Source organism: Delphinus delphis, chromosome 20, assembly GCF_949987515.2.
Source record: "Delphinus delphis chromosome 20, mDelDel1.2, whole genome shotgun sequence".
Taxonomy (NCBI): Eukaryota; Metazoa; Chordata; class Mammalia; order Artiodactyla; family Delphinidae; genus Delphinus; species Delphinus delphis.
The window spans coordinates 26,241,596-26,385,774 of NC_082702.1; the positions used below are offsets into that span (position 1 = coordinate 26,241,596).

Sequence of the window (144,179 nt, forward strand, 5' to 3'; positions counted from 1 at the left end):
TGGGACTTCCCAGCTACCGGTGGGGAGATAGAGCAGCAAACCTTCTGGCTTGGGCCTCCCTCTTTCTCCAGGTGCCCTGACATCACGAGTTGGATATGTGTGGCTCAAGCGTCCATCTGCTGACCCAGACTCGGAGTGTTTGGGAAGGGCCCCTGCTTCCCTGTAGCTTGTCCACTTGTGGCCTGGCACGTCTGCGGGTGTGTCAGAGATCACTGGGCTTGGTGGGGTCTCCCAGTGCAGCTAATGGTGGAGGGTGAAGGCTCTGTGCCAGAACTGCTGAGAATTGTGTAGCTCTTCACAGCTGGTTGGCCACCTCTGGCTTCTGCCCATCTTTTCGGGGGTTCCCCCGGGAGAGATGTGGGATCTGTGGGCAAATCTAGCCCTGCCAGTCCTGTGCCACTCAGCCTTGCCTTCCTGCTCAAGGCCTGCCTGCAGATGACTTGGCCATGCCTACTCTAAGCCTAATGATCTTTGACGGGGCGGGGAGGGTGGTCCAGGCTCTCCCGATGCTGAGGAGAGAACAGCTGTCCGTCCTTAGGCATCCTCTGAGTAAAACAGGCAGGGAATGTCCTATCTCATCTTAACTCTTCAACTTCTTTAATTTCTGGCTGCACACATGCCCTCCAGGCATTGGGTTGGAAAGAGAGTGCTGACCCCATTTCTCGGCTGTTTCCGGAGGGGTGGGTGGTAGTTCTTTTCCCCAGGACCTGGGCAGGGGTGGTGATGGGGCTGAGAACCACTCCAGGGTCAAGCCCAGAGCTCTTCCTACCCTGTCCTGTTCTCTCCTCTCCCCTCTCCCCACCTCTACCCTCTTGACTCCTCTGCTTGGCAGTGGGCTCAAGAAGGAGGCCTGCTTGGCCAGAGAGAACTATTTTCCTTTCTGGTTTACGGTGGCCTCTGCACTGAGGATGCCCTCCCTCCCAAGCTGCCAGACACATGGGTAAGCTCGCTGCCTCAGTTTCCTCATTTGGCCAGCGCAAGGCTTCCAGCCTAAGTGTTGGCAGCATTCCGAGCTGGTGATTCCTCCTTTCCCTTGCTTTGGGTGGCATATGAGGACAGGCGCAGGAAGTTCCAGCCCCACCCCTTCCCTCAGTGGGTGTTTGATTCATGGACATTCCCACTGTACTTCCCCTTGGCCCAGCCCCATGCCAAGCTTAGTGATGCCAGGATGAGTAAAACCCAGGCTTCCGCTTGGGCCAAGATGGGAGTTAGACGCATAAACAACCAATAGGAAATACACAGACTTTCCAAGCCCCTTGGCGTCTGCTCCTTTGAGTATCCTGGAATGTCCCGTTTTTGTAGAAAGAAGCTGGCGTTCCTCTTCTTTTTCCATGCCTACCTTCTTTCACTTTCATTTTCTGCGGGCACTGCCCCAGCTCACAGCCCTAGATTCTGTGACTGTCGCAGAAGGGGCCCTGCTGAGAGATTTTCTCTGCCGCGTGGGGACACTCCCAGGGCCTGAAGCTCCGTGAGATCGCTTCCCCACAGATTCCCAGGACCCAGAGTCTGAAGGCTGAGCCCAGAGCAAGCCATCGACAGAGGTGACGGCACACAGTGTGTGGTGGAAGGGAGTGGGGAGGTGGTAAGGGCCTGGGCATTTGGGGAGGGGACAGTGGACTGGGGTCAGTACACCCATAAGCTTTGAAACGTCTTAGTTTGTACCATGAGTTTCGCTTCACCTGGGCTGGCATCTTTATAGCAATGTTCTGGGTCTGTCCCTGGCGGTAGCAGTGGGTTACCTACACAGACCTGGGCTTGGGCCCCTGTGGGGGACCCAAATATAAGGGAATTAAAGACACGTCTTCTGGAGTTGCACTGCCTGGGTTCAAATCCTAGCTCTACCCCCTCTACCTTGTACCATTGTACAAGCCTCAGTTGTACTCAGTCCTCTCTGTGCCTCAGTTTCTTCACCTGTATAATGGGGCTGATCCTAGTACCCACTTCAGTGGTTGGGAGGGTTAATGAAAGCACTTGGAATAGTGCTTGGCACGTTGTATGTGGTTAATAAATGTTAGCCATTGTTGAAAAGAGAGCTGCGGTAGCCTGAATCCAACCAGCACGTAAGGGCCCTCTCATATGGCCTCAAAGAGAATTGATTCCCTGAGCCCTTGGGAGACATCGCTCCTAGTATTAACTCAAGCCTTTTAAAACTTCGTGAAGCAGGGATGAAGCATGGATGTGGGAGCCAGGGGCCTTGATTTAACTCCTGGCTGCTTCAAACCCTCTGTGGGAACTCAAGCCAGTTTCTTGCCTTCTCTGGGCCTCAGTTTGTACATCTATACAATGGGGAGCTTGCATTGGTAATGTCTGAGGGTAGAACTGTGGCCGTCTTGGTCTCAGGGTGGGGCTGACTTGCCCTCTCCACTGCCGCCTGCCTGCTTCCTGAGAAGTCCTGCACTGGACCTCGTTCTCCTCCACAGATTGTGAAATGTACACGCAGGACGCTTTCCAGGCACAGAGGAGCCAGCTGGTGGAGCTGCTGGTCTCGGGGTCCCTGGAGGGCTTTGAGAGCGTTCTGGACTGGCTGCTTTCCTGGGAAGTCCTCTCCTGGGAGGACTACGAGGGACTCAGCCTCTTGGGCCAGCCTGTCTCCCACTTGGCCAGGCGCCTCCTGGACACTGTCTGGAATAAGGGTGCTTGGGGCTGTGAACTACTCACTGCGGCTGTGCGGGAGACCCAGGCTGACAGACAGCCCCCCGAGCTTCCCGGCTGCTGGGAGCCCCACTCACCCCACCCAGCCCGTGACCTGCAGAGTCACCGGCCAGCCATCGTCAGGAGACTCCACGGCCACGTGGAGGGCGTGCTGGACCTGACACAGGCGCGGGGTTTCATCAGCCGGTACGAATGTGATGAAATCAGGCGGCCCATCTTCACGTCATCCCAGCGGGTAAGGCTCTCCCCTCTTTGCTCATCAGAATTCAAAGGAAAAGCGTGCTTAGTTACGGAGACTGGTTTGTGAAGTCGGCCTTGCGGGGAGACCTGGGTCGTGGCGCTTCCCCTTTAAGGGGAGCCAAGCAGGAAAAAGTTGTTCTGGATTTTTGGTATCATGCCACTTCTGACGAGAGGCAGCGTTATATTGTGGCGAGCATCTTGGATTCTGGAGTCAGGACGACGCAGGCTCAAAGCCTGTGACTTTAGGCTTCTCTATGGAAACTCACCATCCTTCATCTCTCCTGTCTCGGATGCCTCATCTGTGAAACACAGATGGGAGCGTTCAATGAGGTGAGCTACGTGACTCTTAGCACGGTGTCTAGCACGGAGTAAGTGCTCCTTAACGTTACCGCTGGCTACTATCAATTCTGTTATCAGTGATATTCTGTACTTGTACACTTTTAATGCTGTCTGCTTTAAATGAATAGCTCAACAGATGATAAAAATTCATTAAATTAAACCTGTGTTTAATAATGAATATAGCATACTATGTACTAAGATAGTTTAAATGCCCACATAGGATTTCTAATAGGAAATTGCATTAGATCATAGACGTTTGGAGTTGGGATAACTGCCTCTGAATGTGACATTCCACAAGAACAGAAGAGTGTCTTTTGGGTATTTTTGAAACTCTTTGTTTTATTTTCCCCCAAATAGTGAACCTCAGGCCTCCCATGATGCAGATGGAACAGTCATTAACACCACACTTTATGGATTGGGAAATTTGAGTCCCAGAAAAGTGGTTTGAAAAAGCCCACAGTAGGGGCTTCCCTGGCGCAGTGGTTGAGAGTCCACCTGCCGATGCCGGGGACACGGGTTCGTGCCCCGGTCCGGGAAGATCCCACATGCTGCGGAGCGGCTGCGCCCGTGAGCCATGGCTGCTGAGCCTGTGCGTCCGGAGCCTGTGCTCCGCAAGGGGAGGGGCCACAGCGGTGAGAGACCCGCGTACCGCTAAAAAAAAAACAAACAAACAAACAAAAAAAACTCACAGTAGTTCATGAGAGGGCCAGTGCTGGACACAGTGCTTTGACTAATTCATTCACCATTAATTTATTCATCCAGAATCTATTTTGATGCCTACTACGTGCCAGGCTCTGTCTTAAAGCTTATTGTGTTGAGAGCCTTGTACGTGGTAGGCACTCAAGAAATACTTGTTGAAGAAATAATGAATTATTGGATGAATGAACTGGAATTACATTGCAGTGTTAAGGTGGGCTGGGTTGGGGGACTTTCTAGTTACCGTTTTTGTCTATTTTTTAAAATACGTATTTGGTGTCCACGTGAGTTTAGGTAAGCCTGGTTGAGACTGATGGAATAAGTCTGTTCAAGGCTGGTTTAAAGTATTTGTAGTATTTATGTTCAAGTATTTATAGAGCAGACATGTTCTGGTCCTCTCTCACTAGTGCACCTGAAACCTACAATTGTACCCTGAGCACTAGCTCCTTGAGGCTGGCCCTGGAGGGATTATAGAGACTCAATGAAATCACCTCTTATGCAAGTGATTTACATCTTCCAGAATTGTTTTTCCTATCCTCTATAGGGTTATGGCTCTTTTTTCCCCCTATTTTCGGTTATTCACTCTTTCAGTGGGTCCTGAGCGGGAACCAGATTGGATGTGTATATTCAACTGTTCATTTCACTACCCGATACTGTACTGACTTCTTTAAATGCATCTTGTTTAGGGATGTCTTTCTGGCCTTTTATTGTGGTGGGAGAGAGATGCCCATGGTATTGTCGTAATCAGTAGAAACCTTCCCACACTTCTCCATCCGCCTTTCTGGAGAAATAATGACTTTTGCTTTCCCCACAGGCAAGAAGGCTCCTTGATCTTGCCACAGTGAAGGCGAATGGGTTGGCTGCCTTCCTTCTACAATGTGTTCAGGAATTACCTGTCCCGTTGGCCCTGCCTTTTGAAGGTATATATGTGTTCTTCTCAGTTCATCAGAAAGGGAGAGAAAGACTTTCAGATTTGTGCTTAAGAGCAAAAACTCCAGCATGAGACTTGTCAGAATCCCACTTACTGGCTGTGCAAACCCCCCTAAGACTCAGTTTCCTCATTTTAAGGGCGGCATCACCACTGTCTCACTGGGCTAATGGGAGGATTAACTGGATTAATGTGTGTAGTATTAGGGCTTGCTTTTATTTCTTCCTGCACTGCGGAGTGACCACTGGAGGTACCTTGTCCTGAGAGCTAATACAGCTGTTCCTTTCTAGCCATACTCTTGTATTGGAAAGATGCGGGTACACTTTTTAATGGCTGGTATCCCTTGATCTCTGCAGTTTAGCTACTCATCATCAGAAACTCAGGAGCCAAATGGATTTAGATAATGTGATATCTCTCATTTCACATGGTCACCGACCCAGTTCAGGAATGGGAGAGGCTTGGACGGCCCAGCTCGAACATCCTAGGCATCCTGCCAGGTGCTTAATTTACGATGTCTGTCCTTGGCAACAAACTTGAGAAGTAGGTGTTGTTTTTTCCACTTTACAGATGTGGAAACGGGGACAGGGAGATTGAGTGACAAGGTAGGGGAGGATGGATCTGGTTTTAGGCCGTCTGCACCTACACTTCCTCTTTTCCTGGGAGAAGAGCTTGTCGGTTGTAAAGAGAGGATGCAAGCCTCGTGTGTCTTATTCCCACATTGCCGTCAGGAAGCCTCATGAGCACCCAGGGTCCCTGAACTGTGCCTGGAGCTGATGGATGGATTTATCACCCTGGGCCCTGCCCTCTGGGCAGTGAGCATGCTTGTGGGAAGGATGTCGGAAGCCTGTGCTTGGCACCTGGCTGTGCGCCCTCTCACCTGAGAACAGAACACAGACGTCGGTTTGTGACGGGGATGCTGCCCAGAGCGTGGTACCTGGCTTGACCCTTGGTTAATGTTTAATGTTGATATCATCAAGCACAGCTGGCTCTTCACGCATTGTAACACTGTGCCATGGTGCCAGATTCCCCAGGGTGACGATTCCAAAAGTGATGACCGACATGTGTTTGTTTTTCAAATGAGAGATATAGGGGTTTCCCTGGTGGCGCAGTGGTTGAGAGTCTGCCTGCCGATGCGGGGGACACGAGTTCGTACCCCGGTCCGGGAAGATCCCACATGCCGCGGAGCGGCTGGGTCCGTGAGCCATGGCCGCTGGGCCTGCGCGTCCGGAGCCTGTGCTCCGCAAAGGGAGAGGCCACAGCCCGCGTACTGAAAAAAAAAAAAAAAAAAATGAGAGATACATTTTTTTTCCTGGAGAATTTTGATAGCAGCTGGAAAACCTGCATGGGAAATCAGAGTATTGAGAAAATATGTATATTTCGGTCTCTGTTCAGTGCTCCTAGTTTATCCAGATGGCGTTAAGAGCAATGACAGGGGCTTCCCTGGTGATCCAGTGGTTAAGACTCCACACTCTTAATGCAGGGGACCTGGGTTTGATCCCTGGTCAGGGAACTAGATGTCACGTGCCACAACTAAGAGCCTGCATGCTGCAACTAAAAGATCCCACATGCTGCAACTAAAGATCCCGCATGTGGCAATGAAGATCCCGCTTGCCACAGCTAAGACCTGGCACAGCCAAACAAACAAGTAAGTGAGTGAGTAAATAAATAAATAAATATTTTTTTTTAAAAAAAAAGCAATGACAATCATCAGCTTTGGGAACAGAACAGGAAGCACAATCACAAGGTGTGTCCTTTGGACGATCATAAGTACAGCTTCAGTGTGCTCAGAGCACTCTGTGAGAATTACCTGTTAGTCTTTGAGCTGAGAACAAATGGGTCAGTACCTGGTTGGGGGCAGTGAGGCTGTGATGCTCTGAGGTCCCACTGCCCTGGGATTCTGGACCATAATTTCCCCATTTCCTATAAAAAGAACTAACCCCTGACACAGGGAGTGTTTTGCTCATGCTGGTATTAGGATGATAAAGGAAAAACAGCAGCTCTGTGGACACATCCTAGACATGAGAATTTTTATTGCAGAGGGTTGTATGAGGAGGATGGGGAAGTGTATATTTATCAGGGAACCTTGTCTAAGTCCTTGCCTGGAGCATCCCAGCGACCCTGACACAATCCAGTGCTAGCTCCACCCACGTAATCCAGGATACTCTTCCCATCTCAAGGTCTTTAGTTTAATCACATCTGTCTAGTCCCTTTTGCAAGTAATTTAACATTCACAGATCCTGAGGATTAAGATGTGGGCCACTGTTGTGCCTATCATACCCAATAATAATAATGATAATCAACACCATTTTGTGAGAGTTAACCATATGTCAACATTCTTCTAAACTCTATTTTATCTCATTTCTTTCTAAAACAATCCTTCAAGGTGTGAATTGTCTCCAATTTTAGAGATAAGAATACTGAAGCCAGAAAGGATGAGAGGCTTGCCCAAGCTGATGGTGGACCCAGATTTCTTTCTTTTTTTTTTCTTTTTTAGATTTATTTTTGGCTGCATCGGGTCTTAGTTGCGGCATGCGGGATCTTCGTTGAGGCATGCGGGATCTTTCGTTGCGGTGCATGGCCTTCTCTCTAGTTGTGGCGTGCAGGCTTTCTCTCTCTAGTTGTGGCACACAGGCTCCAGAGTGCGTGGACTCTGTAGTTTGCCGCACCCAGGCTCTCTGGCTGAGGTGTGCGAGCTCAGTAGTTGTGGCGCGGGCTTAGTTGCCCCGCTGCATGTGCAATCTTAGTTCCCTGACTAGGGATCGAACCCGCGTTCCCTGCATTGGAAGGCGGATTCTTTACCACTGGACCACCAGGGAAGTCCCTGGCCCCGGATTTCAAACTTAGGTGTATCTGACTTCAGAAACCGGGCTCCTAAGCCCGGTTTGTTTGCCTTTAGAAAGAACAACTGAGGCTGAGTGGTGAGGGGACTTGTCTAAAGCTCCTGAACCAATATGGTGGGACAGGCATCAGAATGTGGGTCTTCTGACCCCAACCTGGTGCTCCTTCTAACCTTCTACAGCTCTTTCCAATGTCAGTAATAATAATGGTGCTAGGCAATGTCTTTTGACCACTTTGTGTGGGACGCTGAACAAAGAACCGCCATGCGTGATCGTCACTGGGCCATGGTTTCTTACATGGGTCCCTATCCCTGTAAGGTAGGAACCACTGCTTCTCCCATTTCACAGGGGAGAAAACTGAGTCTTGGGAAGATTACGTGACCAACCTCAAAGTCCCTAGCTTGTGAGTGGAGAGCCAGGATGAGCACCGCCCGTGTGCCACATCCCATTCCCCCAGGCAGCCCACCCTCTGGTCAGGTCCCATCTTCATCATGGTGCCACCTCATTTGTTTCTTCTGTCTTCCAGATGCCGCCTGTAAGAGGTACCTGTCCAAGCTGAGGACCATGGTATCGGCTCAGTCTCGCTTCCTGAGCACCTACGATGGGACAGAGAGCCTTTGCCTGGAGGAAATATATACAGAGAATGTTCTAGAGATCCGGACGGAGGAGGGCATGGCAGGGCCTCTGCAGCAGAGTCCCGCCACCCTGGGCCTGGAGGAGCTTTTCAGCACCCGCGGCCACCTCAACGAAGACGCGGACACTGTGCTGGTGGTGGGCGAGGCGGGCAGCGGCAAGAGCACGCTTCTGCAGCAGCTGCACCTGCTCTGGGCTTCAGGGAGGGCCTTCCAGGAATTTATCTTCGTCTTCCCATTCAGCTGCCGGCAGCTGCAGTGCCTGGCGAAACCGCTGTCGGTGTGGACACTGCTCTTTGAACACTGCTGTTGGCCCGACCTTGGCCAGCAGGACGTCTTCCAGGTCCTCCTCGACCACCCCGAGCGCATCCTCTTAACCTTCGACGGCTTTGACGAGTTCAGGTTCAGATTCACGGATCGAGACCGTCACTGCTGTCCGACCGCCCCCACGTCTGTCCAGAGTCTGCTCTTCAACCTTCTGCAGGGCAACCTGCTAAAGAATGCCCGCAAGGTGTTGACCAGCCGTCCGGATGCGGTGTCGGCGAGCCTCAGGAAGCACGTGCGCACGGAGCTCAACCTCAAGGGCTTCTCGGAAGAGGGCATCGAACTGTACCTGAGGAAGCGCCATCGCGAGCCTGGGGTGGCCGAGCGCCTCATCTGCTGCCTCAGAGCCACCTCGGCCCTGCACAGTCTGTGCCACCTGCCCGTCTTCTCCTGGATGGTGTCCAAATGCCACCGGGAACTGTTGCTGCAGGGCGGGGTGTCCCCGAAGACCACCACAGATATGTACTTGCTCATCCTACAGCACTTCCTGCTGCATGCCTCCCCGCCAGACTCAGCTGCCCATGGGCTGGGAGCTGGCCTGCTTCGGGGCAGTCTCCTGACCCTCCTGCACCTCGGCCGCCTGGCTCTGTGGGGCTTGGGCACGTGCTGCTACGTGTTTTCCCCCAGGCAGCTGCAGGCAGCACACGTCGACAGTGAGGAGGTTTCTCTTGGCTTCCTGGTGCGTGCCAAGACGGTCGTGCCTGGGAGTACAGCCCCCCTGGAATTCCTGCACATCACTTTCCAGTGCTTCTTTGCTGCATTCTACCTCGCTCTCAGTGCCGACACGCCGCCATCCTCGCTCAGACATCTCTTCAACTGTCACGGGCCTGGCTGCTCGCCGCTGGCCGGGGTGCTGTCCAAACTGCGCATGCGGGATTCCGGGTGCAAAGAAGGCAGCGTGGCCGCTTTGCTGCAGGGGGCCGAGCCGCACAACCTCCAGATCACAGCGGCCTTCCTGGCGGGGCTGTTGTCCCAGGAGCACCGGGGCCTGCTGGCCGAGTGCCAGGTGTCTGAGAAGGCCCTGCTCTGGCGCCAGGCCTGCACCCGGCGGTGTCTGGCCCGCAGCCTCCGCAAGCACTTTCGCTCCATCCCACCAGCCGTGCCGGGCGAGGCCAAGAGCGTGCATGCCATGCCCAGCTTCATCTGGCTCATCCGGAGCCTGTATGAGATGCAGGAGGAGCGGCTGGCGCGGGAGGCTGTGCGTAGGCTGGACGTCGGGCATCTCAAGCTGACGTTCTGCAGCGTGGGCCCGGCCGAGTGTGCTGCCCTGGCCTTTGTGCTGCGGCACCTCCGGCAGCCTGTGGCCCTGCAGCTGGACTACAACTCTGTGGGCGACATGGGCGTGGAGCAGCTGCTGCCTTGCCTCGGCGTCTGCAAGGCTCTTTAGTGAGTGTTGCTGGGCGATGCTGGCTGGGCACAGGGGGAATGCCACCATCGGGGTGCAGGTAGGGGAGCCCCGTGCTGGGAGCCAGGAATCCAGACCCAGCCCCAGGCCCTGCCACCCCTTTGGTGCAACCCCAGCCGAGTCCCCTCCCCAGTCTGGGCCTTAGTTTCGACTTATGATAGCGATAGTCATAATTCATGAAATGGTCCACGTGCCAGGCACTGTGTTACGCTCTTCCCAGAAATACCTCCTTTAATCCCCATGACCACCCTGGGCTATAGGCAGGGACATTATTTTCCCCATTATCCTCAATTAGAGGCTCTGAGAAATGAGGTAACTTGTCCAGGGTCACATAGGAGATGGCAGAGCTAGGATTCACAAATCACATCTTTCTGGTTACCAGTCTCTGCTCTCCACAAGCAACCTGTGTGTGGACGGGCTTCAGAGGCACCAGGGCAACCTTTAAGTCACAGGCAAAGTTGGGTGTAATATGTGTAGGAACCACCTCCAAATCAAAGGTGACTTGCACCCCATGAGAGATTTTATTTTACCTTTTAAAATGTATTTATTTATTTATTTTTAATTGACATATAGTTGATTTACAATAGTGTATCAGTTTCAGGTGTACAGCAAAGTGATTCAGTTATACATATATATGTCTATATATTTTTTCTATTCTCTTCCATTATAGATTGTTACAAGATATTGAATATAGTTCCCTGTGGCATACAGTAAATCCTTGTCGTTTATCTATTTTATATATGGTAGGGTACATCTGTTAATCCCATAGTCCCATGAGAGTCTTTAAAATCCCAATGAGATGGAAATTTCGAGACCCAAGAGATAGAACGTGACCACAGAGTTTCACCTGCTTTTTTATTCCTTATGTAGTGCAGAGATTTGGGCCTGGCCCTTACCGCTCTCAGCCCCTGTCTGAAGGTGTGAGCTTTCCCATGTTTCTGCCCCAGCCCCCGTGGGCCTCTCTTCACATCTTGGGCCGGATGAGGGCAGAGGGTGTGCCCAGGTCAGGTGGCCAGCATGCTGCAGGCTCCCCAGCTTCCCTTCCAGCCTTCCTGCTCCCTGCTTTAAACCTCTGAGAATGCAGAAGTTATAGCTTTAACTTGAAATTGACTCACAGCCTCTCCAGGGCTTTTGGTCTACCCCAGGTGACTTTAGATTGACCCTGAGCAAAGAAGAAACCTCTCCTTGACTTTATCAGGGTGACCTACCTTCTCTGGGCCAAAGCAGCGAGATTTTTTTTTCTGCACGGAGCCCAACACATGGATCTCTACTAGAAACTGTGTGGTGGCCTTTGTTATCAGGACCGTGGTCATAGATTTATAAATACAATGCAATAATAATGTAATATATAACATATCATAGAGAGTTGATATGTATATGGTACATAGTTAATGTATGTGATAAACATGTGTATATAGGGAGGAAGCTGATTTGGATGACTTGAGGAGAGTTTAATGAAGGGACAGCTTACAAAAGCTTGGGCAGGAGTTAGGAAGAGCAGGTAGAGACGGTGCAGGGTCCTGGGGCCGCTGACAGTGGGGATGGGGTAGGGACAGGGCTGTTGGCCTTCTTAGACCTGAAGGGGTGGGGGATGGGAGGAGTGGCTCTTGGCCGAGAGGAGCAAGCCCAGAGGTCTGTCTGGAAGGACCGAGGCTGCAGCAGCCTGGAAGGGCGAGAGCTGGGGGTAAACCCTGGCCTTCCTGTCCTCCCCACTGTTGCCTTGACCCACAGGGAGCTGGAGCAGGGTGTCCGCGATGTAGTCCACTGGACTCAGCTCCCCACCGAGAGCCAGGCAGAGAAGGGGGAGAGTGGATCTGGCCGGGTCGACGGAAGATGGCAGCACAACACCCTCGCTCCCCAGGAAGTAGGAATCATGATATATTCACTCAGGAATTTCGAGACCTGTCTGTGGGAGCTGTTCTGATAGAAATACGAATGTGTGTTTTTCTGGATAATGGACCTCCAAAGTAGTTCTCCCAAGGGTCCTTGAACCCCAGGGGGTCAAGAACCTCTGGTCTGGATAATCCTCATAGATGGATCCCTAGAATGAGTGGCGCCCCTTCTCCTGGGCTGGGAAGGCCCACGTGACTGCCACGGTGTGTGGAAGGGTTGGGTGGAGGCTGGGGCCCTGCCTCGATTTTCAGAGAAAGACCAGGATGGTCTGGTTCTAACGCTCAGACCGGAGTGTGCAGAGGGACTTGTGGAAATGCAGATTCTTGGGCCTGTTCCCAGTGCTTTCCATCCTGTAGGCCTGAGGTGAGGGCCCTGGAATCTAGGTTTTTAACTCAGTGATTCTGCTACAAGCGGTTCAGAGGCCACACTGTGAAGACTGCTGCTCTGTGGGAACCAGCCTGATTTTCCATTAACAGTGAAAGTCCCTGACCAAGTTCCACCGAGATTTACCCCCCATACACTTGGTATTGAAACCGCCATTGCTACAGGGGAGGGGCAGAAACCATGAGGTTGCTGCGTGGGCATTTCCTGTGTGTGACAGAGAAAGAGACAGACAGAGACAGATAGTGAATGAGGGAGCGGGGCAGAGGGACAGAGGGAAAGAGACAGAGACAGGGAGGGCAGGCGGGAAGGGGGGAAGAGAGAGAAAGGGAAAGAGAGAGAGAGGTTTCTCTCCCACAGTGCCAAGCTGCATCTCTCCCACTTGGAGCTGTTTCCATGCCAACCAAAGCCCTCAGGCTTCAAGAAGCCCCATACACAAAGTGCCCCAATGCGTGTAGGTTTCCTTAGACCCCGGTTCTGACTCTAGGGCGATGGCTTTCGAAGTTTTTTGACTGTGACCCACAGCGAGAGAGGGTGTGAGCAAGCACACGGGCGTGTCAGGTTGAAATTTCACAAAATGACTTATTAACCGTGATACACTCTGCTCTCTTTTTCCTTTCTCTTCTTTTTCCAATTTGAAAATGCTGCTCTAAACCTTCTGAGTTGATTTTGTGATCCACCAATGCATGAATCTGACGTTAAGAGCCCAGAGCAGGCCGGAAGGGAGAGGCTGTACAACGGCATCGTTTAGGGTGGCCTTTGGAGCCAGAAAACCTAGGCGGCAATCCTTTAGGTGCTGTGCAACCTTAGTGAAGGTGCTTCACTTGCTGGGCCTCAGTTTCCTTCTCCCTGGTGGACAGAATAGTACCTACTTCATTAAAGATTAAAGAAGAAAAAAAAATGAACAAAAACAAAAAAAAAAGGTTAAGGAAGATTAAATATTGTTACTATTGGGAAGGACTCCACACGTGCCAGTGATCATATTACGGGTAGCTTTTACTATGTGCCAGGTGCGCACAGGGCTTCATGTGCGCTATCTCTTTAAATCCTCACCAAGAGCCCAGTGAGGTCGGCATTACCATCCTTCCTTTTCTACAGATAAAGGGACCAGCGAATAGCTAGTAAGTGGCTGCCAGGATCAGAACTTCCTTTGAGGGACTCCAGAGAGCTTGAGGTGTTAACCTTTAAGTCAGGGCCTCCCAAGTTGGCCTGAAGATGCAGAATCATGGGCGCGGTTATTAAAATACACGGGTCCCTGAGCCCCTCCCCACACTTGCAGACTCACCAGCTCCAGGGGAGGGGCCCGAGAGTCTGTTTTATTTATTTGTCTATTTATCTATTTGCGTGGGCTCTGGGTCCCCACTTCCGAAGCCCCCCACCCTACAGAGTGAGTGACGTCAGCACCCGGGCCAGGCGTGGGGGAGTCTCCACTTTTCCGGGGTGCTCGTTCCTTGCGGCGTTTCCCAGAAGCACAGGTGCTGACACTTCTGGCTTGAGCAAAGGTCTCTTTTGGGGTTTTGTTCGTTTTTTCCCCTCTCTCATCGGCTCTGTTTTCAAATTTATTTATTTTGTCTTTTCTCAGCTTGCGAGATAACAACGTCTCAGACCGAGGCATCTGCAAGCTCACTGAACATGCTCTTCGCTGTGAGCAGCTGCAGAAGTTAGCGTAAGTCAGGCTGGGCCATGGACGTTTGGCCCCGTGTCCCCAGCCTCACTCCAGGCCATGCCGCCTGGGCAACAGCTGTGAGCAAGGGACAGGCTGGGACAGGGACGTTTGCGTGGCCGGAGGGCACAGGGGACTCCTGTCTTGAGGGCCCCGGCTACCCGGGCTTTGGGTGGCCGCTGTCCACTGTGCCTCATCTCATCTCCATGTCTCTTCTCTCTCGGAACTTTCCAGTCTTTTCAACAACAAATTGACCGACGGCTGTGCACACTCCATGGCCAAGCTCCTCGCATGCAAGCAGAATTTCTTGGCTTTGAGGTGAGCCTGGGGCTTCCCTACCCCTGGAGACTGTTTCTCATCCCCACAACTGAATCAGTTTGGTCTGGTCTCGGCTCATAATGGGGCGTGTGATCTCCTCGCTGAATACAGGGGCAGTGTCTCGTTGTGAGCAGGGTTTCACTAGTGCTGTGACCGCCCCAGCAAACTCCGGACCAATTCCGCTGAGGCTTCCTGCCCTTTGACCTTTATCTCCCAGGACTGAAGAGGGTTTCCAGGACCTTTTTCTTCCCTGTGTCTAAGAGTGTCACCAGCTCTCTGGGGTGCCCGAGTTCCCTGATGTACATTGAGCACGTGCTTGGCAGGGGACGGAATGCAGCCGTCACTTGTCACCACAGTGAGGCAGCCAGTTGCCAAAAATTTCTCAGAAGGTCCTTTTACTGCTTGGGGGGGTCCAGTCTGGGAAGTCTGCGTTTCTGCTGCTCCCAGCCCTCTCGGCCTCAACTGGAGTCTCTCTCCCATCTGACACTGTTGTGTCGCCCCTCCAGCTAGTCCTTGGGTTGGCCTGGCTTCTCTTTCTCTCTGGGATATTCTTGCCTCCTGGATTTATGAGGCAGTAAAAGAAGACAAAGTGAGGAGTTGCCTCCATCCTTTCTTTCTACCTGCTGGGCTGGGTTTAGGGATAGGAGCTGCCATTTTGAAATTGTTGACTCCGTCTCAGGCAGGGCTGCTGAGGCCAACACCGGAGGTGTCATTCTGTACCAAGGACTCTCTTTTGCTGCCACCACCTGCTCCTCCCAACTCTGGAACCCGAGAGCAGCTGTGGCCAGAGCTGGGCTGGCCCAACCTCCAGGGAGGGCTGTAGGGTAGCAGAAAGGTGGTGCACCCAGAACTTGAGACCTGTGTTTTTGGTCAATATAGCATCATAGTTGAGAGCACAGGGCTCTGGAGCCAGACCAACCAAGGTTTGGGTTCAGCATCCCTGAGATTTGAATTCTCATTAGCTGTGTGACCTTGGGTCAGCCCACTATCGCTGTGTCTCTGTTTTCCCTTCTCTAAAATGGAGATAATGGTTATAGCTACCTCATATGTTGTTGTGATGATTAAGCGAGTTAACATACGTCAAAAGCTGGCACAATATAGTGAGTGCTTTCTACAGGGAGCTTAGTGCCTGAAAGATGGTGGGTAAATCACGTAAGTTCTCAGCACGTTTATTCTGTTCGTCCAGTGCTCCCAGGAGGGATTAGATGTGCAACACATTTACTGGGGAAAATGCCTATAAGGGAAAATTGGGGAAGAAAGCTGGGGGAGGCTGGGAGAGTTGGCCGACTGCAGTGTAGGTCTGACCCTGAGTGAGGGAGAGAGGGAAGGAAGGAGGGGTGGGAGGAAGCATCTTAGACCCCAGTGCAGATCGGGGAGAGGACAGAAGGCTGTTGGGGAGTCCTCCAGCCAGTGTGCCCAGCAGAGAAGTCTCAGGTCTTCCAGTCCTTGGCTGGGAGCAGCCTGTTGGAAACAGGCCTTGGTGCAGAGGGGACGTCGGACTTCCCAGCACGGCAGCTGGGGCCTTTCGTTACCCAGGAAGCTCAGAGGTTTGAAAGGCTGCCACACCCCTTCCGGAAGGGAATAATAATACCTGCCCTACAGGATTGTTGCCAGCCAGAGTGGCTTAAAGTGTATGAAAGTGTTTTGAAAGATGAAACTGTATTATTATTCCAGGAAGCCTCGAGCTGTGGGTGAGAGTTCTGGGAACCTCCCTGAAACTCTCTGAGGTGTCTGGATTTTGCTGAAACCCCCTCCTTGGCCCCTGCCCGAAGGCTTAGCAGGATCCCTTTCTTTCTTTCAGCCACCTTGGCCCGCTCCAGGCCCTTTCCAAACAGGTGGAGGCTACCGGGCAGCCACAATGAATCTGGGAAGGCTGCAGGGGGGAGGCAGGGTCTAGCGAGGAGAGAGTGGAACAGTGAGTCACCCTTGCTCCCTGGGGGAAGCCTCCTTCCTGGGCGGCTGCCTGTTGTGGTTCCTGCTCAAACCTGTCCCATTGCTTTGCAAAACAGGCCCTTCCACTCCTTTCCCTTTGCTGGTGGAAAATGAAGTCCGCAGGAGCCTTGAGGGAGCTCCCCCGGCGTGAACAGCACGCACTGCGTCTGCCCAGCTGGAACTGGAGGGCTGGTTCCTGCATCCTGCAGAGAAGTCCTCAAAGCTTTCTTCCCTGTTTCTCTGTCCAGGCCACACTTCCCCCACCAGACCCCGGTCTCGGGGCACTAATGGTCCTCCCATCCTGCTCTCTTTCTCAGCCTCCTCTGTCTTTTCCTTCCAGGCTGGGGAACAACCACATCACAGCCGCGGGAGCCGAGGTGCTGGCCCAGGGGCTCAGAGCCAATGCCTCCCTGCAGTTCCTGGGGTAGGTGGGATTCTGGGGCGGAGGGGCTCGTGAGGATTCAGGGGCAGACGAAGCCAAAAGGCCCCAGAGGCTGCCCAGGCTGCAGTGGGGAGGGCGAGGCACGGAGAGCGTGGGCGGCCCTAGGCTGCCTCTGCCTTGCTTCGAGCTCAATAAACAGGAAGTTCAGGATGTCAGGGTTGGGGGAGGGCAGAGCCCATGAGCGGTGGCAGGAAGTCCTCGAGGGTGCTAGGGCTGTGCTTCTCACCTTTGTCTATGGGTTGGCACCACTTGGGAGGTCCTGAAGAATGCCACTGCCTGCCCCAGACCAATTAAATGAAATATCCAGATACAAGGTCCAGGAATCAGTAATTTTAAAAAGCTCCCCAGATGATGCGCAGCCTGGGGTGAGAGCCAAGGAGAGAGAAGGAAGTGGGGAAGTTCGGACACTGGACCCAGGATGGGAGGGGCTGCACCAAGTCCTGCAGAGCCCTTGCCACCTGTAGGGTCATGCCAGGCCTGCCAGGGAGGGGAGAGGGGTCAGACGCAGGCAGGGAGGGCAGTCCTGCAGACCTCAGGGCCCCTGAGTGGGGCTTCCTCTGTTTGCTGGGCAGAGCAATACCCTCCAGTGTTGTACCTGTACAGTTCCCTGCAGCCCCTCTCCTGTCCTATCTTCTCCTGGTGTAAACTAGGATCCATTTGATAATAACTGCGGGCTTTAGAACCCAAGACTGTAGGAAGAGAGAATGACCTTAGAGCTGGGTGTTCCAACCCATTTTATAGGCAGGCAAGTTGCCCTCCAGCTCGGTTTGAGCCCCGAGTGGGACCGCGTTGCTGGAGACATCAGCACCTTTTCCAGGATGCATTGGTAGCAGCACAGAGTCTAGGAAAGGGTGGCCACGGCCCCACCGAGTTCCTTCCTGCTTGAGATCACATCTTGCACATCGGGGGATGTTTATCTTCCAACACGTTATTTATTAAGGTACCTGTCTGGGCCTGGCCCTGTGCTAAAATCCCAAACACTATCATATGATACAAACTGTTCTGTAGCTTGCATTTTGTTTTTCTTGTAGGCATTTTTCTCATGTGACATGATCTCATTTTTTAAAGAACAGCTGCCTCAGTATTCTGGTGGATGTCGTGATGCGTTTAGCTGGTTGCATGTCGATGCACACTTTAGCTTGTTTGCAGGGTTTTTGCTATTACAGTGTCACATCCCCGGAGCACAGAGCAGAGCTGCCACAGGGCCGGAGCTCAATAACTATTCACCTAATGAGTGAAAGTGCAGTGAGCATCTCAGGGCCACTGTCTCTGCTCACGTGGGCACCTACAGGTCCAGCCTAACTTCCCACACATAAAATAGCCAGGTCCCAAGGTGTGACTGGGGCTTCACCTTTGAAAAGGGGTGTGTCCAAATTAGGGTGTGTCTGAGGTGTATGAGCCAAAAGGTGGAGTTAGATGCCGTGAAGGGCCTGGGGATGTGAAGAAGGAGGAAGAAATGAAGAGCTGGCTTGTGGAAGAACAGTTAGCCTTGTTCTGGGTGGTCCCAGAGGTAGTTAGGGACTCGTGGGTGGCAGTTAGCACAAGCACATCTGATCTAATGTCAGGAAAAAATATCACAACCATGAATTGGCATTGAGAATGAGTTCCTCGTCCCTGAGGGTGTACACTGGGTGGGTCTCTAACTATTTTGTTTGTAAGCCTGATTTAAAGAAGCTAAAGAAACCTGAGTGAAGTTTGGCCATCCCTCCAAAAATCGAGGCAAGTTCACTTTGCTGGGACCTAGGAGTCCCCCTGAGACCTTTCTGGGATTGGGTGGTCCTGCCCCTCTGATTGGGGCCATAGAGAGGAAAGGCACATGTCTAGAACACATGGCGGGTTCTCACTGACACTGTCTGTTGGCTCTGTTGGACTTTTCAGGCTCTGGGGCAACAAGGTGGGCGACAGGGGAGCCCAGGCGTTGGCTGAAGCCTTGGGTGATCACCGGAGCTTGAGGTGGCTCAGGTATGCCTCAGTGTTTGTCCTGAAATTGTCATGGGGGAGCCAACAGGAGGAGGGAGGCACTTGGGCCAGTTCTGAAGACCTTTGAACTTCATTTTTAGCCCCCTGTATTAGATAATTGGATGATAAAGAAAAACCACTAGATTTGGAATCAGGACACTTGAGTCTTTCTGGGTGACTTTGGGTCACTTCTCCTCTCGGGGGTCTTGATTCCCTATCTGTACACTGAAGGTCTTGGGCTAGATCAGATACACTTTAGCTCAAGGGCCAACTCCAGTCTGTTAGTGGGGGCTGCCCAGTACACTATGTTGGGAAGGATTCTATAGCTACTTCTGGACTTAATGAAAAAGAGCACTGTAATCAATTAGTGATGTCTGGCACTGTAATCAATTAGTGATGTCTGACACGGAGCAGACTAGGACATGGGGCAATGTGTGCCATGCATTTTGCACTTCATGGGTTATCTTATCTCTGAGGTCCCTCCCTGCTCTGACATATTTTTGTTCCTTGATTACATCCAGCCTGGTGGGGAACGACATTGGCAGTGTGGGCGCTCAAGCCTTAGCATTGATGTTGGAAAAGAACATGGCCCTGGAAGAACTCTGGTGAGTTTAGGAGATTCATTGCTCTAGAGAGGCAGACATCAGCCTTTCTTCATTCTCTGGCCTCCTCTGTGGAAGCCATTGTGTGTGTAAGACAAAGGTGGATGACTGAATGATTGGGTGATTGTGTTTGTCTTTGTCCTGGGTGACATGAAGCTTATAGAGCCTGGCATATAGGTGCTAATTCTTTTCATTTAATTATATTGATTGGTTTGTTGGTTTGTTTACTGCCTCCCTGGGGCATAATGGTTAAGAGAACAGACTCTGGAATCCAGCCAGCTGACCTTCAAGGCCTGCTGTGATCTTAGGCAAGTTAAGTAACAATCTCTGAATCTTAAGTTTCTTACCTGTAAAATAAGAGTATGGATGCTTTCCACTATAAAACACTTCTGTAAGAATTAAATGAGGTAATGCTTGTGAGGAGCGTAGTACAGTGTCTGGAGTGTGTGTAAGCACTCCATAAATGTGAAACTGTAGAAGTGACAGTATTTCTACTACTCTCGCTGCTGCTGCTGCTCCAATGACTGCTGTTTTGTCTTTTCGAGGTGAATGTGAGTGCCTAAGGACACTGGATATTAAAGTCAGGGTCACGTGCAAGGTGGAGTGGAGTTTGGCGGAAGTTAAAAGATGAACCATGAATCCTATTTATCCTGATTCCAAGCTTTCCATCCTTTAGCTGCCACTTGTCTAGCCTTCTTCTGACATATTCTGGGCAGTTCCAAATTATATCAGGGAGATAAAATGCTGAATGTTTGATTTTTCCGGGAAGCATAAAGGCACTGAAACCTATGAGCATGGCCACAAGATGAATATTGCCAATGGGCCTTGCAGGGCCCACTAGCAGGGCCCAGGGCTCACTAGCACTGCCAGTGTACCATTGAGTATATGCTGATTGGAATTTCTTGTTAGAGGAGTGCCTCACTGTGAGTGTCTCGGTTATGACTGCATTAGGCTGCAAGTGATGGAATACCTTTATTTACAGTGGCTTAAACTTGTAAAGGATTGATGTTTTCATGTACATGCAGTTTGGAGGTAGGCAGCATAGGGCTGGTATGGCAGCTACATGAGGTCAGCAGGGGTCTGGACTCTATCTCTCTAATCCTTCACATCCTTAGCGTGCGGTTTCATCCTCATGGTTGGTTTCCTCATGGTCACAAGGTGGCTGCTGCAGCACCCACAGCACTCCTTCTGCAGTCCAGGTTCAGTCTCTATATCCAGGAAGGGCAAAGGCTGGGTCTCTCCCCTTTAAAGAACATTCCCAGAGGTCCCATCTGTCAGTTTCTCCTTATGTGTTGGTGGCCATGTGGATGTCACTTGGCCAACCCTGGCTGCAGTGGAGAGCAGGAAACATAGTTTTTCCACCAAGCACATGGCTGCTCCCAATGACGTTAGCCTTCCATTAATGAGAAAGAAAGGGAAAATGGGTATTGAGTCACTGGGACATGAGGGAACTTCTTATGTGAAGAAGCCCTGGGGCAAATTCTCTCCCAGAGATGTCCCAGGAATTGAGAACCCTCATACCCTGCTTGACCTGTTCTTACTTTACTGGTAAATGTGGGTTTTCAGATGTTGGATATTCTTAATTGGGGGGGGGGGCACATGCATTCATTTTTATTGGCGTCATCTTCCATAATAAACATTACCGTATCAACTGGGTTTTCTCCCTTGTTCTTGCCAGCCTGGAGGAGAACCATGTCCAGGATGAAGGTGTGTGCTGTCTCGCGAAAGGACTGGAGAAAAATTCAAGTTTGAAAGTCCTGAAGTAAGGAACCTGTAAGCAGGAGCTGGGCCAGTAATGACTGGCCCTGGGAGGGGGTGTTTCTGAATCAGAGATCTGGGAGGCTTCCCAACCTGGCTAACTCACAGGAGGTGGCCCGGTAGAAAACTGCTGTTTTTTCTGCGTTCCCCCAATCCCAGGCAGGGGTTCCAGTGTACATTGTCTACTTGGGAGGTAGTCCCCGCAAACACTGGCGAGAGGGTAGGGAAATGAGGCCGGGGAGGGACAGTAACCAAAAGAAGGTGTGTTACCAAGCCGGTTATCCCTGGGGACCTCTGGGGTACAATGCTGTGGGCGAGAGGCAGCGGGGATGTTTGTCCACCAGCTGCTGTCCTTCATATATTGAAGTGTGCCTGTGGGGATATTCGTTTTCTGGCACCTCTGGCTTGCCCCGAACATGGCTGACCATGCTCCTGGGGTCAGCAGAAAGGCCTCAGGCAGAGAATGGGGGTCTTCCCGGCAAGCAGCCCTCAGAGGTAGAGGTGAGAGCTGAGGCAATATGGGTGGGTTGCCCACAGCATCCGCTATAGTGACTTACAGGCTGGGCCCTTCCCCCCGTCCAGGGGTCCTCTCTGACTCAGGCTGGAGAATTCTGATGGTCGTTCCCAGTGGCTCCTCTTGGTGTGTTATGCAGGCAGGCATGCTTGCTCTTACTCATGTGTGCGTTCATCCATTTATGTACTGATCCAAGAAATGTTTCTGGAGCACCCAGTCCGGGCCAGGCTCTGTTTGAGGCACTGAGGATAGAGTGGTAAAAAGGCCCCTGCTCACATAGCTCTTAAATTTGAACAGGAGAGACAGATGATGAACAAGTAAACAAATGAGACCATTTCTGTTAGTAATAAGGGCTCTCAAGAAAATTCCAGAGAGAGATGACAGGGAGTGACTGGAGAGGGTAGGGGAGTTGCTGCTGGGTAAGGCCTCTCTAGGAAGGTGACATCTGAGTTGAAATCTGAATAACAAGAAGGTTCCCGCCATGCTGAGGTCTTAGGGACGTTCAATCCAGGTGGGCAGAACAGCAAGTACAAAGGCCCTGTGGCAGAAACGAGCTTGGTGGTTTTGAGAACAGAAGGAGGGCCTGTGAGCTTGGACTGTAGTGGATGGTGGAGTGGGAAGGAGCTGGCCACAGCAGCCTCAGAGCTCTGGGAAAGATTCGGGAGTTTATTCTAAGGACATTGAGAAGGCTTCGGAGGGTTTTAATGAGGGCAGTCATGTGATCTGATTTATATCATCCAAAGATCGTGCTTACTGCTTTGTGCAGAACAGGTGGAAGGAGGGTAAGATGGAAGCAGGGAGACCAGCCAGGAGGCTCTTGCACCCTTCCAGGTGAGAGATGGAAAGTGGATCAGGCTGAGGGCAGTGGAGGAAGCTGGTGAAAGGGGATGGCAGCTCATGGAGGTCCTGCGGGTCCAGAGCTGGAGGGCTGGGCAGCAGTGGTGTCGCCGGGGAGGTGATCAGGGGACCACTAGAGGCGCACTCAGTGGTCAGGGACCCATGCCACAAGGAGAGGGATGGCGGGTATGAGCAGGGGCCCAGCCAGTGGTCACCACAGGCTTGTGGAATGGTGCTCTCTGAGGCTGGCGTCACACCAGCCATGGTGCCAAAGGTCTCATTTCCCAGGTATGTCAGGGTACCAGCAGATGGCCCTTTTTGCTAGAGGAGACTGGCCTCTGCCCTGGCAAGCGTGGCCCGGGGAAAACACTCACCTTCCGAGACCAGCAGACAGCTGCAGCCGGGAGAACGTCTGCTTTGCTGCCAACCCGCGATCCACTCTGGCAACACTTGTTTGTGTTGCTTCACAGGGGCTAGGAAGTTGCCAAGTGTTTGGGGAAAACACTTCCACTCGTCACAGGGATGAAGCTCGGGCTCGGAGGCCCTGGTGAAGCTTGCGTCTGTCTGCACTGGGATCCCAGGCTTTGCACGCAGGGCGGCTCTTGGCAATACCTGGTTTATTATCGACCGTGTGCGGATGAGGCGCATTTGTCCTCCCTCACTGTCATAGACTTACCCCACTCGAACCCCACAGATGCCAGGTAGTGGGAGCCGCCGATGTCCCACGCTGCTCTGTCGAGAGTCTTATAATTCAGCACCACTGAACTGTATCCTCCTCCACTGTTTCCCCATAAAAATCAAGCTTCTCACATATCCTAAAAAAGAAAAGCAAAGCTTACATCCTTCTTCCAGACGTGGTCTGTGCCAGGCCTTGGTTAAGACTGCAGGCTCTGGAGCCTGACAGCTGGGGTTTGGGCCCCAGCTCCACCATTACCAGCCGTTCCCGCTTGGATTTGTGCCTCAGTTGCCTCAAGTATAAATGGGGTAAAAACTGAACCCTCCACATAGGGTTCTGAGCGTGAGCCCAGGTGATGTAGGTTATGACGTGGCACATAGTAAGAGCTCTAAAAATATCGCCTGCTGTTATTTTTAGCACTGCCTTAGGGTCAGCTTCTCCGAAGTTCCTGAAATTGTTGAGGGGGAAGCCAGGTAGTGGAGATTATAGAAGGCCAGCTGTGAGCAAAAGAGCAGTGTGGGGACCACTTGGCTCTCCCCCTGCTGTCCCTGACTGTATACCATCTTCCCTCCCCATTTCCAACCTCATATTTTCTTTAGTCTGTGTCCTTGTGCCCCCAAGGCTCTTAAATGACAATATTTCTGTTCATCGATTATTTTCTATCAGTTAAGTACAGTGCCCAGTGCTTTAGAATATGCCATTCTTAGTTTAATTCTTGTACTCCATGAGGTGGGTACTCTTCTAGGTCCTTTTTACAGATGAGGAAATTGGGACTCATCTGCTTGAGATCAAAAAGGGAGTAGCGTAAGGTGGATTTGAACCCAGGAGGTCTGGCACTAAAATGCACGTACTTAACCACCATGCTCCTTCCTAAGGGAGCAGGTACTTAATACTCATCTGGTGAATGGAGGAGAGAGGGGTGCATTTCACTTTGGGCATTGAGCCTTTGTGGATGAGCTCACTGGGAATCTCTGGCAGGAGAGGGACATGCTGAGGGGGCAGGTGGGCTTCAGGAGGCTGGCCGGCTCCCAAAGCCTCCTTTAATTAAACAGGCTGAAGAAGACAAGCAAGGATCCTCAGAGCTCACCACTCCATCTTCCTCTCCAGGCTGTCTAACAACGGCATCACCTCCCTTGGGGCAGAAGCCCTCCTGCAGGCCCTTGAAAAGAATGACACCATCCTGGAAGTCTGGTAAGGCCCCTGGGCAGGCCTCTTTAACCTCCCTCAGTTTTCCAATCTATAAATTGGGGTGAAGGGAGAGAGAAACTTGAGAATTTCTAAGATCCCTTATGACCCTGACATTTAGTCCCATTCTGCATGTGATGGGTCTGGTTCCCTGGGAAAGATGTCATCATGTTTCTAAGCTGGGACCAACTCTCTCATTTTTAAATCATGAGCGTTTATTCAGGAATGTCTCTGTTCTAGGCAATCGTGTGGGATTTGGGGTGTGGTTGAAGAGGGAAACAGAGGAAAGAACTCAGCCCTTGCCTTCCCTGGGTATCCCATCTGCCTTCACAGGTCAATGCTCTTGTATTAGACCCTCTGCAGTTCTGGGCGGCTGTTACACAGGATGGGAGCTGTTGGCCAGTGTTTCCAAGTCTTATACGTAATGAAAAGCCATGTTCCTTTATGTATTTGAAAAGAGCAGTGCGTCACAACTTCAAAGATTTCTCCTTCTTCTTTCCCCCTGGATAAATACAGATTTATCACTCAGACTATAGGTAGAAAGGTTTCTCCTGATTTAACATGTTATGAGTGAATGACACTATATATGTTTCAGGCACTGGGCTAGAAACCAATATCTTAAAATGAGGACATTCCCTATAAAAATCTATCTTTCAGGGGTTTCTCAAAAAAAGCTGGCCACTCTGGAACTCCATTTAGAATGCCAGTAGTTAAGCAGAGTAGAGGACAGGCTGACCCCACTCAGCTGGGCAGACCGGCTCAGGCTGACCCGAAAACCCACCATGCCGATTGGCTTGGGCCAGGCCCCTTCGGCTGCTGTATATTACATGGCTCATTCCTGAAAGCTCGTGAACCCTGCTTTACATATGCAGATTTGTCCCTCCCTCAAAAAGCACATCAAGGCAGTAGCAACTGTAGCTATCAAATGATGAAGTTAAAAATAAAGACTTGTAAAAATCTGTCCTACGATGGAGAGATATTTCCTTTCTGTGCGATTGTGTAATCCCTGTAGCCTGTGAGGTCCTCGGGTCCTGGGTAGAGCGTGGGCTTTATTTTTTTCTTAAACCATTGCACAGTTCTGAGAAATGTCACATTCTGTGTCCGGGGGGAGCAAGCTAGCATCAGGTTGATATTTTAAGGGTTCTGGTGTTATTGGCAGAGCTTGGGAGGACATTGGGATTTGCTCATTGCATTCTTGACAGATTCTGCTGTTGCCTTAAAAAGAATGGCCAGCCTTGGGAGTCAGGGCTGGCTGGGCCCAGTGTGGACTCTGCAGGGCCATGAAGGCTTGTTAAATCGTGCACAGTGATTCATGAGCCATCCTGGCTGACAGAAGGTGAAACCTGCATAGACTTCTCTCCCAGGAGAGCTGCAGCTGGGCCGGAGGGCCAGGCCATCCAGGCATGAGTTCATAAAGCGGCAGCTTCCCGGTTGAAAACACTGCTCTGGTCCTGGTCTTATTCAAACCTCTCTTTGCTTTATCCCCTTCAGGCTCCGAGGAAACACTTTCTCTCCAGAGGAAACTGAGAAGCTCAGCCACAGGGACACCAGACTCTTGCTTTGATGTCTCCAGGTCAACGTTCATCTCAGTTTGTTTGGGAGCAGGCTGTGGGTTTGGATCCCAGAAACGGGATGACGTCTGACAGCAGTCCACTCAGATGGAACCTGGTCCTGCCCAGGGCCAGCCCAATAGGTCACCTTTGTCCTGGCAGAGGAAGGCGCATCAGTGCCCCGCAGAGCAGACTTTCCCAAAGCCTATTTTTCCTGTCAGTTCTTCCCAAGATTCAATCCTGGGATGTAGAAGAGGGGCAGCCCCCCTCTACATGATGGGGCTGGTCTCGGGCCAACCTGACACGGGTCAGAGGAGCCACGGATGCCACTGCGTGCTTATTGGTGCAGAGAGCTCCACGTGAGGAGGGGTATTCAGGAAGCAACTTTCTGCTGTGTTTCAACTCATGGTCACCCATTAGGTTGTTCTCTATGTCTAGTTCCTCCACTCATCCTGGACCCCTGTACATGGCGCTTCCTCTGCGGTTGAGGACTCAGAATACTGGCGTTCTCATCTTTGCTCCTTCTGTTACACCCCAGCCCTCCTCCCGCCCTCCCACTCCGCTCAACGCCCCACACATCCTGGATGGGAAGGGCTTCAATTTACCCTGCTCTCCTCTGGTACTTAAGACATTTTTGAGAGGGGACACATGACAGCCATGTGTTCCTCAAGACATTCTAGATTTTCAAGAAAAATATGACCACACTACAGCTGGTATCACACCTGGACCTTTATTTCCAGTGAAATCAATTACTTTTCAGTTAAACCTTTGGAAACCACTCCCCATCCAAATGCAGCTTTTTAAAATTAATCTGGGCCAGAAGTTTGAACAGCCCCACTCTGATGCCTGTGAACTGAACTCTGGAAGCAGACTTCCAAAATATATTCATAAAAGACCGTTCAGTTTTATATGTGCCAGAATGCTTTAGGATATAAAGTTATGGATCAAAAGTTTACAGGGCAAAATCAAAGGCCCTTCCTTATAAAGCAAATGTTTATTCTGAATTTTTCAAAATGATGCATGTTGAAGCTTTTCTAAACTGTCAGGTGCTGTGCAAGTGTTATTATTTTAAACACTGTTATCTGTGAAAAACTGGTTAATATTTATAAACCACTTGGTTTTTTTCTCCCAAGTTTATGTTTTTATAAAAAAAATAGGGCCATGAATTTTATGCCGCACATAATCACAGAGGAGAAAACTATTGAGTCACCGAAGCTATCTTTGTTGAGACCAAACATTTAAAAATATTCCTGAACATCGTCAAATATTAAAGCACAATTTTCTACTTGAAGGGGGGAAACATGATGTTTCAACCAGAGAGTTGGTTGCTTAAGGCACAAGCAGGTTTTAGAAATAGCCTTGCAATCAAAACACATTTGGCTTTGGTTTAGAAAAGTCTAATCCAGCATGAACTTTAGGCTGCGGCAAATGTGAGAAATGCGAGAAGGACCCCTGGGCCTCCCTCCATTCTCTCCAAGTCGCTCCGGGAGTCTCTGACAGGAGAAGATTTGGGAACAGTTCTCCTCGGCAAGCAGCCTCCTGAGTGGGCCTTGGCGAAATAATTCTTAGCTGCATTTAATTAGCAAGGACTCACGTGGCCGCTCATCAAGGTGAAATCTGCTTCCTTGAATGGTTTCGTGTGTTGGTTTCTGGTTGGTTAAATGTTGTGACATCTCCCTGGGCCCTTGCCCAGGGAGAGCATGTGTGTGGGTTCTCTTTGTTTGTTCGTTTTAGTTTATTTTACTGATGCATGGTTGATTTACAATGTTGTGTTAATTTCTGCTATATGGCAAAATGATTCAGTTGCATATATAGGTATATATTCTTTTGCATTATGGTTTATCACAGGATATTGAAATAGTTCCTTGTGCTGTACAGTAGGACCTTGTTGCTTATCCATTCTATAGATCTTATGTCTGCTCACCCCAACCTCCCACTCCATCCCTGCCCCACCACCCCTCCCCCTTGGCAACCACAAGTCTCTATGTCTGTTTCTTTTTTCTTTCTTTTTTTTTTTTTGCAGTACGCGGGCCTCTCACTGTTGTGGCCTCTCCCGTTGCGGAGCACAGGCTCCGGACGCGCAGGCTCAGCGGCCATGGCTCACGGGCCCAGCCGCTCCGCGGCTTGTGGGATCCTCCCAGACCGGGGCACAAACCCACGTCCCCTGCATCGGCAGGCAGACTCTCAACCACTGTGCCACCAGGGAAGCCCTGTGAGTCTGTTTCTGTTTCATAGATAAGTTCATTTGTGTCCTATTCTAGATTCCACATATAACTGATATCATATGGTATTTATCTTTCTTCACTTAGTATGATAATCCCTAGGTCCATCCATGTTGCTGCAGATGGCATTATTTCATTCTTTTTCATGGTTGAGTAATATTCCATTGCATATGTATGTGTGTATATATATACTGTATCTTCTTTATCCACTCATCTGTTGACGGACATTTAGGTTGTTTCCATGTCTTGGCTATTATAAACAATGATGCTATGAACATAGGGGTGGGTTCTCTTTGTTGGTGGCATCAGGTTCTGTCTGGACCATTCTTTCAAATAGAGAAGATCAGGAGGAAGATGGGGGGGTGCTGCTTTCTCAGAGGAGTAGACAGAGCAGCCTGTTTGCATGGCACGATCTTGCATTGCAAATTCATCTGAACAGAACAGACACCAGCCCTGTCATCAAGGCACTGGTGGGGAGGGCAGAGGGAGAGGCAGGCAGAAAACAAGTAAACTTGAAAATATATAAAATAAGGTCCACTGTGGCAGGTGCTAGGAAGGAAATAAAGTTTCAAGATAGAGGGAAACCTTTGGATTGGAGGTTGTTCAGAGACAGGTTCTGCGAGGAGGTGACAGGTAAGGTGACAGGCCCCCAGATGAGAAGGAACTGGCCATGCAAAGAGGGAGGGGGACCTGGGGGAGGATTCCAGTCACAGGGAACAAGCTTTACAAAGACCCTGTCATGGACGAGAGACAGGTTCTGCGAGGAGGTGACAGGTAAGGTGACAGGCCCCCAGATGAGAAGGAACTGGCCATGCAAAGAGGGAGGGGGACCTGGGGGAGGATTCCAGTCACAGGGAACAAGCTTTACAAAGACCCTGTCATGGACGAGAGCTTGTGGTAGGCTGAATAATCCACACACCCCCCTCAAATAGCCAGGTCCTGATCCCCGGAACCTGAAAATGTTGCTTTACACGGCAAAAGGGACTTAAAGATGTCATTAAGTTAAGGATCTTGAGATAGGGATATTATCCTAGATTATCTGGGTAGACCCTAAATGCAACCACAAGTGTCTTTATAAGAGAGAGGCGAAGGGAGACTTGACACAGAAGAGGAAGGCAAGGTGACCACTGAAGTAAGAGGCTATACTCCTGGCTTTGAAGGTGGAGGAAGGGGCCTCATGGGCCAAGGAATGCAGCTTGAGAAGCTGGAAAGGGCAAGGACACACGTTTTCCCTTAGAACCTCTGAAGGGAGTGTAGTCCTGCAGCTACTTTTGTTCTAGCCCCGTTTTGGACTTCTGGCCTCCGGGACTGTAAGAGAATTAATTTGTGTCGTTTCAAGGCACCAAGTTTGTGGTAATTTCTTACGGCATCCACAGGAAACGAATACAGCGTGTTTGAGGCAAGCTAAGGGGAGAGTCCACCACATGGGTCTGCAGAGGTAGGTAGGGCCAGTTCATGAAGGGCCTAGTTGGCCATGGGAAAGAATCATGGCAGGGCATTGGAGAGTTCTAAGAGGTGCAATGCAACCCGTTTAAAGAAGATCTCTCTTGTTCTGGGGTGGAGAAGCGACTGGAATGCACAAAGGTAAGGGTGAGGAGAAGAGGAAGTAGAGAGACCATCTAGGAGCCATTGCAGGGGAGAGGCAGCTGGGCAGCATCAGGGGGTATCAGTGGAGGTGGAGAGAAAAGGATGGATTCCAGAGATATTCTAGAGGTCAATTCCCAAAGGTTTACAAATGGAATGGATGAAAGTGGTGAGGGAAAGTGAAGACTCAAGGATATCTGCTAGATTTTTGACTTGAGTAACTGGGGAGGAAACAAGTTTGGAAGCAGGAGAGACTGCTGTTTTGGAGTTTCAAGTTTGAGGTATCTAAGTAGAAAGGTCAAATGGAGACGCCACGTTCTGGCGTGGGTCTGGAGCCCGTGGGAGAGGTCACCACCAGATATAACACCATGGGCATCCTCAGCATCAAAAGGGGAATGGGGTCTTTGGGCCTGGATGATATAACCCAGGGAGAGATTATGGAGAACAAAGAGCTCAAGAGGACCCAGGTGGGACTACTCTGGTGGCGCAGTGGTTAAAAAGCCACCTGCCAAAGCAGGGGACACGGGTTCGAACCCTGGTCCGGGAGGATCTCACGTGCTGTGGAGCAGCTAAGCCCGTGGGCCACAACTACTGAGCCTGCGCTGTAGAGCCTGCAAGCCACAACTACTGAACCCGCGTGCCACAGCTACTGAAGCCCGCACGCCTAGAGTCCGTATTCTGCAACAAAGAGAAGCCACCACACTGAGAAGCCTGTGCACTGCAACGAAGAGTAGCCCTTGCTTGCAACAACTAGAGAAAGCCCACGCGCAGCAATGAAGACCCAACACAGCCAAAAATAAATAAATAAATTTATTTTAAAAAAAATGTAAGAGGGCCCAGGTAAGGGTGGAGCTGAGATCTTGACATGTGATTACCGTCAGAGCTCAGAGTGGATGTTTCCTACCTTGCGAAAGGCCAGTAGGTCCACCAAAGGCGTTCTAGGTATCTGCAGGTAACTTGCGAATTAGGACTCTTAAAATTCTCCAACAGGGAGGTTACCTGAAAGATGTGTGCTGGTGGCCAGTGGCTTATCTGGGAGCAGGCAGATTCCAGATCTGTAGCTCAGAATATTTAATTCTTCCACACAGAAAAAAAAGGTATCAGGGCAGAAGAATTTTTAAAGAGCTTGAGACTTTAATTAGATTCACCATCATCTTAGAAGAAAAAAAATGTCAATCTGAGTGGTTTTTTTTCCCAAAACCTAGAGTGCCAAACCCAGATGCTGAAATGAATACACCCCACGGAGATGTGGGAGGCGGAATCCCATTCCAAGCGGGCTGCGTTGAGACTACATGCGGCATCATTTCATTATTGCACCAACACCTTCACGCCTCCTTTCCCGCTCGGGAGATTGGTGCAGCACACAGCGCTCAGGGCACACTCCCTGGCAAGGCCTTACGGGAGGGGACACAGGGCCTCGGGCCCTGGGTGGCAGGTTCCGGTGGGCAGCAAGGTCATGAACAACATTGAGGACCGGCCTGGGCAGTTGCCCTTGGAGAACTACAGAGGGGGAGACTGCAGCTGTGCAGACTGGCAATCCAAGCTCTTTGGATTCCCCAAGAGTTCCTTTTTTTTTTTTTTTCCTCTAAATGTAATCCCACCTATCATCACTTCCAGAAAAATCCACAAATCCAATCCCCTAAGTGCTACCCCTGCCCCGTCAATCACCTGAAAATCCTTCCTCACAGGAAGGGCTGCATCTCTTCTTTATCTGGACCTTCTTTCTTGACATCTCCAGTTCCACATTCCCCTCCTCCCACCTGCTCTCTCCCACGCCCCAAGAAACAAGGGGCTCCTTCGAGGCCCACCCTTGCCTGATTACTGACTGGTCTCTCTGCTTTTGCCCTTGTGCCTCTGAGTGAGCCCATTAAAACATAAGTCAGATGAGCCAGGGCTCTGACTTAAACGCCTCAGGACTTCCCATCCGGTGCCGGGTAAAAGGCGAGGTCTGCTGCTGGCCTGGACCACCCCTGTGTTTTCTCTGGCTTCACCCTTGTCACTCACACCCCCATTCTCTGAACTCCAGCCACACTGGCTTCTTGGCTCTTCCTTGGCAACGCCAAGCACACCACTGCTTCCAGACCCTCGCACTTGCCTGTCTCCTCCCACTGGGACACTCTTCCCTAGACGCGGCATGGCTGGCTTCCTAGTTTCCTTCGGGTCTTTGTTCGCATGCTACCACATCAAGGGAGCCGTTCCCTGAACAATCTACCTAAAACAGCAGTCCCCAACCACCTCTTCGCCCCTGCCCTGCTTAGTCCTCTCTTCTCAGCATGACCACCTGATGCACCCTTGTTTCTTCCTTCCTCTAGAATGTCAACTCCATGAGAACATGGGCTATGCTCACTGCAGCATCCTCAGAATCTAGAACAGTACCTGGCACATAGTAGGTGCCCAAATATTTGTTGAATGAAGGGAGAATCCACCTACTTAAAAGGGGCAGAAATAGAAGTTTCTGCCCCTGGGGTAGATTCTGATAATGAGTCACTTTTTTCCGACACTGTTAGTGATTCCTTCCTTAGGGAGGAAGGATTCCTGGGACATGGGATCATTCCTAACGTATCTACTGCTCAAAATGAGATTCTAGATGTAGCACAAAGATCCCAATGGAGAGCACGAAACCCTTTTTCTCTCTGTGTGTGTTTTCTAAATCACACAGAAATCATTTGTCATTGATAAGAGCAAATAGCTCAAACAGGAGAACATGGATTTATAGTTCAGTTGGATTAGTTTAAAGATGATTAAAATAATCTCTTTTATCTGATTAAAAAGAGCTTTTAGGTGACCGGAGTACAAGCCCTCAGACAGAATGTTCAGTTGTGTTTAGCGTTTGCCTCGCTAAGAGAGAAGCACATCCCCGAGATGGAGGGCTCTCGCCTCAGCCATTGACTGAAACGCCACACCGGTCTATCATGGAGAGAGCAGTGGTATGGTGTCCTTGTCTGTGGGGACACCTGGTCCACTTAGCCTCGTGGTTTAGAGTTCATGAATGCACACGTTCCCAGGACTGGACCCACGGGAGGCTGGATGAAAAACTGGCAGTTGCCACTTACTGAGATGGGGGAGTGGAAGTGTAAAATATCAGGATACTCGGGTTGTGCAGCAGGATATAAAATTCACACTGAATTTGGCAAGGCTGGAAGTAGGGGTAGCCTGTGGCGGCGATTTGGGAAGCATGGGGCGGCATGTCATGAATAAACATGACCAGTGCTGCTGTGAAGGTTTTGCTGAGACCTGACTGGGTGTTACTCCAAGTCATAGGCCTCTACCAGGCAACCAGGAGGGTCCCAGCTCCTGGGGGAGAGCTCCATTCAGTTCACTGGCTTTTTGTTGGGGTCCTGCTATGTGCCATAAGAGAAGTATGCAAGGTAGTGCAGAATTACAGTTACTACCCTGCTTAACACCCTTCAGAGGGCTCTGACTGCTCTTGGGATATAGACCACCCCTTGGTCCTTGCTCAGCAGGCCCTAGACAGGCCCTTCTGCGCCCACACTTTCTGTGCTCTGCCCCTTCCATTTCCTCCAATATGTCATGTAACATGTTCCCTTTGCCTGGGGTGCTCCCCTCACCCCGGCTGCCAGTCAACTTTCCTACCTCATCTTAAAGATGACTTCCTCAAATAGGCCTTCCCTGGGTACCCAGCCACCTTTGATGTGTGCTCAGAGCAGTTCTCCTTCTGGGGCTCCCTCTAACCGCCCCAGTTAAGCGATGGTGTAATTATTTGTTTAAGGTCTGCCTTCCTTGCCAAAGGACGAGGGTGGCATCTCTCTCATACGCTGCCGTGTTTCCTGCTGCTCGCACAGTAACAGAACCACCGGTCGTGTGAAGCCAGGGCCAGGCTGAGTGGAAGAGGCTGCGGGGTGGTGGGTAGACAGAGGGGATCAGTGGGACCTGGAGCCGTCAGCAAAGACCCCGGGAAGTGGGTGGGCTCTGGCTGAGCCTTAAACGAAGGAGGATTTGGAAGGCAGAGAGGATGGGCATTTCAGTTGGAGAATCCATTAAAACGGAGGTAGAAAGAGCCCTGGCTTGCAATTAGGAGAATCAGGGCCCCAGGGCCCCTGGGTGACTGTTGACAAGCTGTTTTCCCGCTCTGGACCTTAATCTCCCATCTGTAAAATGAAAGGCTAGCTTACTAAGGACTGTAAGTAATAGCACCATGACACCGTTTCCCATTTCATCCCCTGGCAGGCATCTCTCTTCCCTGTGAGCCTGAATACAGCGTGAGGATTGTTTTCAACACAATGTTCTAGGCGGTCATTACCAATTGATAGGAGACGGTAATTGAGATAAGCCCTGTTTATCCCGTCTGGCTTGGAAGAATATCTGTTGGATGAATTTGGGCCCTGACACTGATTCAGGGAACCTGTGACAGGAGGGCTGACCACCGCTGGTAGGGAAGAAAGCCCTCCTGAAACCTAGGGCTCAGCAGCACCAAAGGACACGAGGATGTTCTATGCCAGGGGTGGCAAATTCAAATGCCTTCAGGAGCCAGCAGATAATGTAAATGAGAGAAGTGTTCCAGTAGGATAAAATAGGGAATGGTGAGGAGTGTGGCAAACTGGAGAAAGGGAGTGGGCTTGCCCTGTCTAAAAGGATTCAAAATCTTTCTTCCTCATCCCACTTCTTCCTCCTCACTGTATGGGTCAAGCAAAAACAGTCCTCAGGCTGAATTTTTCTTCCCGACAGCCAGACTGTGACTTCGGAGTCCTATTGACTTTTTTTGGAGAACCTAGATCTAGAAGGGAACAGTGTTGCCTAAGGCCACACTTAGAGTTAGGCCTGTTGAGTCTCATTTTATTGCTTTCTCCTGCATTGTGATCATGAAGATGGCTAAGGATGGACTAAAGAGGGACAAGAATGGATTGAGGTTTTCAAAAGATGTCCATTTCATTCTGGGCTCTTATGGCAAAGGAGATGGGTGGCCTGTTTACCAGTAATGTTAATAATCACTCCTGTGACTTATTTTATGGACTCACTGGTTTAAATTCTCCAGATTTTCAGAAATGTCACTTTCCACTGAGGAAAATTTTCCCTCTCATGGTTAAACACACACACACACACACACACACACACACACACACACACACCCCACATCTTCCTTCCTCAGTATTAATCACCTTCTCCTATAATTGGTAGTTAAAATGTCAAAGGAGAAGGAATTAATTAACAGGAGTATCCGGTGCAGCAAGGCATGCTGCAAGGCTCTGGGACTGATTATAAAAAGCACTTCCTTAAATATTGTGAGCACTTTTGGGAATCAGAAATCTCCCTTCTAATTGAAAGATCCTTAACTACACCCCAAGTCCTGGCTGGTGGCCAGGGGTGCAGATCTGTGGGAGGCCTTGTGTGGAAATCCCTTCTCCATCACCCTAGGGAGACGTCCCTCCAAACTCGGATAGGTGGCAACGGAGGTTCAGAAACAGCAGGGGTCCCACACAGAATCTGAGGAAGAGGAAAAGACAACATTACTGAGCTCTTAATGTGTGTCAGGACTTTACATACGATTTTTCACAACAATCCTGTAACACAGGCGATCCGATTATCTCCATTTTACAGATGGGGAAATTGAGGCTCAGAGCAGTTGAGTTCCCCGTGTCACGCGGCTACTAATTGAAAGCGCAAAGGATTCAAACTTAGGTCCTATTCTAAAGCTTTGCTTTTTCGTGGAATCCTAAAATCCTATTCCTAGCTTGCGTCTGGGCTCCTCCCCACCCCAGCTCCGAACTCTCAGTCTGCAGGAGTTTTGACAGCTAAGCCAAAAGCCAAGACCCGGGTGGAGTCGGGAGAAGCACAGCGCCCCGCCCCGGCTCTGTTGTTAGCCAATGGGGCCGTGGCACCCGCAATATTTCGTCCAATCAGCCAGAGCCCCCCGCCCCCCATATCTCCAGTTCTCCTCCCCTCCCCTTCGCTTTCCCTTTGGCTCGACCGAGCTTGACGGAGTGGAAAGTCCCTTCAGTCCGCTCCGGGCCGGCAGCCATTGGAGGAAGGTCTGTCACAGGATGGCCCAATCAGAGCGTGCTTAGGAACGCAGCTCGGGCTGCGATTGGTTAGCGTCGGGATTGCCCCCGCCTACTCCTCTCCCTCCCTCCGTCCCTGGGCGGTTCGGAGGCGGGGCAGGTGGGGGCGGGCCCAGGTAGCAGGTTCGGCTGCACTGGGGCTAGCGCGTTGGAGGTAAATACTAGGGCGGCGGGTGTGGGGCGCCGGGGCCGACCCTGTAGGCGGGCTAGCGAGACTGGGGAAGGGGCGACGCCCCGCCGCCCGAGGTGAGTGAATGAGCTGGCGGCCGAGCGGGCGAGCGACTGGCGGCCCGGTCCCTCGGGCGCCCCTCCCCGGCCTCTGGGCGCCTCAAGCTACCGCGGCGGCCGTCGGGCCTCGGCGCCGGCCCGTTACTTGCCCCGGCCCTTAGCCGGCCGGGCCCGCGGGGTGCTGAGCCCGCTGATGTCAGCCTGGACTTACCCACTCCCCGGGGCTTCCCCACCGACACCCCAGCCCCTCCGGCCTTCCTGAGAGGGCTCCCAAGTCGTGGGAGCGTGGTCACCACTGCCAGGACCCCGGGAGAAGAGAGGACTTGGGGGTGGGAGCAGCGCAGGAAACCGTCTGCTCCTTGGGCCCCCATTTACAGATGGGGAAACTGAGGCACGGGCCGCTGGCGGGCTCCCGACAGCCCGGGTTGGCATCGAGAGCCCCGGGCTGTAATACTGTCACATCGGTGCCTTGGGTTTTGGAGTGTTTGTGGCTCCTGTCCAGGAAGAGCAGTCGGGGTTCTGGCCTCGTTAATGGCGTGTTGTGTTTTTCTTTCAGTTTCTCCCTTTCCAGGGTGAGGATGGTTTTACACAACAACCCGGAGTTCTTTAGTTGAAAGGTGCACTCTGTTGAAGCAAGGTATTCATTTTTTTCTTTCTTTTTTTTTCTTTCTTGTCATATTAACGATCTCTGGGGAAATCGTGAAGTCTTGACGGAAGATGGTGTTCCTGAGTTTGGTTTTCAGCCGGCTCAACTGCCCAGTTATTCATTTACTTGGCATCTTTTCTGTTCCATCCTATGGCATTTGCATGTTTTAGGATGGTTGTCACCTTCCAGCCACCAAGCTTTTCAGTCCCCGTCATGCCTGCCCCCTTCCTCTCCTCAGGTTCCCTGGAAAGTTGTATGCTTAGCTTAGCTTAGCTAAGGAGCATTCCCTGCCTGGCTTTTGATTTCGGGCTAATAGGGATCTTAATAAGATTGTTCCTTTTGCAGTCATTGCCTCCAGGAGAAAAATCCAGGCCTTGAGAGAGGGTGTTCATTCAAGCGTTGGTTTTCTGCGCACCCCCTCACGCCCCAAGTAGATTGAATGGTCTAAGAATTTAGCTTGCTAATTCCCTACTGAGTAGTGGGTGGATTTGAACTAGCACAATATTAGGTGAAAATGATTTGCCGGAAATTCTTGTCGAAGTTCATGTACTGTGAATGTTGATAACACCTAGAACATTCTCTAATGTTCTGCTACAAAATTTTACAGTACTCTTTCGAAGAAGCCTTCCTTTGGAGGGTAACTTTAGTGAGGAGCTGATAAGACCAGGGCACTTGTTATATAAAACAACAGACATGCAGCAGGAATGATTTCTTGTGATCTGGCATGCCTAAACTGTGAGTTTGTTCAAGGAAGTCTTTAACACAGAAGAAAGGAGTAAATTATCCTATTCATCAAACTTTAGTATTTTGTTCCTGATTTTCCAACTGTGATCTTAAATTTGTCAAGGTATTTTCATTGGTTGCGCAGAATTTATAGGCATCAGACATGGTGTGAGAATCTAGGAACCCAGTTTCAAATGAACCTCAAAACAACTTTTCGTAATTGTGAAATATTCCTTATTTGTTTCCTCTTATGTGTGTAACAATGAAGTGATATAAAGACTGACCATTCCTTCACTGAGCCAGAGAATTAGAATTAGCATTTATTTAGGGAATTAGGTAAAAACCTAATTACTCTCAACTCCTGAGTCTTTTCTCTTTTTCTTCTTTTAACCTAAAAGAAGCTTTTAATCACTTAAACGATTAGGATGAGGAAATGGAAGTTTGGCTTTCACTGTTATCACCTGAGTTAACCAAGTCATTCATTCATTTCTTATGTACTGATTGTCTAACATACTGTCAGGCTCTTGTTTGGGCAGTGGAAATATAAAGATGAAGGACTTAGAGAGTTCACAGTTTGGAAGTGCAGTGGCCAGGTGTAACTCCAGTGAGACAGGAGTGCTTCAGGTTCTTCGGAGGATGTGAATATGCGGATGTGGGAGCCAGACTTTCTTCCAAACCTCATAAAACCCACTTGTTTAGGTACTGAATAAGTGTGTACTTGGGTCACAGATTAATCTATGAGGAAAACGGACTCTTTTCTGGTCTGGTCTCTTTTCTGGAATCTCTGCTGTTTGGGAATGTACAACCTTGTTCTTTTAATGGGAAATATTCTTTCTTAAAATGGTAATTATTCTAGCCATTTAGAAGCATTTGGAAAAAGTCCTGTGTATCTTCTTTTTTTTGGGTATGCACACTGGCCTCCCTACCTGTTTGTCATTTATAATTATGGGCAATTTTTTAGTGTTGTAATGTTTATTCTGGCATACATAGACCCCTGTGGTTTTTAGAACAAGTCACGATATCTCAGGAGATGCAAAATGTTACTGAATTGCATCTGTTTTTGTTTTCTTCGGTGAAGTTCTTTGAACAATAACCTGATAACTTGAGAATCAAAATGACATTGTTTCTTCTAGATAAGTTAACCATTGTCACTTTCATGTAGCTAATGCTGTTCATCTGTACTATATATTATCTTTTAGAACTAATTTGGACCTTTAATATTTTCATATGAAACGTATTTCTCAATCATCTTCTTTTCATTGCATTTGATAGGAAACTGATATTTGTGCCTTCCCACCCTCACTTGGTTTAATGACTTTATTGTAATACAATTAAATTCTCCTTTACTCAGAATCCAGACCATCAACAAGCTTAGATAACCAGATATATTTTCAAATCTATCTGACCCTGAATCTCATCTGAAGTCTTGTCAAAAGAAAGTCCTGTTCAGTATGGTTTTAGCGTTAAAAATATTATTGTATTCCAACTCTTTGATAATCTTCATTCGGTACTTATAGTATTTATCAGGATATTCATAATTACTCAGTTTTTCGGCCTGAAATAAGTATGATGGTATTTTAGATGAATCGTTTGTGATACATTTACACTCAAAGTGAAGTACAGTATATTGTTAGAGGCAATTTTTAAACAATTAGACCTGGAAGGTAATAAAAGAACACAAATGATGGCAGCCATCAACCTTAAATCTTCTGTATTTTTCAGTGTCTAACACTGTGCTGAGTCCGTAAAAATACTAAACTAACAAACCTTGATGGATAAAGAACTCACTGACAATGTGATTTAAATCTTTCCCATGTGGTCTTGAGTCAGTTTTTACTGCTTGGGGTTCTTTAAGACTTAAGTTTAGTGTTGTGCATATCCCAGTGAAAGAAGAATGTGGGCATCATATTCATTTCTACAGGGAAGAAAGTCTGTATTAGCATATTCTGCTGTAATGCCAGTAACTTGAGATATCAATGTTCATTAAATTTGTCTTATATACCTCTAATAGAGCCATAAAGTTCCCTGTTCAACTTTCTCTATCAGTTGCAATGAGGAGAATCAATGTTTAATATGATAATTCCAAACCTATTCTTCCTTCATGTATTCTTTTTCAAAGAGGAAAAACCACATCCTTTTTACTTTTTGGATAATGCTTTTAAAATATTTTATAACTTTTGCTTTGGCTGTTCTAGTTGTCTAACATGACCCATCCTGTTAATGAGTTAAGCTCACTCTGACTTGTGCTAATGCAAGTCAGAAAAAAGTTACTACTACTTGTGTAGTTAACTTTAAAATACAGTTCTTATTAACTATTATTAAATTGCCCTCAATCTTTTTATAAACCAAAGGTAGTTATATTTTACTGTGGACTGTCTCTTAAATGATTTGCAAAAAACCAATCTTGTAATCAAATTCATTTAAAATAGGGTGTCCTAATGCCTTCCATACAGTGATTTAGTTTTGTCTTGGTAATATTCCATTAGCACTGGTGGTTTTTATTTTAAATCATGACATGGATTGTTAAGCTAGAGCATCAGCAGAGCAGAAGTTGTTGGCATATACTAATTATTAAGATTCAAGGAATTTCTTAATTTTAATATTTGAAGATATAATTTGTAGGAACTTAAAAGATTTCTTTTCAAAATAGAATTGCCATACTTTAAAAACAATTTTTGGCCAAAAATATTTAAATATATTCTAAAGAGAACAAAACAACTTCACTTTTTTAGGAGTTGCTTTTTGACCGTCTCATCCTTCCGGGAGCAACCGAGATAATGTCTATGCAATAAAGCCTATGCACTTTACTCCTAAAAGACCCGTTCAGAATTTATGCATTCCTCTTTTTGTTATTGTTTTGTTTGTTTTTTTTTAAAACACACAACCATATTTCATCACCTGGCTTCCCAGAACTCATTAGAAGCAATAAGTTGGAAAGCAGCAAGGCTGTAAAATAAGTCAAATGCATGTTGCAGGAAACCACAGAAAATGGCTGATGGCAGGGGAAAACCATAGACTGTAAATCTACAGAAGGCAGACGAAGAACTCAGAAAGCATGACGTAAAGCCTCATTACAAAGTAACGAGCACGCTTGCATAGTGAGGGTCACACATAATAATTTCTATTCATGTTGATACTTCAGTGATCAAGATAAAAATGAGGCTATTTCCTTGTTGAAAAGTGCTGACATTTAAAAAGAATTTTAGTCAGCAATAACAAATACTTCATTTGAGGACTTTTAAGGAATAGAGCCAAATTACGGTTTGGGTCGCCTTCCTAAGGGGTTTTGTTTATGTGGGGTTTCCACAGGTGTCTTATATAAGTAGCAAACATAAATTGATCCTATTCCTGCTGAAGAGACAGTGCCCTCAAGTGGAATTAAGACAAACACATTATACAAAAAAGAAAAGAAAAAAAAAGAGAGAGAACCACTTTATGCTGCTTGCCCTCACTAAATATTGTGCATGTATTTGTTGTGCATATATTTCGATAATGTTGGCTTGAGGAGGTGCCAAGCCCTTTACCCTGTCTTGGGTGATCTTCATGTCTCATTCTGGCTTGTAGAGGGACAGACTTTTAAAACTTTACCATTATAGAGAACCTCACTATCTACCAGTGCGTTCTAAAAGAAATGTTATTCCGTGTGTAGATTTGCCAGATTACACATTTAATCATTAAGTTAAATGGTTAAACTTAAAATTTGGCTCTTAAGTTTTAGGAGTATTTATTTTTTAATTCCAAGAACAAAATAGATAAATATGATAGTGCTATCATCTGCTGCTATTACCCAGAATAATGGAAATGGATATGGCTACCTCAGAGAAGGATGGAATAAATACCGTATTCAGAAACCAAATAGCCACATGCGTGTGACAGAGAATACCTAAGAACTATTGTTTTCAGTAAGATAATTAATTAACATAATGAATTAAAGTCTTTACTTGAATTGATGAAATTGTGTAGTTTTAAACCCATGATTCAAGTAGGGTTGCGAAGTCTATTTTAATTGCAGAAGATTAGTATTCTTGTAAAAATCTTTAATGAAAAATTGAAACTGAAAAAGAAATAATCTTTCATGTATTCCTTTCTAGTATACATAGTTAAACTTGTGGTATAAAAACATTTTATATTTGATGCTGTACTGCAGTTATATTTCTTCCTTATGTAGTCCAAGTTTTGATGGCTACAAAATTGATTTTTAAGATATATTTAATATTAAGCAGATTTATAATAGCTGATATTTATGATTGAGAGAAATTAAATGATAGCTATGATTAATACTATTAACATTTGCCTAAGGACAAAATGTACAAGATTAAGGAAATGAAACTGAGTTAGATAAAATGTTCCATTATCAAACTGTGGTACACAGATAAATGAATTGTGGTTGAAGTTTCAGAATGTGATTTTATGGTATTTTTATTGATAAAAATGTTCAATATAATAATTGTGATGGGTAACTTTTTACCTAAACTACCTGTACAGATATATATATATATATAAATAGCCTTTTTGATTTGTGTGTGTTGCCCAAATATAGCAGCTTATCCATTTAAGTTAGGCAGGATCTATTCAAACTTCTACTTGTGAAAGTTTGAAAATGTCAGAATATGTATATAAGGTTATCTTTTACTAGAATTTGAATTCATAAATTTCAATGCCTTGGAAACAAACATTATTGTATTGTCTTTGGAGATAATTTACAATTGAATCTCCTTGATTAAATACGCGAGATTACAGTAGAAACAAGTAATATAGTATATCTTTTAACCTTTTAAGATATTTTTGGAAGTATGTCATTAGTGTGTGTTTTTACTAGTCCAATGAAGAATTTTAAAAGTCTTTGACCGTAATTTTAGCTCACGGTAGAGTGAAATGTAAAGTTTCTTTTTGCTTGTCCTCCAGGCGTTTTGATTTGCTGTCTTTTTACAGCATGGACACCAGATTGCTAAAAACATGCTTTGGGACTGCCAGTGAATTTACCTTTTGCGGTTTTACTACACACTTTGTAGTTCCTTTTTTTTTGAGTTAATGTTTTGGAGTTAATATCACAATGAGTTCGGGCTTATGGAGCCAAGAAAAAGTTACTTCACCTTACTGGGAAGAGCGGATTTTTTATTTGCTTCTTCAAGAATGCAGTGTTACAGACAAACAAACACAAAAACTCCTTAAAGTACCAAAGGGGAGTATAGGACAGTATATCCAAGACCGTTCTGTGGGGCATTCAAGGATTCCTTCTACAAAAGGCAAGAAAAATCAGATTGGATTAAAAATTTTAGAGCAACCACATGCAGTTCTGTTTGTTGATGAAAAGGATGTTGTAGAAATAAATGAAAAATTCACAGAGTTACTTTTGGCAATTACCAATTGTGAAGAGAGGTTCAGCCTGTTTAAAAACAGAAACAGACTAAGTAAAGGCCTCCAAATAGATGTGGGCTGCCCTGTGAAAGTCCAGCTGAGATCTGGGGAAGAAAAATTTCCTGGAGTTGTACGCTTCAGAGGACCTTTATTAGCAGAGAGGACAGTATCGGGAATATTCTTTGGAGTAGAATTACTGGTAAGTTTGATAAGCCATTTTAGTGGGCTGTGTGTATTTGTGTCTGTGTCTGTGTGTGCACACGTGTTTTTTCCCCTTTTAAATACAAAATAAGTTTTCCCAGAAATCTTCTGTAATTTTTAATATTCATGATCCTTAGGATTTACTTTCTAATGGTAAATTGAGATGATGCAAAGATGCTGCATTGAAAACTTTTAAAAACTACCTACTATAGTAGGAAATGCAAGTAGATGATGTAATTATTGAAGACTTTCATATCTTAGAAATTTTAACATTGAATGTTAAAAATGAATTCTATCAATTGTAAATGAATTCATTACTTAAAATTGTTAATTATCCTGTGATATTATCATCTGTAGGTTTCTCACTTTTTCTTAAAGTGTACTATTAAGTTGTGAATTTTGGTTATATAAGTTAACAGCAGTTTCAACTTGCTTATAGTTGTCCCTGATAATGTACGTGAAAATCATCTTGGAATTTGTTTCTACTGAAAAGAGAACCAAGAACTCTGTGATAATGTTTCCAAAATTAATATTAATTCTCAAGAACTTAAATGTCAGTTATATTTTGACATTCTTGCAAGTAGAATTTCATGCCTTGTTTGCTTTTGTTTTTGTTTTTGCGGTACGCGGGCCTCTCACTGCCGCGGCCTCTCCCGCCGCGGAGCACAGGCTCCGGACGGGCAGGCTCGGCGGCCATGGCTCACAGGCCCAGCCGCTCCGCGGCATGCGGGATCCTCCCGGACCGGGGCACGAACCCGTGTCCCCTGCATCGGCAGGCGGACTCTCAACCACTGCGCCACCAGGGAAGCCCTTGTTTGCTTTTTGGTTTAATTTTTTAAAGCAGCAATTGTAAAACAATTGGAGATTTGCATCCTAACTATGCCATTTGCTAGCTGGGTTACTAGGTTATTTAAGCAAGCCACTTCTCTAAATCTGCTTCCTCATCTGTAAAATAGTAATATTATACACAACTTGCAGTGTTTTTGTGATATATTGATTCAGGATTTAGCACAGTGGCTGGCACACAGTAAGCGCTCAATAAATGGAGCTAGCATTACTGTCATATTAAAGTAAAGTTTTCTTTTTATGACAAAATTTTTGTTAAAATCACAATGTAGAATCTAGCCCACGCTCTCTCACAGTAATGATTTGAAATTATCAAGTAATTTTATTTCAGCATCGGATACAGTTTCTTCCTTATTTTTTAAACACCCTAAATTCAATATCAGCTTCTAATAATTATATTTCTTATATGTGTCATTTAGAATTTGTTCAGTGATTTCTCTGAAGTCCCCAGAGTGGATCTTTTTCCTTAGGGATCATCTTTCTCTATCAGTCAATCATTTTTTTCCTCTCATTTAAAAACTAGGAAGAAGGTCGTGGCCAAGGTTTCACTGATGGGATATATCAAGGGAAACAGCTTTTTCAGTGTGATGAAGATTGTGGAGTATTTGTTGCATTGGACAAGCTAGAACTCATAGAAGATGATGACACTGGATTGGAAAGTGATTATGCAGGTCCAGTGGACACAATGCAAGTTGAACTTCCCCCTCTGGAAATAAACTCCAGAGTTTCTTTGAAGCTTGGAGAAACTATAGAATCTGGAACAGTTATATTCTGTGATGTTTTGCCAGGCAAAGAAAGCTTAGGATATTTTGTAGGTGTGGACATGGTAAGAAACTTTTGAATTATGTTATCTTTATGAATATATCTATTAGCTTTACGACCAATTTAGGTACAAATTTAACACTTAGAATATCTAAAATGGACTAATTTGTAGTAATTTAAAGAACACTTTATAATTTGTCTTTGGTAGAGGAACATTGATAGGGGACAGGAGTCTAGCTGTAGATTTACACTTACTCGTTTTTCCAGTTTGAATAAACTGGAGTAATGTTTTCAGTCTTTAAATTTGCTCTATAATAGCTGACCAATAAACAGAAAAAAACCCCACTGAAATATATTGCATGATGTCTTATTTTTCTTTATTTTGAAAAGGTTTTTTTTTTCTGTAATCTGTTTCTCTTTTTGTAATATTTTGCTGAATTTAATTGGCTGATCTGATTTTAATGAGTAGTGTGTAAAAGTCATTCCTGGAAAATATCAATACCTGAATAGAGGAAAGGCACATTGCTTTAGAGGAAAAGACAATTAGCGTGTCTTCTTAGGATGTAATTCACTCAAAAGAGGTTTTTTTTTTTACTGTGATAAAATATATGTGACATAAAATTTACCAATTTAACCACCTTAAAGTGACACTGAGTACATTCACATTTTTGTGCACCCATCACCCCTATTCATCTCCAGCCCAAACTGAAACTCTGTACCTATTAAACAATAACTCCCTGTTACTCACTCCTTTCAGCCAGTATTCTACTGGTAACCAGAATTCTTTCTGTCTCTGTGAATTTGCTTATTCTAGGTGCTTCATTAAGTGGAATCATACAATATTTGTCCTTTTGTTTGTGTCACTTATTTTTAATGTTACCTTACAATCATATTTGTTAATTATGGTTACATCCCAATATGGCAAATTGGACGATACCTGTGAGATTAAGAGAAGGAGAAGAAAAAGTCTTGAGAACATTTTTCTCATAGATTGAAAATACGGACAGGAATTTGTTAGGTATAATGAAAGAAATTCGTACGGAATTATTAAGTACTAGAAAGAGTTGGGAGAGGATGTGAGTAATAGACTTGTACTCACGGTGTTTTTCGTGATTATTTTTATCAATTCAGGTACACTTTTTAGTAGGATATGAATGTTCTAGCGTAAGTTTCTCTTACGCTGTGCTTGGAAATTCTGGGAAATTCTATTTGATATCCATTAGTTAGACAAACGTTACTATGTTGTTTAGGCAAACACTTACTGAACATTTACCATGTGAGAAGTTAGAGCCAGTGTAAAACATGTGGGTCCCTCGGGATAGCTAGAAATAAAGCACATCTTTAAACCATTATTCTTTAAATATTCAGAACTTGTTTAGAGAAGAGGTTGTGGGCTGAGTGGAGGGAAGGTTGGAGAAAGAGGGCCACGGGTCATTGGGGTTAGTTTCCTCTTGCTTTAGGTCATTTGGGCCTTAAACTTGGCAAAAGCCATTTAGGCCTGTCGCTCCTTAGATGGCAGTCTAGGGAGCATCTTGTTTACTTGGGGCAGGCTGCCTAGTGATTGCACCGCCAGCTTCTCCCCCTGCCTCTGTCTGTCTTCCAGTTGGCTTGTGCAAGCATTCATTCCAAACCCCTCTAGTGCACTCCTTGAAAGGAAAGTTCTGGCAAATGCAATAGTGTTCATCTCCTATTTCTGATGACATTTCGCATGCTGTCCATATTGGTGCTCAGGGCAGTTGTCTGACTGGGCCATCTCTTAATCTAGCTCCATGAACAGCACTTGTACAGTGCTGTTCATGGAGTACATTTTTATAATTAATATAAAAATCTCCATTTTGGAGGGAATTCTTGCATACCCATAAAATGACAAAAGAACAGTTAAAAAAAGTAGACTTTCTGTCTACAGAAAGGCACACAGGAATTCAAATGGAATATTTAAGTGCTCAGGGAATGTGAAGTGACTAGAGCAAGCTAGGGTTAATTAGGGGCAGATTTCTGGCTGAAACAGTGTATGATTAATACATCTACCTATGTAGATGGATTGTTGTTATATAGATAACTATTGTCCAGTGAAATATGACAAATGCTTTTGATCCCTTGCTCATCCATGGGTTTACTATGGCTTGATTGCTCTTGATCTCATTTGTTGGAGGATCTTTTTATGGAAAATACAGACTTTCATATTTATGTTTTGTTGAGGAGGTTTTTAAAATTTATTCTATTATTTAATTTCTAGGATAATCCTATTGGCAACTGGGATGGAAGATTTGATGGAGTACAGCTTTGTAGTTTTGCAAGTGTTGAAAGTACAATTCTCTTGCATATCAATGATATCATCCCAGGTATGTTTTCTTTGTGTTTTAAATATTATGAAGGCAGAGCTTCTAAGGCATATTTAGTTATGAGGATGTAAATATAAGCTTCAAGATGCATTTTTGGAACTTGACTTTTATATTATGGAATTGTTATTACATAGAATATCCTTCCTTACCCCCAAATAAAAACAATATTTAAAGATTTGCATTTCTAAAAGTATGTGAGTGTGGGGTAGCATTTATCCATTATTGTTCACTTTTTCATTACGTTTCCCTTCTAAGTGGGTGAAAAAAAAACCCTTTCTGATAATTGCAAGGGTCAGAAAATGTAATAAACTGCTACCTGTTTGAGTGAGAGCCTGGTTTAAACTAGAAGCCTTTAAGCAGAAGTTGGTCATTTAATATAATCTAATATACTGTGGAGAGGATTCTTGCTGGATGCCCTACGATATCCCTTCCAGTTTTGAGAATGGCATAATTGATCAGGCTTCATGACTCTGTAGTCAGAAACAGATCACTCAACTTTTACATCTTAAAAATAATCTTAAGCAACCTTTTATTTTACCCTAAACAAGTAGCACCTAATGGCTGCTGTCAACTAATTGATAAATTCCTATCGATAGCAGCATCAACATCACCTTCTCCCTGCTCCTAGTAGAATTCCAATTATCAGCTAGTCTGTTGGTAGTCATGGAACTAACAGAGGCAATCAGAGGTGGTGATTCTTATTGAGCATTGAAAGTCTGCATTCAGTAGCCACAAATTATGAATCTCTTAATTAGATTGGACATTAATTCTTAATTAGTTTCTACATTCTTGACAAACTTATAAGGTAGGTCTTAATTATCCCCATTTTGCTGATAAAGAACTGAGGATTAGATAGAGATAAGACTGACTAGGATCAAGTAACATCCTAGTTGATTCTGTTAGAGCCCAAATTCAAATCCAGACTTGTCTGATTATACAGCTCTGACCTTTTCAGTACCTCCTCACCCCACATCCTGTGTGTGTACTTAGGATATGAAGCCCTGCATAGAAGAACATGATTCTCAGCCTCACATGTATACTTGGGAATATTGTTTCCATGGAGATGTATTTTGTCTTTAATTCTTTAAAAGCTGAATTTTACTATAGCAAGGATCACAACTGAACAAAATGTTTTTTTTTGCTTCCAGTGTTATTTCATTATTGTTGATTTTGACACATAACACTTTTGAGTTCCCCAAAACTCAAAAGGTCATTTCAGGTCCTCAGTTTCTTTTTTTGTAAAAATGAAGGGGCTAATACTAGGTGATCCTTGAGATTCCTTCTAGCCTGCCCTCTTTGTCCTTCCTGTTTCCCTGTTGGCTTGGCAAGTAATAAATGCTTGTTTTGCTGAGTTAGGAAATGCTTTCTACGTTAGCTTTTAGCCTTACAGCAAGAGTACATTAATTTAGTTGGAGGTATGGGATTCAAATGATAGCTTTATGTTGATTTTGCTTTGTAAACTCTGACATACTTGGTTTTCCTTGACTTCTTTGAAATCAGTTTTTAATTTCTTACACATTGGATTCTTAGCTGTTTCTTTGCTTCTCTTTGGAAACAAATGGTTTACATTCAGTGGAAAGTATACACGTGCTTTGTATTTTACCTAGTAATATTTAATTTACCTTTTCATGACTGCTTATGGAAAAACACAATTTGTGATCTTATAAATCAAAATACTTTTTAATGTTACAATAAATGCTTATTGTTTAAAAAGCAGTTTTGTAAAAGGTTGTTCCTTCATCAAATATTATTAAAGCCTTACTTAGGCTTCTTTTAGGTGTTGAGGATATAGTAGGAAGCAAAACAGGTAAAAGGTCTTCCCACATGGAGGTTTTATGCTAGTGAGTGAAGACAGACAATAAATAAGACATATGGTCAATTAGATGGTGATTGCATGGAGAATGACAAGGCAAGGTGGAAGGGGAGTGCTGGGTTGTGAGGGGTGGGATTTTTCTACTTTATATAGGGTAGTCCTAGTGAACCTCTCTAATGTGACATTTGAGCTCTTGACATGAAGGAGATTTGAGGACTTGGCCAGCTTGAGGAATAGCAAGGGGTTCATTGTGGCTTGAATGAGGGAGAGTGATAGGAGAGGTAGTGGAGCTGGACCAGGCAGGGCCAAGTGGGCTGGTGTATGGATTCTTGGCTTTACTCTGAGGGAGATGGGGAGCTCAGGTGGGTTTTGAGTGAAGGACAGCTTAACCCTAACTTACGTTTTTAAATGATCGCTTTGGCTGCGTGTTAGAAGGCAAAAACGGAAATCAGGAGGAGGACTGTTGCAATTATCCATATGAGAGATAGAGGATGGTGGCTTGGATTGAGGTGGTATATCGAGGTGGTATATAATATATTGTTTAGCCTGTTTTTAAACTTAGTATAAACAGAGTCTCAGTGATTGTATTCTTTAATGCTTGCATCATTTACTTAAAGTGTATTTTGAGAGTCTTTCCTGTAGATGATGGTGTTAGTAGTCTGTTCACCCTCACTGCTTCATAGTATATTTCATTGTGTGAATACTTCATGATTTAATAACCCATTCTAATGTGAATGGATGTTTGGGTTTTGCGTATTTCCATATCCTCTTCACCACTTCACCACCATTTTTGCCAATCTGATGCCTTTGGGAAATGGTATCTCAAGGTGGTTTTAATTTGTAGTTTCCTGATTACAAGTAGGGTTGAATAACTTTTCATATGTTTATGGAACATTTGTGTCTTCTGTTAAATACCTGTTTGTGTCTTTGCACAGTTTTCTGTTGATTTGTTTGTCTATTTATTGATTTATGAGTTCTCTATTTTAAACTTTTAATGAAATATTTTTTCAACATTTTATTATGAAATTTCAAACATATGGAAAAGTTGAAAGAATTTTATACTGAACATCCCTATTCCTATGACCTAGAGTCTACACTTAATATTTCTGTACTTGCTTTATCATCTATTTATCCATCCCTCTATCCATGCACTGATCCACCATTTTTTTAATGCATTTCAAAATAAGTTACAGACATCAGTACACTTCCTCCTAAATACTTCAGCGCGCATATAATTAGCTAGAGATAAGTATTTACGGTTTTTTTTCCTTTTGAGATGAAAGACATACATGTAATGAAATATACATTGTATCATTTGAGTTTTGACCAATACAAATACCCTTGAGTTTAGTAACTATCAAGTTACTAAAATAATTTTTAATAAGAAATGCATTCACATAGCTCAAGTCAAAATAATGAAACAGTATAGGAGGGTATCTTGTTTCCATTCTTATCCCCTCTGCTCCAGTTGCACCCTCACTCCTCTCCTTGCCTCCCATTAGTAACTATTTTTTTTAGTTTCTTGTATATCTTTCCAGAGTTTCTTTACACAATATAAATAGTCTTTCTTCCCTTTTTAGGCATGAAACTTAGTATTTACGCTGTTCTGAACGTGCTTTATTCTCTTCACTCTATATCTTGGAGCTCTTTGTATATCTGAATAGAGAGGTTCTTCTCATTATTTACAGTGTTTATTTTTCCGTTGTATTGTGGTTCCATAATTTATTGATTCATATTGATGGATATTTGGATTGTTCTTAATTTTTACTATTACAAACAATGCTGCATAGCCTTGTACATATATATTTTCCACATGTGCTTAACTTATCTATAGGATAAATTCCCAGAAGTGGGATTGTTTGGTGAAAAGCTGTATACATTTGTATTGTTCTAGATACTGCTTAACTGCTTTCAGTAGTGGATATAAAAATTTACATTCCTACCAGCAGAGTGTGAGGGTGATTTATTTTTTTATTGAAGTATAGTTGATTTACAGTGTTGTGTTTCTGGTGTACAGCAAGGTGATTCAGTTTTACATATATATATATATATATATATATATATATACACACACACACACATGTGTGTGTTTGTGTGTGTGTACACACACTCAAATTCTTTTCCATTATAGTTTAATACAAGATACTGAATATAGTTCCCTGTGCTATACAGTAGGACCTTGTTGTTTATCTATTTTATATAGTTGTTTGTTTCTGCTAATCCCAAACTCCTAATTTACCCCTTCCCCACCCCCTTTCCCCTTTGGTAACCATAAGTTTGTTTTCTATGTCTTGTGAGTCTGTTTCTGTTTTGCAAATAAATTCACTTGTATAATATTTTAGATTCTACAAATAAGTGATATCATATGATATTTGTCTTTGTCTGAGACCTAGAGATTATCATACTAAGTGACTTACTTCACTTAGTATGATAATCTCTAGGTCCATCTGTGTTGCTGCAAATGGCATTATTTCATTCTTTTTTATGGCTGAGTAATATTCCATTGTATATAGATACTGCATCTTCTTTATCCTTTCATCTGTCGATGGACATTTAGGTTGCTTCCATGTCTTGGCTATTGTAAATAGTGCTGCTGTGAATATTGGAGTGCATGTATCTTTTTGAATTAGAGTTTTCTTCAGATATATGCTTAGGAGTGGGATTGCTGGATCATATGGTAGCGCTATTTTTAGTTTTTTTAAAAAAATATTTATTTATTTATTTGGTTGCACCAGGTCTTAGTTGTGGGAGGCAGCATGTGGGCTCCTTAGTTGTGGCATGCGAACTCTTAGTTGCGGCATGCATGTGGAATCTAGTTCCCTGACCAGGGATCGAACCTGGGCCCCCTGCATTGGGAGTGTGGAGACTTATCCACTGCAGTGCCAGGGAAGTCCCTCTATTTTTAGTTTTTTAAGGAACCTCCACACTGTTTTCCATAGTGGCTGTGACAGTTTACATTCTCACCAACAGCATAGGAGGGTTTCATAAGGGGGATTTTTTTTTTATAGCCTTGTCATAGATTTTTTTTCCAATCTGATAGGTGAAGGATATATTTCAGTATAGTTTTAATTTGCATGTCTGTGATGAATGTGATTGAGCATCCTTTTGTATGATTAAGAGAAATTTGTATTTCTCTTTCTGTGGACTGTTTATACATATTTATTGTCTATTTTAAAAAGTTGGATTATCGTTTTTTTTTCTTACCAATTTCTTCTTTATGTGTTAGGGTTGTAAACTTTTTTGTGATATGAGATGCAAATGTTCCTGTTTCATTTGTCCCTAACCCTCATTTGTCATTAGTGTTTTTAATTGTTTGCTTATCTGATTGTCCTCATTTTTAAACATTGTGATAAAATATATGTAATAAGATTTACCATTTTAACCATTTTTAAGTGTACAGTCAGTGGCATTAAGTATATTTACAATGATGTGCAACCATCACTGCTGTTTCCATACCTTTTTCATAATCTCAAACAGAAACTCTATACCTATTTAGAAATAGCTCCCCATTTCTCTCTTCCCTCAGCCCCTGGTAACTTCTGTTCTCTACTTTCTGTCTTTATAAGTTTGCCTATTCTAGATACCTCATGTAAGTGGAATCCAAACAATATTTGTCCTTTGTATATAGCTTATTTCACTTAGTTTAATGTCTTTTGACTTTGCTTTAGGTGATTTTTGTCATGCAAGATTTAAAATTTTTACGTAGCTGAATTTATCAAATTTGTTAGAGGCTTCTGGATTTTGTCATTCCAAGGTTATAAAGGAATTTCTCCATGTTTTCTTCTAGTACTCTTGTGGTTTTATTTTTTACATTTATTTCTTTGATCCATTTTTATTTTATATGGTGTATGATGTGAAATATGGATCTAATTTAGGTTCCAGCCGCCTGCCCAGATAGTTACCCACTTGTCCCAACACCATTTATTAAAAAGTCCATCTTTTTCTTCCTCCTTTGAGATGCCACTTTCATCATACTGAACTCCCACATATACTTCAGTTATTTCTGGACTTTCTATTCTGTCTGTTCATGCTTCAGCACCACATTGTTTTTAATGATTCTTTATAATATGTTTTAATAAGAGCCCTAGTCCTGTCTCATTGCTCTTCTGAGTTTTCCTGTTATTCTATATTGTCTTCTACAAGTTTAATAGTTTTGCTTTTCACATTTAAGTGTATAATACACCTAGATTTTATTTTGTGTAGGATATGAGGTACATATACCCAATTTTCTCTACCATGCTTGCTGGGTATAAATCAAGTTTTAACATATGTATATATGGATCTCTTTCTGTGCTCTACTCTTTCTCTACATTAAGACCTCTAGGCCTTTATCATCATAGCTTTAGCAGAAGTCTTACAGCTGTAAGAGTACATTTCCCTTCTTGTTCTTTCTCTTTTTTTTAATAACTAAAAAGGTTTATTAAAATTAATAACCAAGTGTTTTAATTGACATCAGAAGAGCAAAACAATAAACCCTGAGCTTGTTCTTTTTCTTAATGAGTGTCTTGGCTGTGATTGGCCTTTGACTCTTCACTGTAAATTTAACAGTCAGCTTCTCAAATACTATGAGAGTTCCGTTGGGATTTTGATTGGAATTGCAGTTAAGCTGTGGAATAATTTGAGGAAAATTGACATTTCTATTATATTGAAACTTCTAATACATGAACAATGTATAGCCTTTCATTTGTTTAATCTGTTTTTAGTAAAATTTTATAATTTTCTCCATTTCTTGCATGTATTCTGATACATTATAAAGTAAAACGTATTTTCTAATAGTTTTTTGGTGATAAGTAGAAATACAGTCTACTTATAAAAACAGTTGTATTGAGATCTAATTCACATACCATATAATTCACTAGTTTAAGCCATACAATTCAGTGTCTTGTAGTGTATTTACAGATATGTATAGTTATCACAACAGTCAATTGGAGAACATTTTCATCAACTCAGAAAGGAACCCTGTACCTTTTAGCTATAACTCCATTATCCCTTCATCCTCCTCAGTCCTAGGCAACCATCAGTCTACTTTCTGTCTCTGTATGTTTGCCTATTGTAGACATTTCATATAAATAGAATAATATAATCTGTGCTCTTTTGTGACTGACTTCTTTCACTTAGCATAATGTTTTCAAGGTTCATCCATGTTATAGCTTATATCAGTACCTCATTCTTTTTTATGCCTGAATAATACTCCATTGTAATAATATATCACATTTTGTTTATCCATTCATCTGTTGATGACACTTGGGTTCCCTCCATCTTTTGGCTATAATGTATAATGCTGCTACAAACGTTCGTGTACGGGTTTTTGTGTGGATGTATGCTTTCATTTCTCCTGGGTATATATCTAGGAATGGAATTGCTGGGTCATATGGTAGCTCATGTTTAATCATTTATGGAACTGCCAGACTGTTTTCCAAAGTGGCTGCACCATTTCGCATTTTACAGCAATGTAAGAGAATTCTGATTTCTTCATTTTTTTTGTTGTTATTTGACTTTCTGATTCTAGCCATCCTAGTGGGTGTGAAGTAGTATCTCAGTTGACTTCTGTATGCTGAGTTTTGTTATAAACAATCTTATTAAAATCTTTTATTCACAGTTTATCTGTAGATTACTTTTTTAGTAGCAAGTCATTATCATCTGCAAATACTGTTTTACCTCTTCCTTCTAATCCTTATATCTTTCATTTTTAAAATATGGTTTTGTTATCCTAGTGTCCCTGTAAATGTAATATTGGATAGACGTGGTGAAAGGAGGCATCTTGGCCTTGCTCCTGATCTCAAAGTGAATGCTTTCAGCATTGCACTATGAAGTATGATGTTCATCATAGGATTTTATTGTTGTTGCTGTCATTTATCAGGTTATAGAAGCTACCCACTATTCCCCATTTTCAAAGAGTTTTATCATGAGTGGATATCGAATTTTTTTTTTTTTTTTTGGCTGTGTTGGCTCGGGTCTTTGTTGCTGTACGCGGGCTTTCCCTAGTTGCAGCGAGCGGGGGCTACTATTTGTTGTGGTGCATGGGCTTCTCATTGCGGTGCCTTCTCTTGTTGCGGAGCACAGTTTCTAGATGCATGGGCTCAGGAGTTGTGGCTCACGGGCTCTAGAGCGCAGGCTCAGTAGCTCTGGTGCATGGGTTTAGCTGGTCCGCGGCATGTGGGATCTTCCCAGACCAGGGCTTGAACCCATATCCCCTGCATTGGCAGACGGATTCTTAACCACTGCACCACCAGGGAAGTCCCTAAATTTTATCAAACTTTTTTCTTTATATATTGAGATAGTCCTATGTTTCTTTTCTTTTAATCTGCTAATTTTATAATATTAAATTAGCCTTACATTCCTGATATGTCCACTTTTATCATGAGTCATGCATTGCTTGGTCCAGTTTGCTAATTTTTGCATGTTTCAAAATTAAAGAACAAATTTGCATTGCATGTTTAAAAATTTTTTTACATAGTGCCCTGGAATGGGCTTGCCTCAGGAAGGGCCTGTTCCTTGGAAAGTGTTGGGGTAAAATTAAAAAAAAAAAAATTTAAAAATGCATGTGTTTAAATTAAAAAAACATTTTTGTTTGGTAAAGTACATATGGCATAAACTTACCATCTTAACCATTTTTACATGTACAGTTCAGTGGTATTAAACACATTCATAATTTTGTATAACAATCATCACCATCTGCCTCCTTAATGCTTTTCATCTTGTAAAACTCTGTACCCATTAAGCAGTAAACGCCCATCTCTCCCCTACCCTCAGCCTCTGGCAACTGCTGTTCTATTTCCTGTCTCTATGATTTGGATTACTCTAAGTACTTCATTTAAGTGGAATCGTACACTGTTTCTTTTTTAATGATTAACCATTCCACCCCGCCACTCCATGGTAACCACCACTCTACTCTCTGTTTTTCTGAGTTTGTCCTTTTCAGATTCCACATATAAATGAGATCGTACAGTATTTGCCTTTTTCTTCAAAAAATTAAAAATAGAATTACCCTACAATCCAACAAGCCCACTTCTGGATGTATATCCAAAGGAAATGAAAACAGGATCTCAAAAAGATGTCTGCACTCCCATGTGCATTACAACATTATTTACAGTAGCCAAGGTATGGAAACAACCAAAATGTCCATCAACGGATAAATGGATAAAGAAGATATTGTGGAATATTATTTGGCCATGAGAAAGAAGGAAATCCTGCCATTTATGACAATGTGGTTGGACTGTGAGGGCATTATGCTAAGTGAAATAAGGCAGACAGAGAAAAACAATCTTGCCAGAGGATTCTCACTTTCATTTATTCAAAAAGCCATCTTTTGGATTTCTTAATCCTTTCTAGATATATTGATTTTCTGTTTCAGTAATTTTAAAAATTATTCTTTCTTTGACTTTTTGTGGATTCTATTTTTTTCTAAACTGTTTAGTTTGAATGCTTATTAGCTTGTTAATTTTTAGTCTTTTTTTCTAGTGTAAAGCATCTAAGGCTATAGATTCTCTCTATGTACCCAACTACCTACATTCCATAAAATTTGATATATAGTTATCTTGTTACCATTAAATTTGAAGTGTTTTATAATTTCCTTCATGAGTTTTTTAATGTAATTCATCAACTATTTTAAAATGTACTTTAAAAATTTTCAGGTGTCTGTTTTTATCGTTATTTTCAATTTGATTGATATGGTGAGAGAATATGATACTAATCCTTTGACATTTGTTGAGGCTGGCTTTATGGCCTAGTACGTGATCAATTTTCAGAAATGTTCTGTGTGTACTTGAAGAGAATGTGTTTTCTTCAATTGTAGTTGCATGTAGTTCATGCATATTTTATATGTCCCTTAGGTCAAGCTAATTTATTATGCTATTCAAATTTTATGTATCATTACTGAGTTTTTAATTGTGAGGCCTAACAGTTACTGAACAAGGTATATTAAAACATCCTCATATGATGATGGATTTGTTAATTTCTTCTTAATCTATAAGTGTTTCCTTTAATTTTGAAATTGTTATTTGCTACATACAAGTTTAGAATTTTTATGTACCTAGAATTTAGAATTGTTATATCTTGTAAGTGATTTCTCATTATGTGGTGACTGCCTCCATCTCCAGTAATTTTTTCTTTTTTTTTTTTTTTTTTGCCTTAAATTCTGTTTTGTATGATATAGATAGGTTTTCTTTTGGTTAGTATTTTCCAGGTATGTCTCTTTTTCATGATTTATGTTTTAGTTATGTCTCTTATAATCACATATAGTTGGTTTCTTAATATAGTTTGACAATTTTTATATTTTAACTGAAGATTTTAATCTATTAATAGTTATCATTGCTGACAGTTGGATTTATTTCTACCATCTTGTGTGTTTTCTATTTGTCCTACTTTATCTACCCTATCCCTAATGTGTTTTTTTGGATTGAGATGTTTCCCCCCGTCCCACCTTCTTTACTCCATTTTCCCACTCTATCCCACTTGTTTTCTTTTCGACAGCATGTCATTTTTTAAAAAAATCCATTCTGATGATCTCTGTCTTTTTGTTGTTGTGTTTAATGTGTTAACACTTAAAGTAATTTCTGTTTATTATGTTTTCTATTTGTCCCTCTGTTTTTCATTCTTCTTATAGTCATTTTCTACCTTTTTGGTAGATTATTTGAAAAATTTTAAGAATTATATGTTAATTAATATATTGGTTTTAAAGCTATATTTCATTGTAATATTGCTTTTAGTGGTTTCTCCAGGGATTATAGTATATATCCTTATGTTTTAGTTTAGTTCGGGTTAATATTGTGCCAATTATATACATCAGTATAAGGTGTAGAAACCTTGTAACCATGTAAATCTAGTTACCTCTTCCTCATTATTTATGCTATTAATTGTCATGTACATTACATCTGTGTACTTTAAAAATGCACAAGAAAATGTTATATTTTTTGTTGAAATAATCATTTATATTTTAAAGAATTAAAAGATCTGTGCATCTATTTATCATTTTCCTTCATCCTGAAGAACTTCTTGTGGTGTTTGTTGAAGTGAAGTCTTCTAGAAATGAATTTCTCTTAATTTTCTTTGTCTGAGAATGTCTTTATCTTGCCTTCATATTTGAAGGATATTTTGGGTATATATAGAACTCTGCTATAAAGTTGGTTTTCTGTGATTTTCTGGCCTTCATAGTTTCTGATGAAAAGTCATCAGTAGCCTGAATCATTGTGACCCTGTATGTAATGTAATATGTTGTTTTTCTCTGTGTGCTTTGAAGACTTTATATTTGGCTTACAGCATTTAACTATGATGTGCCTAGAATGATTTTCTTCATCTTTATCCTGGTTGGCATTTGCTAAACTTCTTGGATTTGTAAATTTATATTTTTAACAAAGTAGGAAACGTCTAGCCATTTTTCCTTCAAATGTTTTTTCTGTTCCTTTCAGTGTTCTCTCTTTCTGTACCTTCAATTTGATATATGTCAAAATTTTTGGTATTGTCCCTTATCCTTAAGGTTCTGTTAATTTTTTTTCAAATTTTAGTCCCTCTGTTCTTTAGATAATTCTATTGTTCTACCTTCAATTTTATTCACTTCCCCCTCTTTTATCCGCATTGTGCTTTTAACACATCCAATACATTATGTTTTGAGATATTGTATTTTTAAGTTTTTAAAAGTATTTTAAGACTTTCCATCCAGTTCCTTTTTTTGTTTCTCTAGTTTTTATTTCTCTGATGAGATATTCCTATCTTCTCCTTCACTGTAAGCATATTTTTCTTTACTTCATTAAGCACAGTTATAATAGCCTCTTTACAATTCTTATCTGCCAATTACAACATCAGAATCATCCATGCATTGGTATCCATTGCAGTTTTTTCTTTTTAGACTGTCAGTTTACTGTTTTTTTTTTTTTGGTATGTTAAGCAATTTTTTAAGTTTTTTGTTTTGTTTTACTTTTACTTTTTTTTTTTCTTTACGGTACACGGGCCTCTCACTGTTGTGGCCTCTCCCGTTGTGGAGCACAGGCTCCAGACGCGCAGGCTCAGCGGCCATGGCTCACGGGCCTGACCGCTCTGTGGCATGTGGGATCTTCCCGGACCGGGGCACGAACCCGTGTCCCCTGCATCGGCAGACGGACTCTCAACCACTGCGCCACCAGGGAAGCCCTTACTTTTACTTTTAGCATTAGTACAAAACCTTCATAAGAAGGTCATTTTAGTTGTAAGCCAGTAGTAGTTCTCCACCTGTGGTGATTTTGCCCACAGAAGACATTTTGCAGTGTCTGGAGACATTTTTGATCAACGCATCTGGGGTAGGAGTACTGCTTGAATCTAGGGGATAGAGACAGAGATGCTGCTAGACATCCTACAATGCAGCAAGCAGCCCTCCACAAAAAAAGATCTGGTCTGAAATGTTAGCCTTGCCGAGGTTGAGAAGCCCTGTCCTAATAAGCAAATTCTGTGAGTTATGCTAATTTTATAATGTAACTTGCTGGATAGCTAAGGGGAATCCCTTTTAAAATCAATTTTCTTTCATTATTTATTCTTACAGGAATAATCAACTCTATGATAATATTGTCTCACCAGAACCACATGGATAAATGTAATTTAACTTGTCTTACCAAATCAAATATCTCTGTGGGTATTTCTTTTTCTTTCTTTCTTACCTTTTTTTTTATTTTAAATGTCCAAAGGGTACTTTTGAAAGCTCAAAACCTTATTAGTATAACCATCCTTTTTACGTACCTTAATTGAATTTCTTTGAATTTTCCATTTTACAACTAAATATAATTCATTATATCAAGTAAGTTGGGAGGCTGGGGAAATCATTAGTTCAGTATTATAATTTAAGAAAGAAAAAGATACCTGAAATATAAGGTTGGCTTATGTATAATTAATTGTGTTTTTCTCAGTTTGCCGTAGAATAAAGATTTGAAATGCCCCCACCCCCTTTTTTTCCAACTCCAGAGCTGTATTTCTTTCTGTATACTTTTTCCATATCTCGATTTGGTTTGAAATGTAAATGATCTTGGGTTCTACAGTAGCACTTAAGAAGAAAAGAAAAGAAAAAGCTACCATTTCTATTTTTCATGTGATGGAAGTATATATAACCTCACAAAGAATTCATCTTTAGTAGTATTTATCTTCAAAAACATTTACAATTACATTTTATTTAAATAGTGATGTAAGATTAAAATAATCAAAATTAGTTACATGAATCTCTTAGGAATCACTTGTCAGGCAAACTTTGATCTTATAGATCAGTGGCAATCATTGTCATTGTTACTGGCTCTCAGAGCAGTGTGACAGGCAAGGCAAAGAATGCTTTTTTTTTTTCTTTTAAACCTTGATTTTCATAAACCATGAATAGAAGATAATTAGGAATGATACCAGGTTTTATTACATAATACACCAATTATACTTTTTTGCCAACAAAATAAAGCCTGCAAATAGACTTTAAAAAGCAATGTTGTCTAAACGAAAATTAATTTCATTTATTTAAATAGGTCTTCATCTATATTTCATGTCATCATTAACACCCATTTCTTGAGAGAGAAGAAAATAGTCATAATCTCATTTAGTTTCTTAGTTTTTTTTCTTGCCCTATTACCTTCACTCGTAGGACAAAATTATTTACAGCATTAAAAAATTTTTTTTGGAAGTGGTTGAACAGTTGATGAGATTAGGAAAGAATTCATCCTATTCAGTTGCTTGTTACAGTAGGCTTCTGAAGAATACCATTGACTAAAAATGCAGGAGTCTTCAGCCTGTTAAGAGTTTTTCATCTCTTCATTACTGTTTTTTTTTTTTTTTTTAATTTATTTGTTTTTGGCTGCGTTGGGTCTTCATTGCTGTGCACGGCTTTTCTCTTGTGGCGAGCCGGGGCTACTGTTCATTGTGGTGCCTGGACTTCTCATTGCGGTGGCTTCTCTTGTGGTGGAGTATGGACTCCAGGCATGCGGACTTCAGTAGTTGCAGCACACGGGCCCTAGAGAGTGCGGGCTTCAGTAGTTGTGGCGTGTGGGCTCAGTAGTTGTGGTGTGCAGGCTCTAGGGTGCTCCGGCTTTCAGTAGTTGTGGCGCGTGGGCTCTAGGGTGCAGGCTCAGTAGTTGTGGCACACTGGCATAGTTGCTTCGCGGCACGTGGGATCTTCCTGGACCAGGGATGGAACCTGTGTGCCCTGCATTGGCGGGCAGATTCTTAACCACTGTACCACCAGGGAAGTCCCGTTTGTTACTGTTTTAAATGTTAAAAACCTGTAACATAATCTAATTTGACATTATATTCAGGTTCTCAAACCTGTTGTGATGAAGCATATCAATTAGTGCCTCCCCTAAATTTCTGCTTTTTTTAGTCCAATCTGTGTTGTCTTTTTTAGTTTTGGGGGTTAGGAATGTAATACTCATTTTGTTTTTCAGATTATGTAGTACATTCATGTTCGCACAGAATTTTCAAAGGGTGTATGAGACCTCTTTTCCTCCTAGCATTGCCCCCCAACTACCTAATTATCTTCTGCATCCTTCTTGATTAATTCGTTTCTTTGTTGTTCAGTGTTTGCATATTTTATACACTTTTTTGTACCTTCTTTTTATAATCTTAACAATTTTAGTGAGTTTTAACTGACATACAGTAAACTGCACATATTTTAAGTATATAGTTTGTTATGTTTTAACGAATGTGTAGACCAGTGAGACCTTTACCGCAGTCAAGATAGTGAGCATGTCCATCACCCCGAGGTATGCCCCTTGTGTTTGCTTCCTTCCATCTGCGTGTCCCATCCTCCAAAATCTAGGCAACCATTGATCTTTTTTCTGTCAGTGTACATTTGTTCACATTTTCCTAGAATTTTATATAAATGGAGTAACTCAGGATGTATTCTTTTTTTTTTGGTCTGACTTATTTCATTCAACGTAATTATTTGTTGACTCATCCACGTGTCCCTTCTGTTGCTGAGAAGTATTCCATTCTATAGTGAGAAATAATATATATATATTATATATGAATAATACATATTATATATGTATAATATATATTATATATATGCATTATATATATTATATGTGTGTATAATGTATATACAATATATATAAATGTATAATATATATATATGTGTCTGCCCCTGAGTCTTGCTAATGTTTGGTCTTTGACCCAGGTTCCTGACACAGAGCTCCTAAAATCCTTTGGAATTTTCTGGGTGATAGAAGTGTCTTTTGTTCTTATGAGGTGATTCTTAGTGGGCTCCTGGATGGAGGGCTGGTCACTACAGAGACCAAGCCATGATTAGAACTTTCAGCCACAGCCCCATCCCCTGGAGAGGGGAGAGGAGCTGGAAATTGAGTTAGTAATCAAGCATGCCTATCTGATGAAGTCTCCATAAACATTCCCATAGTATGGGGTTTTGAGAGCTTGCAGGTTACCGCAAAGCTTACGGTCTTTTGGGACTGAGCCCTTAACTTGTGGGATTTGCCGCTAACCCCAGGTAGATAGCATCAGAACCAAATTGAATTGTAGGACACCCAGCTGGTGTCACAGCTTAGTGTGGGAAAACTCCTCACACATTTGGTGGCCAGAAGTGTCAAAATTGTTGTGAGCATGAGAACAAAGGGAAAGACAGCGTGTTTCCCCTATAGGCATAGGGATATACCATTTTGTTTTTTCATTCACTTGTTGGTGGAATTTGGCTTGTTTCTATTTAGTTTGTGGCTATTATGAATAATGCTGCTATGAAAATTCATGTATAAGTCTTCGTATGGACATAGGTATTCATTTCTCTTGGGTAAATACCCAGATGTGGAATGGCTGGTACTATTGTAGGTGATTGTTGAACTTTAAAAACAAAACAAAACAACAGCAACCTGCCAAACGGTCTTTCCAAAGTGGTTATACTATTTTACATTCCCAGCAGCAGTGTGTGAGAATCCCAGTTTTTGCATGTCCTTGCCAGCGCTTGGTATGGTCAGTCTTATAAATTTTAGCTATTCTAATAGCTATATAGTGGCATCTAGTTGTAGCTTTAATTTTCATTTTTCTGATGGCCAGTGATGTTGAACATCTTTTTATGTGCTTATTTGTCATCTGTATATCTTCCTTGGTGGAGTATCTATGCAAATCTTTGGCCAATTTCTTGTTAATTTATTTTTATTATTGGGTTTTGAGAATTCTTATAAATCTGAATATAAGCCCTTTGTCAGATATATGATTTAAACATATTTGAGATTATTATATATTTGCATGCAGTTGTAAGAAATAATACAGAGAGATCTTGTGTACCCCTTACACAGTTTTCCCCAAAGGAACATCTTATACAACTACAGTGTAAGATCACAGCCAGGGTGTTGACATTGATATGGTCAATATACAGAACATTCCCATTACCACAAGGATACTTCGTGTGGCCTTTTTATTGTCACACTGCCCGTCTTGTCCCCAACCTCTCCTTAACCCTGGCATCCACTAATTTGTTCTTCATTTATACAGTTCTGTCATTTCAAGAATCCTTTTGAGCTTGGCTTTTCTCATTCAGCATAATTCTCTAGAGATTCATCCATGCTGTGTGTGTCACTGGTCTGTTCCTTTTTATTGCTGAGTTACAGTCCATGTTATGGCTGTACCACTATTTGTTTAACAGTTTACCTATTGAAGGACATCTGATTTGTTTCCAGTTTTTAGCTGTTATAACTAATGCTTATAAACATTTGTGTAGAGTGAACACAAGTGAACATAAGTCTTCATTTCTCTGGTATAAATATCCAGGTGTGCAACTTCTGGTCATGTGGTATTTGCATGCTTTTTAAGAAACTGCCACACTTTCCCAGAGTGGCTGTACCATTCTACATTACCATCCACAATCTATGAGTGATCCAGTTTTTCCACATGCTCACCACCATTTGGTATGGTCACTATTTTTTACTTGAGCCATTCTGAGATGTGTGTAGTCATATCTCACTATGGTTTTAATTGAATTTCCCTGATAGCTCATGATGTTGAATATCTATTTTCATGTACTGATTGCCATTTATGTATCTTCTTTAGTGAATTTTGTTTTCATCTCTTTTGCCCATGTTTTCATTGGACTATTTGCTTTTTACTGTTGAATTTTGAGAATTCTTTATATATCCTAGACACTAGTCCTTTGCAAATATTTTTTTCCCAGTCTGTAGCTTATCTCTTCATCCTCTTAACAGAGTCCTTCACAAAGCAAAAGATTTAGGTTTTTATGGAGTCCAGTGTTTCTGGCTGTTTTTGTATTTCTCCTCTGTTCCCTTCTTCTCTTGCTCTCTTCCTTTGTGGTTTGATGACTTTGTTTAGTGGTATGCTAATATTCCTTTCTCTTTATCTTTTATGTAAAAAGTTTTCTAGTTTTCATTTTTTCCTAAGTGTGTTTGTAATTGCTTATTGAAGCATTTTTACCATGATTGCTTTACAGATCTTTGTCAGATGATTCTAACATCTCTGTCATCTCAGTGTTGGCATTTATTGACTGTCTTTTTAAATTCTTTTTGGCATCTTCCTGGCTCTTGGTATAATGAGTGATTTTTATTTGAAACTTGGACAGTTGGGTATTATATTCTGAGATTCTAGATCATATTTAAACTTTGTTTTTGCCGCTTCAAGGGGTGTGTGTCACCTCATTATGGTCAGGTGGAGGCAGAAGTCCAGACTCCCCGCTTGGCCTTTGTTGGAGTGAGTGTGGCCGCTGTGTTTGGTTGCAATAGAGTGATTATTGTCTAAAAGTTTCTGTCTAACTAGGGTTTGTCTTTTCTCATTCTTTGACTAATGAGAGGATACCTTTGTTGGGAGTTTCTTTTGCCTCTCCCCGTTGGCATTTCCAGGTTGCTGCCTTCTTCAGCTCTAAGTCTAGGATATATGAGGCAATAAGAAAACCCAGGGAAATCTCGTGTCACTCCTTAGGTCCTGTGCTCCCTAGCTCATCTGCCTTCTCCTCTTTGCCTTTCAGAGGCTTCTCAGTTTTGTTTTATATGTTACATCCAGAGTTTTTAGCTGTACTTATCAGGAGGAATAGGAAAAAGTACACCAACTTATCTTCCCAGAAGAGTAAGTTGCCCCTTTTTAAAAAAAGCTAACAGTAGATCGATCATAGGGATCATTTTATATTAGTACATAAATTGCATACTTAATCTTTTGCTTAAATTATTGCATTGTATTTCATTTTATAAATGTATCAATTTTTTTTTTTTACATGTTGGGGGTAGGAGTTTATTAATTTATTAATTTATTTTTGCTGTGTTGGGTCTTCGTTTCTGTGTGAGGACTTTCTCTAGTTGTGGCAAGTGGGGACCACTCTTCATCACGGTGCATGGGCCTCTCACTGTCGCGGCCTCTCTTGTTGCGGAGCACAGGCTCCAGACGCGTAGGCTCAGTAGTTGTGGCTCACAGGCCTAGTTGCTCCGTGGCATGTGGGATCCTCCCAGACTAGGGCTCGAACCCGTGTCCCCTGAATTAGCAGGCAGATTCTCAACCACTGCGCCACCAGGGAAGCCCCAAAATGTATCAGTTTTTTGAAACCAGTCCCCTACTGATGGGCATTAAGGCTGTTTTCAGTCTTTTGCTATTATAAACAATGCTTCAGTGAGTAATGTCATATGTATGTTTCAGTTTGCATGTATGCAGTATAGCTAAAACATTACTTATGTGTTCATTTGATAGAAGAGTCACTTTGTCCTGAAGAAAATTAGAGTATTTCATTTTAGAAAGATCTAATTGTGAAAAAGTCTCTCCTTGGATAAGTGCTTACCTCTACCTTCCTATAACTTCCCTCATTGATTCTAGTTCTAACTGGGGATGAAGTTAGGACAAATCCAGCCCCTCTTCCTTGTAGCAACCCTCAGATATTCAAAGATGAGTGTCCTTGACACCTACATCTTCTGTTCTCCAGCCTAAATAGTTTGAGTCATTTTAGCCATTTCTCATATCGCATGCCTTCCAGATATTCTGAATAAGACCTGGTTTGTTAAAGACACCTTCACACTTGGACACCTAGAGGGGAACAGAATACCGTAGTCTGTATGTAGACTAATTATTGCAATAGAACAGGACTTTGGAAGAAAAGATTTTGGGACTGCCCTGTCACAGTTTGAATTATATTCCCAGAGACACGGTAATGCCTTCCTTGCGTGGAGTTGGTAGTATTTCTTGACTAAATGAATGCACTTATAAACTAATGAATTAATGATTCCTGAACTTACGCTTGACTTAAATCCCCAGTTTTGTTCACATGTACTTCTGCTTCTGATCTATATTTGTATGGTTGATTTGGGGGACACATGGCAGGACTTTACATTTGTCCCTGTTTAACTTCATGTCGTTAGAACTATCCAGTCTTCCATTTTCAGATCATTTTGGATACTAATTCTGTCCTTTTGTGTTTTGTCTCTCTCAATATCATGTCATCTGTAGATTTTTCTTGTGTGCCATCAATATACTTTTCTGAGTATTTAAATGGGATATATTATACTCATATTTGCATTAAAATATTTATAAGATCTTAAAAAAAAGATAACTTCCTGGAAGTGGACTTGCTGGGTCAAAGGGTATGTGTACTTTACATTTTGATAGATAATGCCAAGTGGCCTTCTGTAGAGATTTGTCAGTCTGAATCACCCTGAATGTTGTCTGTATAGGCAGGACTTCTCTCATATGAGACAATTAGAGCCCAAAAGGTTATTTTGAAGCACTAGATCACAGTATGCAACCCTGATGTTATCTCTATGGACCTTCCAGGATTTCTTGAACAATTTTTCATATAAAATTGTCTAAAATATAAGGAAAATATTTACTTTGATCAGTAGTCTCACTGTAAGGAGATTTTTGCTTTGTTGTTGTGTATAGTATGTTTGGTATTGGGTTTTATAATTCTTCATTCTACCCAAGTAAACTTACATTTTCTTCAGTAGATTTCTCCATGGATATTAAATTCTCATTTGGGTTTGAATTATGCTCTTGTGGCTGATGATGTTAAGCAGTACATCAGTTAAGCAATTTTCTCAATTTAGTGGGTCATTCAAATCCACAGACATTTCTTGTGGTTTGTTATTGTTCACTGGTTTATTGTTATGATTTCCAACCCAAGTTTCTTCCAGAGGTTTTTCTTTTTCTGATTAAATCGATAAGAGTGATGGGCAGGCTTCTAATTTTATCATTTTGAATGCACTCCTGCTGTGTATATATAATGGGTACTTTTGGCTTCATTTCTTTTCTCAACACAGTGTCCATGGTGTTTTGTATATCAGTTGTTTATTCTTTTTTATTGCTATGTAATATTCCATTGCATGAACAGATCACAGTTTGTTTATCCATTCTCCTGTAGAATGCATTGTTCCAGCTTTTGTTTATTACAAATAAGGCTGCTGTGAACATTTTATACATGCCGTTTGGTGGACGTCTTGCTATCTCTTTTAATATCTTTTAATCAGGATTGTTTTAATCTCACAAAATTGCCTGCCAAATTTATTCCTTACTTTGTTTACTTTCTCATACTTGCCTTTTCCTGAGATGGTAATCGCTTAAAATTCATTTAAGATGGAAGGCTTTGATTTTGGATCATGAATACAGTTGTGATAAGGAAAGAATTAGTTGGTATGTAACTGCTGGAGGGCAAGTTAGATATGGCATGTGACCCTTTATCTGCATAGAATTCTGCAGGACTGTCCTATTCCTCAAAGTTGATATTTGAGCCCCTACCTCCCCCATGACAAAGTCTTTGGCAGAAGATAACCACCATTTCCAACTCCAGTGCCCTGCATATTCCTAACCCTTGGAGCTCTCCCCTAGCATCAGCATCAGAGTTGTCACCACCGGCTCATCCATTTGGCCTTTTGGTACTGCCAGGCGGCCTTAGTTAAGACCATTTTCTGCCTTTATTATAATCACCACTAACTGTATAATGTATATAGATTATGGTATACATGTGAAGATCTTTTCAAAATGTACTTACATGCAATTAATTACAGTTAATAGTGGGAGTTAGTTTTCTTTAGTCAATTTGTATGCTGTAATTTGGAAACTTTTGCCAGTGACTAAGAAGTTTTACTTTCACAGTAGCTGTCACATGTGGTATTTAGAGATATTGGAGTGGTAACATCATAAAAATATTGGTAAATAGCCTTTCATTTACTATATCACTTGGTTAAACACATGGTTATTCAGTATAATTTTTGAACTAAAATAATATTCCATTTGATCACATTATGAGACAGTTAAGATATAGTTCAATAATGCATTCTTCTCCCCCTCCAACTGTGGAAAAAAGTTACCAAGCATCATTTATATATAATTAATTCAATATTATTTCCTTTTTCTTAAAAAAAATAGCCCTTGTGTTTAAAATGTAAAACTTTCCCTCTTTTTCTCTTTCTGTTCTCAAAAATCCACTGTGGGTGATATTGTTTTTGCTGATACATAGCTTTATCAGGTAGGACTCTTAAGTGTCATGTTGGACTCCACGGATGTGTTGAACTTTCCAGGGGAAAACTTTCCAGGCTGACTTTTCTACATTTGCTTGATCAGTTTTTGTGAATATCTTATGAAAATCACTGGCCTTTAAGGTTTAAAGTAGTCTTTGTATCAAAAACAAAATTATTGCACCAATTTTTCAAAACAGTTTTAAGTGTTTTCTTCAGAAATATTGTTGCTATTTATCTCTGGCTTTCTGCATTATTCATTTGTGTATTTCTCTGTGTTTTTTCTCTTATATGTATATGTGTTTGTGTTATTCTTAACATGTATATATATTTTTAAAAACTGATACATATACCTAACCAGACTTTTTCCAATCTGTGTCCCATGAAATATATTAATCTGAGATGCTAAGTAGAGTGGCACCAAAAACATTATCAGATAAGTTTATTATATCCCTTTTTGAGAGATTCACAATGCATATCAGCATATTAAAGGTTCTGGGGTTATGCGGTAAAGAAGTCTGTTTATCTCAGCATCTTCTAGAGATATTTGAGAGTGGGACACTTCATAACACACAGGGGTGTTCTGGGGATACTGATTTGGGAAATCCTGCAAAAAACTGAATAAGGTTTTCTTGGTGGTGTTTCAACATATCAAATAAAATTGATTAAAAGTGGTTAAATTTTCAAGAAGTTTAAGCACATAGCTGAATTGTACTTGGGGTGTATTATCTTGTAGAAATTATGTTTTGAAATACAGCAGTGATTTTTTTTTGGTATGATCTTTTTCAGTACTTTTTATGGCCTTGACGAATTTGTAAAACTACTCTGAAAATTCTGTTTTTTCATTGGAAAGGGATTGTTGTTGTTATTGTCATTATTTGCTCAATTGTTTCTCTTCTATAAGAATTTGCTTTTATCTTTAAAAAACATGTTTACTGTTTCAGATAGCGTTACACAGGAAAGGAGGCCTCCCAAACTAGCCTTTATGTCAAGAGGTGTTGGGGACAAAGGTTCATCCAGTCATAATAAACCAAAGGCTACAGGTATGGATTAATAGAATACAGTTCTTAGTTATTTACATGATTTTTTATTTGCCATAGCATTGAGAAAAGGTTAAAAGGTATTACTCCTTAATGTATACGTAGACTTTCTTCTTGCAAACATTTTTAGTAGTTTACTAAAAAATGTTTATAGATGGTGTTGCTTAAGCCAAGGGTTCGCAACCTTTTCTAAATGATGAAAAGTTTCCTGTGGGGACCTGTGTCTTTTTCTGGTCCATATACGCTGGTTTTTGGAATTCCCTACTTGTAACATTTGTATATATAGTTTAGAGTCACACTGTACAAAATAATCATTTATGGATAATGTTTATAGGATAAAATATACTAGAGATTATGTGGATTTTGCTAACAGAGGTGGCACAAATTAAATTCCAAACCACTAAGCAAAAATTTTTGTCTTTCTTCCAGAGACTCCCTTACAATACATGTGGAGTTTTTAGTTGTTTTTTGGTTAGCTTCCACATATTTCATAGATGTATAGGGTGGTAGTTATACAAGCTAAACAGCTAATTTAAAAAGCTGCAAGAATTTTCAACTCAGATGTAGGTTAAGAAAAGAATATTTTTTCCTCAATTATCTAGTGAAGAAAACTTTTTCAGCTTATTTAAAAGGAAATTGTACTTTAAGAAATATTTTATGTGACATTGGACCCTGGGAGATGTAGAATTAAATAGAATATATAAGTGATAGATAGTATTTTTTATGTTAACCTATGGATCTAGATAGGTTAGCACCAATTTGCTACTCTCACTTAAATATGAATAGCCTAAAGATTTTCTTAAGATATGTGTACTACTTATGTTGTAGCAGATCTTAGTTATAGGTGTGAAGTGTAAAGTTATCTGCTTTAAATTGAAAAAGAAATCAGATTTTGTTGTAGGTTCTTCAGACCCCACTACTCTCAACGATAGCATGTCCTTTTAGTAATGAGGCAGGGGGAATGTCTTGATGTGTCTGTGGCATAGCTACACTAAATTTTCTTACATTTAATAAATCTAATGTATAAGAAATAATACTGCTTCACTTTTTCAGAGACATGAAGAAATTCAGCAAGGGATTTGTTGACTAAATTCCAAAATGTTTAAACCTTAAATCTTTTAAACTTAATTTATGCATCTATTTATATACATTCGAAGACTGCCTTCTTTTGAGGGCAACCGTTTTAAAATAATATGTTAAGTTTGTGAACCAAGAGCTTCGTTAAATGAAATTGGGGAATGGTGATTTTGACATTTGGAAATAAGCCATAGTACGTGAAATGATTTTTTAAAGCAGTTTGTTTAAAAAAAAAAAAAAAAAGGCAGGCTTTTCTTTTAACTTAACTCCTGTTCTCCTCTTATATTGCTTCTTGGGCTGAAGAATCTTTTTGACACTGCAAAAATGGTTACCAAAATTTTAAAAGCTGAAGGTACTAATAAACTATATTGTGTTTGTATACATCTGTTGGTTGTGTAAATAATTGTTAACACCATATACATATTATTTTCTCTTACGGAAAAACTTTCACATCATATTGACTTTATTTTTAAAAGGAACTTTTCTTGTTCCATAGGATCTACCTCAGACCCTGGAAATAGAAACAGATCTGAATTATTTTATACCTTAAATGGGTCTTCTGTTGACTCACAACCACAATCCAAATCAAAAAATTCATGGTATATTGATGAAGGTAATCTATAATTTTAGTGTTCTTTATAATGATTCTCTCCTTTTAACTCACTAGAGAAAAAATGGCTTTTTCACCAATATAGATAGTTTTTGGAAACAGAATGAATAGACCATTCTTTATTAATATTGCTGAATTAAAATATTGTACACAATTTGAGCTGCACTGCTGTTAAGGCTAATGTAATATTTAGAAAATGTATTAGCAGCTTGTTCTCTGCACTTCATTGATCTGTTTAAGGTAGAAGATCTCTAGAATCAGTTGAATCATTTAAAGACTTTACTATCTTGATATCCTTTTTTTTGATACCACTTTTAAAAAACTCTACCTTCCCTTGGTTCTGGGACATCACTTTCTTCTGGTTTATTCTTTTTTCTTTTGTTCATCTGTTCAACAAGTATATATCGAATGCTTACTGTGTGCCAGAAACAAATGAAGAATTGCAGTCTTGATGGGTATAAGGAAGGCATATGATGCTGTGAGAGTATATTATGGGATGCTTTTACTTGAGGGGCTCAGGGATATTTCTAGGAGGAAGTGACATGAGCTTAGATTTACCAGGGGAGTGATAGATAACAAATTGAAATGGGGCAGAAGAACGTTTTAGGCAGAAAGAACAGCATATGTAAAGGCCTTGTGGTAAAATGGAGCTGGTGTTTGCCAAGGACTAAAGAGAGCCAGAGTAGCCAGAACAGAGAGATAGAACATCTTATGAGATGAGAATGGAATGGCAAACAAGGCCAGGGCACGTGGAGCCTGGTGTATCCTATTAAAAGGAAATGGCAAGCCACTGAAGGATTTTGCAAGGGATTTGCAGGGTTTGCCTTTTGAAAAGATGATTGTGGCTGCAGGGTGGACAGTGGACTGAAGCAGGGGCTGTGTGAATGCAGGGACACCGTTGAAGGCTGCTGATAGGCTCAGCCGTAGATTATAGTTGCTGGGGCTAGACTTGTTGGGGAAGGGATGGGGAGAGGTGGATGGCTATGAGATATCAGAAGTGAATTGACAGGATTCACAGATAGATTGAAAGTGAGAGGTAAGGAAGAAAGAGAGATGAGTGATGACTCCTAGTTTTCTGGCCTGCATACGTAGGTGATGATGGAGGAAGGTGATGGATTAGGTGATTGTGGAGGAAAGTGATGGATTTGCTTTGAATATGTTGAGTTTGAGGAGCCTTTTAAACTTCCCAGAGTTGATTTGTCAAGCGGGCAGTTGCATATGCAGATCTGGAGCTTAAAAGAGATGTTAAGAGCTGGAGAAATAAATTTGTAGTTTGCCTTCACGTATGTGGTGATTAAAATCCTGTGAATAGTGTCACCTATGGAGAAAGTAGGGATGGAGGGTGTGGCTGAAGTCTGAGCCTTGAGGAGCATAATGGCTGGGAGGAGGAGAAGTCTTCAAAGGAGACAGAGAAAGGGTAACCAGAGGATGTGGGCAAAACAAGAGGTTATTAGGCCAACAAGCCAAGGAGCTAATAGACACCAGTGTCGAATGCTTCTGAGAGGGCAAATAAGATAAAGACCACACAAAAACCCGTTGGATTTAGCCAGTGGCAGCCGCTGATGGCCTTGTGAGTTATGTTTTTACGGAGCCAGGAGATGGAGACATGAGTCCAGTTGCCTAAAATGTAAGTTTCTGCTTCATCCTGGACTTCCTCTCTCTCTCTCATTAGTCACATCCAGATGTCACCAAGTCCTAGGGATTTCCTCCTCTTTAATATCACTAGAATCCTTCCCCTCTCTTCATTTCTGAAACCACTGCCTTAGTTCAGATCCTTTCCTTTGTTTTTTGCTGTCTGGATTAATATAGTAACCTTCTAACTGGTCAGAAAGATGAAGTAATGAAATTTGTATGGAATAGGTCTGCATCCTTAAATTAGAAAATAGGAGCAATTTACTTGTAAAAGAACATCATATCTGTAGTTGTTTTACTTACACATTTTAAAGGCTATTCTTTATAACATTTGATTCATTTATTCATTTTTTTAAATTAAATATTGAGTATTTTATTGTGTTAGTGGCTACACCAAGTGTTATGGATCCAACCATGGAAAAGACTAACAAAGTTCCTCGTTGTAGGGAGCTTATATTCTAGTTGGTATGATAGACAATAAATGTATAGACAGATAAGGTTAACTGTGACATATGGAATGAAGGAAATGAACAAGGTGATAGCAGCTGGTGGGAAGCTGGCTCCAGAGATGGTTTGGAAAAGAGTCTTTGAGGAAATGATATTTATGTTGAGATCTGGATGATGTGAATGAAACTTCCAGAAAAAGAGCTTGAGAAGAGCATTCTAGGCAGAGGAAATAGTAAAGGCAGAGGTCCTGAGGTGAGAAACTATATTTGGGGAACAGGAAGTAGGCCAGAGTGGCTGCAGCAGAGTAAGCAAGGAAAAGAGGTGTATGAAATGAGTTTGGAGGGGTAGGTAGGAGCCGGATCATTTAGGACCTAGTAAGTGTTGGTAAGAAATTTAGTATTTATTGTAAGGTACTGGAAAGCCATTGATGGTTTTAAACAAGGGAATGATACAAGATCACGTAAGATCTTTAAACTTTAAAAAAGATCTCACTAGTTGTGGTATGGTAATTAGATTGGAGAGGGGCGAGAAGAGGGACAGAGAGTCCAGGTAAGAGACTGGTTGCATGGTGAAAGATGATGGTGGCTTTGACTGGGGAGATGATGGTAGAGGGTAAGAGGGGTGGACAAATTTGGGGTATATTTTGGAAGTAGAAACAACAGATCTTGCTGTATGGAACTGAGTGTTGGGCTTGGGGGGTTGAGGGTTTGGGAAAGAAAATAATAACTTAAAAAATTTTTAGATTAAGTATCATCAGTAAAGAATCTTAAATGGATAAGTTATAAAGTACAGTGAACACCCATGGAGTCGCTACCCACTTTAAGGCAAAGAACATTATCATTCCCGTTGAAATCCCCTCAGCGCTTCTTCCTGGTGGTGTTCTTTTCACTCTCCTCTGAGCTACCATCGTCTTTAATTTAGTGTTTATTGCTCTCTTGGTTTTCATTATCGCTTTATGAGTTTGTCCATCTAAACAGCATACTGTTAGTTCTGCATGGTTTTGAGCTTTATATACAAGGAATCAGACTGTATATATATTGTGTAATTTCCTCCCTCAACATTATGTTTCTAGATTCATCCAAGTTGTAGTATGTGATGATGATTTATTTGTTTTTGTTGCTGTATAGCATTGCGTTCCATTCCATTTCATTTCTGTGAAATATGGTATTTAAATATACCACAATGTAACTATCCATTCGACCACTGATGGACATTTGAATTGGTTTTATTTTCTTGCTATTATTAACAGCTCTGCTATTAACATTCTTACCCATGCCTAGGGTATGTACCTAGGAGTGGAATTACTAGATGTACATGGGATATGCACATCTTTCCTTTACTAAATAATGCCAAACTGTTTCCCGGAATAGTTAATACCACTTCACACTCCCATCGGCTTTGTGTAAGGGTATCATTGACTCCTCATCCTCACCAGCAGTTAATGTTCTAAGACCTTTACCTTTTGAAAAGCTCTCTCATGTTGATTTTGACTTTCTTTTATGTATTTACTAGTGAGGGCAAGAACCTTTTCATTGATTTGTTGGTGATTTAGGTTTCTTTTTCTGTGAGCTCCCTTTTCAAGTCTTTTGCCCATTTTTTTTTCTGGTCTTTAAAAAAAATTGATTTATAGACCTTTTTCGAATTCTAATCCTTTGTCAGAAATAAGGATTACAAGTATTTTCTCCTTGTTTGTGGCTCATATTTCTACTCTTGCTATGATGCCTTTTAATGGACAAGTATCTCTTAATTTTAATGTGGTCATATTTGTCAGTCTTTTCCTTTTTGGTTTGTAGACTCATGTTTAAGATATTTCTCTCTACCCTAAAGTCATAAAGAACATTCTTCTATATTCTCTTGCAAAATTTGTAGGTTTGCCTTTGACATTTTTCTTTAAGACGTCTGGAAATTGTTTCTGTGTAGAGTGTGACAGAGGCGTCCAATTTAATTTTTTAAAAATATGGATAGTTGATTATCTCAACGCCGTTTATTAAGAGGTTTGTTCTTTCCACACTGATTTGCAGTACCTGCCTGGCAACTGTATTAGTTGTTTTAATGAAACAGCTTTTGGCTTTGGTTCTTTTTATTGGATGTTTGTTTTCTCTTTCATTAATTTCTGTTTTTGTGTTCTTTCCTCTTGACTACTTTTGGGGAGGTTATTCTGTTGTTTTTCTAACTTCCTAAGTTGTATGCTGAGTTTATTAATTACCTTTCCTTTTTTTCTAAAATGAACTATTAAGTCTATACATTTCTTTTATAAGTATTACTTTAGTTGTGTTCAAGTGTTTTTTTCTTTATTTTAAAAATTTACATTATCATTTCTTCTTTGATTCATTTGTTATTTAGAAGCATCTTTCTTAAATTTTTTGCTCTCTTTTTTGTATTGGTTTTTGTAACTTAATTGTATTTTGGACAAAGAATATAACCTATACAATTCCAATCAATAACATATTTTATTGGTTTGAATAATTGGGTGCCATTTACTGACGAAGAAAAATTTGGAGGTGGGGATATGAATCAAGAACACTGACGTGGAGGTTGAATCAAGAACACTGATGTGGAGGTAGTAAGTTTGTGATGCTTATGAGAATCATACTAGAAGAGGTCAGGTGGGCAGTTGGACTTATGTATATATTAATCTTTAGAGATGTATGGCATATTTAATATTCTTGAATAAATTTCTCTAATTAAGAATAATTTCTTATAGTTGCTGAAGACCCTGCAAAATCGCTTACGGAGATCTCTCCAGACTTTGGACACGCTTCACCACCACTGCAACCTCCTTCCATGAACTCACTATCCAGCGAGAACAGATTTCATTCTTTACCATTTAGTCTGACAAAGATGCCCAACACCAATGGAAGTATTAGCCACAGTCCGCTCTCTCTGTCCGTTCAGTCTGTGATGGGAGAGCTAAATAATGCACCTGTGCAGGAGAGTCCACCCTTGGCCGTATCTTCTGGTAACTCACATGGCCTGGAAGTGGGCTCGCTGGCCGAGGTTAAAGAGAATCCTCCTTTCTATGGGGTAATCCGTTGGATTGGTCAGCCGCCAGGACTCAATGAAGTACTGGCTGGACTAGAACTGGTAATTTAATTTCACCTAAAAATTGCATTTCTTTTCTGTCTGGGGTTTTGTACAGATCTTTCCCTATGCTTTGCTTTTTGGTGAAATATTTTATTTATCCACAAAGCCATCACTAGAGAAAAATTTTATTACCACGCTGCCCGACATCCTTTGCCACCCATTAAGCATCTGATCCACTTATTCTTAATGTTAGCTGATCTATGTTCAGGGAATGAAAGTAGATTTTTAGGCTAATATGTTTAGGCTCATTATATTAAACAGAATGCAGTAAGGAAAGCAAACTGTTATCAGTTTTTCTTTTTTCTTAGCCTCCCTCCTGCAGTCAGTTCTAATATTTCTATCATTGACTTTAAGATTAATCACCATTTTTAGTGACCTTTTGAGATCTTTGGTAGAGGGAAAGATTTTGGAGATTAGAAAGCATATTGTTTGACATTTCATAATCAGAAAGAGAATTTGAGTACATTTAGCTTTTATTTAAATATATTTCTTGCTTTTTTATTTGTTGGTTTACAGGCCAGTGAATGCTATTTTTCTCTTTGGGTTGTTAAAATAAACAGCCTCTTCTGGCCTCCTGTCCCCACTGGTTTTAATGCTTTTGGAAATGATACAGGGAAGTCAGTTAACCAGGGAAGGTTTAACATGTATTCTGAAGGGAAATACATTGAAGATTTTATGCTGGAATAAGGCATTAATTTCTCAAATCGTCAGCTGTGGGCTGAAACACTGATTAGTCAACCCCTTTTTCCTGATGGAGTTCTCAATACAGGTGTGACAGCAGAATTCTAAGAAAGGGTAAACTTGAAACAAGTCTTAGTTCTTTGTATACCATCTTTGCAAGATGGAGAATAATGCATGTTTAAGCTTTTTTTTTCTTTTTCTTTTTCAGGAAGATGAGTGTGCAGGCTGTACAGATGGAACCTTTAGGGGTACTCGGTATTTCACCTGTGCCCTGAAGAAGGCGCTGTTTGTTAAACTGAAGAGCTGCCGGCCAGACTCTAGGTTTGCGTCCCTGCAGCCAGTTTCCAATCAGATCGAACGCTGTAACTCTTTAGGTATTTGTGTGCCTTTCATTTATTCATCAATCTGGAATGACTCTAGTTCTGACCTCATGTCATTTTGCAGTAGTTGGTAGTAAACAGTGTTTCTTCTTTCCTGCCAGTTTTCATCAAGCTTTTAAATCAGAAAAAAATTATTACTTGGTGTATGAGAAAGTTACAGTTATCCTAAGAGGGGACATTTAGAAAAAGTATTAGCCAGGAAACCATGCTTGAGACTTAAAAATTGAGAAATAGTGGGATTTATTTTCCCCTTCCTGTTGATTACAGACATTTAATTTTCAACAACCCAGGAAGTAGAGATTGAAATGTGGCCTTCGTTATGGCACTGATTTTCCTCTCTCTGTATTGTTCAAGTACATCAATAAGCATGACTTATCAAGAAGTCAGCATTATTATAAGAAGTAGTTTTAATTGCTTGATGAACGACAGATCTCATCACTTATAGTAGGTGGCAGTTTCCTGATACGGTTCCTTTCCAGTTTTGGATAATTGTGGTGAAACATCTTGAGGGTTAAACAGGTATAAATAGGAAAGCCATCTTTATGAAAAACAATTTTTCTTACAGTTGAAGTAGTGCTTTGGAATTTTTTGTTTTCTTTTCCAACTTGAAAATGGAACATCTTCAGACAAATAAGATATTTGGGGAACAAAATATTTTACTTGGCAGATGCTTTTTTACATTACTTGATACTCTAAAATGTTTTTTAAATTGTGGAGGAAGTAAGGTTGAAAACGAACATTAGCATTTTTTTATAAGCCAAGCTGAATAACAATTAACCAAAACCTACCTTTAACTTAGTTTTAAGTTGGGTAATAAATTGTGCATCAAAATACCAAAAGTTTTTTTTTTTTTTTTTTGCGGTACGCGGGCCTCTCACTGTTGTGGCCTCTCCCATTGCGGAGCACAGGCTCCGGACGCGCAGGCTCAGCGGCCATGGCTCACGGGCCCAGCCGCTCCGCGGCATGTGGGATCCTCCCGGACCGGGGCACGAACCCGCATCCCCTGCATCGGCAGGCGGACTCCCAACCACTGCGCCACAAGGGAAGCCCCAAAGAGATATTTTTAAGTGAAGAAATATGTATGGGAATACTATAATAGTTTAAAAGAATTATTTTCATTTTTATCTTTGCAGCATTTGGAGGCTACTTAAGTGAAGTAGTAGAAGAAAATACTCCACCAAAAATGGAAAAAGAAGGTTTAGAGATAATGATTGGAAAGAAGAAAGGTATCCAGGGTCATTACAATTCTTGTTACTTAGACTCAACCTTATTCTGGTAAGTTTATAATTAATGCAGTAGGAATATAGTGCCATGGGGGCAGGTGTGTGTGTTTCTTTGTGTGTGTGTCGGAGAGAGAGAGAAAGAGAGAGAGAAAGAAACTGCTAATTGCCTCTGAGTGGAGAAACTGGGGGCTGGGGTTCAGGAGAGAAAGGGAGATTTGTATTTCACTATATACTCCTTGGAAGCTACTGAATGTTGCCTTACGTGCCTGTATCCAAAAAATTAATATAAAAAATAATGCAGTGAATGATGGATAAGAGGTGAATGATAGTGTTACAGGTGGTACAGATATTCTGAGGGTATGTAGGAAATCATAGGACTGAAGAGAATAAGTACAGGATCTTTGTGCACAAATCAAATAACTTGTCATAAGCCATTGACTGGCGTGTGTGTTCGTTTTACTAGGCAGAGGCAATCATAAAACTACTTCATTTTAAAGAAGTATTTTCAGTAGAAGCACAGTTGCCCTCGTATATGTAGTTTGTTCCAAAGAAGAACAATTTAACATGGCAAGAATTTTTACACTCTGAAGCTTGAACCAAGAACATCGCCAGTTAAACTGAGCATAACCTGCCAGCTCTGTACAGCCATGTTGTAAGAATTAGGAAGTTAATGGGATGTTAAAATTTTAAAGACAAGGGAGAAGAATAAAAGTGGGCCATTTTTGGGGCAGAATACTTTGTCTCTCAGAGGTGTTGACAAAAGCAAGAATTGATGTAATATTCTTCAGATTTTCTGATAAAAATCTGTTTAGCCAAATTTTCTTTTTCTTTGATATCAGCAAGTCACTGCTGTTAGTCACTCACAAGTGATTTTGACATTTAAAGGAATTCAGATTTCTGCAAAGGGCTGTGGAGAGAGAGAAGTATAATATCTAGAGTGGGTTACATATTGGCTATGTGTTTGCCTTGGGAAATTAGTTTCCACACTTTCTCCTCTGTTGTAGTTTGACTCAGATTTGTAGGCCTTCTTTCAGCTTTTGCAAAGAAGTTTTCCAGTGTACTGAAGGCGTATTTTTAATCCTTTAACACTGTCAATCTATAGTTTGCCTTCTTGATATTAGTATTCTCCTTAAGGATCTCTAGGCCCTGATGATTGAACCATGGGAAGCTTGACAGGGGTCTTGGTTACCTGTATTAATAAAAAACACTAATTTGCATGTTATTTGTTCTCCAGGGTGTGTGATTTTTCTCTTCATATTCTTTTTAGTATGGGTTTCTCAAAAATTAGTACATTTACAGCATGAGGAAAAATATTCTTTTTATTTTGCAGCTTGTTTGCTTTTAGTTCTGTTCTGGACACTGTGTTACTTAGACCCAAAGAAAAGAATGATGTAGAATATTATAGTGAAACTCAAGAGCTGCTGAGGACAGAAATCGTTAATCCTCTGAGAATGTAAGTAGAAGATAGTTATTTTTGCCTTTAGGTGGTATCCTAGGTTCTGTTTTTTGGTACAGTAATTAATTTATTCCCTGCTTTCCTTTAATGAGAAATGGGAGAGAATTAGTTCTCTCGATGATGTATTAACATCTTTTTTAACTTTCGGTCCTTGTATTGTCTTCTTTTTTTTTTTTTTAAGAAGGTTTCTGTTCAGTCTTTGTTGCTACTTTTATTTATTTATTTTTTAATTTTTATTTTATTTATTTAATTATTTTTTGGCTGCGTTGGGTCTTCATTGCTGCACACGGGCTTTCTCTAGTTGTGGTGAGCAGGGACTACTCTTTGTTGCGGTGCACAGGCTTCTCATTGCGGTGGCTTCTCTTGTTGCGGAGCACAGGCTCTAGGTGCACGGGCTTCAGTAGTTGCGGGGTGTGGGCTCAGCAGTTGCAGCGCGCGGGCTCTAGGGCAATGGGCTTCAGTGGTTTCAGTGCGCGGGCTCAGTAGTTATGGCTCGCTGGCTCTAGAGCACAGGCTCAGTAGTTGTGGCGCACGAGCTTAGTTGCTCCGTGGCATGTGGGATCTTCCCGGACCAGGGATCGAACCTGTGTCCCCTGCATTGGCAGGAGGATTCTTAACCACTGCACCACCAGGGAAGTCCCGTTGTACTGTCTTTACTTCTTTAACATTTTAAATCTGGCCAAAGTGTAGCACATAGTGTATGCCATGAAGTGATTAAACCATTTTGGTAGAGTGTACTACAATTCAGCAATTACAGTAGGTTTATAAAAGCTGATATAAGGTATTTGGGATTCTTATCTTCAATACTACCCCTAATGTAATCATGCTTATTAGTTTAATCGGTATGATCTGGCTTCTTAAACTTAATTTTATCTGAATGAATAGCCGCAAGGGACATTTTTATTTATAGAGTAGCAAGTATTTAATAGTTTTATGTTAGAAATAAATAAGATGTATTTTATTAACACATTTCTTGGTTAAAGGAAGATATTTAGGCCTCCCTCCACTTCTCTTAAAAAGGTGATGTTTTTGGTTATCTCCTAGTTTAAGAATTATAAGTATGTCTTTCTTTGGCCACAGGAAGCAATTTGTAATGGTATAAGTACAAGACATCTAGTAAGGACTTTTGTTAAGTGGTAGGAGGAATGTGTGATAATGTCACAGTGTAAAATTTAAACTATGAAGAGTCAGGGCCATAGATCACAAAACAAATCTGTTCTTTTAGGAATATAGGGAGCAAACTATATAATTTAAAGTCCACATTAAGATAAATTTAAATTTTGTGACATACTTTTATTATTTAACAATTAAAATAAAAAATAGTTTGATATAAGATTTTGACCCCAAAATGCAGAACACTGAAATATAATGAGCATTTGGAATGACCTACTATATAACATGACTAGGAAGGTATATTATAGGTGAATAAATTTCCCACTTGTATCTTTTGTTTTCTTTGAATTCTGTAATGATGAAAATAACTGTAGTTTTTACCCCCTTAAGATAATTATGAATCTTGAGTTTTACATCAGTTATTTTGTATTTTATTTGTATAAATGCAAAATTTAAACATACTGTCTATTTTCCCCCCAAGTGATTGATACTAGAACAAGACAGATTAAATCCAAAGCTCTAAGGCATGTTACCACTTCCTTCTTTCCTTCCAAAACACCATAAGTCCGTTAATAAACGTTCTTTGAATACTGTTGTCCAACCAGTCAAGAATCATGGTTCGTCAGACTTTGTCACCCTGTCCACAGCAAGAAGCTTGTCAGATGCCCTGTTTTGATCAAGATTCCCTGTGTCTGCAGCAGTCATATCTAGATTATAGCTGACTGGTTTTACTTGGTACTGAAACACGTGCTTTCTCCATTTCAAGCTTCTCGCAGGCAGAGACCCTGTTTTTTCACCTTATTCATTTTTGTATTCCCAGTGACTGAAAGGTTAGATTACTATGTAAGTGGTAGATGCTCAGTATATGTTGGCTGCAAAGAGCTAATGAGTGAGTGGATAGCCGGTATGAAAAATGAATATAAGATTAGGTGGTTCTGACTTGTTCTTATGAAGCCCATGGTGGCCTCTAAGCTGTCTTCTGAAGCCATTTTTAGAATTAGAATTTTGTCAAGGATTGACAGGAAGCTTATTGAATGTATCCTGTATTCAGAGAAAGATAAGAGAAAGTGTCATAGTTATGATGACTGGTTTGATTGCAGAGTTTAGAATTTCACTTTCTTATCACTGCCCTTTTCCATCCCCCTTGGTAGCTATTTCATCGTTTAGTACAACATTAAAAGGAGTCTCTCTCAAAATTGTATATCCTGTTTTGTAAAGTACATGTTTTAATTCCTTAAGTAAAATAGTATTAAAAAAACAGTCATCATAAATGAAAAATATTTTTTTCTTTTATTAGTATATGATAGTTATTTTTAGGTTATCATAGTGTCCGAGATAATTCTGATTATAGATTTTAAAATTTTCAAACCTCAAGAAGAAGCTTATAATTGTATTTTCTGAAATATTTATTAAGCTTACTAATTTATGACACGCTGGAGTTACATAAGAAATATTTGATTATCAAAATGTGTTATGTTCATTGTAAGCCAACTGTCCTTCAATAAAAAATGTGTTATATTAATTTAATATATTTGCTAATATTAATAGTTTTTTACTAACATAGATATGGATACGTATGTGCAACAAAGATTATGAAACTGAGGAAAATACTTGAAAAAGTTGAGGCTGCATCAGGATTTACCTCTGAAGAAAAAGGTGACTGTTTTTTGTTTTCTTTTAAAAAAGATGTTGGGGGTAGGAGTTTATTAATTAATTAATTTATTTTTGCTGTGTTGGGTCTTCGTTTCTGTGCGAGGGCTTTCTCTAGTCGTGGCAAGCGGGGGCCACTCTTCATCGCGGTGCGCGGGCCTCTCACTATCGCGGCCTCTCTTGTTGCGGAGCACAGGCTCCAGACGCGCAGGCTCAGTAGTTGTGGCTCACGGGCCTAGTTGCTCCACGGCATGTGGGATCCTCCCAGACCAGGGCTCGAACCCGTGTCCCCTGCATTAGCAGGCAGATTCTCAACCACTGCGCCACCAGGGAAGCCCAAGGTGACTGTTTTAATTTATAGGATAGGCATTAAAAATAACTTGAAAGCATAAATGCTAAATTGTTGGCTGAAATGTTATATCTGTGTAGTTTTGGGGATTATATTTTAAAATATAATTTTTTTCTATGTGATGTACAATTTTCTTTTTGTAAATGCTTTCTCTCTTCTAAAAGTGAGTGATATGTGGAATAATGAACCCCTTTAAGAAGCTGGCTGGTTTGAGTATATTATGAATAAATAAGGAGATCTTTCCGTCCAGCGATGATATTCGGAGTTGTGTTGTTTTCAGGGTTGAAGAGTTGCACTGAGTCATCCACATTTCTCACTTAGCCTTCCTTGTTATAAAGGCAGTTACAAATGGCTGATTAGGATAAAGTTTATGGTCAGAGACAGTGTTTTAATCTATTCATAGCTAATGAATTTACTCGGAGATTCAACTCCTGACTTTGAATGTATTAACAGCATACTAGCTATAATAGTTACAGACTTGATAATTATTTAAATAACAGGAAAGATAAGGTCATACATCAGGTTTTATTACACTTATCTTAAGCCCCTCCCAAAGAAATTAAAATTATTTCCCTATATGTGAATTATTATACCCTTTGAAATATAATAAAGTTATAACAAAATTGGCACGTAATACTTTATCACATCATTTAAATATCCTTTGTAGTTTGTTAGGAAAACTTGAGAACTATGCTTTTAATGGAAATAATATTGATTATGAAATTGAATTCTGTATAGGAATATGACTGTTATAAAGAAAAAATAGAATGATTTAATAATCTTGTCTGTGACTTATTTGATTTTTTATTTTCTCCTAGATCCTGAAGAATTCTTGAATATTCTGTTTCATCATATTTTAAGGGTAGAACCATTGTTAAAGATAAGGTAATTTTAAACTGTTACAGAAGCATTGGAAAAAATAGACAGTCCTCATTTCCACTGCCATCATTCAGTAGAAATGATTTCCTTAATGATTACTTAATATTGTATTTATTTAGGGATCTCAATATGTTAGGTTCCTGCAATGCAAATTAATTTAAATCATTATCTTTGCCATAGTATCATACTTAACTTGAGGAACAAATCCAGTGTAAATTTGTGCTTTTAATTTTAACCCCAGTAATAAGCACTATTGCAAATCGTTTTCTTATAAAACTGTATATAAATATATATATATTTTTCTCGCGGTACGCGGGCCTCTCACTGTTGTGGCCTGTCCCGTTGCGGAGCGCAGGCTCTGGACACTCAGGCCCAGTGGCCATGGCTCACGGGCCCAGCCGCTCTACCGCATGTGGGATCTTCCCGTACCGGGGCACGAACCCGTGTCCCCTGCATCGGCAGGCGGACTCTCAACCACTGTGCCGCCAGGGAAGCCCTGTAAATATTTTTGTAATTTAAATTAATGAATCCTTTTAAGAGAATATTTTTCAAACTCAATCAAACACTGTGGGAGCACTGTTTTTGACAACCCATTAGTCAAAGAATTAATTTAGCTCTAAATTAGCTCTCTTGTTCTCAGTTTTATAACTTGGTCTTTTTTCCCCCCATCTTCAATGAAAGCCTTGAATCTAATACAGTGAAGTTCTTAGTGAGATGTTCTAAATTGATGAACTTTCCAGATTGAATGCTGGGCCTTTTTACATTTTAGTCTGGGTTTCTTTGTTGAAAAATCTTGCTTATATACTATTTACTTCCCTAAAACCTAATCACAGACAAGTATTCTTACTCATCTCAGTGTCTTAAGTGATGATCTTTGATGCCAGTGTCAAATTGATGAGTAAGAAGGATGGAGGGAAGGGTGGACAGTACTGAAGTTATAGTTTGATGTTATTTTGGAAGTTCTAGCTAATGAAATAAGATAGGATATATTTATTATCTATTCAAATAAGGTCATAGCTATATGTATACCCAGAAAATCCTAGAGAATTGTTTAGAAACTACTAGTATTAACACGAGAATTTGTAATTTGACCATGCAGGAAAAAACCATGGAGAAATCAGTCATATTCTGGTATCCCCACTAGCAAATATGAAAAAGAGATAATTTCATACTTCATGAAAGTATAAAATGCTAAGAAATCAATTTTACTGAGATAGGTTTTTAAAGAAGACTTGCACAGAGCTAAAAGGTGATTTAATTAATTAGTGAGAAAGATTGTGTTCCAGGTAGGAAGATTAAATAACTTAAGGATATTAATGTTTACAAAATAACTTGTACATAATCAAGTTCTTAACTTTTATTTTCCTGGAACTTAGTAAAATGATTTTAGAATTCTCTACAAGATGAAATGGGTGAAAACATTGCCGTTTTTTTTTTTTTAAAGAACTCTATTATAAGCTATAAAGACAAAACAACAGACATTTAAAACCGTGTGATACTGGTATACAATTAGAAATTGGATAGATAGAATTGAATAGAAAGCCCAGATATAGAATTAACTATATGTGGTATTTCAGTATTTTATAAGTAGACCTTCAAACACAAAGGAGGAAGGAAATATATATTGAATACATGATGTAGGAAATCTGCCAGGCAATTTGGGAGGAAAAAAATCACTTCTGTTTTTCATCTTGAAGAGATAAATTTCAGATGATTAAAACAGTTTTCATTCTTTTTTTGCATAGCCCAACACACCTTGGGTTGTAATACACTCCTGGTGTGTTACATAGGATGAATACTGCAGTGCACAGGATGTACATAGGATGAATACTGCAGTGATTCTCAGAGTGGGTGAAGAAGGGTCAGTCACATATAGGAATATGTCTCAGTGTCTGAAGGTCTTGTGGAGTTTGAAGAGGGCCCTGGGAAGCTCTGCCTCTCCTCCCCATTCAGCAGCCTCTTCATATTGAGAATCACTAGTTTGAAGATTATAAAAAGATAAAAAAAAAATACTTTAAAAGTTAGCAGTTTTTTCCCGTGTCATTCTTCCCCTCCATGAGCCTGTCTTCCTGACTGAGGGAGCATCAGCTGATGCAACAAATACGAGGATGAGTACCTTAAAACCTTGAAATAGTAAAGTAGTCTAAAACAGACTATTCTAAAATGATATTCTTAATATGAATATTCTTTTTTTTTTTTAATATGAATATTCTTAAATAGCTTAAGAGAAAGAAGAAGAACTTAGATACCTATGGAGGATAAATGCAGATTTGATAACAAAGAAAAATAAACAAAAATAAAACTCCCCAAAATAGAATAAAAAACTATATATGTAGTTATATATATATAGCCATATATGTATATATGGCTGGGAGAGGGTACCTCACTGAATGCAGTATGCACAGCTAAAGAGAGAATTGCTTACTTGAAAGATAGATCTGAAGAAATTACCCAGAATGTAGCCCAAAGTGATAAAGAGTTAGAAAACAAGAAAAAGGAGATAAGAGACATGGAAGACAAATTCTAATTGTCATTGTAGGAGGAGACACTAGAGAGAATAGGGAAGAAGCAATATTTCAAGAGATAATAGCTGAAGATTTTTTGGAATTTTTGACAGACTTAATTTCTAAGAATAAAGATGCATAAAATTCCTGAGCTGGAAGAACCAAGACTAAATTACCAGTCAGAGACTTATTACAGGGTGTACTTTAATAACATAAAACTGAATTTAGAATAAAGGAGTGATATGCAAGAAACAAGAAAGCCAAGCAAGAAATTGGTAAATGTGGGTAAGTAAAGCCTTCATACTTAAAAACAATAACAACGATGGTAGTAGTAATAATAATGACTGTGTATGGGGTGCTAAGGTGAAGCTAAAGTCATAGCCACTAATGCGAGAGGCTAATGGATGGAGGTAAAAGCATTACAAGAAAAATAACGGAATAAGATCAGCATCAGGAAGCAGATATAAGGGAATATTCAGGTTGTATTACTGAGTACCTCTCATTATAGAACAATAGAACTGGCAATTCTTATTACATGGATATGCTATATTCCATAGTACTAGATAATCCAGAATCTGTAAAAAGTTTTAGTTGACTACCCGTTATGGTCTGTGTTACAAAGGTAGATAGACCAATATTATGCAAACCCATGGATACTTTTATCTTCTCTGTAGACGTCTGTTTTCTTTTAAGGTTAATACAACATTTGTACCCTTCTGCTCTTAGATGTTTTTGGTGATAAACAGCAATGTAAATTTCATGGTTTTGTACAACAGCACCAGTTTTGTTGTGATTCTTTTATATGTGTGTCTTAATGCCCAGCTAATTACCCTAGGATATTAGCCTTCTAAAACTTTAGTTATGAGGTTTGAGTGGTTGCTGCCCCCCTCACCGCCTCCAGTTTTTCTGTCCCAGTATCCCAAAGCTGTTGGTATTACATCCTCATTTCTGGTTCCCATCTCTCGTGTTTGCCACTCCATGCTCCCTCCAACCACCATCCCCCTCCCCATCACTATTATTATTTCTAATTTTTGCAACTACTGACCTCTACTACTTTCTGCTTTCTTAGTTTCCAGTCTTATTTTTTCTGTTACCTATTAATTTTTTTTAATGCTTTTTGGCTTTTTGGCTTTTTTTAATGGCTTTTTTTGGTAATGCTTTTTTGCTTTTTGGCCAGAAAAATGCTGGCCTTTTATTGTCATCAGTAACCAATTAAAATATTGGTACAGCATAACCTTCAGGTTTTTTGGCTATCATTTTTTTCTTTTTTTGTTGTAGCTTCCCAAGAATCTTTGCTTTGTTACCAAATAAGTTGTGTTTATTTCAGGCTATAAGTTGCTTTGGGAAACTGAGGGTTTCTGAGGTTGGCCTCTCAATAGCTGAGATTTTATTGTGAAAACTATGTTAATATTTTTCCCTCAAAATCTTGAACTGTACTTATAAATCTAATTGTAAACAGTCTGATTCTATATGCAGAAATTCTGCTAAAAAGGGTAAATAGTAAATTGAAAGATTATTGATTCTTTTAGTAGAGTTAGTCTTGAATTTTCATGCATTCTGAAGTAAAATATTTAGAAGGGAAAATGTTCAATATAAGGGTAACACGGTGATTGGCATATAGTGGGCCCTAACTTGGTGTTTGTTGAGTAAGTGAGTGACCATCTAAAGAGACAGCATGCTTTAGTGCAAAGAATAGTAAGCAGTTGTTAGGACACCTGGGTTTTATACCTGGCTCTGATTTTGAGTTACTGGGAAGGATTATCCTTCCCCAGATCTCAGGGCCTTTATTTTAGAAATGAAAAGTTGCATCTGGAAGGTCTCTTAGGGTCTGTCCCATTCAGGCATGTACAAATTAACTTTCCTGTTTCAAGCATTAAATGCAGTTTGCTCCTTTCTAGCTTCAGTGGTTAAGTTGAACCAAGTGATATTAGCTTCTGGTTTTTATTGTTCACACAGTGCTTCTTGACTGTGGATGTTATTGCATTATTTTTCTTCTAATCACTAAGGCAGCTTTTCAATATGAGAACTTAAACAAGAAATCATTTGCAAGGTCTTATGCATAAGTACATTTAATTATTTTATCTAAATGATTGTCTCTGCCCCTGTTGTTCTGAGTGTCAGAGTTGCACCATTGGTTTTATGGTCAGAGTTGCACCATCGGTTTCTGTTCTCAACAGTTTTTCTGTTCTCAAATGCCTCTGGAACCACTTCACTTTTTGATGCATTTCATAAATAAATTATCTGGCTTTTTTCTGCATATTTTTAGATCAGCAGGTCAGAAAGTTCAAGATTGTTACTTCTATCAGATTTTTATGGAAAAAAATGAGAAAGTTGGAGTTCCTACAATTCAGCAATTATTAGAATGGTCTTTTATCAACAGCAACCTGAAATTTGCTGAGGTTAGTGATAATTACTTATTGTATTTTTTTATGCAAGTCATTAGGGTTCTCCAGACAACTATAGCTTCTATAACTATTACTTTTAACCCACTGAGAACAGTTAGGAGCACAAATTGTTAACAAAACACAAATTTTAAAAAAAATATGCCATGCTTCAACTTTGTCCATGTAGAAAATACCTTAGAATTGATTGAACTTTTTAGATTTTTGGTGCCATAGAAAATATCATTCTAATTTGTAACTTGAAAACTTTTAAGTAGCTTAAAGCAAAGAAGATTTGCTTTTTTGCGTTGTTGTTGTCCTTTCACCCAGCTTAACATTTTACCCAATTAAAAATTTTACCCAAGCATATTATCCAACTATATCAAAAAAAATGTTTACTTTTCCTCCTTCAATAAAAAACAAAATTCACTTACTGTAAATGAACAAGTGATTTAAATTACTTTTCTTTTACTGTTTACTGAGTATCTTCATGATCTTAGTAGTACATGCTTGTGGTTCATTTTCATTGTGTCCATCTCTGAAGGAATGTTCTGGTAAAACCTTAACACCTACCGTTATTTATTTGTTGAAATATAAGGAATAGTGTCCTTCAGGTTTTTCCAAAGCCTTTAAAAAATATAAACCCAAAGTAGATGACTCTGCATGGTCATCATATCATTTGAGACCCAAGGTTGTTGAACTGCCTGACTTCCGTGTCCACATGTCCATAGATCTTGGACTACTTGAGGCTTGTGGCTCCGTGGTGTTCTGCCTTCACAGTCCATTTCACATGTGGATCCCATTTGTGAACACGGAGTAGCCATCCATGTTACGGTGGAACCACTGCTTGGTTTGACAACTATTTCAGGGAAATTTTTTTTCAGCGTTTTGCTTCTAAAATTATGTATCTTTTTTTTTTTAGGCACCATCATGTCTGATTATTCAGATGCCTCGATTTGGAAAAGACTTTAAACTATTTAAAAAAATTTTTCCTTCTCTGGAATTAAATATAACAGATTTACTTGAAGACAGTAAGTATAAGATTTTTTTGTTTGTTTTTCAGAAATAGTCTGTCAGGTCATTCACGTTAATTGTGAATGTGAGTCTAACAGGATATGAGTTTCCTAAAGGACAGTTTGGTATCTGAAGAGCCTGGAAATACTACACTAAAATTTATTCTGGGGGCTTCCCTGGTGGCGCAGTGGCTGAGAGTCTGCCTGCCAATGCAGGGGACACGGGTTCGTGCCCCAGTCCGGGAAGATCCCACATGCCGCGGAGCGGCTGGGCCCCTGAGCCATGGCCGCTGAGCCTGCACGTTCGGAGCCTGTGCTCCGCAACGGGAGAGGCCACAACAGTGAGAGGCCTGCGTACCGCAAAAAAAAAAAAAAAAAAAATTTATTCTGAAAAAATAATCAGACATGTAAATCAATATTTCATATGTAAATTGTTTATGAGTAAGAAATTAGAAGCACTCTATATGTTAATGAGAGTAGTTAAGTGAATTATGGTGTATCTCTACAACAAAACTACTGCCATTAAAATTCATGTTTTTGAAGACCAGTGTTATGTGAAAGTGGTCATGATGTAATGAAAAGTGAAAAGGAGAGTATGCTGATATTTTCTATAAGAGGAGCTACACACACACACACACACACACACACACACACACGTGCGCCGAGTTATATGAGTGTGCAGATATAAAATTATCTGAGAAAATTCACAGTTGGGTTGACAGTGGTTGTGTCTTGCTAACTGAAATTGTAGATGCTTTCGGTTTTCTTATTTATACTCTCTTGTATCTTTGCATATTCATCAATAGAAATTTTATTATCAGGGAAACACTCTAGAATATATTATTTTTAAAAAATTGTCATTTGGTCAGAGAAAATGTTTTTAAAGATATCCTGAATCCAAGAAAATCCAATAAGTTTATGGGGATGGGGAGGGGTGGACTTCACTGAGTCCATGAGCATTATCCTTTTTAAAGCTCAACTTTTCTTTTTAATCTTTTTAATGAAAGAATGCATTTTTAAAGACCCCTTAACTCCCCGCCACCCCCAACGTTTTCAGCCCCTAGGCAGTGCCGGATATGTGGAGGGCTCGCAATGTATGAGTGTAGAGAATGCTACGATGACCCTGACATCTCAGCTGGAAAAATCAAGCAGTTTTGTAAAACCTGCAACACTCAAGTAAGTTTGACTTCACTTAATGGATATTCTCTTAATAAACAGTGAATCATTTGTAGTTTAAACAGATTTCAGGTTTTGAAAAGTTTTCAGAATCATAATTAACTTTAAAAATTCCATAATTAAATGGTATTGTTTATGCCTCCTCTGCTGATTTGATGGACTTCTGTCAAGTACTCAGTTGCTCTTTGTGAGGATGTATTCAATTAGAGTAAGTGGCATTCATTCCTGTCAAACATTGAGTTTGGCTTCTTAATGGCATTCTCTTCCTGTTCCCTTTCAGGTCCACCTTCATCCCAAGAGGCTGAATCATAAATATAACCCAGTGTCACTTCCCAAAGATTTACCTGACTGGGATTGGAGACACGGCTGCATCCCCCGTCAGAAGATGGAGTTATTTGCTGTCCTCTGCATAGAAACAAGCCACTATGTCGCTTTTGTGAAGTACGGGAAAGACGACTCTGCCTGGCTCTTCTTTGACAGCATGGCTGATCGGGATGGTACTTTCCAGACCTTTTCTACATGTGGCGACATTTGAGTTTGTAGTGGGATAACCATAGTGGGCTAGCCTGGTCTGAGTGATAAAGTAGTGTTGGGAAAAGCCATTCAGGAATATCTTGGTGACGTAGTCCGAAATCTTGAAACCCATTAACAGCCCTGCTACTAAACGAAGGGATAATATTGTTGTGATATTTTGACATTCATAGAGTCTTTTAAAAAAAAGAAAAAAAATGAACCGGAAATTTCTTTCTTTAGGGCTGAAAGGTTTTCAGCTTTGTCGTCTTTGACTTTCAGGCTTCTCTTATTTTCTGTACCATAGTCACCATTTCCTAAATACCTACATGCCAAGCTGTCAGGGAGGTACCTTTCGTCATTATACCTAAATCCTTGCAAGATGGGAATGATTCCTATTTTTCTCTTACTAAAGCTGAGATTTAAGGCGCCTGAGGTCTCAGAGCTTGTATTTAATTCAGTCTTTCTGACCTCGGTGCTTATGTTTTTTCTGTTGTCTTCTAGATGACAAAGCTAAGAATAGAAGTAAATGTCTTCTTTGGAAAAATAAGCTTATTCTGTGTGTAATGTGTCTTCCTTAAGTGGGGAACATACTGCACCTTCTAGGCTGCTTTCTAGGATGTTTAGTCATTATTTAACAAATACCTAATGAGTGCATGTGAAGTGCCTGGGGCTCTAGTAGGTTTCAAAAACGAAACAGTTGTCAAAACAGCTGTACCCCTGCCTGTATAGAGTTTACAGATCAGGACTGGTCCTAGGCCAGGTTGTGAAGTATGACTTACACGTACTTCCAGTCCTCTTCCGTTTTTCCTTTAGTCACTCTCACGCTCCAGACCCCGAGTCTTCTGGTGTGGCCCTCTGGTGACCTAGGACGCCACCTTGTGGCAGCCTCTTGATCAGATGCCCAAACTGTACCCCAAGGGTTCTCAACGTTTTCTCAATTCTCAGACGGTTGAGGGATATAGCACAGCCCCAACTGTAAATAGGTCCTTACCCCAGTTAAAATTTGCATTTAGCCATGTAACTCAAAAGCACAAGGGTTCCAGGCGATTTTAGAAAAGCCACTGGGAGGCTAAAGCCTTTCCTGGAATCCCTAAGACCACGCCTCATAGCATCTTCATTCAGTCTAATGAAATGTAGAACAAAACCTTGCGAGAATCACACAAATACATATTTTAAATTTAGCGGGATAAAATGGTATTCATTTTACTAGATCTGCCCTAAACTGGACAGGCTCATGGTAAAGCATACAGGGAGGGGTGCTTGTGTCTGGGAAGGGATTTGGGAATGTGAAGAGTTGAGTGCGTGTACGTATGTGTGTGTAACGTTATTCCCTGATTGAATACACAGAGAAGCCTGGGAAGTAGGTTTTGGACTTTGCTCAGGATATGTGTCCTTTTATCAATAGTATTCACTGTTGGTCCCGGAATCCTTTCAGAAACCAAGAAATGAGACTGTCGGGAGTTAACAAGAGGATTTAACTTCTAGAAATCAGAAGTAAAATAAGGTCTTTCAGGTCCTGGGAATTAGCCTTAACTAAATTATGGAATTGTAAAATTACTTTGGTGGGGCAGGACAGCAAAAGGGTTTAGAACTTGACTGCCCTAAATACAGCTCTTCCTCTTTTCCATAGGTGGTCAGAATGGCTTCAACATTCCTCAGGTTACCCCATGCCCAGAAGTAGGAGAGTACTTGAAAATGTCTCTAGAAGATCTGCATTCCTTGGACTCCAGAAGAATCCAAGGCTGTGCACGAAGACTTCTTTGTGATGCATACATGTGCATGTACCAGAGTCCAACAATGAGTTTGTACAAATAAACGGGGTCATCTGGACAGGTGCAGAAACCCAATGCACAATTTTAATGTTGCATTTCACGCGAGCTGGCAGATTTGTTCAACGTCCATTGCCGGCAATGGATGTCTTTGTGGTGATGATCCTTCAGAAGAGGATTTCTGCGTTTAAAAACAAATTGCTTTTGTGTTACTAAAGTATTTAATAAGAAGCATTTTGCACTCTAGAAAGTATGTTTGTGTTGGTTTTTTAAGATGCCTAAATGAAGTTATTAATACCTGAAGCTTTAAGTTAAGTGCATTGATCATAAGATATTTTTGGAAGCATAAAATTTTAATTGTGACAGTTTAAAACCTCTTTTAGTCCATTGAGAATGTAAATAAATGTGTCTTCTTTATGGACCAAGGATATGAAATCATTTTCCTTTGTAGCTGATGGTTGCCTTGAGGAGGATATATTTTGGTTTTATTAAGAGTCTACTTTCAATCCAGTTATTAAAGTTGTACTGAGTTTGATTTGTTAATTCTTCCCTGTATAGTGCTGATTCCTGCATGTCTGAAATCTGCTGAGTTTCTGTGTTTCTGCAGTAGTGGTCAGAAGAGTATTTAAATTCCCTTAGTGGTGTTTTCTATTTGTTCTGGTTTTGATATAAATGAGTGATTTTGTCATAAAATGTCCATTTTGGATGTAGTTTTCCTGGAGGATTAGCGTATACAGCAATTGAAGCTCTACATTCATAGTAGTAACTGTCAGCTAACAGCTTTTTTTTTTAAGGCTCTCTATTGTATGCAACAGGGCACAGTAAGTTTTATTAAAGCGTTGGGGTGATAAATATATTCCTACACAAATATATATGGTTCATAAGAAAATAAATTTGGCATATAGAATCACTCATTAAAATTTCCCTGAAGAGATGTATTGGATATCTAAACCTCTACTATTTTAGATAAGACTGTCCAGAACTTAGATCAGTACCCGCATTAAATTCCATCTGATTTCCCTTGAGATAATGACCATTACGAATCAGATATTTTATTGAAATGTTAGCAGCAGCTTTGCCTTCCTCCTGATTAGATAAGTAGAAGATGAATGTTTTTGTAGCTAATATCCGTAGTGTGTGTCTGTTGTAGACTAGAAGCATAGGCTGTAAATGTAAGTGCCGTGGGATGTGTTGTATGGCATCATCGTCTCTCTGGAATGACTTCCCAACCGCGCGGAAAGGCAGAGGCTGTCGCGTGTCTAGCATATGACTTCATAAAACATTGAATGTCCAAAAAACGGGAGAGAATCCTTGCAAACCCTGCAATTGTTTCTTTTTCAAGTCACGTTTACTTTTTGGTTCTGTCATTCCATTTTCCTAATATTTATTAGCTTTATAAATCATAATAAGGTACAAAAAGTTCTTTCATATCGTGATTTTTTTCAGTTTTGGAAGGAAGAAGTCCGCAACTTGTGCGTGAAGTTTTGCTCAGTGCCTGGGTTGGGGGTGAGATGGTTCCTAGATCGGGGGGTGGGGGTGACCCCGCCCTGTCACCCCGGGACAGGTGAGGAGCATGGGACACAGGATGTCTGTGGTCCCACCCAGTCCTGACCTTCCGGAAGTCCAGTCACCGCGTAATCAGTACGTGCTGGGGAGGAAATGGATGAAGGAGCTTATCAATGTGATTTGAAAAGGCTGTCTGGAGGAGTGACTAGGACTCTATATCTGGGTAGGACTGGACTTAACAGTTAAAAAAGAGAAGACAGTGCCTTTCCTGTAAAAATTACAACAAAGTACAAGTTGAGGAAGCTCTGTCGTGCCCGGCCCCTCGCGGCGGAAGACTTGAAGAGGACTTGTGAGGGTGCCTGTGCCGTGTCCCGAGGCGGGTTGGAGGCGCTTTCAAGTGGGAGGGGCCTCATCCATAAATGATTTCTAAGGACAGACTCTTCAAGCATTAGCTGAAGAATGCTGACAGTTCTTTTAGCATTAGCTGGGGAGGGAGTACCCAGTAAAGGGAGGCAGGGCCTGCTGTAGTGGTTCCTGGGGAAGCGGGGTCCTTTCCGACCCTGGGTGTCCTCCCTGCTCCCCTGCAGTCCTGTCTTGTTCCTGGTCCAGCAGAGGCCCGTGTGTCAGGTGGGCACAGGCAGGGCTGGGCTGTGTGGCACCAGTGGCCCATGTGCCTGTTGATTTATTTACTTTTCAGCCTTAAATTTTCTTTAATATTTTCCTGTTGGCTTTTCAAATGTTTTTGTTATCCTTTCTTCCGTATCATATCTACAATCAAGATGGCAATATAGTAGAATCATCTTATTTATAAAGCAAGTCATGTTCCCCCACCTCCATTAAGTACACACGTGTAAGTGTGTGTGTGTTTGTGTGTGAGAGTTTATACATGTGGGGTGGAGAGGGAGAGCAGCCATGCCGTAATGTGTTCAGTCCCTCGCTACCAGCTTGATGAAGGAGTTTGACTCCATCCACAAAAGGATGTTTTATAAGACTAGGGATACACATTGCAAACCAAGAGAAACAGTAACAAAACTCAATAAAATATAGTTGTTACAGTTGCTAAGGATTATCTCCCTGGACTAGTTGAGGATTTTTATAATTCATATTTGCCAAATATTATAGGTAAATAACTTCTTTCTATCCCATGGATTCATTTAATATTATTATTTTTTTTCATAATTCACGTAATTCAGGAACAAGGGGAAGACATGGTAATCCTTACGGAACTTGCATAGTCGTTCAAATTCCTGTTGTGTGAACATGGCACCTTCATAAATTCAGAGGCGTTGCTGCCCTCCTCAGGTGGATCTCGATATCCAGCTAGATGATTTTGCATCTATGTGGATGATTGCAGACAGAGATGTGAGTGGAAAATACAGAATGAGGCCTTAGCTGAGGGACTGCCTGCCAACAAGTATTTCTTAGACACTTATAACCTAGGATTGTGTCAGAAGGAACATGAGACATGGTCCCTGCCCTCAGGCAGCTTACCACCTACTTCTAACAACAGAATGTCTACTAAAGGCTGCTTAGCCTAAGTGTAAGGGTACCAGGTCGAGGGAAAGCTCTGGGACGCAGTGAGGTGTGACAGAAAAAGTGGTGGACAAGGAGACAAGAGAGCTGGTGCTAGCCCTTTCTCTGTCGCTTGCTCTGTTAGTCTTGGGCAACGTCTTGACTTCTCTGGGCCTTAGTGTCCTCCTCTATATAGCAAGAGGATGGGACTGTTGAATTTTATAGGAAAAAAAGAAATTTCTGGGTCCCTGGCTATGCATGCTGGATCTGACTCCTCACAGATGGGGTCTAGGAAATGTCAAAGCCCAACCAGGTGACCCTGATGATCAGCCAGATTTGAGAAGCACTGAACTGAAAGATCTCGCAAATACCTTCTCCTTATGTGATTGTGTGATCATAGAATGTTATTGTGTTAATTACTCTACATTCACGTGGGTAATTGTATGTTTGTCATATTGTTTCTCTGTGTTTACATGTGAATTCATATAAGAAATGCATTTTAGTATCTATGCCTCAGCCCGCTGTTTCCTAGAGGTTTTAGCCATCTTTGGAACACACTTAAGACTTAAAGAGGGTATTGGATGTTATTTACCTGGCTATTTGCATTTCATTTAATTTCTTTAGGGGAAATTGAGGCTCTGGGAACCAAAGAAATGGAAAAACAAAATTCTTATGCAAAGTTATAGAAAAAAATGTAAACTAGCTGCTACTTTATAATGAAAACTTGAACGCTGTATGAGAAGATTCTGGTCATAAAGTAAACTGTCCTTGTTAAAGTAGGGGGACTCTAAGGCTTATAATGACGAAATAAAACTACCTTTTCTAGGGGTCAGTGATGTTAACACACCCACAATTCTCCTTCAGTGAAAATAATACTGGAATTTCCCAAGGCGAGTTGGGATGTTGGAGGAGGGAAGGCCACCAGGTGTGGTACCCAGCCTGTGAAGGTGGGTTCTCTGCTCGCAGGCTTATGTCGCTGCTCAGAGACTGGGACTGCAGAGAGCGAGGCTTCCTGCAGGGAGTCAGCCCTGCATTGTCTAGTTTCCTTTCAGAAGCTTTATTGGAGGGAAAAGAGAGGATAAAAGACTCTTCATCTTACTCTAAATCCTGGAACAGCCGAAGGGTCTTTCTTGAGTCAGAAAGTGGTGGTAAAAAGCTAACCAGCAAATATGGCCAAGGATAATGAAAAAGGGGGAAAGAAGGACATTCCTTCTTCCTGTTCACAATAAACATCAGTATTTGGAGCAGGTCACTCAAGAACCCCATTTGCTTTCCTGACTCTCTGTCTTGTCAGTGATGCCAGTTATTTTCACTGCATTTTAAAGTCTTTCTATAACACAGGTTGGGGGAAAGGCCAGGTATGGTGGGATCATCCTTGGGGGCATCGCCGTCTCAGATGGAATTCTCCTGCACTTTTAAACCCTGTCCACTTTTGCTTTTCATTTTTTCAATAGAGATTGTGTTGGAGACTCAACTGTCCTTGGTTTTATTTTCTAAAATGGCCTATAGTACTTCAGAAAGTCATAGTATCCTGTCAGAAACATTCATTAAAAAAAAAAAAAATCCCATTTGGAACCTCCCAGGGAAGTCGTGGTTATTAGGAAATTGGTATAAAGGAGCACATTTTGTATTGCATTTCCCATATTTGGTATCGTTCAACATTTTTGTTTTGGCCTGATGAACATTCTATATTTATGAAGACATTCTTTAAAAATAAAACCACATAAAATATCCCTTTACTATCAGATTGCTCTGATTTAGCCTTAATTTTGTTAAATTTTTTAGAGATGATTGAAGTGCAGCTGTGGAAAGAAATGTACTATATACTATTTCTGTATCATTAAAATTAAATTTGTATGGTTCCTTTTCCTTGATTTCTTTGGGGAACGGTTTTGGGTTATGGGAAGACTAGAATTGAGTACTTCATAAGTTTTTGCAGTGGTGCCAGGAAAGAAGATTGCTTTAGGAGAATGCTGTACCGGGCACACCTGTGTCTTCCTCAAGTCTCTGCCATCATCACAATTGTTTTAGAAAACCTTACAGACTTTTCCTGTTGTGGGAGATATGCCAGTGGCCTCTGGGTCGCCTCCTGACATCATGACTCCTTGTAGTTTCTTGAAATAACCTGGTACCTCCAAGCTCTGATCCACCAGTCTCTAATCCAGCCAGAAGTTGTTCATCTCTAAACATGGGCACAAAACTGTTGACACACTATAGAATAGTGTGTCCTGGTCCCTCACAGCTGCCAAGGAGGCAGTTAAACAGTTTACTTTTCTGTATAATCCAGAGGCATGATTACATGATGCTATAAGGACCGAAACTTTTACCTTCTTTTAGGTAACTGATATAACAAGCCTTCTACAGGAATTACTACTTGGATTTTAAGTCACTTGTCATGCCAAGGTAAGAAAGCCAGAATGGTCTGAGTTGGCAATATTCGTATGAATATAGAACCTTCAAGAACTTTCCTGTTTCAGAAGTGCATAGCTGAATGGCACATCGGTGATAATGAAACTTTGCCATTTTAACATCACTCAGATTTTCCTTTGTTCAGACTCAAGGGTTTTCATGCTTTTTCATAGATCCATTCTTTCTCTTTGTGGGTGTGTCAGTGAGACAGTGATAGTTTATACGCTTGTGTCCACCTGTGGATGTGGACAGTCAAAGCCAGACCTTGCTGGAGGCAGGCTACCCGGTTGGCAGAGGACCATGGCCTCTCTAGGCCTCTTCTCCTGGGTCCTGGCTCCCTGCTCCTTTCCTGACTTGCTGAGGCCTCTTGTCCCTCACTTTCCTGAGAAGGGCTGTGCTGCCTACAGCAGCAGTTCTCAATCCTGGCCGCGCACTGAATTCACGGATGGAGGCTTTTAAGATAACTCATGCCTGTGCCCATCCGAGCCCACTGGAGTCTGCAGATGGTGCTACCAAACGCAAGTTCCTGTGCCTGATGCACAGTGAGGCCAAACAAACTGAAACAGAGTCAGAGCAGAGAAAGGTTTATTGCAGGGCCATGCAAGGAGAACTGGTGGCTCGTGCCCCCAAAGCCCCCAACTCCTCAAAGAGTTTCAGCAAAGCACTTTTAAAGGCCAGGTGAGGGGGGAGGGTCCCAGGGTATGTGATCAGCTCATGCACAATTCTGATTGGTTGATGGTGAGGTAACAGGGCAGTCTCACAGGGGTTAACGTCATCAATCCATAGGTGCCAGAAGGTCTGGGGGCTACTGCTCATGATCATCAAGTAGTAAACTTCTTCCATTTGGTGGTGGTTTTAGCATCTGAAAATCTCAGGAAATATGCATCAGATGCTATTATCTAGGTGCTTCAGAGAGGAGCTAAAGCAGAGGGTATAGGGTAGGCATCTGTCCCAGGAAGGTTCCACAGGGTCCTGCTTGGTGACAACGGGGCCACAGGCACATGGCATTTTTCACAGCTCCTTTCATTAGTCCAACATGCAGCCGGGATCGGGGGACACTTGTCAGGGGGAATGGAGTTTTCTGAGGGAAACATAATCCACCTGTCGTTCCCTGGTGGAACTTCTGCTCTGATAAAGAGGACTATGGACTTGGACAGGCTCCAAAGGGGAAGTAGAAAGTCTGTTGTAAAGCTCATGGCCCAGACTATTGAGAAAGAGCCTTGGAAATCAATGTGGGATGTATTCTAGAGGCCAGAGAAAGGATTTGGAAACAGGGTGAATGTCACTACTTCTGAAGAGGGCTTGAATGAAGATATCCTTCCAGGGGCATAATGAAGATGCTATCCTGTTAAGGAAATATTCCAAGGTGTGTAGAAACTTAGATGTCATAAACAGAAAAGAAAACCCACCAGGTTGATTAGGTAAGAAGGTGGGAAAGCTCTTAGGAAGGGGCTCAGTGTTTTGGGGGGCAGCCTTTACACTGAACTGTGGACAGTCAGGTTCGTGCAAGTTGCCACTTTTGGAGGGCTGTTGCTCAATGCTGAATTTTATTGGAAGAGGGAGTAGTTTGTGGTCTCATTGAAGTAATTAGGTGAGTGAAGACTGAACTGGACATCATAAAGGTAGAGTAATTTACCCAGCAGTGACCTCCATTACAAAAGCGCCACAGAAATTTGCAAGTTGCATCCACTGCTTTGACCTTACCCTTTGCTAGGAGTTTATGAAAACTCGTAAATTTTATACATCAGACCATCCCCTTACAAATAGCACCCAGATCTGTTTCAAATACTGCCTTTTCCAAAGCAGTCTGAACTCAGGTTTGAAGAGTTGGATTGAAATTGACTTCCCCAGGGAGGCCTCATGAGTCCCTCTCTGCCACCCCTCCCTACTTTGTGAGACGTTGAATGTGACCTCCGAGGTTGTACCTATTGAATCCCATTTGACAGCAGGCAGAGTCTCACCAGCCTGTGGAATACATGAGGCCAGGCCTTGGGGCATGACGCATGGCTTCTTAGCTGTGCGTCCTACGTGGCTGAATGCAGACAAGCAAGGCTGCTCCGTGGAGTGTGTTGTGGTGGGGTTATGAGACTGGAATCTCTACGTTTTAAACAAGTGTGTGTTTTACTCTTTCTGGCCGTCTCTGCGAACTTTAGACTGTTTTGTTCAGATCTGTTTCCAAGCTGTGTCCTGTATATTACCTCTGGTGGGTGGGATGGGCGGCTGCAGGACAGAAAGACTTAAGTGCAGTTTCAGGTTCCCGTGCAGAGTTCACGTCCCCAGAGAGGCCTTCTCAGACCACATTAGCCGCTGGTGTGTTGGTAAATGTTTAACAGCCAGCTCTCCAGGGAGAAAAAAAAGCCCTGATCTGCAGCGTTTGCCAATTTTGAGGTGTAAATACTTCACAGCGGCTGATTGCAAGCTGCCAGTGTGACATCCCTGAAGGTGGCACCGGGAAGAGATGTAGCTAGGATTAGCACACAAGTATCAATATATAGCATATCCACCAACCAGATACGACAGACAGGAATAGCTGAGTACAGACCGGGGGTTGCTGACTACGGCTGGGTGACCAAACCCAGCCCACCGCCTGTTTGCCTGTTTTTGTAGATAACGTTTTACTGAAAGACAGTCATGCCCATTCATATTACATATCTATGGCTGCTTTCAAGATACAAGGGCAGAGTTGAGTAGTTAATGACAGAAACTGTATGCTCCGCACAGCCTAAAATATTTACTCTCCGGTCCTTTACGGAAGAAGTGTGCTTCTCATTAGATAATTGTAAAATGTAAAATAATTAGGAAGGAATAAGTTTTAAATATGACTTATTTAATGATAACTTTTACATATAACAATTGTAAGTTCATATAAGTTAACATTAATAATGGATGTGTTTAAGACCGGGCTCACAAAATTCCTGAAAATTAAACAATTGGTTCTGAGGGTCGGTGGGACTAGCTCCAGCCCACCACCAGCATCCTCTAAAATGCCCCTGCAGGCGCTTTCTGGCCCTGGGGTTCTTCAGTTTCTCCATGGCACCCCTCCTGGAACCTGGTGCTTTTCTGTGGTCTCTCTGCACTAGAAGCAGGGATTTTTCTCTAGTTCCTTCAGTTCTCTTTCCTTAGCACCTTGAACAGGGCCAGGCATGAGTAGGCACTCAAATATCTGCTCAGTGAAAGAAGGAACCCTCAGCCTTTTATGCATATAAGTCACCCCATTCACTATTGTTGATGTGGCCAGAATTAGATCACTGTCCCCATTTCTTTTGAGAAAATACAAGAGGTCCCAGCCTCTGGTGTCCCACATAATGCGTCCTCTCAGAAGTGGAGACATCGTGGAACTTCCCTCGTAAGCTTGATGAACTTGAAATGAAACTGTGTATGTATGTAGAGTGCTTATCACAGCCTGGTACGTGGTAGCCCCTCAGTAATGGCAGCCGCTGGTGGCAGCAGCTGTCGTGGTAATAGCATAATCGTGAACTCTGAGAGACAGGCTGCAAATCTAATCAACATGTCTCTTTCCCCCTCTCTTCTCCCTCCATGATCTTATTTTCAAGACATATTCTCAAGCCTTCATATTGCCTTTTAGACTTAGATTTTCCTGTGCTTCTGGTCCGCCTGGCACAGCATCGCCATCTTGTGGTGATAATAGGCTATGCAGCCAGATCCCAGGTTTGGGAAGCAGCAGGTGATTTTTGAAAACAAGTGTGGCAATTAGTCAGGGCTACACACCAGATTACAAATTACATCCAGCGGGGTTTAAGCTCCCTCTGTGTCACTTCAGGACGTTTCTGCTTGTGACTGTCCTCTCACTGTCTGTCTTGCCCTTTCTCTGTCTCCATCTATCTTGAGCTTTGTCTCCTTTTACAAATGGTATTTAAAATGAGTTAGTGCCATCTGCTGGGTGAATGCCGTAAGGTCGGGTGTGAGCGCTTCTCTCAGGGATCTGCTGAAGAATAGAGTACTAATCCCTAGCTTTATGAGAAGAAAGTAGGTAAATCATGGGATCCTGATGTCAAGCCCCTAAACTGGTATGCATTTCTCCCTTCATTAGAAACATGCTTTTCTGGGGGCGGGGTGGGAACAGGGTGTGGGAAAAGACTGTCAGGGTGAGCCTAATATCTACTAACTTTACTACAGCTAAAGTTGTCAGGGTCTCCGTATGAAAATCAACCACACTCTCATCAGTGTTTCCTAAAGAGTGGGCTGTGGCCCACCTGCATCTGAGTCATCTGGGACCCTTAAGAATGCAGGCTCAGGGACTTTCCTGGCCGTCCAGCGGTCAAAACTTCGCCTTCCAATGCAGGCGGACGTGCGGGTTCGATTCCTGGTCGGGGAGATAAGATCTCACGTGCCTCGCGGCCAAGAAACTAAAACATAAAACAGAAGCAATATTATAACAAATTCAATAAAGACTTAAAGAAATATGTGATGGGGCTGACACATCCGTCGCTTTAAAAAAAAAGAATGCAGGCTCAAGTGCCCCACCTAAAACTACAGAATCATACTCTCAGCATGGGGCCCCGGAGTCTGCACTTTGAACCCCTCCCCCTCCCCCCACCAAGTGAGTCTTGTACACTCTTTGTGTGTGTTTGAGAACCACTACCCTAGACTCTGCCACTGTGGCAAAGACTTTTTTTCAGCAAAATCCGGGAAGGATTTGCATGTGGATGAAGGCTCACATAAACTGCTTTCTGTGTGAGCGAGAGCTGGAATCTCTTGCATCGCCATAGCTCCTACCTTCACTCACTTTGTCATCACAGACCCAAACGCCTGGACCAGCGCCTGGCACATCACAGGCGCTCAGGCTGATTATAGCCACTGTATGTCCGTGACCCCGGCTCATACCCACCATCTCTCCCTGGCTCTGCTTGGCAGGTTGGATACGACCAGTCCACACTCCCACACCGAGGCGCAGCCTGCTCTGCCCCAGCAGGGCTCGCTTTACAGAAAGCACAGGGCTCTGTTGGAAAGACTCCAGAACTGGAGGTCGCCACCTTTCTGGGTGGTGTCTCTCTGGCCTGTTTCTCCACCCCTTAATATAGGGGGATTGGGGCTAGCCTCTCCGCTGTCCTCTGACACTCAGGGGCCCCACTGCTTTCTAAGCCCCCTTCCCCATGTTCACATCTGAGGGTGCTTTGGCCTGGTATGTGCTCAGACCCCTCCTCAGACCGCTGACTTCTCTTGCTTTGGTTCTTCCTCAGCCCCCTGACCTTAAACAATCACACACAGGTTGTGAGTCAATCCACTTGTGGGGTTCCATCCACGTGTGCTTAGTTTTCAGAAGCCTTGATGTTTTTCTTCTACCTGGCAATTCTGTTGCTAGGACATCTTTCTGAGGACATGATCACAAGGATGCCCAAGATTAGCTGTAAGACCACAGGCAACATTGTTCACAACATGGCTACACTTGAGAAGCTTAAGGATGCAGGACCTTGATCAATTTCTGGTATAGCTAGACTACGGAGTGCTCAGCAGCCATTAAAGATGCTTCTAGAACATCATTTTTTTTTTAAATGACATGAGCCAAGTTCCACAATATATTAGGTGAAAAAAAGCAGATTATAAAACACGTTTCATAATAGATCTGTCTAATTTTGTTTATACAAGGTTTTGTACGAGTGTACTGAAAAGTTTGCAGTGAATACACTGACTGCAGAGAGTACAGGGACGGCAAATGATTTTGATGTTCTCGTTTTTTCCCTTTGTCAGTATTATCCAAATCAAAACCCGTGTTTGACTGAATGACGGGATATGCAGGGAGGTGGCTGGGCAGGGGCCATGTATCAGAAGGAGATAATGGATGTGGGAAAGTCTGTGAGCTGTAAATCAAATACTGCTAGGATGTTGGGGAGTTTGGGCGGTGATTTTGGAGGTCATTTGGCATGATGAAGACAGGTGCATGTCCACCAGTTTTCAAGTTCTCTCCTGGCAGTCCTGGGGATAAAAGACGGCTCCTGGGGAAAGGGAAGGGAGGTGGGAGGGGCCTCGGAGGTCAGAGGGCGTTTAGGACCCCAGGGAGGGAGGGGATTGCAGCTGGCATGAAGGCTGAGTCAGCGAGGGCTCGGGGGTGCCGCCAATGACCCGATCAAGACAGAAGCTGTTCCCAGGCCACGACGACCGTTCTGGGTGAGGGGGTCTTGAAGGGACAGCAGGAACCGCCAGGATCACACTGGGGAGACTGAGGCAGCCCATCAGGCATGAGGTGGCCAAGGAAGAGAGCTGTGTTCAGGATGGTTTGGCGTAAACAGACTCGGCTGCGCCCGGCCCTGTCCACTCCAGTCTCTGCTCACTGTCCAAGCCTTGGTGTGACTGCCAGAGCTCACAGCCTTCACCCTCACCCTCTGACCTCACAGAATGGAGAGGTGCGCTTTGGAGAAACTGAGGCCGAAGGAGCTGGGGATTTGGCAGGAGTTACGGGTTAAACAGACTTCTACTGTGGTGCTCCCGAGCATATAAGCCGGCCTCTCCCGGGCGGGCAGGACCAGAAGCGGCAGGCTGAGCTCCTCCCCAGAGGCCATGGGCACAGAGCCTGCTGCTTGCTCACTGCGGAAAAGTGGGAGGGGAGACCCAGGGGGTCCCTGCTGCCCCCAAATGTCACTCCCCTTCCGGCCTTGCGTGCTAGGAGTCTGGACAGGCAGGGCTGGGGAGGCGTGCGGGGCATCAGGGATACGCGAGGATGGAGGAGGCCAAGAGACGGGGTAGCTGGGGCCAACGCAAAGGGCCGTGGTGGGCAGGACTGGGTGTCCCGACACCCAGAGGAGGGGACCAGGGTGGAACCGCAGGATTGAATGTGTTCCTGCTGGTGGCAGAACGGCCTGGGGGGAATTGGGGCTGCAGGGGGAGCCAGCTCGGAGCTCTGCAACCACAGCGTCCTGACACATGGAGGGAAGCATGTCTGTCTGTTCCCTGGGTCTCAGTTTCCCCATCTGGTGAACATCTGGCCCTGGGTTAGGTGCTTCCTATATGTACTCTCCCATTCTTACAAGAACCTCACCCCACTTCCCAGATGAGGAAACTGAGGCCCAGGCAGAGCCAGTGGGACTTAAATTCAGGGCTGCCTGGCTCCAGAGGCCTAGCATTGACTCTAAAAGGAGGTAGGGTTGGGGGACTTCTGCTCAAGATGGTTCCCTCTGGTCCCACTCGTTTCTGCCATTCTTCCGGACACGTCTGCGGGACCCTGCCCGATCCAGGTCCCCCTCTGACAGAGGGCCCTGGGCAGGGTTTCCGTGCCAACGAGGTAAGGTCTCAGTCTGATGCTCTGTGGTTGTGGCCCTGCGTCTGGAGTCGTGCTCTGGCCCGCCTGCAGAGAGCAAGCCATCACCCCGGCCAGGGAGGGGCGCCAGCGCTTAGGGGCGCTGAACTGGGATCTATTCAGGGATCCCCGGGAGGGAGCCTGGGGGATGCCACGCCCACCGCGGGCATGACTGTGTGGGGCTGCGGCCTTTCTTATTGAGATGTACCTTGTTTAAGCACGCTTGTTTTCTGTGCAGTGTTCCGTGAATTTCACGTGTCCGTACAGCCCTCAGGTCAACTTCCGGGGCTTTTCCAGCACCTGGTCCTTCTCCCTTTGCCCCTCCCAGGCAGCTCCTTCCCCTCCCCCAGCAATAACCACTATTTTGAGTCCTGTCCCCATGATTCATTTTGCCAGGTTTGTGACTCCATGTAAAGGGGGACAGGCTCCTGTACGCTCCGTGCGGTGTCTGTCATTTTCGCTCATTTGTCTATATCCGTGGTTCTAGTTCACGGCTCTGTAGGGCTCTCACAGTCGTCTGAAGCTTCCCAGTTTCCTTGCCAGCAAAGCCTCTGGGGCCTCAGACCTGCTCCATCATCCCTACCTCTCGCTACTCACCAACCTGCCACTTCCTGCAGGAAGAATTCAAGACTTTCCCTAGAGGAATGCTACTCTCACTTGCCTGTGTGCAGAGAAAGGCCCAGCCTCACCTCTAGAGCTTCTGCCTCCCTTATCCTCAAGGGGACCCCTCCCCAGGCGCTCCCAAGACTCCTGGGACTTCCACAAAGCTTTATATTCATCTGCTGGCTCTGGTAGGAGGGCGATCAGAGGGCGAGAGCTGCGTGGTCCCTGCTGCTTCAGCACCCATCCCAGGACAGCCCAATGGGAAGCACACCATGTCCACTGGAGGACTGGACGGTTCACACGAAGGTCATTTTCATGGGCATTTCCAAGCTGAATATTCTCTTTTGCCCGTGCCATTTTAGTTGTCAGGACTTTTCTCTTCTGGTTCCCTCCTGCAGCCACATGCCTCAGAGAGCCCACGTGGGGGTAAGGAAGAATTTCCCCCATCCTTCGCCAGCCCAACTCAAAGAATCTGCCATTAGAGGGACTCAGTCTGTGGTTTCCAACTGCAAACATCCAACACGGTGATGTTGGTCCATCTAGTCTACAGCAGGGACAGGGTCCGCTCATGGACAGGCCCACCTCCCCACGGGCCCCCAGCTCCACCTAGATACTTGTGAAACCAGCCATACCCAGACTGCTTGGGGGCTGGTCACCACATGCTCCTTGACGAGACTGTCTCTCAGGGCCTCAGTTTCTTCACCTATAAAATGGGGAGGCGTCCTAGACCTTGGCTCTCAAGCTCACTGCCTATAGGGACCAGGCAGGTAAAGGAAGAAGGGAAGGAAAGGCATGGGGGTGTTACAGGGAATGGGAGAAGCAGGCCCAGAGGATTCTGATTTTTCAAAGTCAGGAATCTCCAGGAGATGTGAGATTTCCCAAATTTGTAACAATTCTGACCAAAACATGAGTTTTTTTAGCTAGTTTGTTTTTAAACACTGTGTGGACCACCAGTTCATGAGCTCTGGCCTAGGCATTCTGTCCCAGGCTCTCTATTCTGCCGCTCTGAGCCTCCGTTCCTTCTGCACCGGGCTTTGGCTGGCACTGGCGGGGTGGGAAGCACAGAAGCTCTCGGGGCTGGGATTCTGACTACGTCTCCTCCACCCCCAGCACGCCAGCTGTCACATCACAGGCACCCTTTGTAGGAAGATCGCCTTACTTTAGGGGCACCCGAGCTAGCATATGAATTTTTGATCAGATTGCCTTTTGAATGAGTTGACTGTAATGAATAATAGGGCAAAGGGCGCCAGCATTGTGTCTTAACTATAACTGTTCCAATTAATTATGGGTTTAATTAGCATACATCGAGAGCAGCCGTGGAAAATAATACTTCATGGGCTACAGATGCCCTGGCAGCTGTTACATGAAGTGTGATACCGGGCTGGGGTAGAGATAGTTATTAATAAATTACTCCCATTGTCAGAGACCCTTATTTATACAAATTAGCAGGGGATACATAATCAACTTTAACTGTATAATTTATAATAATTGATTTCATTTTGACTGACCACTAGTCGCTTACCAAATACCCTCGGAAGAAAAATTGCCCTATTAGGGTAAGTTTAATCCTAAACATAGCTAATGAATCCTATTACTTTAAGGTCATATTTGAAGCTTTTGTTAATTGTCAGAACCATTTTAAATTGATTAGAGTTAAATTAAATCAATGTAATGTTTAGAAAAACAATATTTCTAATGGATGAGGCCGGGCTGACCTCGAATAAACATATTTATCAACCGATTCTTGGTGACGAGCAGGGGAACAGCTGGGCCCATAATTCACATTTGTCTATAATATGGGAAATGTCACCAGGCAATTAGTTATGTCAGGTAATGAATAGGGAGCATGGGGACTCCCCTCTGGCAGCTGGGGTGGACAGGGGTAGAATGTTCTGGACACAAGCGGCTACTCACCTCCCGATGGCTTCCCTTTCCCCGGCCAGAACACAGGGCTCCCCATTCCCTGGAGCTCACCTGGCCCAGCCCCTCCGCTTCCCTCTCTCAGGCATGTGGGCCTTCCTCCAGGAGCTGAGATGCTGGTCTTTGGTCTGGTCCACACCTCCTCACCCCTCATCACCCGTCAGGTTTCACTTAAGCATCACTGGCTCATGGGGGAGGCTCACTTGACCCACCCCAGACTCCACCAAGTCCCCCAAGTATGGGCTCTCAGGGCAACAAGGTTCACCCTCCCAGCTGTCATTTTGCATCATGTGACACTCATGGCATCTGGCTCCTTGCAAGCTCCGTGGGAGCCACCGTGTTGCTTTACTTAGCACTGGGTTCCCGGATTCTGACCCAGAACAGGAACTCCATGAGGACTTGATGGGTGAACGGAGGGTTGGGTGATGCAGGATGAGGCTGAGCTATTCCGTGAGTTCTGCTGCAAGGAGAAGAGTGTACCGTCTACCACTTTCTAAACGTTCACCAAGGCCAAGTGCTTTATATATATATTCAGCTAGTTTTGGTGACATTCCCACGAGGTGGGTACCTCCATTTCACGAAGGAGGTAATTCATCCAAGATGTCTCAGCTCGGGAAGTAGGTAATTCTCGCAAGATGTCTCAGCTAAGCAATAGGGAGCCAAAATCCAAACTCGGGTCCAAGAGAATCCAGAGCCCTTTCTGGAATTTTCATCTGGTCAGTAGGGCTTCCTTGAGGAGGTAGTGTGGGGAAACTTGGGGAAGGGTTTGGATCTCCAGAGGGGGCTGAGTGGATGCGCTAGGCTAACTCCCGAGGGAACAAGATGAGGGCAGGAAGAGCAGATGTGGAGGAAAGTGATGGTTCGCTCCAGTGGCCTCCTGCTACTTCCCCAGCCCAGAGGGACGATGACTGCGGTGGGATGTGCAGAGCGGAATCCCTGGGGGAAGTCTAGACCTGGGTTGAGTCCTGGATCGGAAACTTATTCACCATGTTGACTTGGGTGGTTCACTCTGGCCTCAGTTGCTAGGGCTGTGAAATGGGCTCCCAGCCATTCAACACTCAGGGGAAGGGCCTTGAGGGCAGCCCAGCTACTGTCACCCTGGCCTGGCAGGTCAAGTGAATTAGGTGTGGGCAATGGGGATCTCACACTTTATTTAGCTTCTGCTTGGGACCCTGGGGGCAGAGCAGAGGAGGCAGGCTGGCTGGAGTTTTTCAAGGCTGCTGAAGCCTGAAAGAGGATGCCCTTGAACAGGCTAGGGAAAGCATCTGGACCCCCTGCCTGGGGAGACAGCTTCGAGAATCAACCGACTTCTTTGGGTCCCCTGAACTTGGCAGTTTCCAAAGATCTCATGTATCCATGGTTGAGAAAGGCAGCCCAGCTTCATGAGCCCCCTCCCCACAGGTGAGAAAACTCAGGCCCAGGGGGGCTGACGCAGCGTCCACCCCAGCCCCCTGCGGCGGCAGAGCCAGAGGTGGGCTGCACTGGAAGTCAGACCTCCTGCCTCTGACCCTTACATCTCCGCCAAGCCTTCCCTTCCTCCTGCGTGTGGCTGGCCCTCTGCCCACTCTTGCTGACGACCAGGACTGATGGGGTGAGATGAGTGTGCAGGGACCCCCAACTGCACCCGGCGCCCAGCACCCCACACCATGCCAATGACAACCATGGCTTACAGTTACTGGGTGCTGTCCTGGTGCCAAGCAGCGTTCTGAATGCCTCCCAGATACTGTTGTAATTGTTTCTCACAAAAACTGGGGGGTAGGAAGTATTATTATGTACCATAAGCATCCCATTTTTTAATGTTTCACCTAAGGCACAGAGAGGTTACCCCTTGCCCAAAGCTGCACAGCTCCTAAGTGGCAGAGCTGGGATTTGAACCTGGTTCTCACTCTGGGGCCTGAGCTTGTCATCCCTCCCCAGTACTTTCTCCTCTGGTATGGAAGATTGAGGCCCGGGAATAATTTCTGATGATCTCAAGCAAACTTATCTTTGATCACAGCCTTCTTAAATGACTGTAGGTTTTTATCATCAAAAACCATTAAAAAACAAATGTAGGGCTTCCCTGGTGGTGCAGTGGTTGAGAGTCCGCCTGCAGATGCAGGGGACACGGGTTCGTGTCCCGGTCCGGGAGGATCCCACATGCCGCAGAGCGGCTGGACCCGTGAGCCATGGCCGCTGAGCCTGCGCGTCCGGAGCCTGTGCTCCGCAACGGGAGGGGCCATAGCAGTGAGAGGCCCGCGTACCACAAAAAAACGAAACAAAACAAAAAAATGTAACCAAAGCTGGAATAATTTGGATGACAAAACGAACAGCTGCAGTATTGGATTGTAACACCCCAAATACCCATATTAATATAAAGAAATGATTGAATACGTTAAAAAATGGGGGAAAAGGACAAATATCTCTTTTAGAAAAGTACAAATAACACATGTAGCTGTTGCCGCGTCTGGAGGGGGAGCATCCCCTCTCCCTGCCTGCGGGCTGGACTCCGGGACTCCCGTCAGAAGAACAGAGTGTGGACAGGAAAGAACAGCCATGTTAGCGGGGAAACTGACACAACAGACTAACCAGCTGACCTAGGTTAACCTTACCGGGGTAAGCGTGGCAGCACGGACCCCGATGTGGTGTGGCAAGGAGAGCGCATCACCTTCGGGCTGTTTGTGCCTCACACCTACGGTCCAGACTAACCACGAGGAAACAGGAGAAACTGAGGGGCACCGGATGAAACATCTGACCACTACTCTTCAAAGTTCAAGTTCAAAGTTCAAGTTCATGAAAAACAAGGAAAGTCTGAGAAACTGTCACAGACTTAGACTAAGGAGACATGATACCTCAGTGCGACAGGGGACCCTGGATGGGTGCCTGGAACAGAAAGAGGAAATTTGTGTAAAAACCAGTAGGACCTGGATAAAGTCTGTAAGACGGTACCATTGTCAGCTTTTTAGCTTTGACAAATGTACCACTGTTAGGCTGACCTTAAGGGGAACTGGATGAAGGGTACATGCGAACTGTGTCATCCTTGCAAATCTGTAAGCCTAAAAAATATTCTCAAACAAAAGAAGTTTGTGAAAAAGTCACTAATATAACAGTAAGGTTAAAAAGATGTCAAACAGTATAAAAGTGAAAGGCAAACCTCCCTCCTACCTGTGCCTCCCTGTTCCCAATTCCCTTCCTTAGAGTTTAGCATTTTCACCAGTTTCTTATTTCCTTCCGGAAATACTCTTTTCATGAACCAACTCGGGCAATTAAATATCACCATTTTGTGGACAGAAATGGGACACACTCTGCACTTGGTTCTGCGCTTTGCTCTCTTCATGTAACCACATAACAGAACTCCTTAGCTTTTCACACGGCTGCATAATGCTCTGTTGTCTGGTTGTGCCCCGGTTAATGTAGCCATTTAGGTTGTTTCCAGATTGTAGCTTTTTCTTCTTTTTTCTTTAAGGATTGGAATATGGCAAGAGAGGAACTGCTTTTCTCGGTGTTTGATAATGTAATAAGCTCTCTCCAGGCTGTCTGGAAAGCCTGTCCAGAGGCCAAATGGTCATCAAGGGGAAAAGTCTTTTTTATCAACTCTGAGTCTTTTCATACCACACAGCTCTGTCACTGGGGGGACACGTGCGTCGCTTTGAGCAGAGGTGGCCAAGGTGGGGAAGAGCGTAGCTGGGAGAGCAGTGGCCATGCAGGCGGGCGGCTGGCAGGGCAGCGGGGCCTCAGGGAGGGAGGGGAGTCCTGTTTGTTGTAAGTGGCCCCTGCACGTGGCAGGCACCTTGCAGCCCTGTATTCATCTGTGTCTGCAGCGAAGAAAGGGCACTTTGGTCAACATACTCCAGAGGCAGAAAGAGCTGGGATCTGACATTTCCTTACGCAGGAGTGAGGGTATGGGGAGCAGCAGTGGATATAACAAGCATATATTGAGAACTGAAGAGGCTCTGGTCGGTGTGGACTGTGGGCCCAGGAGGCTGTGAGGATGGGCTGGCCTTTAAGGATGAGGTTGGTCTGTGTCTCTGAAAATTCTACCCCTGTGAGGGGAAGCGGTGAAAGCTGTGAACCACAGCCTTTTCTCCGCTGTGTAGAGGTTGCAGACTCAAAGTCTGCATGGTGTTTGGAATAAATGTGAAAAGTTGCCCTTGTTTAAAAACTAGAAGCTTTTACAAGAAATCTGGACCCCCAGCTTTTCTTGAAACACTGGGAAATCTGGCCTGTTGGGGGCTGTTTTCTGGAAGGGCAACCAGGGGCTGAAGCTGACCACCGAGGACAAGCTCTGTGCTCTGCTTGCACCTGGTTACCTTCCCCAAGGCCTGGACACCAGAGATAATTGAGTTTGCAACCCCTGACATAAAGAGAGGGGTTGCCAGGGTCCACGTATCCTATTTCCCAGGAAAGGCTAACACTGGTCTCATTTTAATGGAAAGGAAATCTCAGAGCCTGGTGTGCTAACGGGAAGAGAAGGGACATTTTCTGAGCCAGGCACCATACAGGGCACTTCATGGACACACAACGTATTCTGCCAACAGCCCATTTTACAGATGGGAAAACAAAGGCTCAGAGAGATCAATACTGCATACCTGACGTCTGGCACAATGTCTGGCCCTTTAATAAATACTTTTCAGGATGAATGAATGAACAAATTCCTGAGTGACTGAGAGTGTGAATCATGTGATAGTTGAACAAGTGACTATCAAAGATGGGCTGAAGTCTGTGCATGGGGTGGGGGTGTACCATGTGGAGTGGGCAAGTTTGCTCTTGAGCCTGAATCAGAGACACACCCACCCAAAGAGCCCTCTCCCCCTCCTGGCGTCCCGCCCTCCTTGGGCCATGGTGGGTTGTCAGATAACCTGATGTTGCTGAGGTGTCAACGGGTGATCCTGGCTTCCTGGGTCCTCTGCCAGCTGATGGGTTTGCATTTTAGAGGGTGGTGTCTTCTGACTTTTCAGGGGCGCCTTCTACTGTGCAAGTTTAAAGGGTTGGGGATAGATTCAGACAAGTGGAAACTCTGATTGCTGTCCAGTGAAGAAGCTGTAAGTAGATAAAATTTTGCCCTATTAATAATGCTTTATACATAATTCTCATTTAGCAGGAATAATAATTCTATGAGCCAGGTATGATTAACATCATTTTACAGCTAAGGAAACTGGGTGCCCAGAAATTAGCTACTTGACTGTCTCTTGTTCATATTTGTAACTAGTAAGGTTGGAGCAGAAACCTCATAACCAGGCGTATATATTATGACGTTACCGAAGACTGACAACATATCTTCCAAGAGAGTTCTGGTTGCTCCCCATTTTCACCATCCCTTGGATTGTCAGTCTTTTTTAAAATTTTAGCTATTCTTGCACGGGTGTGTCAGTATCTTCTTGTGGTTTTAATTTGCATGTCTTTAATGACTAATAAGGTTGAGCATCTTTTCATGTGTTTATTTGCCATCCATATATCTTCTTGATGTAGTATCTGTTCTGATTTTTGCCCATTTTAAAAATTGGATTCTTTGTCTTATTATTGAATTGTAAGAGAGTTTTTATGTATTCTAGATACAAACTTTTTATCCAGTGTTTATCAAGACATATTTTTGAATACTACCCTTCCCCCAACCCCTGAGCCTTTTTAGACATTTTCCCCTAATGCCTGCACTACCCCTGCCCAAGAAATTTAATGCCACAGATATACTGCATATCTGTTTATGCACTATTGCTCTTTGGAGGGACATATACCATTGTGATATTTAAACGTTTTTTAGTCTCCTGAGAACCAATTTTTGCCGCTTTAGTGAATCAGTTATACATATACATATGTTCCCATATCTCTTCCTTCTTGCGTCTCCCTCCCTCCCATGTACGTGGTATTTTAAAATTTCAGTTTCCAATTGTTCATTGCTAGCACATAGACATATAATTGATTTGTGTATACCAATCTTGTATCCTGTGACCCTGCTAAACTCACATACTAGTTCTAATAGCTACTTGGTAGAGCTTATGGTAGATTTTTTTTAATGTAGATGATCATATTGAATTTATTCCTTTCCAATATATATGCTTTTTATTTCTTTTGCTTTCCTTACTGCACTGGCTAGGACCTCCAGTACAATGTTGAATAGAGGCGGTACGCGTGGGCATTCTTTGAATCTCTGTTGTTAGCTCGATTGAAATGACCATGACCATTTTTCTTTTTTCAGCCTGTCGATGTGGTGAATTTTTGAATGCTAATCAAATCTTGAATCTCTGGGATAAAACCCACATAGTCATCACGCAGTGTTCCTTTTATATATTGCTGAAGTTTATTTGCTCATACTTTAAAAAGTATTTTTGAGGTTATGTTCATGAGGGACATTGAGCTCTAGTTTTCTTTTCTTGTTAGATTTTTGTCCGGTTTGGGTATCAGGGTACTGCTGGCTTCAGAAAAGGAACTGGAAAGTGCACAGTTCACCGGTGAAGCCATCTGGGCCTGGAGTTTTGCTTATGGAAAGATTTAAAACTATAAATCAAGTTTCTTTATGGAATATTATCTATTTCTTTTCATATAAACTTTGGTAGTTTGTGTCTTTTAAGGCATGTGTCCATTTCATCTGAGTTATTAACTTTATTGCCGTAAATTCACGCTTAATATCCGTTTATCATTTTAATTTCCATAGGCTCTCTAGTGAGGTACCTGCTTTCATTCCTAATGTTGGTAATTTGTAGTTTCTTTATTCTTGATCATTCTGCCTAGAGGTTTATCCGTTTTATGGATCTTTTTAAGATTTACGTTTCCTTGATTTCTTAAAAATTGTTTTTCTGTTTTCTATTGTATTGATTTCTGCCTTAATCTTTATTATTTCCTTTCTTCTACTTTTGTTTAATTTTCTCTCCTCTTTCTAGCTTTTTTAAGGTAGAAGCTAAGGTCATTAATTTGAGATCTTTCTTTTTTTCTAATGTCAGCACCCTGGGGTCCATCGAGGCATATGGCACAAGATGCAGGACTTGTAGCACAACCCAGACTTGGGGTAGAGCCCCTTCTTGCTCTGGACCTCACTTAAGACCAGCATCCTTCCACATAACCCAATGGATGGGCAGGAGCCGTCTTCCCAAGTGTGGGAGTATGCTGCCTCCAATATCCAAGCAGCCTCCAAGCACCAGGCTTCTTTCTCAGTGATAGGAGGTACACGGTACTATCCTTTTTCCTTTACTTTAGAGGGAATGTTCCACTGCTCCAGATAACCCTTAAAAACTTTGCAGATGCACACCTCTGAATCCTTTCCTTCTCATCCTTTGGAAAGCATGCATCTTATGAGGCACCCAGAAGACTTGCCTCTTCTTTCTTACCCGATCCAGTTGACATGACATTGTTGAGACAGGGAACTAATGTCAGGTTCTGGGAAGTGTCCTGATGATTTAAGTCACTTTAGACTGTATTATGACGGAAATCAGAATTACCATATTCCAGGGCCAGGCTGTAAATGTATGCTGTTTTTCATTGGATGTAAAGGCATCCTCCTTTGTGATGGGTAGGTGTAATGGGTTGAATGGCGGTCCCTCCTTGCCCCTGCCCAAAAGATATGTCCACTTGGAACCTATAAACTTGACCCCATTTGGAATAAGGGTCTTTGCAGATGTAATTAAGGTTTCAAGATAAGATCATCTTGGGTTCAGGTGGGCCCTAAATCGAATGATAAGTGTCCTGAGAAGAGAAGGGAAGACACACGGGGAGAAGGTGACGTGAAGATGGACGCAGAGACTGGAGTGATGTGTCTACAAGCCGAGGAGCGCCAAGGATGCCGTCAGGCACCAGAAGCCGGAAGACGCAAGGAAGGATGCTGCCCTGAAGTTTACAGAGGGAGCAGCACCCTGTGCACACCTTGGTTTCAGACTTCTCTCCTCCAGAACTGTGAGAGAATACGTCTCTATTGTCTGAAGCCACGAAGTTTGTGATAATTTGTTAGGGCAGCCCCAGGAAACTAACACAGTGTGGATTTGCTAGATCAGAGACTGCAAACCACATACCCGAGGTTGCGTTAAGCTGCCCTAGTAAATATACCCCACTTGGCCCAGGAACTGCACTTCAGCTACTGCCTGCTTGGGCCTTTCCGCCACCACCTGCAAGGATAGTTCTGGCATCTCTACTTCATTTAATGTGAGACATCACTTTTTCCAAGCTTTTAAGAGCCATCTCAGCTGTGTATTAGACGCAGGGTGTTAGGTCCTGTGTCAAAGGAGAGGGCTCCCTTATCAACAAACGATCCCTTAACCAGCACTGTATTCTGTGTATGTCACCCAGCATTGTAACCGACACCCTCAGGATACACCCCTGGGCTCACTTTGCCAGGCCTGCTGGGACCCGTTCGTGAGGTCTTTCAACTCCTTTGGCTTTTCAACCCCACGTTCCCTTTGCAGGCCTGGCACAGTTGAGTCATGCTGAGATTGGACCCTAGCAATTTTCTGACGGTCAGCAGATTGTTGGAAGACCAGCACTGTCTTATAAGCCCCATCTGAGGCTTTTCCAATAGTCTCCACACCAGGGGGAGTGGGCCGCTTCTGCAGCTGCCGAGGCTTCAAAGTTCTCCAGTGCACAGACTCAGAGGACCCTAGCCCAAGTTTCGGAGTCCTGAATCTTCCTTTTCAGGGTCCCGACTTTGGTGTAGAAAACTTGCCTGGGCTGGGAGCTGAGATTTCTCTGCGGTTCAGTTCCTGGTGGTCAGCTTCCTCTGCCCATAAATCTGTCATGGGGGCTCCCGGTCTTTCATGGTTTGTTCCACCTTGTGACTGACCACCCCGAGCCTGGCTTTTTGAGCATCAGGGGCATTCATCGATGGGCTCCCGGTTCCACAGTCTAAGTCCTTTTCCTCCCATACTGCTCCAGCATCAGGGCTCTTGCATGAGGCAGTGCACCCCGTCCACATGTGTTCCATGCCCCAGGGGACCCACAGGCGGGAGTCCTGGTAACCGCGCTGCTACCGCATGCTCCAGACGATTCTCCACTCCCGCCAACGATGGGGTCATCATGCCAGTCGGCTCGCGACTGCAGAATTCCATTCCCTGAGCTTGTTTCTGAGGACCACTCCTGGTCCCGACTCTGCTGGCTCAGGTTCGCCAGAAGCAGAGCCTGAGATGAGAATTCGGGAGCACAGGATTAACGAAGAGGGTTCTCTTCCAGAAAAACCTGTAAGGGAGGGAATCGAGCAGGATAATTGTGGAGAAGGAGCGGGACAAGGAGGTAACCTCAGTACAGCCCAGTCTTGTCTGAGCCACAGTGATGGAGCTCTAGCCCATAGATCACACTGCAGCTGGCCCCCCTCAAGACCAGAGTCTTTTGCACCTCCTGTTCGGCCAGTCATTTGCTATGGGCTGCCCTTGCCGCGTGCTGGGGTTCAACTTCCAGGGCAAGGGCCTCCCATCAGCTGAAGGCAATTCTCCAGAAAAGGGGGCCACTGGGGGCCGTCACCAGCCTACCTCATAGCAGCTGGGGTCCAGAAAGGGGCTCTGGGCTGCCGGGGTCCAGAAATCTGCATCCCAGAGATCTCAGCTAATTCAAAGCTAGCATCATTGAAGACTAATTGTTCCACGAGGTGGCGTCTATTGTACTCTTGGAATGCACAACTCTATAATGATGATGAATCTTTTCCAACAATGTTTCTGATAGTTTACAGAGCACGCACTCCTAAATTAACAGCACACCATGGTGATTGTTTGGTCTTCAAAATAATTTTATCCCCTCCATTCTCTAGCCCAGAGTTATTGATGTTTAGATGTGTGTGTGCGGGGGGTGTTTTAGCGCAAACCTAGCACTACCACTCTAACAAATGCTTGGAGGGTGTTGTTAAAAGATTAAACTATATTTTGAATCATAAGATCAGTTAATGTTAATGCACATTAGTCATCAAACTTACTGTTGGAAGCCGTGACTGGAGAACCACTGCTCAAGTAGTAACAGAGGATAGCAGGCCCTTGTTTCTACCTGCTAAAGAGTCATCACCATGTGGCATTAATATAAATGTAGTCCCAGCTCACTTTGCCCTAGTTTTGAAATTCCACAATTCTTTTTTTAAAAAATATTTGTCTATTTCGCTCTGCCGGGTCTTCGTTGCAGAACCTGGGATCTTCGTTGCTGCGTGTGGGATCTTTTTTAGTGGTGGCATGTGTGAGGATTCTCGTTCCCTGACCAGGGAAAGAACGCAGGGATAGAACGCATTGGGAGTGAGGCGTCGTAGCTACTGGACCACCAGGGAAGTCCCTTGAAATTCCACAATTCTTGATGAATTGTTGCTGTTGGGCTGCATCCCGCAGGCCTGCAAGCCTTGTAGTTGTCCAGCCTGGAGACCTAAGAAAGAGCCCAGGAACAGTGAGAGAGACAGCAATGGTTTATTGGACAGGGCATCTGAAGCAAGGTCCCGGGGTGACACCAGACAGCAGACAGCAGGCAGGACACGGCAGCAATCTTCACTACATGAGGGAGAAGGAGGCTACCATTTATAGGGGGAATTGACATCAGGTTGGCTCATCAGTTACCATGGAAACCAGAGGCTGGGGCAGGGGCAAGCATGTAGACAGTTACTGATCAAGCCCTATAATTAAGAAGATTGGAGAGTCCTGTGAGTGAAGCAGGGCCTGGTCCAGCGGGGGATGTACAGAGAACAAGAGAACAGTCATCTTGAGTGGCCTGACCACACGGTTGTTTTACTTGAGGGGAGTTTCAAACTTTGTATGTAACATTGAGACATTATTGTTTTTCATATTACATGATTTCAAAACCACATCATTCTAATTTATTTCAAATACAACACGTGACATTGTCTAATATTTTCTAGATTTGTCTTTCATGTTTAGCTTCTTAATCTGGTAGGAGTTTATTTCTATACACAACGTGAGGTAGGAATTTGACCTTTTTTTCTTTCCAAATGAAGAGCCAGACGTCATAATCTCATGTATTGAAAACTCCATCATTTTCCTGATTTTTCTCTCTCTATATGTGTCTATTTCTGGACTTTCTATTCTGTTTCTTTGGTTTCTTTGTGTAATCCCATCTGCTTCATGCTCTTTTAAGTACTTCATGGTCTGTTTTCATATTTGGTAGAACAAATGCCCAAACTATTCTGTTTCTTTTTCAAATTGTTCCTGGTTATTCTCTTGCATTTTCTTTTTCAAATGAAATTTAGCTTGGGCTTGTCCAGTTCCTTTAAAAACTCCTGTAAGGATAGTGATTGGGATGGTAGTGAATTTATAGTTTAATTTGGGAAGATCTGACATTTTTACAATATTGACGATTTCCATCCAGGTCTATGGTTGTGCCTTTCCATTTATTCAGGTCTTCTTTTATGTCCCACAGTAAATTTTTATAGTTTTATTCTTATAGTCCTGAACATTTCTTGGTAGGTTTATTCCCAGGTATTTTATATTTTTTGTTTGCATTGTGAACGAACCTGGAGGGTCTCTGGGATTGTACTTACGTCACCACAGAATTCTTTAGGTTTGGTGAAATGTCTCTAGCTCCGAGTGAAAGGGGCTGTACCTCCACTTGGCAAATTAGAGGGTGAGGTTGCCCGTAGAAGTGGGTTCACTTCTTTAGTGTGCAGTCCTTGGCTTTTGACCTGAAATGTCACTGCAGCCTCCTGTCTGATGTAAAGGGACAGGCAGGCTCCATCGGCTCCAGTGAAGACCAATTCTGAACACGGTTATTTTACTAATTTCTCGCCCGATCGCTTCACCCCTTGCTTTCTGTGTTTGTTTCCTCTGAACCCAAGGTTATTTGGGGTCTTTTTTCCTTTCTCAGTGGCTCTAGCTCTGGTGGTTTTCACCGTGGTTTCGTCAGCTTCTTCTGAGCCTCTCGTTCTCTCCTGTTCGGCTCCTGTCAACCCCACCCCACCTGCTTCCCATCTTCCAGGAACTGTGGACAAGTTCTTGTTTCTCCAGCCTGGTGACGGATTCACTCTTCTTTTGTTTTTTTTTTTTTTGCGGTACGCGGGCCTCTCACTGTTGTGGCCTCTCCCGTTGTGGAGCACAGGCTCCGGACACACAGGCTCAGCGGCCATGGCTCACGGGCCCAGCCGCTCTGCGGCATGTGGGATCTTCCCGGACCGGGCCACGAACCCGTGTCCCCTGCATCGCAGGCGGACCCTCAACCACTGCGCCACCAGGGAAGCCCCACTCTTTCTTTTTAAAATACGACTTTTCTTTTCAGGAATTTGGGGCAGGAGGACAGGGAGATGGGAATGCTTAACTTGTCTTCTGAATCATCTTGTTTGGTGTGTTCGTTTTTCTTAAGTCAGGAGAATCTGAGATGTGCTTTCTTGGTTGCACAGAGGCCGACAGAGCAAGGAAAGATGAAGATGCAGGGGAGAGGTGATACATGATGTGGTGCGGTCCCCTGGGGAGCTTGAGGGGCTGAGCTCAAAGGTCGGGGTTGGTTTCAGACACGCAGGGTGGGTCAAGGGCAGCCACAGGTATAGGTGTGCCCTCAGGTTTGATGGCAGAACATGAACTGTGTTCTCATCGGTTCCTTCTGCGTTTCTTGAGGGCCAGGACGTGAGGTTATCGTGGGGAGAGGGAGGGGGGTGCAGAGAGCAGCCAAGGTGTTCTGGGAGAAGGGAATGTTTGAAATCGTCACTGTGCAGAGCGTGAGAGGTAGTCGAATGGGGAAACAGGCTTCCTGGATTGTGCTGGGAACTAGCCGTCGGATCGGAGGTCCAGCCCAGAGGTGCTGCCCCCGTCCAGTCCTCAGTCTCTCTGAGGAGGGCGCGGGTTTGGAAGCTGGAGAACTTGGGAGGGACCTGGTTAACCTTTTCCACCTGTGTTTCTCTTCACAGACCCAGGCGGACCAGGACTCAGAAGGTCTGGTTTCAAGTCCTCCTGTTACCTCTTGGAAGCTGTGAGACACTGGGAACATTGTCCCCCTTCTTGTTCGCTGCTGTTTTGAGGTCATGGTGACATTGACCTCATGGGGTGGCTGTGAATGACACAGGGCATGGCATGGCATATTCAAAAATTCGGGGGACATTGTAGTGAATTGGACTGTAATGACACTTATAGCCGTAGCATTCCTTTCTAGTATAAAAAACATTGCTGTGCTTGAATCTGGGAAAAGCCAGATAGCGATGGGTAATAATGTTGCCCTCTGGTTAAACGGTGACACTGACTCTTATTTCCACCTACTCTGAGTCCCTTTCCCCTAATTCCTTAGTGTCCCCTCAACTCCATCATGTCTAATTCTTCCTTCCTCCACTTACAGATCAGTCATCTACATCTTCAGGGCATTTTCTTAGACACTTGGGTCTGGAAGGGACACAGAGGGTCTTCCTACTGATACTGATGCTCTAATCATTATCCTGTCCCTGGTGTCCTCCTTTAACGTGGAAGCCTCTCGGGGCTGGGTTCCTTTGGAAGATAAGCTGAGCAATTTCAACCCAAGCCGAAGGCCGTGCCGCCTTGTAAGCGGCATTTCTGTTCTAGACAGCGTGGGTTCCCCTCTCGGGCAGCCACAGATTCCGCCAACCCCTAGGTGGGTGTCCGTGGGGGGCACCCGGGCCTGCACCTGTGTGTCCACCCAGATCTGGCTGATCTGTGATGACAGGGCCTTGTCTGCTCTGGGCGTAACTAACCTTATCCCTAGAACCTTTTCTCTCCGTAGTTTTAAACCTGGAGACAGCTCCAGAATACATGTTCCCAGATAAGTCAGGAGCACTGCTGGCTGTGTCTGCACTTCATTCCTAGAAAGCAGAAGCCGTTCAAACAGAAGCTGGTGCAATCGGCAGGGAAGGTGGGGTTTTGGACAGCTCAGTCTGCAGCTTCTGCTGGTGCCGCTTGTCTGCACCAAGCCTGACCACGGGGTGGGACTCCCTGGAGTGTCCCTGGGGAAGCTAAGACTGCCCCAGAGGAAGCAGAAAACTGTGCCCAGTGCAGGCAAGTTGGAAAACTTCAATGTGCGACTCGTTCTTTTCCCCAAATTCCTCTTTTCCCCTTATTTAATTTTTTTCCAGAAAACGTGTGATTTTATATGCTTTTCTCTGCATGTATTAGACAAATTGCACAGCTGAATAGCTTTTCTTAAAACCTGGACATTCACCAAAAAGAAGTTTGCCAGCAGAGACAATTAAGCTTTCTTCTTTGAACAATGGAGTGACTGACTGGCACATTTGAAATGCAAGCCTGTTTTTTTTTATTCCACTGTTCATCCTTCAAACTGATAAACAGCAACAATGGGAAACAGCTGGGACAGGAAAACATTTGAGTTTGTATTTTCAAAGCAAGCAAGAAAGAAACCCGTCAGTGTGGGCCAGATCCCGTCTTCCGCTTAAGGGCGAGCCGGCATTTGGGGAGGGAAAAATACTATACATATTTCTAATCAAACATTACATATTTATTAATGTGCAGCTGGTGCATTGTATTCCGAGGGGTGGGGGGGTCTCCCCTCCCCCACCCCATCCGCCTTGTCCCTCTAATGCGTCTTGTCTGGCAGGCTGGTATTGTTCTGTAACTGGCATTGTAAGAATCCAGAGCTCGGTACATTTAACAGGAGTCGTGGAGACAGTTGCTCTCTGAGCAGTTTGGGTCCCTGTGACATAGGTGCCATCTGAGCCTCAGTTTCTGTTCTGGGAGCCGGACAGGTGGGCAATGGATGTATTTTTAGGCAGGTGCATCGGCGATACTGTATATGGGGATGCCCCCAGCACCTTTGCTGTCACCCCACACCACACACCAGGGTCTCTTCTATGAACGCCGTGCCTCCTGCCCACGTGTCTGTGTCCCTTTCTAAACGTGGGAGCAAATTTCCTTTGATGCTCATGGAGATTAAACTTGCCGTGCATTTCATTGGGAGCAAGGGTTGCATCTGTTCATTAGGGGAGGAGGCTCACCTTGTCAATTTCCATCAAGCGCTGGCACGAGAGATCACTTTATCATCATTTGTCAGCAACCTTGACAGGTTTTACTCAGCTTTGATTCCTCCCGGGCTCTGCTGTCATAACTTCATTGGCTTTATGGTAGCAGCTGGGCTCCCTTGTGGAATCGTCTAATAGGTCGACTTTGCCTTAATATTGGTAATACGTTAAATGCAAAAGAACGCGGAAGAGAGGCTAAAACGTTAAACTCCAGACAAGCTATACAGTCCTGCAACAACCCCAGCTCCACCCTAAACTCGTGGCCCCATCCATCTTTAGAAATCCCATTGTAATGAGTAACGCAGGGAGGGAATCGGTCTCCTAGAGCTTGGAAAAATTGGAGCTGAGGTTTCAGCCCCCCTCTGGTCTTGTGACCCAGAAGAATTTAGGAGGGGAGGATGGAAAGGGTTCTCAGCCAGGGGTTGGGTGGGTGCACTTGGCTGCTGGGGCCCAGCTGTGGCCTCCGTCTTCCTATCTGTTTACGAGGGGAGTGAGTAGGATGTGAAGGCTCTCGTACCGGGGCCAGGCAGCCGTGGAGATGAGTGAGTAGGCCGGGAATTGTGGCAAGCTGGAGGGCACTACCACTGCTCATCTGCAGCTGAATATTGCCAGGGGTGAATGAAAGCCTGGCAGACCTAGAGGTTTAGATTTTTAAAGAGGAACCGGAATTCTGAATTTTTATGTCAACTGTTTTAACTTTTAGGGTTGACGTTGAATTAAAAAAAAATTTTAAACCCCGCTCTGTCGATAAAATAAAGTGTCTGCTGGCTTTGATTAAGTATAATGATGATGGTGAATGACAGCTAACATTGCTGAGTGCTTGTCACGTACCAGGGACTGTCTTAGACAGGTTTTATCCTCACAACAATGCTGTGAGACAGGTAGCGATGCTATCCCTGCTTTACAGGTGAGGAAGTGGAAGCACTGTAAGTAACTCGTCCAAGGTAACTGTCCTTGCCGTCCAGCTTATCAGGTAATTTACTTCCTGGAACTTGGAGATGTACTGACAAGGGACTCTGGGCCTGTGTGGAAATATGGATTTTGCCTGAAGATAGATCTCCTGGTAGAGGCCAACTTATTTCAGTGTTCTATTTAGAAAAAAATGCCACCCTGTCCTTTTTAAAAAAAACACCTCTTTTCTGAAATTTTCCACCTCTATGTTATCACTGTCCTTCAGAATCCTGGGATTTCCTTACGTATCAGGGAATAACCATGTTAATTTCGAAGTTGCAGGGCAGAGGCTAAAGGATGTGCTTATGATTTCTTGACTTTATCAAAACATACTCTTATTCATAGCCTAGAGCTCCTTCTTAGGTTTGATGAAAACTCCAGTTGCCTTCTCTACTCCTCATAACACAGCCCTTGGAGATCGTGACTGGACGTTTACCTGAAACTTATTAGATCCTTAATAAGCATTTGCGGGATGGATGTTTGGTGAATTAAAAATCTGAATGTAGGGTGTTTTGAATAAGGATTCTTTTCTTTTTATTTTTTGGCCTCTGACCGTGCTTCACTTTGTCCCGTTATCTCTGGTTGTCATTTTTGGCACTTATTCTCACAGACCAACGTACACGTGTACATTCACTTACCTGTGATTCAACCCACACCCCAGCACGCGCGATGCTTACATGGGGACGGATGTATACACGTGCACACACATTCATGTAGTCCAACACAAATGTGTGCACACTTACACGTGGCCCAACACATACATGTGCAAATCCACGTATGTAGGTGTGGTTCGATATACACACGCACACACGTGGTTCAACATGTCGATGTGCACGTGCTTACATGTGATTCGACATCCATGTGTGTTACATGCTTGGAGTGGTTCAGAGACACCTGTGAGGTGGCAGTTTCATTGCATCCGTGAGTGATCCCGAATCCTGCCCAGGCTCAGAAGTGATGCGATAAACTTCTCTTGCACAGGGGAGAGGGTAGGGAGTTCTCCCTGCTCCTCCCCTGAGCCAGCATCTGTGGCTCCCCCAGCGAATGTCTGATGTTGGCTGACATGCAACATTCCCAGAGGGTGGTGGAAAATATTTCCTGGCCAGTGTAACATTTCCCGGAGAACCCTTCGGCTGTACGCAGTTCCACCCAGTGAGTCCATCAGGGAAGACCTGTCCCCACCTTGTAGGAGGGCAGATGAAAGGAGGCGGGGTTTTCTGTGGTGTGATGTAGAGGTGGATGACACAGGGGGTGTCCTCTGTGCCTGAGGGTGCGTGTAAACTCACGCGATGCAGTGGGTGCCCACACGCATGTGCAGGCCACTATGGGACACCTTGGGAAAGAAGGAGGGTCCCCCTGGACAGGTGTGATGTGCCCTCTGCTGGCTTGACCAGGGAACAGTGGCAGCCTCGTGCTGAACAGGGGTTCACACCTGCCTGCGAACCCCGCTTCAAGAGGCTGGTTTGAGAATGGTGTTATCTTCCTGGGGAAGCCGAGGAGGGTCAGAGCCTTGTGGACTGGGGGCCATTATCCTTTCACCGAGACCGGCATTTCATTCCAGGGACGTTGTGGAGGACCTGTGGCTGATATCCAGGCTTGTGGCAGGAGATTTTATTAGACTCAGGCTGTGGAAGTTGGCAGGGTCGGGGATGAGGGGGCTCCTGTCTCTCTAAACCCACGTCCAAGGCAAGGATGGAGAAGTGGAAGCAGGGGCTGATGACGAGGGGACAATAATGGAGGATAATAATACTTGTGGATAAATGCAATTTGAGCACTGACTGTATACATTTCTGTGCTAGGTGCTTCTCATAGATAATTTCTAATCCTGACAACGACTCTATGAGTCGATATCGTTAACACCTAGGTCCATTTTTCAGATGATGTTAACAGGCTCAGAGACGCCAGATCAACGCATGCAAGTTTACACAGCGTGGACATGCAGAATCAGTTTTTAAAGTCAGGACTCCATGACCCCAAAGCCCTTTTCTGTCCCCAGAAGAACCACCTTCGATACCCCCCACTGCTGAAGGCTGGGGCGTCCTCCCAGGGATCTGCCACCCTTGTTCCCTGGTTCTGAAGGCTGGCGGCTGCTCCGGACCCCAGAAGCCAGAGTTGTCCCTCTACCATCTGGGGAGGGCGGGCGGGCGAACCCAACCTTTTCCAATACTTTGTCATTTCCGGGAGGAGAGAAGTGGGGAGAGGCCTTTGCGTGCGGTTTGGCGTTCAAGGTTATCCAGATAGCTCATTTGCATGGCGGGGTGGTGCTGCGAATGCTCGAGCAGAGCCGGCCGGCGGGGCCAGGCAGATAAGGTCTGGAGGCCCAAGTTTCGGGGTTGTTCTTGCATTATCACCGGCTTCCTTAAGCTCGGATGAATATGTAAATCTTTCCCCGCCGCCGCCTTGTTCCGCAGTAATGGGGACCGCCTCCGCCGCAGCAATTCCGAGGGTAAAATTGATTAATATTTGTTTTCAAAATGACACGCGGTGATGTATGGGCCCTTTTACAACTTAAATTAATACTTTAAAGAGATGAATGGTCTCTACAGAGGGTGTTAAAGTTCAAGCCCAGGGAATTTGCATATTTATATTACAGCCAACTGATAGTAATTGTGGGAACGGGCTGTAATGCTGTTCGTTTGTCATTTTCAGCGGGGTATGCTGCAGCCTGGGACCTCATTAACTCCCGAAGCCTCAGCCCCTCCGCCCCGCAGGACACGGGCTGGCGGCTGGGCACTGAGGGCCTGTGTCCAGGCCACAGTCCGGCCTCCTGGTTCCCCAGAGACTGAGCCCCCCTCAGGCCTGGGAGCCTGTTTTGGGGGGCAAAGACACACAGGCAGGGGTGAAGACAGGTGCCTTGCGCCTATAGACCCACGTCCTGTTAGTCTTAAATCTGTCCGCAGTGGAGCCAGAGTCTGACCCCTTCTCAGCAACTGTGATGCCCTCCCTTCCACGGCCACATTCCGCTCTCACCACGGTCCTGCCGTCCTTCCGTCTTAGTGAAGGGTCTCCCAGAGACAAGGGTTTGGGGGCAAGTGGTTTCTTTGGGAGGTGATCCAGGAAGCGATGGCAGGGACGAGAAGGAAGACCCTAGGGGTACGTTATCAAGCAGGTGACCTTCATGGGCACCTGGGGTGCAGTCCTGCTGGGGCATGGGGAGGGGGGGGCAGAGCTGTAGGGGAGCTTCCAGAGTGTATCCCCCGTAGATGAGGAAGCTGGCGTATTTATCTACAGCTGCACGTGTCACCGACTGAGGGCTGCCTTTTGGGTAATTCCCAGTACCTCCCGCCCTCTAAGTGCTGGCTGCAGAAGCCACAGAGCCACAGGTGTGGTCACTGAGCCAACAGCCTGGACTAGAACCTTGCATGGTGGGGGAAGGGCAGCCCCCCTAACCTGCCTCCCCAGCCCCCATCCACTCTCCTCCACTCAGCAGCGAGTTCCATCCTTTTGAAACATTAGTCAGGCCAGGTCATTCCTGTGCTCAAAACCTTCGTCTGGCTTCCCTTTTCTCTTTGGAGTAAAAACCAGACTCCTAGCCGTGACCAACAGGGCCCTGCCCATCTGTCCCACTCCCGCTTTCCTCTCTGACTTCACCTCCTACTTTACCCACCTGGCTCTTTCCTCCGCAATCACACGGCCTCCTGTTGTTCTTCGAATTCTCCAGCCATGCTCCTGCCTCAGGGCCTTTGCACTGCCTGTTCTCCTTCCCTGGCATGTCCTCCCATCCCCAATTCCACGGGCCTGGGTCAGTCCCTCACTTCCTTCAGATCCTTAATCAGGAGTCACCTATGTGGTGAAGATTTCCTTGCCCACTCTAGTTACTATCCTGCCTCTTTACCAACATTCCCGTTCCCCGGCCCTGCCTCATACTTCATGTGTCTCTTCCTGCTTTGTTTCTGCTTCTTAGCCCTGCTCAGTGTCTGACATAGGATATATTGGTTTTTCTGACTTGTCTGTCTCCCACTCCGGAATGTAAGCTCCATGCGGGCAGGGACTGATCCGTTCACTGCTGCATCCCCAGCATGTAGAACAGGCCCTGGGATGGAGTGGACACTCAATAAACCTGTACTGAATGAATGAATGAATGAAGGTGGGCCCGGCACTGTGGTGGGTGGCCAGGGTCAGGCCAGGCGAGGAGGCTTGGCTGGCAGGGCTGCCGTCATGAGCATGTGACCTGTGCAGGGCCCATGCTCAGCAGGGCCCCATGCTTGGTTTAATGCTCTGCTGTCACTGTCTTGAATAAGGGACTCTGCAGTTGCATTTTGCACAGGCCTCCAGAGATTGTGGAGCCAACCCTGCAGGCAGAGTTTCTGGACGTTAATTCATTCTACAACCCCGCTAAGCACTGGGTCTGAGCAAGGAGTTTCCGGATAGAGCTGCCACCAGTGACAGGACTCTGCCTCTCAGAGGGTTTTGGGAGGACAGAAGAGGCAGCACTAACAATTCCTGAGTGTGGGAAGCCCACCATGCAGTACAAACAGTTTGTTTATTTCTCACGTACATGCACTTCACATAAGCCCATGCCTTCAGACACGCACGTACGGGCAGGCCCAGGGGCACGCATACTTTTGGATAAATTGCTTGCAAAATTGGCCTCCATTCTGGGCAATGTGATTTTTGCAACCCCTCCTGTCAATCTAACAAGTAACAAGGTCAGAGCTGGGTGGCCACAGCCCTGAGCACCTGCTCAGACCGACTGGGATAGGGTGAGTCAGTCCTCAAAGGGGTAGCCAGTGGGTGAGGATTGCCCATGTCACCAACCGGATGGTGAACACAACACACACACGCACGCACAACAGAGCATGAACAGGACAGAAGGCGGATGGTGATTTTTATTTAAAAATACATTTTGGGGAAAGAGTTTCCTGCCTGTATAAGGTTGCAAGAATATACAGTGAATGCCTGTTTACTGTCACCCATATTTACTTACCAATTGCTAGCATGTTGCTACGTTTGCTCTCTCCTTCTGTGTGTGTATAGTATTCTTATGATTATTGCTGGCTCCGTTGAGAGAAAGTACAGGTATTATGACCCTTCACACACCTGCATATCTCAGGGAATATCTAAAACCAAGCACTTCCCCTTACATATCCAACTATAATAATCAAATTTAGGAAAGTTAATGCTGACAGCATACTGTTATCTAACATACTGTCCATATTCGAAGTTCACCCATTGTCTCAGTAAAGGTCTTTAAAGCATTTTCCCCCCAAATACAGTGTCCGGCTGAGAAGCAAGGGTTGCACTCACCCGTGTGTCTCCTTTAATCCAGACAGTCCCTCAGCTCCCGCCCTCCCTCCCCTTTTTGTCTTTCACGACGGTGATATTGAGGCGTTCAGGGCAGCTGCTTTGTAGAACATCCCTCCATTCGGGTCTGTCCGATCATTTCCTCCTGATTATTATATTCAGGTTATGCACTTTTGGCAAGAATGCTGGATACCCGATATGGTGTGAGAGCATCCTTCAGGACTGTGGAGTGTTGCCAATGACAAGGCTTTTTGATCATCATCTCAAGCATCACTCCCCCGGACCACCTTCCGGCCCCTGTCCCCCAAGAGCTTTTCTTCCTTTCAGTTCATTAGCAGAGTGATGTGGTTAAGAGGCCCTATTCTAGAGCCAGAGTCCTGGGCTCAAAGTCCAGTTCTGACATTTACACTGTGACCTTGGGTATATTACTTCATCTCTCTGAGCATCACTTTCCCCAACTTTATAATGGGGATTATAATCCATACCTCTTACGCCTGTTACCTGAATTAAATATGCTAATATATGCAACGCATTTGAACAGTACCAGAAACAGTGTTTCTGGCAGTTATTAAGGTAGTTTAGTAAAGGTTTCTGGCCCCTGCCTTGTGGAAGCATTGGTAGCATTATACTTCCTGCCCCTGCCCCCGAAGATGAGTGCAGGGAAGTAGCTCTGGCCATTGAATTATTTGCAGGAGTGATGGGTGTCACCTCCTGGGCTAGAGTATTTAATTGCAGATGTAAGACTCCCCTGAACTCTCTTTCTCTCCAGCACAGTGACCAGCAACTTTTTTTTTCTTTTTTTTTTGCGGTACGCAGACCTCTCGCTGCTGTGGCCTCTCTCGTTGTGGAGCACAAGCTCCGGACGTGCAGGCTCGGCGGCCATGGCTCACGGGCCCAGCCACTCTGCGGCATGTGGGATCCTCCTGGACCGGGGCACGAACCTGTGTCCCCTGCATCGGCAGGCGGACTCTCAACCACTGTGCCACCAGGGAAGCCCGTGACCAGCAACTTTTGAGATGGAGGCTGCTTCACTTGCCTGGGTCCTTTAGTAACCAGGTCTTTTAGTAACTTAATAAGCAGCAACTCCTCCTTCTTGCCTCCCCCTCCCCCCATGCCAACATGCAATGAACAAGCATGAGCAAGCAATAGACCTTGGCCGCTGAGATTGTAGGTTTGTTTGTTACTGCAGCATATTCTAGTTTATCCTGACTAATACATGGATGCTGGACATCATCCCCATCATTATTCTTCTTAATATTATCATTATTTCTTGTGCCCATCATGCTGAAAGCCTTGCTACTATGTTATGATGATCTGTTTAGGTTCTAGCTCCCCCTTCCCATCCCTGACTGTGAGTTTCTCAAGCACAGGCTCCATGTCTGTCTCCAGGGTCCTAAAATCCTAGCTCAGGACCAGTCAGAGACTTGCTGCTCAGGGTTCAGTGCATGACTGTTTAAATCTGAGTTACGGGTAGCCTTAACCGGCTTGGCTTTGATTTCAGCATTTCTAATTGCACAAACAATATTGTAGCAACAGTTGTAGAAATAAAAGACAAAAAAGTCATTTACAATCTCTCACATTTTAAGGGTCTTTCCAGGCTCTCTCTCGTCTATCCTTGTGAATGTATGGTTTTTAAAGCTGCTCTTTCAGCCAGATAGCCTTTTGTATCCTGCTTTTTTCTCCACTTAGAATACTATCAGGAGAACACATTTCCGCAATTTATGAGACCTTTATTCTAGAGATTGCATATATTCCATGGAGTGAATGAAGCCCCGTGGCTTACAGGGGCTTTGAGGTTTTTTTGACATTTAAACATTCTCCAATTCTTTGCGGTTTCAGACAATAGTGCTATGAACATCTTTTCTATGGGCTCTTCCCTCTCCCCCCTACACCTTCAGGAAGGATGCATCTGAGCACAACATTCTAACACGTTATGTGCCACCCCCCATAAGAAAAATATAACGGAGTCATTTCAGTGACTGCTCAGTCACCAGATGATTGAATAATGGTATTGAAACAAATTCTGCCCCTTTTAAACTTGGCCTCAAGTTTTCTTTCTTATTTGATGAGCTGTTTCCCCATCTTTGGAGCCCTTCACCCAAAGAGTCTTGTGATTTGCTATTTCCTATCTCCATTTGGAGCAATGGTGGACTCGACACTGCTTCCTGCCTCTGTTCATGTAACATTGTGCCTTTTAACTTACCCCATGTTTTTCTTTCTTAAACTGCTTCTTGGTCTTCATTCCCACCCCAGCATTGGCAGCCGGCTTTTTACCTTGGGACTCTTTGTTATGGAGAAATGAGCTTTTATCTTTTCACTAGAATTAGCCTGTGTGGGTAAATGAGTAGCAAGCAAACCAAGATGAGTGTCCTGGGGGGGCCGGGCATTCACTCTGCTCCCTTCTGCTCCGTGTGCTGGGTGACACAGGAGGCCCCTTTGTGTCCCCGGCAAATGGCAAGTCAGCCACTTTGTGGCTCCCGGCTGCTTACTCCGGTAGAAGGTGGTGTGAGGTGCTGTCCTGAACGTGCAGAGCAGGATCCACATCGCGGCGGGAAGGGGTGAGGCCGGCACAGCTGTGAGTGCTCTGAGCGCAGGGCTCATGTCAGTCCTGCCTTCTGCTGTGTCCTCAGCACCCAACTCAAGGCCTGGCCTGCAGCCAATGCTCAATGCTGGATTGCAGAATAAATCACTGGATGAGAGAAGAAGGCTTCCAGAGAGAGGGGCATCTGCACTGCTTCTTGTCAGGTGGAGTCCATGGAATGGAGAAAAGATGAAGAGAGAAAGAGTTTTCAGTAAGGACCTTGTTCAGCCCACAGCACTGATGGATGTGTGTGTGTGTGTGTGTGTGTGTGTGTGTGTGTGTGTGTGTTGGTCTCAGTTCCATTTGAAGTTGGATAGAGAGATCATTCATTCATTCATCAAACATTATTTAAGTGTATAATACATACCTGGCTTTATCCTAGGCAAAAATTCCAGCCCCCATGAGGCTGATGTTCTCATGGGGGGACAGACAATAACTAAGGCAAGAAAAAGTTCTGCACAGAGCATGTTAAGTGAGGAAAAATGCTGTGGAGAAAGTGAAGCAGGCACCAGCCACGCTCTCACTCCTTGCTTTCATTTTGCATTTTAGTTTGTTTAAAAAATTATACAGGAAAAAAATGAATACCTTTGCACAGTAAGAAATTCATACAATACAGGAATAGTGTAGAGGCCATCAAAGGAAAGAGTCCACCAGCAGTCTGCTTTGACCTGCTCCCTGCCCCAGAGGTTAGGTGTCCGTCCTTCTAGACCTTTCTCTCTGCATTTATATCAATATCCATATACACATGCATGTCTTTACATTTTTCTCCCAACACAAATGTGATTATACTAAACGTATTGCTCTTGCTTTTTTTCACTCAACAATATGTTGATGACCTCCTTTTCATGTCAGGACATACACACCCACCCTTTCTTGTGAAATGCTGCAGAGGATTTCAGAGGAGGGATGTCTGTGATTGATTTAACCACTTCCCCACGGAGGGACTTTCCGTCTATTTCCAGCCTGTCAAGATCGCAGATGATGACGCAGCAGTGAGCATCCTCGGGTGTGTCTTGGTGGGCGGGTGAGTGCATTCTGGTAGGATGGAGACTTAGAAGGGGAATCGGTCTTGCATTTTGATACATGCTGCAAAACTGTACTCCAAACAGACTGCCCTAATTTCCTCCTCCACCCAGAGGGCCTGTTTGCCCAAACTTCCACCTAGCCTGCCCCTCTTTGTTCCCCTTCGGGCCATCCTGCCAACAAAGCTTTGTTTCTCTTAAGTCAGCATCTAGGCGGGACAGTGCTACTAACAGGGATCTTTGTGGCCCTGAAGGCTCACGTGGACTCCTGTCCACTTCACAGAAGGTCAGAGTTGGAAAGGCCTTCTGAGACTATCCAGTCCAACCTGCTCACTGTTGGGATGGGGAAACCGAGGTCCAGTGAGGAGACAGGACTTCCTCTGAATGCCTAGTGTGTGAAGGGCAGCCTGAGACCAGAACCCTGATCTCCTCTCTTTGCTTGGAGGACAAGCATCTAGACAGGCTGTGCAGATTCATATTTTTGTGAGAGGTAGCAGAGTATGATGTTGGAGAGCATGGGCTCCAGAGCCAGATGGCCTGGAGTCAAATTCCAGCTGTCAAAGCTGTGTAACTCAGGGCAAGTTGCTGAACTCCTCTGATCCTCAGTATCCTTATCTGTTAAGTGGGTCTAACAGTAGGCCCTGTCTTAGAGGCTCTTATGAAGACTGTCTGAGTTAATACATGCAGAGCACAGGCCAGGGCGGGGGCTGTGGGTTCTAATTTTTCATCTTGCTCCTGGAGGGAAGCGCTGTCATTCAACGTTAATTCTCTTGGTACTTACCCCATGCCATGCACTGTACCAAGGCACATCAGAGAGGAGAGAATGAGAAAGGGCAGGAATTGCTAAATCCAAAGTCATGAGTATTTACCCCTTGCTTTCTTCTGAGTTTTGTATTGATAGTTTTGCCCTTACATTAAGATTTTGATCCATTTTGAATTAATTTATATATATAGTGTGAGGTAAGGGTCTAACTTCATTCTTTTGCTGGTGGCTGTCCAGTTGTTCTAGCACCATTTGTGGAAAAGACTATTCTTTCTTCAATGGATGGTCTTGGCACCCATGTTAAATCAGTTGACCATAGATATGTTGGTTTATTTCTGGACTCTCAATTCTATTCCGTTTGACTTGTATGTGTCTATCTTTGTGCCAGTACCATGCTGTCCTGATTACTGTAGCTTTGTAGTAAGTTTTGAAATCAAGAAGTGTGAGTCTTCCTGTTTTGTTCTTTTTCAAGATTGTTTTTGCTATCCACCATGGTCCCTTGCAATTCTATATAAATTTTAGAATCAGTTTGTCAATTTCTATAAAGAAGTCATCTGGGATTCTGCTGGGGATTGCATTTAATCTGTAGATCAGGTTGGTTAATTGCTGTCTTAACAATATTAAGTCTTCCAAACCATGAACATGGGTTGTTTTTCCAATTATTTAGATCTTTTAAAATGTCTTTCAACAATATTTTGTAGTTTTCAGTGTGCAAGTCTTGTACTTCTTTTGTTAATTTATTCATTTTAATGCTATTGTTAATATAATTGTTTTAAAATTTTCATTTTGGATTGTTCATTGCAAGTATATAGTAATACAATTGATATTTATGTATTGATCTTATTTCCTGCAACCTAATGAACTCTTTTATTAGTTCTAATAGTTTTTAGGGGATCCCCTAGGATTTACTACATTCAAGATGATGTCATCAGTGAATAGGGTTATTTTTTACTTCTTCCTTTCCAATCTGAATGCCTTTTATTTCTTTTACTTGCCTAATTGCCTTGGCTAGAGCCTCCAGTACAATACTGAATAGAAGTAGTGAGAACAGACATCCTTGCCTTGTTCTTGATCTTAGAGGGAAGGCATCCAATATTTTACAATTAAGTATGATGTTTAACAGTGGGTTTTTTGTAGATGCCCTTTAATAGGTTGAGGAAGTTCCCATCTATTACTAGTTTGTTGAAAGTTTTTACCAAGAAAACCTATGGGATTTTGTCAAAAGCTTGTTTTATGTCAATTGGGATGATCATGTGGTTTTTGTTTTTTATTCTATTGACATGCTGTATTACATTAATTGATTTTCAGATGCTGAACCAACCTTGCATTCCTGTGATAACTCCCACTTGGTCATGGTGTATAATTCTTTTTATATGTTACTGTGCTCAGTTTGCTAATATCTTTATTGAGGGTTTTTAGATTCGTGTTTGTAAGAGATGTTATCTGTAGTTTTGCTTTCCTGTATGTTCTTTCTTCCTCTAGCCTTCTGAGAATACCCCAGAGTTCAGATTAACCATCAAGGCCCCCATGCTTGGGCCAAATTATCAGCTGGCCCCTGGGAGGGGCACCAAAGTATCTTTGCAAACATCTACACAAGTGCCTGGGGAGATAGGGCTCACTGACATTGGCTGAGTGCTGGACCCTCTTACAAGTATTCTTTCATTTGACCTTCTCAACAACCTGTTATACGTATTATCACCATGCCCATTGTATAGATGGGGAAACTGTATGTGGTGGATCTATGGACTGCCTTCATAACAGATGCTTTTGATGACATCTCATTATATAATGAATGTGGAGCGGACTGAATGTTTATGTCCCCCACAAATCTATACGTTGAAATCCTAACTCCCAAGGTAATGATTTTAGGAGGTGAGACCTTTGGGAAGTGATTACGTCACGAGATTGGAGCCCTTATGAATGGAAATCGTGCCCTTATAAAAGAGGCCCCAGAGAACTCTCATGTCCCTCTGCCACGTGAGATTACAGTGGTAAATGAACTAGGAAGTGGACTTTTACCAGACTCTGAATCTGCTTGGTGCTTTGATCTTGGACTTTCAGCCTCCCGAACTGTAAGAAATAAATTTGTATTTTTAATAAGTCATCCAGTGTGTGGTATTCTGTTACAGCAGCCTGAATCGACTGAGAATGTACAGTTAGATTTATTTCACTTGTTTTTATTTTAAAGAATGATGTAACAAACATCCCTACCCTCACCACTCAGCTGTTAGCATTTCTCATATTTGCTTATAGTTTGCTTTTCATCAAAGAAATAAGGTATTACAAATAAAGCTAAATGTCATTTAACCACCCCTTCCCCAACTCCTCAGAGACCAGGATTCTCACTCTTTTGGTGATTAGTCTTCTAGACAGAACTTGTTTATACTTTTCTATGTGTAAATATGTATCTTAAAATAGCATATACTTTTTTGCATTTATGTTTTCAATAATTTTTATTTCATAAACACATACATAGCTGTATGAATTTGGAGTTTGTATTTATTTTACCAAAAATGGGATTTTTTTTTATTTATTTATTTTTTTTTGCGGTACGCGGGCCTCTCACTGTTGTGGCCTCTCCCGTTGCGGAGCACAGGCTCCAGACGCGCAGGCTCAGCAGCCATGGCTCACGGGCCCAGCCGTTCCGCGGCATGTGGGATCTTCCCGGACCAGGGCATGAACCCGTGTCCCCTGCATCGGCAGGCGGACTCCCAACCACTGCGCCACCAGGGAAGCCCCTGGGATTATTTTTATACATATTTTCCTGCTTTTTGTTTTCCTTACTCTTCAGCATCTTGAAGAAATCCCTCTAATTTTGCTCCGGCTCTAATCCATTCATTTTTATGGCTGCATAAGATGGATATGTCCATCCATTGATGAACTGATGGGCAGCTAGTGTCTTGTCATGGTGAACAACTGTGTGACAAACACATATGTATTCTTAGGTACCAGTGTTTTTATTTTATAAGGTATATTTCTTGGAGAGAGAGTGCCACATCAAAGAATATATGTATTTTTACATTATTATGGATTTTCTGGAAATAATTCTCATAAAGCCTGAAATAATTCTCATTTTCTAGATTTGAACAAGAGAACCCATTTTCTCACAACTTCCTGGAAGTAGATGTTACATCACCTAAAATATATAATCCAGTCTGATGGTTGAAAGATGATATCCTCTTGTTATTTCAATTTACATAGCCCAGAGTTTGAACATCTTTTCATATGTTTGTTGACCTTTTGGACTCACTCTTCTGTGATTTGCTTATTCATGTACTTATCCCAGTTTAAAATTGAAAACTAATTCCTTTTAATAGCTCATTGGTATATTATAAATATTAACCTTCAATTTTCTGTATTGCAAATATCCCCCCAAATCTATTATTTGTCTAAATTGATTTTGTTTATCTGATACCAAAAAACAAGTTTTAATTTTCATGTCATCAAAAAAATTTTGATGATAAAAAATTACTTTTCTTTTATAGCTTTGGGGTTTTTAGACTTCAGAAGATCACCTATATTTAATTCTGGAGTGGTTCAAAAGATCAATGGAATTGTGTACTTCTGGGTTTGTTATGTAAAACTGTCAGTAGTCACCAATCCACTATGGCGTGTTAGGACCACTTCAAAAATAATGTAATTCATTCTGTAAACATTTATTCAGGCCTTGCTGTTTATCAGTTTCCAAAGAACTGCACATGTATTATTCACTGACCTTTCAAAACATTCTGTGATGTGGTACCATTATTATTCCCAATTTATAGATAAGGAAACTGAGGTAGAGCGCGGTTAAGTACCTTAAGATTACAAAGAAGTTAAGTGGCAGAACTGGCTTCCAAATCCTCACCTCCCCCTGCTCTGGAGCCCACGCTCACAAACACTGGGCATGTAGCTACAGAGGGAGGTTGAGTCTGCACAGGCCCAGAAACAGACTCTGATTCTAACAGAAGACAGGTACCCAGAGGGCCGTCTCTGAGAATAATCCAGACGGCATCAATTTTTGCACCTAATGATGTGGCCCCTAGAAAGGATCATGTTTTCCTTCCAATTCTCAAGACTCAACCCTCCTGCTAAATTCCAGAGGTGGAGATGGTTTCCCAGAGCCATGATCAGATGGGCTCACCAGGCTTGGGGTGCGCTTCCTGGGGTGGACCCTTCCTCAGTCTTGGCTGCTGTGGACAGTGAGACGGACACGGAGCTGTGTCAGGCTCAAGTCTTTCATCTCCAGTGCCAACCCTCTGGCGGCTGTTCTGGATGCCCGGAGAGGCTCAGGACAGGGAAAAGGAAGGGAGTGAGAACTCCCTTGAGTGAGAACTCCCTTGAGTGAGAACTCCAAGCCAGGCCCAGGGCAGGTGCTTTTCCTACAGCGAGGTTGTTAATCCTCACATCATGTCTTTGAAGTGGGTATTTCTGTCACCATTTAAACATGCATATTTGTTATTTAAATATTTATGCATATTTAAAAATGCATATGTGTTATTATTGCAGATTTAACGCTTATTTCTTATCTAACTTGGTCAAACAACATATAGGTATATAAAGTAAAAGATGCCTCCCATGCTGTGCTCCCATCCTTGACAACGCAGAATGCATCCTCTTAAGCTTTCCATAATACAGGTACAAACACACACACATAGGGCATTTAAAAAATTTTTGGTAGAATATATGTAACATAAAATTTGCCATTTTAACCATTTTTGAGTGTACACTTCAGTGACATTAATCCTTTCACATTGTTGTGCAACTAACACCACCATCCATTTCCAGAACTTTTTCATCATCCCAAACAGAAACTCTGTACCCATTCCACTCCATGGTAACTCCCCTCGCCCCCTCCCTCTAGGCCCTGGCAGCCATCATTCTACTTTCTGTCTCTCTGAATTTGACTAGTATTATTCCTACTATATTATACCTATTACAGGCAATTCATTTAAATGGAATCATACAGTATGTGTATTTTTGTGACTAGCTTATTTCACTTAGCATAATGTCTGAGGTTCATCCGTGTTGTAGCGTGTGTCAGAATTTCCTTCCATTTTAAGGCTGAGTAATATTCCGTTGTATGTATAGACCATATCTTGTTTATCCATTCATCCACGTACGGACACTTGGGTTGCTTCCAGGTTTTAGCTCTTGTGAATAATGCTGCCATGAACATGGCTCTACAAGCATCTGTTCAAACCCCTCTTTCAGTTCTCTTGGGTATCTACCCGGAAGTGGAACTGGTGAATCACTTGGTAGTTCTATGTTTAATTTTTCGAGGAACTGCCATATCATTTCCCGCAGTGGCTGCACCATTTTACATTCTCACCAGCCATGCATAAGGGTTCCCATTTCTCCACATCCTTCCGAACCCATTTTCTGGCTTTGTTTTTTGGATAATAGCCACTCTAATGGGTGTGACAAGATATCTCATTGTGGCATCCATAAGTTTTAATTTCACAGAAATGGTGACATACAATGCAAATTGGTCATCGATTGTTCACTTAGAAACACAGCATGGTACCTTTCTACGGCAGCACACACCAGCTGCCTCTTTATTGTCACTATTCTCAGGTTTCAGATGAAGAAACTGCAGCTTGGGGAGTTCAGAGAACAGAGCAGACCCCTCTGGGAAGGGGGTGGGGGAGATTCTGTTCCAGTTGCTACGGCTGCGTGATAGCAACCTGCCCTCAAACACAGTGCCATAGAACAAGCATTTGCTCACAGGAATGGGGCGCTTTGCCTCTGCTCCGTGATGTCTGGGGCCTCAGAAGCAAAACTTCAAGTCTGCTGTACTTTCTACTGCTGCCAGAACAAAGTACCCCATAGGTAGAGGCTTAAAACCACACAAACGTATTATCTTACATTCTTACCGGTCAGAATTCTGGTGGGGACAGCTAGGTCTCCATTTGGAGTGTCCCGAGGCTGAAATCAAGGGGCTGCAGGGCTGTCTGTGGTCTTTTGGAGGCTCTAGGGGAGGGTCTGTTTTCTTGCTCATTCAGGTGGTTGGCAGAATTCAGTTCCTTGCGATTGTAGGACTGAGGTTTCTTTGCTGGGGGGCTGCAACTTCTAGAGGCAGCCTGCATTCCTGGCTGGTAGCTCTTTCCTCCATTTCCAAAGGTATGGAAAGGTATTTCCAGCAGGCTCATCCCTGCCTTGCTTTACATCTCTCCTACCTCTTCCTCTGCTGCATGTCTCTGCCAGTCTCTCCCTGAAGGTCTCTCCAGCCACTGGGGAAAGAATCTTTGCTTGTACAGGCGCATATGATTAGATGGGGGTGCGCCTGTGTAATCCAGGCTGCTCTTCCTCTCAAGGTCCACACCCCGAATTCCATCTGCAGTTCTTTTTGCCGTGGAATGGAAAATATTCACAGGCTCTGGGATTAGCACATAGAGATCTTTGGGGAGCCTTTCTCCTGCTGGGAATTGGTCTCATTTGAAGGCTCGTTCACACATGGGTCTGCTGCCTGATGGCTGAGGTGTTACTGGGGCAGTCAGCTGGGACACCCCCATATGACCTCTCCATGTGGCCTGGGCATCCTCACAACATGGTGCCTGAGTTGCAAGGGTGAGTGAAGAGAGAAAGAGAGAGAGAAAGACAGAGACAGAGACAGAAGCTGTATCATTTTTACATCCTAGCCTTAGCAGTCATATAGCATCATTCTCTCCCCTCCAGCCCTTGGTGGGAAGTGACAAGTTCTTCAAGAGCACATGGGACGAAAATATTTTGGAAAATGCAGTCAGCCATCCCCTCCTAGATAGAAGTAGTAGTAACCACAGTACTAATAATAGTAATAGCTACAGTAGTAGTGTTTATTGAGTTCTTACGAAGTGTCGTGCTCTGTTCCAAGCAATTTACGTGCATCACCTTATGTGAGTCCTCACAGTCACCCTAGGATACAGTCACTATTGATATCATTATTTACATTTGCAGATGGACATGGAAATGAAATTCTAGTGGAAACCGACACACAGATGGGGGACTGGAGTGAGCTCAGGTAATAGCTGGGTTTGGGTGGATGGATTTCTGAGGAAGCAGACTTGGTGATGGAAGCTAGGCTTGGGGAAGTGGAGGAGAGAAAACATGCTGGGCAGGGTCTGGGTAAGTCCTTGCAGTCCCAACTTGAGCCAGGCTTTGTGGGGCAACAGTGGTGATGGGAAAGGTTTTCTATGTTTAGGGCACAGGCTGAATCAAAGGCCTGGAGGCCAGACATCCCGTGGTGAGTAGGGTGGTGTGGGTGTTTTGTCCTAGGGTAGAGATGGGGGATGGGGGATGTTGAGGAGAAGCAGTGAAGAGCCATGAGGTTGGCTGGGATGTGTATGTTTCTGCTGGGGACTGGGGAGCTCTGGTGGGTGTGAGAGCGGACATGACAGCAAGAAGGGCTTTTCTGATCTAGAGGGGCGGTCCTAGGGGAAGGGACTGAGGCTGGACCCCTGGCTGGCCTGAAGTCTGATCTTCATCTTCAAGCAACCACTCCCCCTCCTCCACCCCTTCTCCTCTATCCTGAAGAGAGATCTATCCCCACAGTGACCTGCTGAAGGCCAGTTGGACAGTGGGCCATCAGGGAAGGCACGGGAGCTGGGCTGCAGAGACCCCGCCTGGGGTTTCCTCCCTCCCCTGTTCAGCTAGGAGACCCCCGACCCACTGTGCTCTGGGGTTGGCAGTGGGGCTGTATGCGTCCACCGGGGTTCTGCGCGGTTCTCTCTCCTTTCTGTGAGTCTCTCTTTGGTGCTGTGTCTCTCTTTTCCTTTATGGCTCTCATCCCCTTTGCCCCTGTCCTCAGGCAATAATATATTTCTGCCTCAGGTTTGAGGCCCTTTTACAGATGAAGAAACTGAGGCACGGAGAGAGGCCTCTTCGGAAAAGTTGATGTCAGGGCTTTGGGGCAGTTGGTGTGCTGAATTCTCTGCAGGGCTTTCTGTTGCCAGAATAAACGCCATTCAGCAAAAACTCACAGAACCTGCCTGCGCTACCACGGCCTGGAGGGCAACCGGATGCATCCCTGAAGGAGCTTGGCCAGGCACTGGTATAATTTGCTTAAGTTTTCAGTGCCTCTGTTTCTTTAACTGTAAAATGGGAGTAACAAAAGTTTCTACTTCATGGGATTCCATGAGGATTAAATGGGATGGTGCATGTAGAGTGAGTGCACTGGAGAGTTCCTGACCCCTACCATGAACTACACAGGTATTTGTAAATAAATATGAGATTTTATACGCAGCTGAGCCTGGTGGTTAGAGCATAGGGTTTAGAGTTTGATGCACACTCACTATTTCCTTAACTTGTGTGGTCCCAGGTGGGTTATTTAACCTTTCTGAGCCTTGATTTCCTTTTCTGCAAAATAAGGATAAGTCAGATTTGGAATAAGGATCTAATGAGATTGTGCAGCTCAAGTGCCTAGCAGAGAGTGAGCGCTCAATAAACTGGCCCGTTGGGACTCTCTTCCATCTCAGGTCAAGGGCAGGAACAGCTGCAGCAGAGAATGGGGTAGTGGTGGGAAGAGTCCTATTGGAGCGACAGGGATAGCCTTGTGCTCCTTCCCCAAACCTCACTCCCAGGTTAAGAACCCTGACACTGGTAGTGGCCTTCAGGTGTTTATCTTTCACTGCCCTCTCCCCTTCTCTGTCTTTTGCGGACTGCTTCCCCCGCCCCCCCACACCACGTGATTCCAGCGGGAACTGCCAATTCCATGTCCTGCCTCTCTGCCCTAGAGCAGATCATGTGATTCCAGCCAGCTAATCAGGAGACCTCACCTGACTGGAAACAGTGATTGGTCCAGAATTGGCATGTGATTCAAGGAGGGTCAATCAGAGTTCCTTTGGGAGAAAGTGGTAGTGGTGCTGGGAGAGAGAGGATCTTGTGAAATCAGAAGCTGTAAGACCAGGAAAGACCATCCTCCCCATCACCTGGAACAAGCCTCCTCAATATTTTAACTGACACAGAGGAGAGCAGAACTGAGATCTGGAGAGAGACACAGGTTTTTGAGGATAGAACCTCTGGATCCAGCTATGCCTGAAGATGGTATTGGACTCCCAGTTAACTAAACCAATCAACACTCTTTTTCGCCTGAGCCAGTTTGGATCGGGTTCTGTGAGTCAGCTCAAAGGGTCTTGATTAATGCAGAGTCACAGTTGGTGCCCCTTCCTCTTCCATCCATCCACCCATCATCCTCCTCCTGTTCAACTCCCTGCCTAATCTTTTTTTTTTTTTTTTTTGCGGTACGCAGGGCTCTCACTGTTGTGGCCTCTCCAGTTGTGGAGCACAGGCTCCGGACGCACAGGCTCAGCGGCCATGGCTCACGGGCCCAGCCGCTCCGCGGTATGTGGGATCTTCCCGGACCGGGGCACAAACCCGTGTCCCCTGCATCGGCAGGCGGACTCTCAACCACTGCGCCACCAGGGAAGCCCCCTGCCTAATCTTGCTCCTCTCCATCCCCTGGTCTGTCACTGTAGTTCAAGCTTTTAATCTACTTCTTTCCAGTGGTCCCCCAAAGTAGGGGAGGAGACGAGAGAAAGGAAGACACAGTGGAAGGAGGCAATAGAACGTGGAGGCAGAGATGCACCATTTGAGTTGGAGCCTGAGAAATGAGGACCCATCTGCAGCAACCCCATAGATTTACACAACCCCATGGATTTACACAACCCCATGGATTTGCAAAGCTAAGCCACTCTCATACCCACTTTCCTCCACTGGATCCCCGTGGTGACTCTGCAGTTAGCCTGCTTATTTTAGAGAGGAGAAAAACTGACACAGAGAGGGTGAGTGACTTGTTCAAGGTCACACAGCCAGAATTGGGAAAAGAATCGTGGTCTTCTGGCTTTAAACTTCACCCTCACAAAGCCTCAGACTGTCAGAAGGGAAAGGCCCTCAGTCATGCTTCCAAATACGACGATAAGAAAGCCTGAGGCCCAGATGAGAAAAGGGCTGGGTGGTTGTCTGCCCAGTAGAGCAGTGATTTACAAGATGCACGGAACAGGTGCGAACGTGTACACGCAGGCACACACACACACGCGTGCACATGCACACACGCACACGCACACGCACACACACACATGCGCACGCACACACACACACACACACACACACACAGGCAACACCCCTCTCATTTTTGTGCCCAGGGAACGACTAAAAGCTTTCAGGGTGACGGGGATGCGTGAAGCGGAGCCACTGCCAGGAGCATAAGTGACGGATCTTTAAGAAAATATTTCAGACAATAAATAGTTCTGCATGGCTTCCCGCGGAAAGCCCATCCTCCTTCCTTTCATGATGGTGCAGGCCTGCTTCGCAGAGCCTCCACACCCACTCCGTGCCTGGTGTCCTGAGCACTGCCCGTATCTCTAAATAATGCACGTCTGCCACTATTTCCTGATTCATCAGTTTTAGACATTATCTATTGACTTTCTGCTGTGATGGATGAGGTCTGCACTCATACTCACGCCGCCCCTACTCACCACAGCATCCCGGTGTTAATTTCCAGCGCTCACAGTGCTAACCTTTCTAACCTTGAGGACACTACTTCCTCTTCTGTTTCTTGGTTCTGCAGGGTTGACCGCCCCTCCTGTGGCTCCCAAAGCCCTTCTTGGTCAGAAGAGGCTCTCCAGGCCCCTGCCTTCCCTGTAGCTCCACACGCCGCCCTCCCAAGGTCCAACTGAGTGCCTGTGGGGACCAGCGGTCACGGCTGTCCTAGGATCCTCGGCCTCGTGTTCCTCTTCCCATCACTCTATCCTTCCTCTTGTG

The 144,179-nt window shown here is 43.6% G+C and overlaps 2 protein-coding genes across 5 annotated transcripts; both read left to right on the forward strand.

Moving 5' to 3' along the window:
* The first annotated feature begins 2,428 nt into the window (after positions 1–2,428).
* On the forward strand, positions 2,429–26,859 carry NOD2 (nucleotide binding oligomerization domain containing 2). Its single transcript, XM_060000744.1, has 11 exons — positions 2,429–2,887; positions 4,742–4,847; positions 8,219–10,034; positions 13,910–13,993; positions 14,225–14,308; positions 16,581–16,664; positions 18,561–18,644; positions 19,163–19,246; positions 20,922–21,005; positions 24,136–24,219; positions 25,705–26,859. The coding sequence occupies exons 1-11, from the start codon at positions 2,429–2,431 to the stop codon at positions 25,775–25,777; spliced, it is 3,042 nt and encodes a 1,013-aa protein (XP_059856727.1). The 3' UTR covers positions 25,778–26,859.
* An 8,862-nt stretch (positions 26,860–35,721) lies between these two features.
* On the forward strand, positions 35,722–97,741 carry CYLD (CYLD lysine 63 deubiquitinase). Of its 4 annotated transcripts, none has more exons than XM_059999221.1 (18): positions 35,722–35,740; positions 36,371–36,451; positions 42,089–42,740; positions 44,112–44,414; positions 46,587–46,692; positions 68,829–68,927; positions 70,498–70,614; positions 75,395–75,774; positions 76,664–76,829; positions 77,969–78,110; positions 79,389–79,511; positions 82,192–82,283; positions 83,445–83,511; positions 88,276–88,408; positions 89,313–89,421; positions 90,461–90,579; positions 90,860–91,076; positions 92,723–97,741. In XM_059999221.1, exons 3-18 carry the CDS (start codon positions 42,237–42,239, stop codon positions 92,905–92,907), a joined length of 2,862 nt encoding a protein of 953 aa, XP_059855204.1. In that variant the 5' UTR covers positions 35,722–35,740; positions 36,371–36,451; positions 42,089–42,236; the 3' UTR covers positions 92,908–97,741. The 4 variants fall into 4 exon arrangements, with proteins under 4 accessions (XP_059855204.1, XP_059855203.1, XP_059855205.1 ...); XM_059999220.1 differs by having other exon boundaries at positions 35,734–35,832; XM_059999222.1 differs by lacking the exon at positions 70,498–70,614 and having other exon boundaries at positions 35,734–35,832.
* The last annotated feature ends 46,438 nt before the right edge of the window (positions 97,742–144,179 follow it).

Bases quoted from the DNA above. Each gene is read 5' to 3' on its own strand.
- NOD2 (XM_060000744.1), top strand. From the start codon at position 2,429: ATGTACACGCAGGACGCTTTCCAGGCACAGAGGAGCCAGCTGGTGGAG. The intron at 10,035-13,909 runs GTGAGTGTTGCT...GTCTTTTCTCAG, and splicing joins GGCGTCTGCAAGGCTCTTTA to CTTGCGAGATAACAACGTCT. The intron at 13,994-14,224 runs GTAAGTCAGGCT...GGAACTTTCCAG, and splicing joins GAGCAGCTGCAGAAGTTAGC to TCTTTTCAACAACAAATTGA.
- CYLD (XM_059999221.1), top strand. From the start codon at position 42,237: ATGAGTTCGGGCTTATGGAGCCAAGAAAAAGTTACTTCACCTTACTGG. The intron at 46,693-68,828 runs GTATGTTTTCTT...TTACTGTTTCAG, and splicing joins TATCAATGATATCATCCCAG to ATAGCGTTACACAGGAAAGG. The intron at 82,284-83,444 runs GTGACTGTTTTT...ATTTTCTCCTAG, and splicing joins ATTTACCTCTGAAGAAAAAG to ATCCTGAAGAATTCTTGAAT.